The 139621-nt window shown below is 47.8% G+C and overlaps 8 protein-coding genes across 9 annotated transcripts; 4 read left to right on the top strand and 4 right to left on the bottom strand.

Moving 5' to 3' along the window:
* Positions 1-23206: 23206 nt before the first annotated feature.
* Positions 23207-36770, bottom strand: BCL2L11 (BCL2 like 11). The gene is made up of 4 exons (XM_088521291.1): positions 36365-36770; positions 34631-34636; positions 26985-27097; positions 23207-23335 (listed from the first exon to the last, which is right to left on the bottom strand). The coding sequence occupies exons 1-4, from the start codon at positions 36768-36770 to the stop codon at positions 23246-23248; spliced, it is 615 nt and encodes a 204-aa protein (XP_088377417.1). The 3' UTR covers positions 23207-23245.
* Positions 36771-62588: 25818 nt separating this feature from the next.
* On the bottom strand, positions 62589-82820 carry BUB1 (BUB1 mitotic checkpoint serine/threonine kinase). The gene is made up of 25 exons (XM_088521289.1): positions 82762-82820; positions 82504-82563; positions 82282-82426; positions 80907-81103; positions 79894-79937; positions 78909-79012; positions 77760-77812; positions 77447-77637; positions 75640-75800; positions 74996-75324; positions 73461-73513; positions 71732-71869; positions 71122-71217; positions 70047-70137; positions 69619-69700; positions 68780-68960; positions 67969-68047; positions 66730-66926; positions 66085-66225; positions 65380-65495; positions 64209-64370; positions 63840-63997; positions 63571-63748; positions 63213-63319; positions 62589-62816 (listed from the first exon to the last, which is right to left on the bottom strand). Exons 1-25 carry the CDS (start codon positions 82776-82778, stop codon positions 62621-62623), a joined length of 3276 nt encoding a protein of 1091 aa, XP_088377415.1. The 5' UTR covers positions 82779-82820; the 3' UTR covers positions 62589-62620.
* Positions 82821-84965: 2145 nt separating this feature from the next.
* Positions 84966-97139, bottom strand: LOC104570186 (two pore channel protein 2). Its single transcript, XM_088521320.1, has 19 exons — positions 97113-97139; positions 96922-97004; positions 95839-95953; positions 95293-95421; positions 94913-95029; positions 93990-94108; positions 93717-93818; positions 92583-92709; positions 91584-91785; positions 90803-90947; positions 89800-89985; positions 89251-89315; positions 88873-88960; positions 88509-88578; positions 87839-88058; positions 87512-87602; positions 86762-86875; positions 86352-86470; positions 84966-85514 (listed from the first exon to the last, which is right to left on the bottom strand). The coding sequence occupies exons 1-19, from the start codon at positions 97137-97139 to the stop codon at positions 85369-85371; spliced, it is 2265 nt and encodes a 754-aa protein (XP_088377446.1). The 3' UTR covers positions 84966-85368.
* A 324-nt stretch (positions 97140-97463) lies between these two features.
* Positions 97464-97649, top strand: MTLN (mitoregulin). The gene has a single exon (XM_088521319.1). It carries the CDS (start codon positions 97464-97466, stop codon positions 97647-97649), a length of 186 nt encoding a protein of 61 aa, XP_088377445.1.
* A 1326-nt stretch (positions 97650-98975) lies between these two features.
* NPHP1 (nephrocystin 1) lies at positions 98976-116182 on the top strand. 2 transcript variants are annotated; one of them, XM_088521288.1, is made up of 20 exons: positions 98976-99054; positions 99152-99219; positions 100424-100484; positions 100943-101073; positions 101465-101654; positions 101982-102083; positions 102972-103063; positions 103479-103521; positions 103728-103812; positions 104169-104263; positions 105003-105131; positions 106048-106122; positions 107273-107383; positions 108659-108741; positions 109597-109673; positions 110546-110645; positions 111227-111339; positions 113028-113101; positions 113748-113792; positions 115884-116182. In XM_088521288.1, the coding sequence occupies exons 1-20, from the start codon at positions 98986-98988 to the stop codon at positions 116160-116162; spliced, it is 2022 nt and encodes a 673-aa protein (XP_088377414.1). In that variant the 5' UTR covers positions 98976-98985; the 3' UTR covers positions 116163-116182. The 2 variants fall into 2 exon arrangements, 1 of the variants encoding a protein (XP_088377414.1); XR_015913187.1 differs by lacking the exons at positions 111227-111339; positions 115884-116182 and having other exon boundaries at positions 113748-113781.
* A 1016-nt stretch (positions 116183-117198) lies between these two features.
* Positions 117199-120575, top strand: MALL (mal, T cell differentiation protein like). Its single transcript, XM_010217179.2, has 4 exons — positions 117199-117306; positions 119264-119431; positions 119895-120023; positions 120513-120575. Exons 1-4 carry the CDS (start codon positions 117199-117201, stop codon positions 120573-120575), a joined length of 468 nt encoding a protein of 155 aa, XP_010215481.2.
* Positions 120576-123184: 2609 nt separating this feature from the next.
* Positions 123185-128659, top strand: LOC104570188 (serine/arginine-rich splicing factor 7). Its single transcript, XM_088521283.1, has 9 exons — positions 123185-123237; positions 123498-123678; positions 123810-123986; positions 124871-124945; positions 125042-125143; positions 125404-125457; positions 126754-126798; positions 127445-127480; positions 128351-128659. Exons 1-9 carry the CDS (start codon positions 123210-123212, stop codon positions 128403-128405), a joined length of 753 nt encoding a protein of 250 aa, XP_088377409.1. The 5' UTR covers positions 123185-123209; the 3' UTR covers positions 128406-128659.
* Positions 128660-129904: 1245 nt separating this feature from the next.
* Positions 129905-135729, bottom strand: GALM (galactose mutarotase). Its single transcript, XM_010217186.2, has 7 exons — positions 135534-135729; positions 135063-135217; positions 133577-133783; positions 132358-132439; positions 130433-130574; positions 130157-130331; positions 129905-129998 (listed from the first exon to the last, which is right to left on the bottom strand). The coding sequence occupies exons 1-7, from the start codon at positions 135727-135729 to the stop codon at positions 129921-129923; spliced, it is 1035 nt and encodes a 344-aa protein (XP_010215488.1). The 3' UTR covers positions 129905-129920.
* Between the last annotated feature and the right edge of the window lie 3892 nt (positions 135730-139621).

Here is a 139621-nt window from a genome sequence, read left to right as displayed (position 1 = left end):
GAAGCCTTCTCCGCTCAGCGCAAAAGCCCCTCGGCAAAACCTCCCGCAACGAGCAAGCGAAGGCGGGAAGACCAAAACCCGTGTTTTGCGGCACGGCTGCCCGGCCATCGGCTATCCCGGCCCGGCCGCGGTGGCCCGTTTGGCTGCAGGCCGAGGGGGACAAGGCCTAGACCCGGCCTCTCGCGCTGCGTTTGGGCTGAGCCCAGTCAATGTGGTGGCTCTCTGGGCCAGGAGGCACCATGTGGCGGGTGGCACGAGGACAGGAGCCGCCTGGCAGCGCTGAGGCCCGGGCCACACCGACGTGGGCCAGGCCTCAGAAACCACCTGTGGAGAGAGCGGCTCCGCCAGAGAACCAACACGCCGGTTTTCTTGCAGGGTCTAAACCAAGCTCCTCTGCCTCGAATCTTTTGAAAAGATAATAAATATCTTTTTTTCACGGCATGTTGTGTTGTGCCTTGGCAGGAGATCCGAGCGCTGCGCGCAAAAGGAGCGCTACAGGGATTTGAAGCCCTGGCGCTTCTCCACGGTGGCCTAGGCCAGCATCCAGTTCGGGTCAAAGTGCCAAAATAATTTCTCCCTATCTCCTGGAGGGTCTCAGCCCCGTGTCCTGACCTGGAAAATGAAGGCTGCAGCTTGGAGGAAGGATCCCTGCCCTGTTTGGGATCCCTGTTGCTGGGATTGGGAAGTCTTCTCCTGTGGCCATGGGCCTTGCTCGTGCCTCAAATGGAGGTGCTGGCACAACTGCCCGCAATCGGATGGGGTTGTCACTGCCCTGTAATGAGTGTGACCCACATCCTGCAGGCAGGCAGGGCAGGGATGAAGTTCACCATGAATCACACGGGGCCAGTGATGACTAGCACAAACCCATATCCATTAAAAAAAAACGCACGCGTAGGAGGAAGAGAGAAATACGGAGTCACTGATGAACTTTCTGAGGGCCAAAATGTTGCTCTTCACCCCCGCAGGCATCTCAGGGTCCTTCAGAAGTGTGGCAGAAGGTGTTTTGCAAACAACCCCATGGCGTGGAGCGACGCCATCCGGCACGCAGCCCTGCTCCGACAGCTACACCCAGGGCCATGGGTGCCAGCAGCCCTTGGGGCTGCCATGGGCCACCGCGTGCTGTTGGCAGTCCCCAAAGGCCAACTGAACCATCACAGGAGGGGCTGTGAAGGAGAGAGGAGCTGCCAGGAGTTAATTGGGCACACGTGTAATTAGGGCATTAGGCTTCCTGCAGAAGGGGCTGCTGATACGAGGGAAGCGTGAGGGCCACGAGCGGGCCGGGAGAGAGGCACATGGCGCGGGGGAGAGAGACCTGCATCTGGTAAGCTTTAACCACACAGCTTTTATATCTCGGGGTTGGAGTTTGGAGTGGCAGGAGGCCAGGAGCAGATGAAAACTGGCTTTTTGCTTTCTACTTTTTCTTGGACAAGTTTTCGGAGCCAATTTAGACTCCACTAACCCTCCCTTTTAGCTAGCTTTAGACTTTACCTTGATCCGTATTGCGGCTCTTAAATGCTCGCTGCTATTTACTCCCGATAAGCAGCGCTTTTCCTCTGTGAGTCGTTGCAGTGAAGTGAGCAGGGCTGCTCTGCGAGTAAGCCAGTACTGAAGAAAAAACAGGGTCTTACCATGTCTTAGCTTAATATGACGAACCTTTGTAGGTAGGATGGTATTACCAACAATAACAGCACAGTAATCTCTCTTTTATGGAGTAGCTTAAACATTGCAATTCTTAGCAAACTCCGTTTAATATGTGCTCTGGGCTGAGGGATTTGTGATTGCTGCCTTTTTGTGAATGCTTTCGCTCTCGCTGGCATCATGTGCCTTTTCCCTCTCTGTGCCTCCTGGGGCTGGTATGTGCAGAGAGATGCAAAAGCACATGCTCCAGAGAGGACAGTGTGCCGTGGGTTTGGGATGGGAGCAGAAGTCGGAAGGGAAAAACGGGAGTGCTTGAAGCGATACTCCCGGACGGAGAGGGTGGGAGCAGTTTGAAGCTAGTACAGCAAAGACCTGAGCTGATGCCACCTCTGAAAATTCATCAAGAGAGATACAGGCGACACTTTGCATCCTTGGAAGTGTCGGTTTAAGGAAAACTTGCTAGCGAGTGGGGTGACCTGTGCCTTACAGAGCTCTTTCTTGCAGGCTTTGGTAGGCAGGAGAAAGATCCTCTTAGTGCTACCTTGTCTGAGCTTCCCTTACACCATGGAAAAGCGTGTCCATCCCTACTATATATATGCATACATATGTATCTTTACTGATTTTAGAGATTTTCTTGGACATGTGAAGGTGGCCCAGCCACAAAGGGTCGCCTGAGAAATGCTTCCTACTATCACAGGTCTCAGGGGTTTCCTTTGCTGGAAAGGGCCATGCCAGTGTCAGAGCATTACAGCCCCTTCCCTGTTAAACTTTTAATACTTCCTCCACCGCTGGCAGTCGCTTGGTTAGCGAAGGAGAGCGGGAAATGCCTCCCTGCTCCATCTCCAAGCTGCCTGCCAAGGCCACGGGGCTGCGCTCGGCAAGCCCGGGTCGTGCTCCTGCTCCGCGTTCGGACAGGAAAAGCAACGGCCCGATCCCTCCATGCGCGTCTCGGGCAGGAGGAGGGAAAAACGCAGCCCTCGTGGGCTGGTTAAGCCGAAGAAAAGCCTCCTGGCAGCTCTCGAGGAAGGCTTTGCTGTCCAGATGGGCTGGAGCTGGTTGTGATAATCAGGAAGGAGGGGAACGGGATTTCTCCAGAGGAACAGAGGTTTTGGGGCAGATCGGAGTTATTTGGCCTGTGCTGCTTCGGGAAGCATCGCGGGGAAGCCAAAGCACAGGGGCAGGCTACCTGGAGCAAGGAGGGTTTCCTGCTTCTGCTCACCTCCTTGCTGGCCAGGAGAGCTGGGCAGGAATGAAGAGAGTGAGTGCTCAAAAACCCTCGTGGGAGGAAGGCTTGTTGAAACGCTTGCCTGGAAAGCAACAAAAAATGAGCTGAATCTCTTGGAATCTCAACCAAATATCACGTGCACACACACACACACAGAAGAGAAGCCTTGCACCGTGCCTGGACCCTCTAGTGCTGCTCGCCTTTGCTTAGCCCTTCCTAGGGTCCAGCTCAAGCTTTGCACTTGCAAGCTGCCCACTGCTTTCAGTGCCCACACACGGTGATTTTAAATAGACAAGAGGTAAGGCATCCTAGAACCTACCAGCAAATGTAAGAAAACCCACCAAAAACAGTGAGCTTTGTTTCAATATGAAAATCAAATGCAAAAATTAGCGGGTATTTTTAGCTGTTTAAAACTGCGCAGGTGTTTGAAAGGTCAGATACGAGTCATCGGGAAAAAAAAAAAGAAAAAGAAAAGAAAATGGCAGCATGGCTTTCTGTCTCCTGTAGCTTTGGAGAGCCATGAAACAACAGCCTGTTTGCAGGGTGGTTTGTGCTGAGAATCACAAATAGGGTCCACGAGCTGGCAGGGGAAAGCAGGACCTGCCGTGGCCGCGCAAGCTCCGCGCGCTCCTGATGGGAATTGTGTGTGCAGCCACTGGGATCAACGGGAGTTGCGGATAGGGATAACTGGGAAGAGGTGCTCGGTGGCACCGCGGGGCACAGCGGTTTGCAGAGGGGCTACAACGAGTGACAGGGGCTGAACTGGTCCGAACGCGTCTCGCTGTGATGCTGCCTCCATCCCCAGCTCGCGGCGGCTCGCGGAGGCATCCGGCATCCCGAGGGAAGAGCAGCTCCTCCCGTCCCGGACCCTGCGGCTCGCGGAAAGCCAAGGCTTGAGCAAGCCTCGCGTGACCCCAGCGTGCCGGCTCCTGTGACCTGTGCCAAAGCCAGGCTGCTTTGATCTACCAGCTGCTCTCTAACTCCATTTGTTTATTTTTCTTAGCCTTAGGTTAAATATATCCCGACAGACCTGGTCCGTATTCTTCTCTAAATGGTCCTCTTGGGAGGCTGTTGTGCAAGTTCAGTTGTTACTGTGCTGCCTGGGATCAGGCCCTGGGGGTAGAAGTACAGGCAGAAAAGCTGGGGGGACCATGGGATGAGCAATCCCTAAGTGCCAAAGATCCCATTGCTCAGAGTCTTCGATGGCAAAGCATCAAAACCCCAAAGGACAACGAGGGGAAATGGTTTGCACACTTTCTTTCCCCGCGCTGTGCTGAGGGACTCAGAAAAGAGGGATCGTGAAGGTCCCATAGCGTGGAGCACCCACAGAGCTGGCCAGGAGGGACACGGGCTCCCATGGCCACAAGCACACGAGGGCAGAGGGAGGCACAGGGATGTCTTGTCCTCCTTGGAGAACACGCGTGGAGAGCAGGAGACATTTAGGTACAACCCCGTACCCTCCGCAGCAATGTTAATCCCTATCTAACAGGTGGTTTAGCTTGAGTGTCTCCACAAAATCCTTGATAATCTTTTTCTTTTTGGAGGCGGTGGAATTCAATAAGGAGGGTCGAGCCAGGAGTTTTGGCTGTGCTTTCTCCTTCCTGTGGTCTTGTGGCGCTCCAGAGGCCACAAAGACAGCAGATTTTCTCTCTGCAGGATTCTTCCTGCAGGATGCAGAGCCAACACGCTGGGTTTAACACTGCCCTGGCCCTGGGGAAAGGCTTTGGGAGCACCAGCAGATCCTGCTGGCTCTGAAGGCCACGACGAGACATGTTTTTGGCTTCTCCTTCCACCACGAGCTGCTCCTCAGCATTCCTGCTCTAAAGACATCCTCTATCTCTTGTACCACGGAGATTTCCCTACTGAGATGTACAAGGTAGGCCAGTGTTAACACCTTGCTGTCCTCCAACAAAGGGTTTCTTTGAAAACAAATGAACAACTTAACAGGTTAAAAGGAAAAAATGAAATAAAAAGCAATTCTGAACAAAGCCCAATCCCACCCCTATAAATCCAGATCTAATGAAACTGTCATTCACTATTGTTTTCCACTGTGCCATTTATTAAAAAGGGACATTTTGATTTAATAAAACAGGTGACTGGCCCCAGCAGGGTGCAGGGGGAAATGAGAAACCCACTGACACTGTCGGGCCTCCTCGAAGGGCCTGTCAGGTGCCAATTCCAGCTTATTGGTTTTGATGGCACATTTTTAATATCGCCCCTTCCCGTTGTGCTGCTTTATTGTCCGGGGCCAAGTGTAGCCTGTGAATCTGCAATAGAATGTTACCCAGGGGGAAGCAAGGGCTGGATGCCCCAGGATCACAAGACACCACACAAAACCATTTGGGTTTCTTTCCTCCTTCCTCCACCATCCTTGGGATTAAACAAGGAGGACGGGAGGACTCGGTTACTGCTCCATAGCAAATGATGCAGGCATTGAGTGCTGAAGGGAAGGGCCCAAGAACATCTTGAGCTGGTTTGGAGCTAAGCTTGCAATGCTGAGAACTTCCATATTCTCCGAAACATCTGCGGTAAACAGCGATGAGCCCGTGTGGACAGGACACATTCAGAAACACTTACTTTTTCATAGTGAAATCTATTGTTATCTTCAAAATTGTAACCTTATCGTATTTAAATCCTTCCCCATAAATAGACCTTTGTATATTTTCAGTAGTTTCAGCTGAAACCAGTTAAGAGCAGATGTACGCATGGCTCTGTGGCAACAACCCTTTCAGATGTATTTTTCCATGATCACTTTTTTTTCTTTCCTTAAGGAATAGAAGAGGTTTGTCATCATCAAAACAGCGATAAAACGGGCGGTGTTTTTAATTAATTGCCCAAGCAATCCTTCGAGACCTCGGAAGGAAAGGTCCCGACGTTCCGGTTGTCTCACTGGGGTTGCCAGGTTCAGGCAATGAGCTCATTCCAAAATGAGTCACAGGGAAGAACAACCGGGAGAAGGAGGCGTCACGACGTGTCCGTGCAAGCCCCTTGCTCACGGATGGGTCTCCTAGCACCTCGTCCCACGGGGTGGTCACGAGGAGCATCCATCCTGCTCGGTGTGTGCGGAGTCACCTCTCGTGCCGTGCGTGCTCCGTGCGCAGCCGTCCCTCCTCTTGGTCACTTGGGAGAGCTCGGTGCCCCCTGTGTCTCTGCTACGCAGGGACCTTGGGAAAATGTGGCCCCTAACCCCAACCGCCCTGAAGACACCGCTGAACCAACGTCCTGCCTCTGAGGTTGAACCAACGTCCTGCCTCTGAGGTTGAACCAACGTCCTACCTCTGAGGTTGAACCAACGTCCTACCTCTGAGCTTGAGCAATGTGTCTCCAAAGGCCTGGAGTGCCTCATGTCATATGATCTTTCCTCCCCCTGCAAAGGCTAAAGCAGAATTTGTGTCCCATACACCAGATTTATTGGGGTTTTGTCTGGACCCTTAGTTGCCCAGGTGCTTCCGTGTGTGACACACCGGGTTTGCCAAGCCTGGTCCTGAAGTTACTTGTGAACAGGGCATCCAGCAGGTCGAGGGAGGGGATCCTGCCCCTCTACTCAGCCCTGGTGAGGCCGCATCTGGAGTATTGTGTCCAGTTCTGGGCCGCACAGTACAAGAGGGATGTGGAGCTGCTGGAGAGAGTCCAGCGCAGGGCTACAAGGATGATCAGGGGCCTGGAACATCTGCCCTATGAGGAGAGGCTGAGGGAGCTGGGCCTGTTCAGGTGGAGAAGAGAAGGCTGAGAGGGGACCTGAGCAGTGTCTAAAAGTACCTCAAGGGAGGCAGTGAGGAGGATGGTGCTGGCCTCTTTTCAGTGGTGGCCACTGACAGAACTAGAGGTAATGGCCGGAAACTGAAACACCAGAAGTTCCACAGGAACTTAAGGAAAAATTTCTTAACAGTGAGAGTGACAGAGCACTGGAACAGGCTGCCCAGAGAGGTTGTGGAGTCTCCTTCTCTGGAGATCTTCCAAACCCGCTTGGACGCAGTCCTGTGCCACGTGCTCTAGGTGACCCTGTGTGTGCAGGGGGTTGGACTATATGATTCTAGAGGTCCCTTCCAACCTTGAGCATTCTATGATTCTATGATTCTATGTTCCTCCGTCTCTCCATCAGGCTTTCACCATCACACCTGAATAGGAGCTTTGGTCATGGGTAGGATGAAAAAAGAGCAAGAAAGACTTTAGACCTGGTGAGGTCAAACTTTTGCTGTTGTGTCTCTACAACTTAAAGGCATCTGAACGGCCTCCACGCTTCTTTCTGTCTCCTGTAACAAAGCAACCCAGTTGTGTTTTTAAGGCCAGCAGAAGCCTAGAGCTTCTGGTGCCCTCGGAATGGGTCAGGAGGCTCCATGCCCTGTTGTTCAGCTCGCCGAGGGATAGACAAGGTTGGCCCCAGCGCAGCCACGTGAAGGAGAACCTCCCCTGCCCCCACGGAGCGGGTTTTGGGGAAGCTTCCTGAAATCCGGCCACGTTTCTGGGACGGAGGCCGTGTGACTGCGCGGAGGATCCCGTCACCATGAGTCACGGTGACGGAGGGAACGCGGAGCTGCCCCGTGGGGAGGCTCGGAGGGAAACGCTCCTGCTCTTTTAAGTGGGAACTCGGGATTTAGCCGGCTTCCTCCGGCCTCTTCCTCTGCAAGGCCGCGTGCCCTTCCCGGCAGGATCTGCCCGGAGGTGCAAAATGGACAAACAAAGCCCCGTTCCGAGCACAGCCCGGCAGCTGGCAAAACCTCGGCTACGCAATAAAAGCTGCTTTTTTGCATTGAAGAAGCCCCCAAAATAGCACCTGAAACCAATAAACTTCCCTTTCAGGAACTTCTGTAATTTGAAACAACAACAACAACAACAAAAAATCCAGATTTTTTTTTTCAAGTTGCTCATCAAGTGAGACAGTTTCTTTTTCTTTTTTTTTCCATAAACTTCTTGTTTTTTTTTTAATTTCACAAATTTCAGCTAGGTGGAGGTGGCTTCCAGGCCAGCACACGGAGGGTGCTCGAGATGCTTGGCCTTGTGCTCTTCTGCCTGGGCTGGTTCTCTTCAAAGGGGCTCACTACAGAGTTCTTCCATCACGTTGCCTTCTCTAGGAGCAGAACAGTCCTCTGGGAGCAAAACGGTGCCCCTGAGACGTGTCCCTTTTGCCCAGGCCAGCTTCCTCGGTGTCCTGCTGTCCTGCAGCAGGCGAGCAGGATTTTGCACCGGGATTTTGCTGCGCAGTGTCCCCTAGTCGAAGGACTGCAGCCTGGGACGTGCCAGCACATCCCGATGTTTGTTCCTTTGAGCCTTCTTTGCTGCCACTCATCTCCATGATAACCAAGCCCTGCCCAAAGCAAAGGTCCTGCATGGGCAGCAAGCCCTTGATGTACCCGTGTATTTCTGGGGTGTTCAGAATATCTGGATTAAGCTTTAGGCTGCACCAAAGTGCTTTAAGCAAGCCCGGGAAGGGGATGCTCTCCTATTCCTCTCTGCAGCATTTTCCCCTCTGTTTTCCCATCCATCCCTCCACTCCAGCTTTCCAACGGGATGTTAGTGAAGTGGAGAGCTGCATCTGGGCACCACGGAGCGTTTCCCCCTCCGCCACGTGCTTTGCCACGTCGGCACCTTGTGCCTTGCACGAAATGCGTGCATGCACGTCCTGCTTCTCACAAGGTGGAGGATGCGCTGTGGCTCGATGCACATGAGTGCTGAGGCCCTCCAAGAAGCTTTTTGCACAGTGAGGGGTGCAGGAAAGCCTGAGGAACACAGGGCAGGAGGCTGTGAGCTACCACTTGGCTTTAAAGGGCTGATGGAGGGAGATGGATCCACCTCTCTAAGCACTCCTTGGCGGTAATTAAGAACAAAAGAGAGAAAAAAAAAAGGAGAACAAGGAAAGAAGAAGTGGAAGAAGTGGAGCTGTGACGCAGGCAGCGAGTGGCAGAGATGCAGAGAGCAGAAGCAAAGCAACGGCTCCCTCCATGGCCAGGGATGCTGGTGCCAAGCGCCGGGATGGAGGGAATGCTGAATGCGGAGGTGGCGTGGAGCTGGGAGCAGATCCCTGCCTGGAGGGCAGCAGGGATCCCTGCCTGAATAAGCCGTGTAAATGTATACCCAGGGCACCTATGAGATGTCAAGGCAGGGACACATGGGATGCGGATCAAGGACGAGGGATGCACAAGGACGCCTATGGCTACAAAGACGAGCCGCCCTGGAGACGTCCAGGCTGGGCGTTACAAGAAGGCAGCTCCCCGTGACGCCCCGGAGGCCGTGCAGGAGCCTGGCCAGGGAGCCCGCAGGCTGCTCCCCGACCCGTTTCAAGGCTGTTGGGCCCATGGGGACATTTTTGGCAGGGTTGTGGCTCCAACTGCCTTGGCACAGACACCCACAGCGCCAGGGAGGCTGCTCCAGAACAGGGGCACGAAGCTGCTTTGCCGCGTGCCCCTTTGCAGAAAAAAGCCTTGGCCAAAGCAACTCTGCTGCTGCAAATCCTGGTGGGTTTTTTTGCTTTTTTCTTCTGTTTTCAACAACCTTGAACCTGACTCCACGGAGAGCAAAGGCATTGGGCGTTATGTCCTCCTTCGTGCCACTTGGGGACAGAGGAACAACTTGACCTCCCGGTCTCGCCGCAGATCCATAGGTACCGTTCCCTTAGTGAGTGATGCAGCCGTGCACGCACACGGGCGCACGCAGAGTCATTACTCTGCACGCTTCACTCGGCAGTTCATTATTTATCCAATAAAAAAAAAAAAAAGCTCCCAGTCTCATATTGCTGCAGCCCTGGGTAGTTCAAGTACAATCTGTAGCGCTGCCAAATTGTAGATCAGCCAGTATTTTCCTGACAGTTCATTAGGAGTAATTTTTGTTTGTTGGAGCCGCAGCTCAGGTTTATGTGTCTCCTCTCAGCGAAAGAAAAATAAAATAAAACCCTGCTGCCTGTAATCACGCTTAACAGTTTGTTTTGTGTCAATAACGTAACCTGAAAAATGCGAGTTGGATCGGATGCCAAACAAGAAGGGAAGGGGGAAAAAAGAAAAAAAGGAGTTTCAACACTTTGTGCCCTGGCCCTGGCTTGATCTGGAGAAGGCCTGGCAGGTTGTTTCCTTCCAGCTGGGCCAGCAAAAATCCGAATGAAACATGAAGTGTCGCTGCTGCGGATACCCGGCTGCCGCGGGAGCTGGAGCGGGAAGGCTGTGGAACAAGGACAGGGTCAGGACTTTGGCAGCCACGAGGGAGGATGCCTGGAGCAGCGGTGCCCGGGCAAAGCCACACGGGTGATGGGGGACAGGACGTGTTTTTGGTGGGATTTGGGCACTTAGGCATTAGGTTAGCCCCAGCTGGGCTCTAGAACGGTGCCTAATGCCCGTAAACTTCCTCTGGTCCTTAACTGACTGTGTTTAAATGTAATAGTCTGTTTAAAGATTGGATGTTTCTACTGCTTCACTGTGCAGATTTGTTCCTCAAAACGCTCCTGCTGGAAAACGTTTTGTTTTGCAGCTGGGACAGTAAAAAGCCTTAAGCTGCTGACTGGTCTTGGTTGAAGACTGGGCTCCAGTTGCTTCCTAGTGCCCACCTGAGAGCGTGTGCTGCCGCTCATGAGATTCAGCGTTATCCTCTCCCACTTTGGTACCGCGCACGTGTCCATGCTCCGGCTCAGACGCAAGAGTTTTCCCAATGATCCTCGTGTTCCTCCCTTGCACACGGCAGGGACTTGCAAAGTCTACGCTTGAGAGGGCCCCAGCAGGGCAGCTCTGTAGGATGGAGAGTGTCTTGGTGACCCGGGAAAGCCTGGGACTGCAGGGATATGGGGTGGCTTTGCAGAGGGATGACCTGGGACTGCAGGGACGCGGGGTTGGCTTTGCAGAGGGATGACCTGGGGCTGCAGGGACGTGGGGTTGGCTTTGCAGAGGGATGACTAACTTTGGAGCTGGGCCACCTCCAGCAGCGCTCCCGTGGTTGTGCTCCGCACTGGGGACTTGCTTCCAGAAACGGCTTGGTAAACGTCAAACCATAGGAGGCAGCGGATGGGGTTGCCAAATGCACTAGCAGAGCCAAATTGATGGGATTTCCATGCATTTCCACTCTTGGAAAGGGTCTCAACTGCAGATGAGAACAAGATGTGAGGCTGCTCGCTTCCCGGTCCTCCCAGGTGCACGTGGTGTTAGGGGCCAAACTGACCATCACAGAGTGACCACGACTGTATGCAAGGGCTAGCAGATATTGGGCAAGGCTCCTTTTGCTTCTCGTATAACAAAGTTTTCTTGTCACTTGGAGAAAGAGTCTGAGACAGGGGAAATAGGCTGGCGCTGTGAAATTCATCTCCTAGCCTCCAGCGGGCGTAGATTCACGTGGACCTTGCCCATGGCCATGGGCACAAGGGCTCCCCCAAATGCTGGGTGTCCTCGATGATCTTCATAAAACGCACTTCTTTCCCCTGCTTTTACCACTTGCCCTGTCACCACACCTTTGGGAAAAAAAGGTGGCAACACACGCAGGGCTCGGGAAATCCCATAGTTATGTCTCATGTCTCAGCCTCAAGGAGTGATCTGAAACCTTGCCCAGCTTCTCTGAGGATATCCTGTCCACCTACCAAGGATCCAGACTCATATTTCCATGCCAGCAGGCTATGAAACTGTTAATTCCCTCCTATAGCAGGAGATTTAACCTGTCTGCTCTGAAGTTTACCTCAATACTGAGGAGAAAACTGCCCTACTGGGTAGCCCACTGTGAAGTTGCAAAGGGCATCACTTGGGGTTCTGCTGAGGGCAGGTCGTGCTGGCCCCAAATCCAGCTCTTTGTGGGGAAGTCCACTTGCGTTGGCTCCCAGGATCGCTTCCCAAAGGCAAGAAAAGTCAAAGTACACGGAGAGAAGCTTTTCTGATGACCTGTCCATCATTAAAAGCCTCCTGCTCAGCAAGGTCCCAGTGGACAAGTCCATATGGTACTGGGAGATGGTCTGAGCTGACTGGAGGAAAAACCTCCCTCTACATGGAGCTTCCTCAGCCCTGGTTTTTGGGTCATACTTTTTGTCTGTGTTCCCCTGCTTTTGAGATGTGTTTCTGGATAGATGCTCCCACCAGAAGTATCCCAAACTGGAGCAAAAGCCTTCTGGCCTAGGGGGGGAAAAGTGAGTGGAGACTCTGAACTGGAGGGAGCCTCTGGATCTTTGCCCTACTCATGGATAAAGCAGCCCAAACATGCAGGACAGACCCTGTTTTTGCCTTCAGTCCTCATGTACCTCATCCGAGCACGAAATCCCAAAGGAAATTCCCAAATCTCTCTCCTGTTCCTCATTCCTTAGTCCTGCAACAGGTACTAAAAGCAGTAGATTTCTTCTAAACAAAGAGGGATTCAATCTTGATGACCCAAGATGAAGCATAAAGCTAAGAGAGCTCTTGCTCTGTCTGTGCCCTTTGAAGGGATGACACCGGGTCACAACTGTCCTTGCGTGTCCTTGCAAGAGGGCATCACCGGCTCCCCTTGTATTCTATCATGAGCAAGATAAAACCTTTCATTTCATGCCAGAAATCTGCACTAGGAGAGCACTCCTGGCACGGGAAAAGGAAAGAGCGCTGCAGTCCATGGAGTGGCCCTATTTTAAACTTCTTTTTTTTTCCAAAAAGGCAACGCTAGCGGCAAAACTCAACAGCGAGGGTTTTGCCCCAGCATGGTATCAGGGAGGCTGATAAGGGACAAGTCACGCTCTCTGGACATTGATTTATGCTTTTACAGCTCTTTATTCTTCAGCTCAATCAGACAAAAACACCATTCCCTTGAGAGCCCCAGCGAGCCGCAGTGCCGGTGTAATAAATCCTATCAACTACCGGAGGCCAGCCCGGAGCCGGCAGAAAGATCTACCTAGTTTTTACACCATTGTTATGATTCTATTATTTTATTTATTATCATCTAAAAATTTATGGATTCTTCTCAAAAAGTATGTGCTTACCAGTCCAAAGAGAGAAATACAAACCAGCTGTGTGTTCAGTGCAGTCCATACCATGTCTCCACTATGTCTTAGAGCAACTGAAGACTCAAACATCCCTTCTAGCCCATCTCATATATTTCCTCCTCCTTTTTTTGTCCCTGTCTGGGAGTTATTTCCAGCTCGCAGCAGGACGGATATGCGTCGGGTGAGGATTGCCTCGTCTTGGAGACGCAGCCAAAACGAGGCTGTTTAATGAGATTATCGCCCCTTGCCTTCGTGTAGCGGCTAATTGCCTGCTCGGAAGCCGCAGTCGCAGCAGCCAGTCCTTGGGTTGGCCCCGGCCCTGCCTGCTGAGCCCACGGGTTGGTGCCAGGGCACGAGACATCAGTGTATCTCACTTAGGAATAGATGCTGAGCACCAGCAGCTGGGAGAAACCAGCGGTCCTGAGCTCCAGACGGGCGCAGAGCTGGGCATGTCCCTTCTCCTTTCCTCCACAAGGGTCTGGGATGACCACACAGTAATGGGGCTTCCTTGGGACAACTTTCATGAGGCCGCACAGCTCTCCAAGAGCTTTTTATTGCCCAAGCTTAAAGGGTTTTTGAGCTAGATCACGTGGGAAGCTGCAGGCTGCCTTCCAGACGCTTGGGTCTTAGCCATTGCTCACGGTGAATGAAACGGGCTCAACTGGGCATGGGCTGTTCCCCAAAGAAGGGGGAACGGATTGAAGGAGAGCAAGAAAGGCTCTTGGAGCCTTGCTGCAAAACACGGGTGGGAAGAGTGGCATGGGAAAGGCTGGGAGGACATCGGGACAAGGAGGAGGCCTGTTCCACCACGCAAGCCAAGCCAAGGCCCCCAAATCCCCACATGCACCGGGCCTTTTCCGCTGGGGTCCAGGTCAGGGAAGGAACTCGCTGCTATCGTTTGCAGAGGGATGAAGCCACAGGTCAAAATATGTATTGAATACCATAGTATGAGGATCTCTGCATTCCCAAGCTTTAGAGAGAGGGAACCAACTAGGGCTGATGCAGCGACCTTAAGGCCGGGAACATGGGTAGTGCCATCAAGCCCATATTCCCTCAGGGCCACTGCAATTACATTACTTTAATGCATCATAATTGAGGCAAAGACAAAAGTCATCTTTGAGCTCTCGCAGACGCAAGGAAAAGGCTGAAAAACACCATTTCCAGAGGCAAGCAGCCCAAACGCAGCGTTTCTTTAATTTTGCAAGGAGAAGGGGTCCGGGATGGGGTAGACCTGTCCCCCCGGCCCAAGCCAGGCGAGGGAGCGGGATCGCTCCAAGGCTCCCCGTGCGGAGCCAGGGCAGCTCCGGCAGCTCCGCACGACGTGAACAGGGAGAATCCTTTGGCTCGCGACGCGGGGCCGTTATTTACGCTCGTCAGCAGATTTAGCATCCAATTCTCCTCCTGGAGCCTTTCCGGCCGCTCCGCCGGGAGCGGGGTTATCTCCCTCCACGGCCTGGGCTTCTTATCCCCTGCCATTAATTAGTTTTGCTCCTCGGATAATGCATCGCAATCTGGTAATCTGAGGCTTCCCAGAGAGGCTTGCTGACAAGCTGACGTGAAGTCAATGCCAGCACCGTGCGGAAGGCTTGGCTTCGCTATTTAAAAGGAAAAAAAAAGGGAAAAAAAGACGATAATTAAAGAAGACCCCCTTCTTTTTTTCCCTCTAATTTCCCTTTGATTAGTTCCTCTCCGGAGGAGACGTGGACAGACAGGGAGCCGGAGAAGGAAATGAGTGTCTCGTAAAAACTGTTGTGTCTCATCTGGGCGCTGCCCGTCCCCACAAATCAAGTGCAGACTCATTCGTCCTCTTAATTAAACTGCCTTCCCCAGGGGCAGGTCCTTCGAGCTGGGGCTCCCCGTGATGGCCATTCCCAGCCCCGGAGATCCAGCACCATTCCCAGCTTGGCCATAGTGAAACCTCAAGGTACATGGAACCTGGACGTTGCCTTGCGTTGGCCAAGGTATCCTGCTCAAAAAGAAAATCAAGTTCAGACTCCTTTTCCCCCCCTTCCCCTTTCACAACTGACAAATCTGACTTGTCAGATGCAAGTTCAACTCATGAACAATCTGCTAAAGACAGATAATTGCTATAGTAACTGCTGCGTTGCATTACTTACATGCAAACACTTTCTTCCGTCAGTTTTGCTGAAAATCTTTTCCTTGCTTTATTTCTCTGCCGGTTGCCTAATTGCACAGAAAAACTCCACTCCGAGCAGATTGCTGGCTGCAAAATCTACCACTGCTTGCATCTGCACAAAGGTGCTTGACAACACTATACCAAAAGTTTATTTTTCTTTTTTTTTCTTTTTAAACACATTGGATTTCTTTGTATTTTTACATACTAGAGCAGGGTGCAAAGAGCAAGGGTGATTGATTTACCTGCTTTGTTGCTCCCTGGCTCTTCCCGTTCTGTTTTTGTTGTTGTTGCTGCTCTTTTTCCCCCCTTTTTCTTTCCTTCCAAGAACCCAACAGGATTGTGGCAGGAAGTTTTAGGTGTTTTAATTTTAGGAGAAAAGCAGAGTGCACTTTGGAGCATTTGCCCCATACAGAGCCACAGCGGGTGAGAAAGGCAAGCCCTTGCTTCATTTTCATTATTTTATGTATGTATAAATGTATATATATTTGATTTTCACCGCTGTGAGTAGCCGGGCCACAGTTTAGGGCTGCCATGAGGTTTATGCATGAGCGCTAGACGGCACTTGCTCTTGGATCAGCGGCATCTGGCCGATGGTTTATGGCTCTCCAACTGCATCACGCGCTAGTGTGTTCAGCAGACACCAAAATTTACTACCATCTTTCCCAAAAAGACACACACAGGCCTTCAGCAAATGGAGCCGGCCACCAGCCGTGCCCATTTGGCCACCCCATTCCATCCAGGTGTTGGCTTCCCACATCACATCCAACACACATGGCCCTTGACCATGGCCAAGCACTGCTGGAGAGGGGTGCAAGTGCCCCTAACCAATTCTACCTTGTAAAGAAGGTTCAAGAAAGCTGGAAGGAAAAGGAAATCATTGTTTTCCTAAAAATCTCATGATTATCAGGAACTTCTCCGATTGTATTTTTACTCTTTGATTCTGCCATAATGAAATCACTTGAACTTCAGCAGGTCAGGAGGAAACGTTTACACCAACATGTGGACCTTTCATTGAAAGCAAGCAAGGAAAACGGCACAAAATCTCTGCAGGGACATAGAGCTTTTCTTAGGCAGAGAGCCGTGCTATGATTCCTGCAGTGTTCGAAAGCCTTCAGCATTTGGTTTTTTTGAATGATGAAGATGGTCATTCCGTGCTCTCCGTTGGAAGTGCACATTTTCTTGCTAGAAATGGGTGAATGATGTTTTTCTGAGCTCCTCCTGCCTTTCAGGATAAAACCCCCACACGCAGCCCTTGACTTTGGGCCCCCTCCTGCCTCCCTGCCGCGTTGGCCTCCCATGGCTGGGGAAGAGGACTGTGTTTTGGGTGGTTTCATCATCATTGGGTGGTTTGGGTGGCTATTTGGGAGAATGGAGATAATCTTGGGGGAATAACTAAACCTGGTAACTCTCGTTCTACTTTGGGAGAGCCCAAGAATCACCCACTTTTTGGGTTTTTCCACCTCTAAATTCATCGACTGCCCAACTGCTCCACCGACCGTGTTTTGCTGCTCCTCAGACACTTTAAGCATGACGCCTCCCTAGCTGCCCTAAGACATTAAAAAAAACCCATCTTTTTCCTTGGTTTCTTGCGTTCCGCCACCATTAATTCACAGGCTGCCCTTAAAAACACACTCCACAAATTTGGGATTTATGGCTTGCTCCGCAATCCGCTTCCAGACCGTCCCAGCAGGCACGCTGCGAGTCGACGGCAGTTCGGAGAGCCGTGATATAAGACGGGCAAAGGAGTACGAGTCCAAGCGCGTAAATCACGCGGGTCCAGGGCAGCGCTGCGGCTCGGAAACACCTCCTGCAATGCCATTTTTTTCCCAAGGAGGCCATAAAACGGAAAAGCCTCTGCCCATATATCAGTGTTAGTGTCAATACGGCGAGCGCTGAGATCTGTCGTGGCCCAGCGCTGAATTACTGGTTGCCCTTCTGCCGTGTTAATCGCTGCTATTTAAAGTGAGCAGGAAGCAAGACCTTCTGATAGATGGGAAAGATGAGGAGAAAAACTGCCCCAGACTCCACTTTTTTACTGAGAATTGGACCAGAGTGTAGAATAAAAGGCTGTGGGCCTTAACTCTTGCTTCTTGGGTGTATGATGAAGCTTTGTGCTCTGATCCTGCTCTGCTTTTGACATGGTGAGATGTAAATCTCTCTTGCAGTCGAAGGCGAAGCCTCTGGATCAGGTGAAGGTGCCTGTGCAAAGGCCTTTGCGGAGTCTTGGCTCCTCGTCTGCTCCTGGGTTGTTGGATTTTGTCTCTAAAACCACTGGTTTCATTTCAGATTTCCCCTGGTATCTCATGAAAAAGCCAATGGGTCGAGTGGGCAGGAAAGTTGCCATCGCCATCACCAGCAGCGGGAGAAGCCGGGGGGACGCTCGGCTGCCTCTGGAACACCTGGGTGTATCTCCTGCCTTTGGAACCGTGACTGCCCTGCAGCAAAGCCCTTCCTTGAGGGTGACCAAGAGCCCAATTTAGCAGAGATAGAAGCAAATCCCAAACTGGCCAGAGGTCTCAGAGGACCACGGCCGCCTGCTCGCATTGGCCTCCACTGCTCCACTTCTCTATCGATGCTCTGATCGGAGGCAGTGGGAGCATCCAGGTCCCATCAGAGTGGGGCAGATCAGGCCAAGGAGTGGGAAAAGTTACTTAGCATTTCCCACCCAACCCAACGGGCAGCTTTTTCTCCTGCCTGGCAGGAGGTTTCATAGGAACTCCCAAAGCGGAGGACTAAAGCAGCAGGAAACGCTTGGAGGCAGCTCCAGGTCCCCTCTTGGTCCCTCTCGCAGATCCGAGCGTGGGGAGATAAGTGGGGAACAAAATCACGGCACATGAGCCTGTTTTGGAAAACACAGGTGCCGAAAGTAAACAGAGACGCTCTTGTCTGCCGTCTAGACGCGCGTAGCAGCGCCGAGGGCTCGCGGCAAACTTCCCTGAATGATTCCTATTCATGAGCGCCGTATTCATGGGCGGCATTTACCGAGTGTCTGCGCCTGAAAGAGGAGAAACTGGCTCGACGGGTGCGCGGGCGCTGCGCTGCGGGGCGTGTGTTCGGCCGCATGACCCCACGGGTATTTCTGTGCAAACATGGGCTGGGATTAAGGCTGATCCGTGCAGCCTGATACCAAAAAAAAAAAGAGGAATCCTTGCAAAAGCTGCTAGGATTGGGAAAATGTTGTGTTTTTCTGGGAGGGTTAAAATCTTGCCCTTGGGCGTTTGAATGTAGCATCTTAGCCTCTATTTCAGGAGCGTGTTACGAAATGAAATGAAAGAGCAATTACTGTGATTGAAATAGGGCAGCCGGGGGCCAAGCTGTGCTGAAAAGGGGCCGGCAAAGGTCGCGCTCCGGCTGGGATCTCGCCTTGGAGGTTGCTCAAAGGGCAAAGGGGACATTGGGTGCAGGGTTGGGTGCTTCAGAAGGCACCTGTGGCCCAGGGCAGGATCCCAAAGGGCGCCGGGACACGGGCTGGGACTCCCCTATGCTCCTGTCTGGACCAGGGAGATGGTTTCAACGCTGGAGGCACCAGGAACCTGCAGTTCTGGTCGGGAGAGGCACCCCAAGACCTCCAGAAAGCCAAGTGATGCTGAGAGAGGCTGCCCAGAGCTGATGCCCTTGGGCATTTAAAAAAAAAGTGCTTTCTTCTGTGCCATCCATTGTTCCCTTCCCACAATTCTGCCTAATTTATGGATCTTTACCACCACCTCTTATCTACTCTTTTCATGTTAAAAGTCTCATTTGAGCGATCGCAACAGAACATCATTCCAAACCACAGCTGATGCTTATCAGTTATCTGCCATCTGCAGTGAAATAAAAGTGAAAAAGGAGTTAAGTGTGTGGGTATAAAATACACGCCTAAAAACGATCCACTCTGCCTCTTTTGTTGGTGCTTACTGGGAAATGTATCTGGCTGTAAAACACAGGAAAAGGCTTGAGGGATTTGGGGCTGGTGGGGCGGGTTTTGCCATGTTTTCGCCCACAGCCTGCTCAAATCCTGAGGAAGGCGATATCCCGGGAAAAACGGGATGGGGCATTGGGATGCTCGGCACAATGGGGTCACCAGGAGGAGCATCGGCCGGAGCCCACGGCGCTGCTTTTCCATTGCTTTTCCAGGTGCTCCTGGCACTGCAGATCAAGAAGGGATTTTTTTTTTTCCCTTTCTTTTTCCGCCTCTCGTCCTGTGTTTACACGGTGCCCGGTGGCCAGCACAATCCCCCGTTAAACCCCCCGAGCCAGGGGCCGTGGGGGATGATTCCCAAGCACGTCCCGGCGTTCCAATGCCACGTTGAATCGCTCGCACGTGGCCCGCGGGTCGCGCACGTTGGCAATAGTAAATAAACTACAAAATGACGGGCTTAGAAAGCCCAAACTGTTCCCGTGCAGGAGCAGCTGGTAGCGATTAGCGGCGGGAGGCGTCTGCTCCCTCTGCCACCACAGGACCTGCCGCCGCCAACGGCTCCTGCCGCGTCCCACACGCAGGCCTGGAGCAGCAAAGCCCCGCACGATTCCCAAACTACCTGCGCCTGCATCCCCGGCGGCCTGGAACAGAGCAACTGAGGGGAAATCCCATTAATTTGGGATGGGAAGACGCAGGGGGATGATACCCATTTGTTTTATGTACGATTGGGTGAAGATCATGAAGAACGGCCTTGCAGGAAGGGCCTCGGGGCGAGTGCGACACCGCGGCGCCTCATGGATGTTGAGGCGTCCTGAGCACAGGACGGAGTCTCCGTCGCTCCATGGGGATTTATTTTGAGATATATGTGAGGGAAAAGCTCAGTTCCAGGCCACGCTGCAGTCCGGCCTAGGTTAATAATAATAATAAACGCCAAGGTTCACGTTTCCCCCACACTTAGAGCCCACGGTGAAAGAGAAGACAACTCAGCGCAACAAGTAATAGTTGAAAATTTTATTCATATAAAACCTCATATTAAGAACATAAAAAGATTGCATCTTAAAAAAAAAAAAGATCTGCAATTATTTACAGCAGTATTGCACAAGTAAAGTGGCAATTACCCTGTCCAAAATTCATCAGTGCAAAACACAAGTAAGCCAGGGAAATTGCGATAAAAATGCTACATATGCTGGGTCCTATGAAACAAGTTAGTGATTAATCAGTACAACATTTGATATTGAACATTTGAACCCAATGGTAAAGCTGGTCCAGATGAAAGTGGCCAGGATGAAGGACAGTTTGTTTTTTGAAAGGGGACATGTAGAATACAGACTTTTAACTTTCAGTAATGCTAGAAATCTCTTCCATGCCTAAATTGCTACTGGAAAACGGGACTTAGGCACTTTCGAAGAAAACCAAAAGGAAACAAAACCTTTACAGGAACTTAAATAAGCAGAAAATAAATATACAACATTTCTACAAGTTACAGCATTATGGAACAGTAGAGTGCATTAATTACACAGGAAAAAAAAAAGAATCTACAGTATTTACCAAGTTCAATCTAAAAAAAAAGTTTGGAAAAAAACAGTAACTCTGACTTATTTATAAAGCTGTACAAAACTTACATGAGACAAAGGAAAGGAAATGCATTGCACACAGATATTTGGCTCAGATGATGAAAATAACACGGTGTCCTACTCTAATAAATATTCAAATATTTACAGTTACCAAAAGAAGTACAACATGTAGGATGAGAATCGATCTGGTTTCTCCACAACCAAAGGGAACTCTTCAGCAAATCATGTTGGCAGGACAGAGGTAACGCAGGTGATGCGGACTTGAGAAGAAACCATCCCAATTAGCCCGCTGAAAACGGGGTTAATACCTATTAAAAAGATCATTCTCATGTTCTGAGATTTATATATATATAAATATATATAAACCTCACAACTCCTGTGGTTGTTTTGAAGGCATAAAGCCTATTTTTAGGGGCTGCTTCTCTCACGATTACTCTTTAGCAGGGCCACTGTTTGCCTTTCTTTCCCCCAACCATTCACATAACTCATGTATCTCTTTCCTTACTCCTTTTGGAGGGCTTGTAGCCTGCTGCAAGGCTGCATGAGGTCCATCCCGCCAGCTCGTGGGCTGAACGGGCTCCGGAGGACGGGAATAAAGTGCTCCGCGCCGCGGCGGGAAGGATTCGCTTCTTTGGTGTACGGACAGGACACACATTCTCGCTGCGGGCCCCCAAAACGCACTTTTTTTTACCCGTGGTGGCTCCATGGAGAAAAAGCTTGGTTTTCTTACCTTTTATTAAACATAACTCCATGCTCCCGTGCTCATAGGATGTGCCGAAAGACTGTGGATCGACCACAGCTCTCTAAGCACGTGCTATGAGCCCCAAGGGACACCACGGTGGCAGCAAGAACCTGCCCTAAGCTACGGCCCTGCGGCTCCTCCACCTCCAGCCAAGGCCATGAGCTGTTTTTCATCCACCTCTTTCCCCCTAAATATCTTCTGGCCCCAGGCCAGCTCCTGGGACAGATGTCTCTCTTGCAGAACCCTCCAAAACACAAATCACAGAATCATTATGGTTGGAGAAGACCTTTCGGATCATCTCTCCTTCATCCTCCCCACAAGTGCAAGGGAAGGAGCACGGCCCTACACTTCTACCAGGAGGCCTTTCGCCTACTGGACAGATAAGAGCTCAGATTGCCTGGTTTTATCTATCATTTAAAATACTATCAAACAACATGATGGCACTCGGAATGGTTTCTCCCTATATTGCAACACAGCAGAAAAACTGCCACCAGCTTGGAGTTGGGTTTATTTTTTTTCCTCCTTTTTCCTTCTATGGTGCTGGTGAAACCAGAAATAAAACAGGGGGGATTTGGAAGTCATTTTCAGGGAACGGGAGCCACCGACACGAGCCAAAGCGGACAGTTTTGAAGGCAGACAGGACGTTTGTGCATAGATACGCAGGCTGCAGAAGCAACGGCTCCTTCGACGTTCACAGCAGCTCAGGATGAACCAGCGAGCCCAGGAAGGCCTCCACGGAGCGGGATCCGGCGCTCAGCAGGCACGAGGAGATGGACCCGCTTCTTTCCACGCCACCCCGGGCCTCGTGTGGAGCTCCTGAACCACCTTCACGGCCACAGGGTCTCCAGACTCAACACTCCAGCGCGCCGGGGGCCCGGGCGGGTTTGTACCATGGTAAAGGAGCACATGGGAGTCCCACCACGCAAAAACGGCCCATGTTCTTCACCCCGGTTTGCTCATCCCCATGCTGCTCCACACTGCTCTGGGACGGTGTCTCCTGGCACCCCGGACGCGTCCAACACAAACGTGACCTCAGAAAACTTGCAAAATGTTCAAAAAAAAAAGATCTTGGGTTCAACAGCAACATGCTGACCACTGCTGAAAACAGTTCCTGAAGTTATGCAGTAGGACCCTTCACCTCCGGGTGCAGAACTGCAGGGCTTGGGTATATGTTTTAACCTATCTCCAAGAACACTTTATTGCTGCATTATCCAAAGTGATCAACACTGTATATTATATATAACATACAATACGTGAGCGTCTTCACGCACACAATTCAGAGAAAAAACTTCTAAAAAGGCAATCTGGTGGATTGGGGTTTGTTTGGTTGGTTTGGTTGTGGGGTTTCTTTTTTCTTTTTTGGACCCTAAGAATCTGACAGTTAAAATCTGGAATTTCAGCATTAAAAAAGAGAATAAAAACATTTAAAGAAAAAAAAAATCAGTCAGCAGGAAATAGGCTATTTGCATGATGCAAATAGGATTTGATTTGGCGTTATATTAGGTATTTACAGATGAATGAAGTGCTGATTTAAATCCATCTCCCTTCCTCCAGCAGCCTCTTCCTTGCAGGCAAACACTTGGGAAGGAGGGAGACCCACATCCCATCCCTGACGAGGGCAAGGGAAGGACGGGGCTGCATGAATGCACAGTAATATTTGTAATACAAACTAAGGCAGCTCTGCAGATCGGCTGGCTCAGTCTTCTCCGCTGCAGGATAGATCCAAGATGAGCCTACAGATTTCCAGGAATGACGGAAAAGTGATTCAATATCTGCAGAGCATTTTCTCTGAGATCAATCTTAAAAAAAAAAAATGTATAAAAAAATAAAGAGTTCAAGAGAAAGACAGTAAACACCACTCTCAGACAAAATCCTGCTTCAGAGAGTTCCAATAGGTCCATTGGCGAGGCGGGTGCCTCCAGTGCCACCCAAGAACACACGGGAAGCAGCAGCCAACGTGCGGGTTTCCGCCGACGGCGACCACGGCACCTTCGGGATGTCCTTGGAGGAAGGAAGTTTTCCAAACCGCCTGTCCAGGGCACGGACAAGACCCGCTGCTGCTTGTTCTTCGCCGGTTTTCAGCGCAAGGAGACAAGTCTCTGGGTGTTGCACCGCGCGCGGTGCTCACTGCATCCTCCAGATGAGGCGGATGATGTAATGCAGGAGGCGCAGAATGACGACCTGCGGATTGCCCGCGCGATTATCCAAGAAACCCTAAAAAAAAGACAAAAAAAAGAGTAAAAGCGACTTTAATATCAGACCTACAGTCCCTTGTGCGATGCCATACGGGCAACAAAGAGAAGTTCCTTCTGCTTTGCAATCCTAGAACAACTCTAGTATTGGGGTGATGATGAAAAGAGGAGCCACTCAGGGAGCTCTTATAGAGGAAAGACAACACATTATCCCCTGAACTTGCCAATATTATTTCTGGTTTTGAACTTGATAGGATAGAAAAACACCACAGCTTCTAGGTTACCAGGACACAAAACATGGTTATTGAGGGAGGACTCCCAATCACTACTGACACCAACGCATTGGACATCTCCATCCCATTTCTCTCAAAAGGTGCAGAGTCTGCCTAACTAGTTTGATGGCATCTAATGCCCTCAGAGAAAACTGGTGATAAGGTTTTCTCCTACACATAAATGGTAGTTCATGGTCCTGGTAGAGAAGGAAAAATGAGAGGAGGCAACAGGGTATTCTCCAAGTCTCTCTAGGCTCTCAGCCTCAGACTGTGATTTTTCCCTCTAGAGTTACAGGATCGCTTGGTTCTCACCCCCCAAACTCTATTATTTCCTTCAAACAGGGACATGGAAACATAAATATGGTCCTCCGGACTTGTTGAAAAAAGCAACAAGAATGAAAACATGCAAAGAAAACCCCATACCACCTCCAAACTCTCAGCTAGCACCTTTCCTTGAGTCCAATAAATAAATAAGCCCCCAAGCTTTGGAGGAGAGGAGACCACACACCTCTGGCTGCGTGGTGAAACACTCGCCCTGGGCAAAGCTGGGAAAACAGGGAGAATTCACAGCTTTTTTTTTCTTAATTATTATTAATTATTTATATATATATAGGAATCACCTTGGAGAGGTATCTAACAAATACTTTGCACCCTTTTTTCATGCTCCAGATGCCCACGCCTGGTCCATCAGCAACGGCAAAAAGGGCAGCACCCCAAAGTGCTGCAAATTGCAGAAGAGAAGCCCAGACGTCACCCCCTTTCCTTCCCCGTTTGCAAACGACTCAACTCGGGCTGTGTTTAGCACTGCAAAGTCACGGCCACACGTGCCCTGGAGAAGGGCAGAAACTGGGCTCCGAGATGCAAACGGTCAGAGCAGAAATCGGGGTGTTTTACACCAAGATGCAAACTCTTCCCCCCGGCTAAGCCGATGAGGCAGAGAGCAAGGCAAGGGAAAAACATATAGAAAAGGAAAAAAGAAAACCCTAAAAAAGTCACAAAAAAGCACCCAAATTTTATTAAATAAATAAATAAGGCAGCAAAAAGGAGACTCTTCTGCCTTGCCGGGCAGCTTGGTCCCATGATGGAAGGAGAAGACACAACCGCGTGGCCCAAGGTGATGAATTCTCCTCGGCCTCCGTGTTATGGAGCAAACCAGGAGCAACCCAAGGAGCCAGAGCTACAACACAGGGAGGAAACCCCACGGCTGCAGAACCAGCAGCACTTCAGGTGCACTGACCTATCTGACAGCTTCGACTTGTCTTTTTTCCTAAATGGCAGGACAGATGGATGGAGGAGAAGACACCTATTCCAGAGGCAATATTCCTGTGCATTGTGCAACAAATCCACAATCGCTTAAATGTTCCAAAACTCACTCTTATGGAAAATAAAGGATGACAAGAGTTCACCACCGGCGTCTGTTTAAGGGACAACAGGGAACGATGCTGCTTTCGACCTGAATCAGAGCTGCAGAAACATCGTGTTCCACAACCGGCTTCTCCAGTCCTCACACCACATGGGCAGGAGCAACGGACCCATCACAGAGGCTCCTCGTTTCAACGGAGGGAAAAAGAATTAAAACAAAATAATCCCACCCCAGGAAACTCAAAGGAGCTTCAGTGGGTGACTAGGAGTATGAGAGCAAGAAGATGCAACCCCGAGAACCACCTTACTCACATCTCCACCACCTATGATGAAGAACTTTTTCCAGAATCTGCACCACCAATTTCACCTCCCAAACCCAGCCCATGCAGCAAACACCCTTCCCACACCTGTGAGGAAAACAAGGGCCAGGAAGATGACTGGAGTTTGAGGGTAAGACAAGAAAACAAGAGATTGGACTTCCACATTGGACTTCGAAGTGCTAGCAGAAGGTATTGAGCACTCATCCCTCATCAGATAGATGTTTTGCTTTGCAATGAAAAGGCTGTTCATTGCACCAATAATCGGGTGTTTTGCAGCAAGAGGAGCTGGCTGAGAGCGGATGGGTCAGGTCTGGATGGGATGCAGGTTATCACCAAGCTGTTACAGGTTGGGCTTCCTGCTCCGTTGGAGAGATTTGTCCAGGAAGGGAGTAGGGCTCACAGTAAAAGCTGTGCCAGACGGCAGAGCAAGATGCTGGCAAAAGCTTCCTGCACACGACAGATGCAGCTGAACGTGCTCATGGATGAAGAGAAACCAAGCAGGTTGCTCAACGCACACGGGAAGGAGAAGGAAGAAAGCCCCAGAGAGAGGAGAACAGCTCAGGCCGCTCAAAGACGACCTAAACCTTCGCTTGCATCAGTGGCACAGCCAGGCCAAGCATGTGCCCACTCCACCTGGGAGAAAAAATGAGGATTCACAGGGATAAAACCAGACAGAGAAGCAGCAAGGCAGCCCGGGAAGATCCTGCACGGAGCAGGGCAGCCGGAGACGACCTGGCCCCGTTTTGGGGGAAAACCTCTGCAGGACGACAACGTGAATCCACGGAACGGTGAAGAAACGAGCGGCGTGACTCACGGCGCGGGGAGGCCGGATAAGGATCCGGGCAGCGAGCTCGTCACCGCGGGCACGGAACGGGCTGCTACTGATCACAGGACACGCTGGGGGATTGGAAACCACAGGCACCAACACGCAGCCGTTGTAACGCCAGACGGGTGGGTTAGACTTGCTAACTTTGGGAAAACTGCTGTTGCTTCACTTCTCTTTGCGCTGATTTGGGCTGGGGGGGGAAGGTGTTAGTTCCACCTAGTTTTGTTGCAACACATAGGTAGGAGTTTACAACGCTCCAAATACATGTCTCAAAAAAACAGCAGTCTCACACTCTTTATGAAGAAAAAAAAAAAAAAAGCAGTCAGATCAGACTCCATTTCATGTTTGTGACTGTATTTTCCACCTACACGATCACGAGGAACCAGGCAGGTAGGTGAGCACAGAAACCTGCAGCTTTCCCATGCTGCCCACGTCCAAAACCCTGTCACCTGGTCCCCACATGTGCCTGCTCCCCAGCTCCTGGCAGGTACCCTTTCCAGGGAACTTCTCATTCCAAAAAAAATATGCCAAGATATAAAACTTTGAGAGGTTGTTGTAGTTTTTTAGAACTTTTTCCTTATTATCTACAACTTCAGTCCTAAAAGAGCAATAGAGCATGTTCTACTGGCTTACAATGCTGTGAATAAAACCATGCATTTTATATGTGAAAACTTCAAGCCTGATTTAAAGGTTATTCTGAATTTCTTTAACGACTGTAATGGCAAATGACTCCGCAGTACAGGCAGCGCATCCACACGTCCAAGCAAACACAACCACCCTGCACATCCCCCTGTACACCCGAGTGAATGAAACATTTGCTACAGAATTCACTTCCAGTCCCTTCTAGGGATTGCGCAGAAAGAAACGGAAAAGAAAAAATCTGCAAGTTACCCTTCTCGGACAATAGGAGGCATTGAATTCGTCGCCAATGCGCCGCAGTTCCTGTGCAATCCATATTTCTGGCTGTATATCTTCTGCTACCGACTGAGACCGCCACCTGGAAGCTGCACAAGAAATAAATAAATAAATAAATAAGTAAATAATAACCAGCGAACCTGCATGCAAGAGACACGAACGGCCTCCTCAGCCCATGAAAATCATCAAGAAAGAGGCACCTCTCCTAGAAGCTGAGCCCATCCGCCCAGAAGCTCTCCCCATACCTCTTAATGACAACGACGTTTGCACGGCACCGTGGAAACATCATGGGCACGTGGACCTCTAGAGGTCCCTTCCAACCTTAAGCATTCTATGATTCTATGGGCTGAAGGACATGGGCCCGCAAGGGAATGCTACAGGGAGTTATCATGAGGGCCACCACCATGGGGTCAACTCGCCCACAGGCTGAGTCAGACTGAATGGCATCTATGCTCCAAAGTGAAATTGCTACTGGGGAAATGTGGAGGAAGCAAACGGGTCCAAGAGGACTTCCCTCAGCTTTCTCAGAGCCACAAATACCCCTTCACCTGGGGACCTTGTTAATGGACACTTCAAGCGTCAAGTATTTCACATCTCGCTGCACAAGGCAAGAGCAGGACGGGCTTTCATTCAGCTTCCTCCTTGCACTTCTCCAAGCATTGCTCTTCTCTGAAACGGCCCACGACAGGCTGAAGCAGCTCCAAGATGTGCCTAGATGGGGTTCTGCTCACATCGAAGACCGGTCAAGTGACGTGGGCAAAGATTTGCCTCCAAATTGCATAAAACAGCCTGAAATCCCAGACTTGGACAGCAGGAAGAGATAAATTTTTGCACCCCTAGTAGGGTAGGTGGCCACAGGGCATATCCAAGATCAAAAGCAGCCCCTGCATTCCCGCATAGGTAACTGCTACCCTCCGATTTCTTTCCTCAGCAAAACCACCTTTTTCTCTCCTTCATAAATAGTTCTGCTTTCTTGCAAGCACAGGCAGCAATTTCTGCTCTAACCTCACCAAACCACTGTCTTGATAGTTTAAGTGAATTCTCACGTTTCTTCCCCAAATGGTTCTGACTCCAAGAAAGAGAGGAAAATGACTGTCGCGCTAAGAAGCGAGCCACAATTTGATTTATATGCAGAGAAGCTGCTCGCAGAGCAAACCTAAGGAGTTTTTGTCTCTGCTAAAGAACTGGAACTTTCTTCTTCTAAATATTACGTTCCAGAGTTTAAATAGAAAACAAACCAGACCTTCCAAACCAGTTCAGAAAACAGAACTGGGCTTACAAAAGAGAGAGAAAAAAAAAAGAACTAATACATCAGTCACGCTCAACTGTACCTAACCAACCACTCGAGTTTCCATTTTAAGAAGTTTCGAATAATAAAGTAACAAATGATAAAATGGGCGCACGACCCCAAGAGCCCGCGACGCATCCGAGGCCCCGCGCGTTACCTGCGCTGGCGGGCACGAGCTGCGGCCTTCAACCGAAACAAAACAAACCCAAACCCACACAAAGCACGAGCGTTTCACAAACTTGGCCCAAAACCTGAGGAGGGAATCGCAGGGGAATACAACCAGCTTCCAATCTCAAAATATTCAAAGGATTAGTAGCGCGGTTAAAAAAAATGAAAAAATTAAATAAGTGTCTGGCTCCAAACTGACTGGAAAATTTATTTCCGAGCCAAACGAAGGTGGCTTGGCTCGGAGCGCTGTTTTGTTTTCACGCTGTAGTAGTGCCCTGGGAAGGCTGCAGCAGGCACTGCCGGATCCATCCCGCTGGATTTCATTCAGCAAAGCCCTCGGCCTGCTCGGCGGCGAGGACCGGGCGCCGCGCGAGCCGCCGGGGCCGAGGCGGGCGACCCGCGCGGCCCCGCTCGCCCTCCGCCTCGCGGCGGCCCCGCGGGCCTCCGCCAGAGCCTCGGGTGACAGCAGCTCCGGCGGTCGAGAAATTAATATCACGGTTCCGTGGTTGAGAGCGAAATCAGGCTGAGGTTTTCAGAAAGGACTTTCTGCGGCGCCGCCAGATCGCAGCGTCAAAGAGCGGCCAGTCATAACGGGTTGCAGAAGCCGTCAGAGGAACTTCCCGAGCTCGCGCTGCCCTCGCGAGCCCCCGCGCCGCCATCCCAGGCGCGGCAGGACGCGCCACACAGGAGGAAAGAGAGAGAGAAAAAAGGAAGGGAAGATCCCGGGCTGCCAGGGACGTTTCGGGACTCGTCGTTTCTCCAATCGCTGGCAGAGCGGACCCCGTTTCCCATAGGAAACGGAGAGTTTCTTTGAGGCTTGCCTGGGCACGGAACGCTTTGCTGGATGTGCACAACCTAAGCGAGTCATACGGGTCAAACCAGCGGCTCTGAGCCGGGCACAGGCTCTGCCCCTGCTCCTTCCTCCCATGCTGGAAGCGGCTCCTGGGAAGCGAGGAGATGGCATCACCTCAGCCAAGGGGCACGAGCTGCATGGGCACCACAAAACACAAACCTTCGCTTGGGCCAGACTCTCTTGTCTCTACCCCAAGACCAAGAGCCAATGCTCTGCTCACCAAGCAGCATCCCAGCGTGATGCCACCTCTCACTCCTCAGGTATCAAACGAACCCAGAAACCTAGACTGAGCATCGGGGTTAGCATCCAAGACATGGGAAGATGCCTTAGAGAAGACCTCCTTCTCCTGAGGATGTCCTTGGAGCAGCCAGCGAGCTCTTCTCATGTGGATACACCACACGCATCGCCCCTGCGGCATCATGCATGGGATGAGCTGCAGATAAACGTCACTGCCGCCACATGGCTCGGACCTGCGCGGACGGGGCCGCTTCAACGCACGGCTTTACCCGGGATCAAAGGGATGAGACGCCTGTCCGTACACGTGAAACATCGCAGGGCGACAGGCCCACGAGCCAACGTTGCACCCTTGAAGCTGATGCCGCCAATAAAGCGTTGGGTGCTGCACAGATGACAGCAGGAAGAGAGATCCAGGCTAGATGCTGGAAACTAATGTCAAGCGCTTTGGCTAAGGTCTGGGAGCTCTCTGAGGGGCTTCCGACGTGCCCACGGCCGGTGCTGGCCCAGCCCATCCTGCCCTATGTCCCGATGGGTGCCACCAAGCCTGCCCCAAGCTCAGTGGGAAGGGGCAGGTTGCTGCAGTGGAGAAAAGATAAAGGGGATGAGGAGGACAGGGCTGGAAGAGCCTCAGGGGCACCCAGGCACTAAGGCTGGACACACCACGAAGCAATTCTCTCCCCACGCACAGGTCTCGGCTGGAACCTGGAAATCCTGTGAATCCAGGACCCCCAACCTTGTCCTGCCTCTCTCGGGATGCACAGCAAGACCACCTGGCTGCTGAGAAAACAGGGGCCACAGCAGTGCCCCAAGCAGCCACTAACGTCCCCAGGACGTCTGTCTCGGGTGCCCCCCATGGAGCCATCAGCACCCCAGGTGATCTACTTCTTGGGCACGTCCTGAGCAGCTTCCTTCCACCTGCAGGTCTGAGTTCACAGGCTGTTCCAGCCTGGAGGCTGGCACCGCGAACAAAATCACTGGCCCATGTTTTGGATACAACTTTTTGTTTTGGCTTGTAGCTTCCAAGTTTTGTAACCCAAATCCCCCTCAAGAAAGCCTCTCTGTAAAAACACTGGAAAATGGCTTCAGATGAAACAGCAGGTTATACACATGAAGCTCAAGGAGAAAACTAGCAGCTCTGAAACGGCACGTTCCTAAGAAAAACGTATCAAGTAACGCTAACTAAAGGGCTACCACCGTGTCCCACTTTCCAGCGCGAGGGCCTGCTTCCAGCAGCCCGCAGCTCTACCAAGCCGGCGGTTTGGGCTGGAGCTCCCCCTTGCAGTCCCGGCCTCTCGTTTTACACCGCAAGTCAGATGGGTCCAGTTCCAAGAACAAGATCAGACGCGCAGACGTTGGCCGTAAGAGCCGGCCGAGCGCGCCAGAGCCTTCTGCAGAGAAACCCTAGCGCCTCCGTACGCTGGAGCAGGTCCTTGGAAGCTGGTGAGAAGGCAGAGAAGTATCAGACGTGGGCAAAGGAAGACGTCCCGCATCCCTTCGGGAGGCACTGAAGGGACCCACGCTCCTACCAGCGCTGAAGAGGGAAGAGTAAAGTCAAAAGCAGGAGCCCGGTGACCTCCAGAAGGGAAGGAGGGCATCACCACTCTGGGCATACACAGATTTTCAGCTTCTTGGTTTAAGGTTTCCCCATTCAATTCGCCTTTCTGCTACAGCCTCAGGGTTTTCCCCGACTCTTTCATGTTGAGTTTACATGAAAGCACTGTTTCCTCGCTCCATGTCAAGCCAGAGGCATTATACAAGGGTTTACCAACACGGGTTTTATTCACAAGAGCCAGTTCATTATTATTTATTTTCACACAGGTTGTTGCCTCCTCTGCTGGAGGAAAAGCAAAACAGTTCCACACAGAGCACGAAAACTTCACACTTCTTTCCCCTCTTCTGGAGGGCAGGAAAACACACCAAGATCAGAATAGCACAGAGGAAACTCATTTACAAATCACTTCTACGCACCTGCTCCAAGTACCTCCAGGAAAAATATATACAAAGCCTGCACGTGCACCTCCTGCTCTTGTAGATAAAGCTGCTCTTTGGGAAAACAAAAAGAGTTGAGCAGCTCCCATCAAGAGCTGAGGCCTGCAGCTCTTCTAGCCCCTCTGAAGGGCTGTTTTCTTATCTCGGGTCATTTAATCCCACATGCTCTCACTGCTATGGCTCTGCATGGGGGTCACCACTTCTGGCACATTTTTCTTGCATCTTTATGGCCTCTTCTGGCGACCAGGAGAAATTCCTGGGTGCTGGACCTTCAACTCGGTTAAAGCTGGATTGGGAAGACACTTTCTGGATGGGAGGGAGGGAAGATACCAGCAGACACACTGGACAGGACGTTTCAATGAGACAGGAAAAACTGGTTCAAGCTATGAAACACATGGTATTGACTAGCCTGAAACGCGTGAAGTTCAAGCATCCACTCCAGCAACACAAGACTGCAGAGCATCAGTTTCCTAGAGAAGCTGGAGGGAAAAATAGAAAACACAACCCCAGGACATGCTGGTGCTTTTGTTTCACTTCTTTCAAATGATGGAGATCCAAAAGCATGAAAATCCATCTCCTCTGTCATTTCTCAGGAGGATGCAACATGAAGATCTCTCTCCTAACATCAGATCTCCAGCAAAACCTCTTTGATTCATCATCAGGGACTTCTTCACGGTCCTGGCAAGGCCAAGGGAGCTCATCACTGTTCCTCTTTCACTCCCCCTCACAAGCATCTTTCCTAACACACCAGACCAACCTTGCACAGCAAGCTGCTTTATATCCCTCATCCAAGAACAGCTCTTTGTTGCTTATTTTTTCCTGAGAAATGAGATTAAGCGTTTTAAATGACAGCACAAGATGCAGTAGAAGGCTTTTCAAAGTAGATGCTAGCATAGCAAATTGGACCTTCTCAGATACAAAGCTGCAAATGTAGCCTTTGCAACCACTCATCCTGCAAGCAAGGAGCCCGAGCTCCCCTTTCCTGTCACTGTAAAATTCCTCATTTCACGGCAACATTGCCATCCTGCCTCCTCTTTCCAACTTCTAAATAAGCCACCACCACCAACAAAAAAAGCTAAGATTGCCATGAGAGCATCATTTCATGAGCTCGCTGGGCAGCAACGGCCCCAACGCCCCTCACCTTGCAGCAGGGCTGAGCAGGGCTCCTGAGCACTGCATTTGCCTGGGCAAGCAGGGCTGTCTAGGATGGAAAGTTGTCTCAGCTGAGACCCTGGCAAAAGCTGCCCCAAAAAAACCTTCTCGGCTTTGCAGCACTCACCAGGTCTTCTCCCCTTAACGGCGGTTCTTGCAACGGGGTCTGCAAATCGCCAGGGAACTCAGTCAGGCCGGGAACTCAATTTGCTTGGCTGACACCTCAACGCTCCTGCTCTGCCAGCAGCCCGTGTGGAGCGAGCGAACGGCAACCTGCTCCCACCCCGCGGCACTCGGAGCGCTCGTGCCAGGAACGGGGCTTCCTGCGCTAATTAGCACTTGCTTACACAACTGCAGGTGTTGGGATGTTCTTACAGCTAGAAGGCATCGCTGAATTCCCAAGCTCAGCTCCTCTACCTTGCTGTTTGCAGGGCCGTTTTCAGCTTTTGGTCGGCATTGGGACCTCTGGTAACGTCAGCAAAGGTCTCTGAAATTTCAAGGAGGTGGTTTGGGAGCAGAATGGGAACCTGCTCCTCAGAAATGCTCTCCTGCTCCTCACAAAAGAGGCTAAAAACACTGCTCTGCCATCACACCCTGGACACACTAACTGTTCCTGCTGCAGAACACTTACATTTAGTATTAAATGCCACTTTACTTATGCATCCTGGAGAAGCTCATCTCACAGCCCGCACTATAGTGCCCTAGAGTGATTCAGCTGGGATCCCTCCGCACCCATGGCCCAGAAAACAAAGACCCACCTGATTTTAAGAGTGCCTCTCATCCCAGGAAATCTATGCAGAAAAATTAAACAAAAAAAAAGCATAGCACTGGTTTCCTTAGGGAGGAATCAATTCCAACAGGCGAGGAGCACCAAAGCGCATCATATCGCAAACACAAACCTTGGTCCCTGCCTTGCCAAGTGGATGCTCCTACTTAACACTGAACAGCAGAAGAATTAAGAAGGTTTTTTTAAATCTGTCACTAGGTCCTTGCACAGGGGGACAGCAGAGAATCTGCCCGTGCTCCTCCAACACCCACTGACCAGCTCTGGGCAGCCCTAGTGCAGGCAGGAGCACACGGAGAAATAGCAGCACTCACCATCATCCCAAGGCTACGGAACCGAGGAAGAGCTGCAGAAACAGCACTGAGAATAAGCAACCCGTTGGGCCAAAACAACTGAAAATTAACACTTCCTCATGAGACATTAGTGAAAAAAGTGCCAACTACCGAGGAGAAATTAATAGTGTTTTGGGGTGCTGGATAGAGTTAATGAAAAGTTTCTTAAATTTTCATCTTTTCATTTATGAAGCAGAAACCCCTTAACATCTGCTTCCGTAACACGTCGAAGCACTGCAGAGCCACAGCAGTTACTCTGATAAACCATTAAAAACCTGTTTGCACATATGGGCCGTATGCCAGCCCGACAGCTTCCCAAGGCTGCTCTTCCCTGGGAATTTGAAAGACTTGGTCCTCCACTCCTTGGATGAGAGACATTCCCGCGGAATCCGTGGGATATCATCCACCAGATCCTCCTCTAGCAACTCCTGAACCCTTCCCTACCCCTTCGTCGAGGCGAGCCGAGCAGTACGGCACATTCTGGGACCTGCGGGCCCTGAACAAGGATAAAACCGCGCTCTAGCTTCACGTTTCTCGCTTAATCATCTTTGAAAGTAGCCAAGGGTCTCATTTAAAGAGCTGGCGTATTTTTCCAGTTGCTTATAGATGTTTAGGATGATGCCCCTAGCAACAATAACAGAACAAAGGCTCGAGTAAAACCATCATTTCAACAGCATGCGCAGAGCTCTCCATAGGGATGGAAAAGCGGGAGCTCGGGAACTTAGGGAAAACTTCAATTTCTGTCTGGAGTACTGGCAAAAAAATGTTATTTAGTGCTAAAAAATAGCTGTGACCATCTTCACTGAAGAACCCCAGTACCCTTGTCTAGTAATTCTATGTGTGTTTTCTACATAAGGTTGTGAAACAAGCATTAAGCTGTAATTACTGCAATAATGTCAGAAAATCTTTCCTAAGGGCATATTACAGTAAGCACTTTGCAGCTGTAACCACAGCCATTAACTATAAAAAAAAAGAAAAAGATGTTTTGATCACATAAAGCTCAAAGCTGATGTTTGTTATGCACCAAGAAACGGTATCAACAGAAGTCCCTGCATCACCAGTGCACGAGTTAGCCCAGCGCCCTTTGCTTCTGCCACATTCTTAGCACTCCTTCTTCTGATTAAGCAGAATTAATCACACCGGCAGGATGACATCAGCTCAATATTTCAACAAGTTTGCTGCAGTAGTGCCTGCTCCATCATCAGAGGCTTGAACTCGAGCCCTTACCTGCTCAGCCCCATGTAAACAAACCCCGAGCAGCTAGAGATGATGTTGTCAAACACCAATCTGAGGTTCAGGAACGGAAACGGGAGCTTTGTGACCCTGGCCGCGGCAGTTTATTTAAAAACAAATGCATTAAATCTCACCACGCAAGCAAGCCTGAACGCCAGCACAGCGCGCGCTGCCACTGATGGGGAAGCAGGAGTCACCTGCTGCCACGAATTTTATTTGCTTTCCCCAAGCAGAAACCTACCTATTCCCCTATGACTCCAGTAAAATAAAATAAAATAAAATAAAATAAAATAAAATAAAATAAAATAAAATAAAATAAAATAAAATAAAATAAAATAAAATAAAATAAAATAAAATAAAATAAAATAAAATAAAATAAAATAAAATAAAATTTGCTGGCAGAATACCCGCTTGGGTAACCTTTGGCCATTTCAAGCCCCTCAAGGGCAGGTACGCTGAGTGGACCGCACTATCCACGTGGGAATGGCTACCTTGCAAAACCTCCCAATACTTTGCAACCCGGGCAAGCGTCCAGCCCGCCGCAAGCCCAACTAGCGCCGGCAACAGCCTCTAGGCTGAGGTGGCCAAGAGGAGCCCCCAGGTCCTCAGCCCACAGATCCGGGCACGCAGAAATTATCCACACGCTGCTCCGGCTGCCCGGAAATATTCCGAAATATTCCCCGGGCCAGGCTCAGGCCCCGGTGTCGCGTTTTGCAACCCTCCTGCAGGTACACGAACCGCTTCGGTAGCTTGTATTGCCCAGGGGGAACATGGGGGAGAGAAAATCTCGGAGCAGAGCACGGTTTGAAAGCATGAAATTGAAACACCAAAAAAAAAAAAAATCTCAAAAACCAGATGTTTGAAATCAAACCGCATCCAGTACGTTATTTTCCTACTAGAAAGCTGCACGCTGCATCTCCACGGGTATCTATTTTACACTGTCAAGATGGGAAGACCTCAGCCGCAGGTTAAAAGTAAATAAGGGGATAAATAAAAGCCGTTCAGTCCATCTGAAACGCCCCAAAGGCCAAGTTTTAAAAGCAACTTCCTGAACACCTCTCCCACCTCTGGTGCTACCCGTCCCACGCTGGATCCTGGGACAGTGTTTGTGGCATGAAGCAAGGCAGCCTCTCACCTCCCTGTCCCACCGCCCACCCCTTCCCCTGCTGGGTCCGCAGGGTCAGGAACGGCCCCCAAGGAGCTTTGGAGCAGGGGAAGGGTTTTCTGTGCTGGGAAAGCCACGGGCAGCACAGGGGGACCCGAGCGTCGCAGCGCGCAAGGGAGCACGGCGCGCGGGGCAGCAAGGCGGCGCGGGGAAACCTCGCTTACCCATTGCGCTCAGGTAGTGGTTGAAGGCTTGGCAAGGCGGGCTGGGGGTCTGCGTGGCCTTGTCGCAGCTCATGGGCGCGGGGCTCCGCTCCGCGTCGAAGGAGAAGTAGCCGCTGGAGGAGCGCGACAGCAGCGAGGAGCGCCTCACGAAGATGAAGAGCGGCGAGCGCGTGGCGAACGGCCCGGGGCTCGCGGGGGGCGCCACGGGCGGCTCCGCCTCGGCCCAGGGCAGCGACGTGGGCGCCCCGGGCCGGGGGCCGCCCCGCAGCCGCCCGGCCTCGCGCTCCCGCTCCGCGCCCGCCGGCTTCGCCATGGGGGCTCCGCGCCGCCTGCGGGGGGAGAGAAGCGGGGGCGGCGCGGGCGGAGGCGGCCGCCGGCCCCCCCGCGCCGGCCCCATTGTTCGGCCCGAAGTGCTGAGCCCAGCAAGTCTGGCCGCGGCTTTGGCGCGCCCGCCGGCTGCGTCACAATAGGCATTGTGCCGGGCGCGCGCCCGCCCCGCCGGGCACCGGCACCGCCCCGCGCCCGCCGCCGCCGCCACCGGCACCGCCCCGCGCCCGCCGCCCCCACCCGGCCCGGCCCGGCTCGGCTCGGCTCGGCCCGGCGGACACAAAGGGCGGCCCGGAGCGGGGAGGAGACACGGGCGCGCGCACCCCCGCCCCGCGCTTACGGCTGAGCCCCCCCGCGCCGGCCGCTCCGCGGTGCTTCGCTGCCTTCCTCCCCCTCTCCTCCTCCTCCTCCTGCCGCTGCTCGGTGCGCGCTGCTCCCGCGGCGACTCGCGCCCCAGCCGCGCCCGGCCCCTGCCCCGCGCCGCTCCGCTCCGCCCGCGCCCGGCGGCGGAACCAATGGCGCCCCGCTCCGCCCTCGCTCCTCCTCGTGTTTACCAGCTCCGCCGCCGCGCCGTCACCTCCGCTGCCCTCCGCGTCCCCCCCTGCGCGCCCGGTCCCCTCGGCACCCCCCCCCGCGCCCTTGTGCGCTGCCCCCTCGGCACCCCCCTCGCGCTGTGCGCACCCTCCCTTGCACCCCCGTGCACCGCACCCCCTTGCACAACCCCCCCTTTGCACCCCCGCACACCGCCCGCCCTGCACACTCGCCATTTAAACGCCCTTGCACGTGCGCCCTTGCACCCCCATGCACCGCACCCCCCTTGCACTAACCCCCTCTGCACCCCCTCTTGCGCTGTGCACACCCCCCTGGCACCCGCACAGCCCGCACCCCCTTGCACTCCCCTCACCTCCCCTTGCACCGCGCGCACCCCCCTGGCACTCTCCCCTTTACACGCGCGCAGGGAAGCCCAGACACCTCCCCGGGCCTGCCCGTGTCCCCTGCCGGAGCTGCCACCTTCTCCCCTTCTCACCTGGGGACAAACGGCCCCCTCGGGCGGCTCCGGGGACCCCTTGTCACCCTGCGCTGGGGACGGTGCCGCGGCGGGGGAGCTGCACCTTCCTCTGGCAGGACGGGGATGAATAACCCAGAAATCAGTGTGGCTTCGCAGTGCCTTAATTTGACCGTGAAAAAAAAAAATACACGATACGTTTTGCATGAACAATCACTATATTCTTTTGTGGTGACTAACTCAAAAAAAGGCACCTTTGGCAGCCGATAACTGGAGACCACAGTTTCCTCTGCCGCGCCGGCCGGCCCCTGCCTGGTGCAGCGGGAGGGCAGGGGGAAAGGAGCTCCCGGGGGACGCTCAAATCCCGGCAGGTTGCCCAAGCCGGGGGCAGGACCCGGCTGCGTGGGGTGGCCGTCCCGGTGCCGCCGTGACGGAGCGGGGAGGCTCGGAGCAAAGTCTCCCTCGCCTCGGGTGCCGCTATGAGGCAAAGGGCACGGTCACGTGTGGGCCCGCATTCCCTGCACGGGCTTTTTGCACAAGCCACATGAGCTCCGGGACTTCCCTTTCCCTCTGCGCGCTCTTCTCCGGAGAGGTATTTTCCCCACTTGTCTGGTCGTTCTCCTCCTGCTCTGCTTAGGAGACTCTTGATTTATTGCTCTTGATTTATTGCTCTTCCACTTTGCGCTCTCCTCAGCCTCCTGCCCTCCAAGGCACCAAACCGTGGCTCCGAGGGCGGTTTTGGACTTCCCGCGGCATTGCCAGCGCTCCTGCGCGCCGGAGCTGCCGTGCTGCCTTCCAACCACCACCGAACCCAAGGCCACCACCGCACGTCGGGACACCGAGCTGTGACTCATCCCTGCGCTTCTTGGTTCCCACGGAGCCGGGAGTCGCCGCCGGGGCTAGGACTGAAAGGAGAACAGAGTCACCGAACTGCAGCACTGTAGCAAAGGGATGCAGCTCCACGGGGAAGTTCCCGCTAGGCTGCTGGGTTTTCCTAGCCCTGCCAGGGACCACAACGCCGGCACCCAGACCTCTGCTGAACAGCCCTTTTTCATGAGAATAAGGGGAACTGTGCTGATTAACTCAGACTATGGGAGGTGGTGTGAGATGCCGGGCACGTGTCCCCAAGGAGCTCCTCGGTTGTCCCCATCCCTGCCCGAAGACGCGAGGTGGCCTGGGTTTGTGTCAGCACTGTCAGGGTTTCACCAATAAAGATCAGGCAAGAGAGGGAAAGGATTAGGCACACACAGGTGCCCGGTGGTGATGTTTGCCCACCGGCTTGGAAGGGAAAAGACACCGTTGTAATCCAAGTCACACAAGCAGAAAGCAAGACAAACCATCCTCTTCTCCGACCCCTAGCCGGGTGTCCCACGGATGTGAGGACAGGCCTATAATTAATTCATAATTAATATGAATTAATAAGACCCGCCAGAGCAGGACCATGTTTGCTGGACAAACACATCCCATGAGCCCAGCTGGGCTCCCTGGCACCAGGACTCAGTAGCGGAGAAGGAGGTTTGCTGGGGTCAGCCGAGGAGACCCAAATCCCAGCATGGGGTTCACATCCTCGTCCATCCAAGGAGGAATTCATCCCAAGAGATCAGAGCTAAGCCGCATTCCCATGGAAATAAAGCCGAACACCTGGATCTCTTTGGGCAACAAGCAATCAGAGCATTTATTTAAAAGCAGAGCCACATCACTGCACCTTCAAGCTTCTTTTCCATGTCCTCTGGCCCGACTGAACTAGGAAGAGGCCTGCAAACAAACAGGAATGCCAAGAAAGATGCCCAGTATTTAAAAGGCCTAAAAATGGGGGACTCTTATCTCTGGCTAACAACACGCTTTTCAACACCTCGCCGTGAACTACTGTGCAAATGTTGACTCGTGCATGAAACCTGAGGACAGCACTGGCATATTCTCTACTTCTGGGTCCGCTTTTACATCCAACTCTTACATAAGTAAATAAACATCCTTATAAAAACACAGATGTTAAACACTTTGGTTAACTGCAGTAGTGGACAGGGGCTTGCTCAGGCAGTTTGCTTTGTGTTAACTTCAAGAGCTGGATAAGACTTGGGAATTTTACTGGGGAAATTAAAGGAAAAAAAAATCCAATGAAATACAAAATGGCTCAGCTTCTGGAGGATGAGTTTTGCTTCCTGATAGTCCCCACTAGGAATTGCCTGCAATGGCAGTTTTGAAAGCAAATCCTGAAATAGTTCACATGAGGAAGCTCACACAGGCTCATGGATCAGCAAAGCGCAGGCAGCAATGATATCCAAAATAGTGTGAACTTGTCTTGTGTTTATGGAGAGCCACCACTGGAGACCTCCCTTAATGGTGATCAACCAGGTGAAGGTGAATGGTGAAGGGCAGGGGCCCTGCAGCACCCAGGCTGGCTCTGGACATCTTCCAACCAAGCTGATGGTCCCTTACATCCCAAGCTGATGCCAGCCTTGTTTTCCGTAGCACCTGGCTTTGCAGCACCATTGCAGGTGCCAGGAGATGTTTGGTGGGCAGAGTAGCTTGTCCATAGCCCCTTTTGGGTTGGATGTCCATGTCTCATGTGGCAGGAGGAAGATCCCAGGGAAGTCTCTACTCTCCACTCCCAGCTTATAGCTGGCGTGGGACAAGTTGCTCCTGCACCCTTGCAAAGAGCCACGCGCCCCTCGGAGGATTTGCCGCTCCGCTCCTGGCCCTGGGGACAATATTGGGAGCGGAGCATTCCCGGAGGGGCAATGCCAGGGCTCGCAGCCCAGCGCTGGAGGTGTCTGCCCTTGGCCACCGTCCGTCCTGGGCAGCAGCATCTCACCATGCAGCACAGCTCCAAAGCAGGGATGAACTTCACGAGGGCAAAAGTCTCTTCTCCTCCAGCCAGTGACCAGGGGAGAAGTTTCCGGAGGGCAGCCCATCCGGTGGGCTGGTTTTCCAGCTAGCTCCGCTCTGCATGATGATGCCAAGATGCTGCAAAGAGTGGGTATTTGGGATAACCACACAAGGTACTCCCACACTTTCAAGCCTCCTTTGGCTGCCTTGGACACAGACCAAGCAGTCTTAGGACTCCAGGAGGATAGGGAGCTGCCAAGGACATGGAACCACCTTCTCCCCTACATCTTCCCCATCCTGACCTCCTGTCCTGGCTTCCAGATTGCATCTTGCCCATGCTGGTTCCTCCCTTGGAGGCCTCACATGTGCGTGTGAGTTGTGTCCAGCATGGCATGCACACAGGGTTCATTCCCCCTTCCTCCCCACTGCAATCCTTGTCTTCCTCAGCCTGCTCTTAGAGACCAGGTCATGAACGTGGGCTGCCCGCTGCACAGCCCCTGTGCTCACCAGAAACACCTTGGAGCATCACAGAAAGAGACAAAAGGGACAACCTGAGCATGTCCTACAAGCTCCTGACACCAAGGCCCCGTTGGAGAGCAAAGCCCATGTGCAACAGGGGCCGGGGAATACCTGAGACTTCAGGACTTCTTGGAGTTCAACCAGGCCAAAAACCAGGTAGCCTTGCTGGTCATCAGCACCAGCCTGTGCCTCTGGGTGCAGCACAACCAAGGGCAGTCAGGGGTACAGAGCTGGTCATGGTACAAAGCTCCCACCTCCAGCATCACATGCCAGCACGCAAGGGGCAGGGGCTGTGTCTAAAACAGGCTCTGGGGTGGCAGAAGGGCTGTCACAGCTGTGCGAAAGAGCAGCACGAAGGTGCCCACGGTTAGATGGGGTCTGGTGCTGAGCTGTTTGCACAAAACCCACCGTCTAGATTTAGTTTTGACCTTTCTTTGCACGGTTGCTAACTCTGCCTACCCACCCTTCCCCAGAGCAGTAACAAGGTGGGGCAAAGAGGTGTTAAAAGACACCAGGAGACCTAAAGCCCTTCGCTGAGCAGTGAGCTGTGCTCGCCCTGGCTGCCTCCTCCGTGTTGGGCATGGGATGCACTCAGAATGCAACCTGCAACTAGAGATGTCCCACACTGGAGATGCAGAAACCTGGCCAGCTCGTGTGCTGGCAGGGCACACAAGATGCTAACGGGACACGCTGCAGGATTTTCCAGCCCCATCTCAGGTCACTTCTGCCCTTGCTGCTGTTGGGATGTGTACGGATGCAGTTGTGCATCCCTCAGGGCTGAACAAGACTTTCCATCAAACCAACCAAATCTTTGGAGAATCAACTCAATTCCCTGCTAGTGCCTGGCACCCACATTCCTGTCGTGAGCGCGAGACAGCGGTTGTGCTCATTAGCCCAGACCCCTCCTCCTCGCAGATGACAAGATTGCACTGTAAAAACGCACGGATGATAAATGGGCTCCGTCCTTCCAGGAGCAACCCAACCCTCGGAGCTATCTGCAAGTTCTGCAGGCGCTGCGCGTTTTGGAGCAAGCCTTGATTAATGCGGCTGGGTTTGCTGCTGCTGGCAGCTCTCTGCCACCAATGAGACCGTCCTGAAAGATCTAGGAGGGTGTTGTGATTTATCTAGACCGAGTTGGCTGAGGAGCTCGGGCCATAGGTCATGGTAATAGGTTTGGAGAAAGACGAGGAGACGGTCCCACCTCTGGAGAGCTTGCAAGCAGGTTATGAAAGATTTCCCTTACAGGCACTGAAAAGCTCTTTAATTAGTATGTGGCTTTGTTCACATTTCTTCCTCTCTGCTGCACACCCCGTTCGCAGGCTCTAGGTCCCTGTCTGGTGCACAAAAACTGTTGCTATTCGCCCACGCTGTCACGTGCATCTGTCTCTGTCCTGTTCCTCTCTGGGATATTTCTGAATGAAATTACTTTATTTAACTCTGGTGCAAGCAGACACACCACTGCTGATATCAGCAGGCCTGAAGGCAGCTCGGTGTGTGGCTCATTATCAAATAAATGAGAGCCCAAGACTATTCAATGAGCCAATTTATTTTACCTGTTGCCCAGAGGTTGCCTGGCCACTCTTTCAACAAGCACTGAGGTTTCCACAGCTGTTTGCTGTCCCCCTTGCATTGCTCTGAAGGGACTGGAAGCAAAAGAGCATGCAGTGTCTCCCCAGGTACCTTTTAGCATTGCCTCCACATTGCTGTGTGAGATGAGAAACCATCAGGGAAAAAGAAAGAAAAAACAAAGTAGGCAGCAGGAGAAGGGAAAAAATGGGATAAGACAACTGTTGAAAGCACGGTTCACACTGGGAATGCCTGGGAAGTGCCTGCTTGCTCCGTGTGATTTTGGAAGGTCCAGGCTATCCATCAGGGTGTTCCTCAGTTATCCGAACGCTCGGGCAGGGGCTTGGCCTGAGGACAGTGTTTGAACCTGTAACATCCTGCCTGTCTGTCGGTGTTTTGTTCAGCAGGGATGAGCTTTAAGAAGGCTTTGGCTTAATGCTGGTGTCTTTTTTGACTCTTCATATAACGCCCTTCCTGAGCTGGGTCTGACCAAAAAACGGGCATTTCTGATGCCAACATGTTTCCATGAAGAACAAGTTTCACAACAGGACACTTTCATGCCTGATTCGTTACTTCCCTTCATCCCAGACATATTCAGGTCTCCCATTCTCCAGGTCTGTTCAGCCACAGATGGGCTGCAGAGCTGCCATGAATTGAAGGAGTATTTTACATCCTGCAAGTTCTACTGCCAAAAAGGGACTGTAGAGAGAGCCTTGGGATTACACATCCCATGCACAGCACCCGTGGTACTTTTGATGTTATTATGTCATGATTTTGCCCTTTGGTGTTTTCAGAACTGCCATCAGCTGGCATAACTACCAGCCTTTGCTGGAGCAAGTGGAAATGGTTGGAAACTCTGGATATTTAGGCTTTATCTTCTTCCTTGCTCGCTCCCTTCAGGCTTTATCCCATGGCATAAAGCTCAGCTCACAATCCCAGAGGGCTCTGCCAGCAAACCAAGCTGCCATTCAATTAATCTGCATGGGAATTTCTAGCAAGACTTGGCTTTGGATGACAACCCAGGCTGATGCTGCGAGCAGGTATAGGGGTATGTGTGTCACAGTGCCTCCGAGCCCAGTTTTAACTACAAAAGTAATCCAATGGGATTGTGTGTGTGCCCTCACTGGGCTTCTGGGATTAAGGGCTTCTCCAGACCTGAGCACTGCCTGGATCATAGAATCATCAAGGTCAGAAGGGACCTTTAGAAATCATCTAGTTCACCCCCCCTGCACACGCAGGGTCACCTAGAGCACGTGGCACAGGACCGTGTCCAAGAGGGTTTGGAAAATCTCCAGAAAAGGAGATTCCACAGCCTCTCTGGGCAGCCTGTTCCAGTGCTCTGGCACCCTCACTGTTAAGAAATTTTTCCTTAAGAACTTTTGGTGTTTCAGTTTGTGGCCATTACCTCTAGTTCTGTCAGTGGCCACCACTGAAAAGAGGCCGGCACCATCCTCCTCACTGCCTCCCTTGAGGTACTTCTAGACACTGCTCAGGTCCCCTCTCAGCCTTCTCTTCTCCACCTGAACAGGCCCAGCTCCCTCAGCCTCTCCTCGTAGGGCAGATGTTCCAGGCCCCTGATCATCCTTGTAGCCCTGCGCTGGACTCTCTCCAGCAGCTCCACATCCCTCTTGTACTGTGGAGCCCAGAACTGGACACAATACTCCAGATGCGGCCTCACCAGGGCTGAGTAGAGGGGCAGGATCACCTCCCTCGACCTGCTGGAGATGCTCTTCTTAATGCACCCCAGGATCCCATTGGCCTTCTTGGCCACGAGGGCCACTGCTGCCTCATGGTCAACTTGTCGTCCACTGTGACACCCAGGTCCTCCAGGACACCCAGGTCCTGCATCCTCCAGGTCTTGTCGGGACCTGGGCTCTAGCTCAGACACTCCAAAATATTAATAAAAATGACAAAAGACATCGAATAGTGAGAAACCATAGTGGGGAACTCTTGGCAGGATTATTTGACATTAGCATCTTTTATGGTCTGGAGCTTGGAGAAAACAAGATGCTACCACATAGTGCTTTTTTTGGTAGTAACTCTTCCACTTTTCTCATGCTGGTCATACATCCCCCAAAGAGCAACATTACAATATACGTGAATGTTTATCAGAACCAAAATTTACAGAACTTCTGGTTTATCCAAAAAAAAAACCCAAAGAGGTCACAGCAAAACGCAGCGCAGGTTTTAATGCAGTCCTACCAGATTGTAGTGACTGGTCCTTTGTGTGCTGTTTGCCAGCTCCTTCGAAGGTTCACCAAAAGATCTTAAGGTGATATATATATATATATGTATATAAGGATATTTAGGCTGAGTCCTGTGAACCTCAAGCCATCTTGCCCTAGCACGGTGAGCCAGACGGCTGTCTGCAGAAAGGGCATACATCAGGGTCATAAAGCCTTGGAAACAGATCTTTATCTGGGAGTAGCATAACTATGTTTATGTGTTCATGTGCTACACTAATAGGGTTCAGCTCGGCTCCCATTGAAGTCCACGGGAGTTTCGCCGTTGTCTTTGAGGGAGCAGACTCGGGGCTGTAATCAGTTCCTCCAATAATCCTTTTCATTTGCAACACATGGAAGTTATCAGGACACATGTGCACCCATGCCTGCAATAAGCGCTCATTTACTCTGACCTATGTAGCCTTCCCCATAAAAAGGCACACAACTCATAATCACGTCATAAAAGCTCAGGTTGGCCCCGTGCAGAGCCGGGCCACACTTCTTCATGGTGACTCACATGGGCTCCCTTTGATCAGTCATGTGCAGCTCTTTTCCAGGCTAGAGCCACTGCTGTATCCAGCCGTAGGAATATTAATGGTTTTCTTAAATCTCCAGATCTTTGAGTTCTAGGATCATGAAAAAAAGATGAATCCCAGCTATTGCAGCGGTGAAGAAAATTGTTCATGTTGACTAAAGGCTTGAGATTCAGAAAGTAAAGGACTTTTTTCACATATCCTTGAAGTGTGGCCCAGACTTGTACTATTGGACTCTTTTTCACATTATTTTTTTTTTCTTTAAACTATTTTGGAGTCACTGTCATAGCTTATAGGGAGAAATGAAGGTAAAAAGGGCTTCCCATTTGGTGGTACCGTTACCTTCACACTCTTACGTGTTTCCAATGGGGCAATCCTTGTATGCAAAATGTAGCTTGTTTGTCCACAGGGCCGAGATTCCATTAAATGCCTTTTAAAGCAGAGCTGGAAGGTAGTTTTTTTGCCTCATTTCTGGAACTCTCTGAAGCAGGTGCCTATGAAAAAGAAATAGCATGGCTATGAAAAGAAAGATATCACGTTCCCAATGTTTCCAGCTGGATCCAAAAGCCACACAAATTTTTGCATCCCCTAACACTGACTTTTAAACTTCACAAGGTAAACATGCAGCTAGGCATTTTTAACTATTCAAAGCATTATGAAAAAGCAAGAAGGGGACTATTTAAAAATGAAAGAGGGCTGCTGAAAGGTATGTTTTTCAGCAGTCAGATGCTTTTTCTATTTTCTCCTTGTAGTTCATTTTGGTTTCTGTGTGGGTGGCTCATGTGAACAGAAAGGTTATTGGGTAAATGTTTTGCAAGACAAGAACAGGCTGTCCTTTAAAAAAACTGAATTTAAGCCCACATTTTGCATGTACTTGCAGGGCCAGCGTGTGCCCATTTCAAACTGGAGGAGAGCCCTGGGAGGGAGGATCCGGGAGGTGACAGCAAAGAGGGCCACGGTGCTGCGCAGGGCTGTGAGGGCTCTCCGGAGGTGGCCTGTCCATCTGCTCTCCCATCTGCTCCCAGATGCACCTCCACCTTTCCCAAGTCCTGGGCACGGCAGCTGGGAGGAGCAGATACGGGATCACAGAATGGTTGAGGTTGGAAGGGGCCTCTAGAGACCATCCAGGCCACCCTCCCTGCTCCAGCAGGGACACCTAAAGAACCTATATAGGCCAGCAAATGGGGTTCCTCCAGAAGGCTTTTCCTGAGCTTGTGGCCACCATCCTGAGCTTGTAGCCACTGTGCTCTGCAGAGCAAGACTCTTCGTCACCTGTCCTGGACAGGCCGGTGGCCACATCTCCTGTGCCACCTCGGCTGGGCTCTCCTGATCCTGGCCAGCGCGGCGCCCAGGCGGGCTGCTATTCCCCAGGGAACAGTTCTGCTTCCCAGTGAGTGTTAAAAGCAGCGATTGCAAGGCAATTCCAGCAGTCCATTCCCTGCATCTGCAGCGTATTTGTAAAGAGCAACGGTAATCGCTGTTTAAACTTCTCTTTCTCTAATCGCATTCTTACCCCGTGAATCACGGCATTGGTCTCGTGGAACAAATCTGTTTCGACTTTGTCCTCATTTCTATTGTTGTAAACTATTTCAGATATTTAGATATATTTATACTGAAGCCACATTTCAAAGGTCATCGCAATTTAACCAGTTTGGCATGGCACTTGTCAATAAACATGACTGATGAGAGGCTCCTGGGGCTCTCAGAGCATCAGGCTCCACCGCTTGCGTGGTGGATATGTTTGCTTAGCTTGGAGGGCACTGTGGGCTTATCTTCCCCTGCTGTTCACTCGTTCCATGTCCCAGACATATGCCCCATATATATATCTCACTGGGAGCAATGCCATTTTGAACTCATTATTTCCCTGCTTCTGTGTTCTGGGATCACACTGGTTCTTTCCAGCTACTTTATAGAGCGGAGAACTTAGTTCAGCTGGTTATTGACTGTCATGCCAGGTCTGCATCAATTGCTGCTTTCCAGATGGCCGGAAAAATGGCCTATCTTGCTGGCTTCCACATGTATGACCCAGTGCAAGTGGGTTAGATGTGTCTTGTTCAGCAACGTTTGGCTTAGCAACCAGTGCAGACCTTTCTCCTCCCATGACTGAGACACTTTCCGAGCCGCATCATCAGCACGCGTTAGTAGCAGGCATTTCCTATTTGCTTTAAGATCCTCTAAAAAAATTCAAGATTTGGGGGAATAACTCCCTCCCGAGAGGAAGGCTATTTGTAACTTACCATTTGGAGGCCTCAAAATTGGTAGCTGGTTTTGATCCAGTAAAGAAACACTGCCTGGAATCCCTGCCTTGCCCTTAGCTTAATCAGTAGGTTATGTTGTACCCAAATGTTGCACGAGCCTCCACCAGAGACTTGGAGATGGAGTTCGACAGACCAGAATGGCTTTGCACAAGCTGAGCCCAAGCCAGAGGATGATCCAGCTCACCAAAACGGAGCTGGAGGAATTGGGAAGTTTAGCGTGGAGAGGAGTCACTTGGCATTCAATAAAAGCCCTCTGTCACTCTGAAGTGAACACACGAAGATCCGAAGCCCTGAGCCTTCAGGAACACTCATCATGGTGCCTGGAGAAGACAGAGGACGCAAAAAGTTCACGTTAAAGCTACGGGAACTGCCAACCCTTGCAGTGGCTGGGATGCTATGTCATCTGTGAGTTAGTTTCAAGGGGATATTATATGGTCAAACCAAGTAGGGGCCAAAGAAGCAGATGTAAAACAGAGGCCTGGACAGGCACACATTAAAACCCCCTACATTAAAACAGGAAAGTCCCTGCAAGTATTTAAACTGTACAAGCATCCCTGGCAAGTTGGTTGAAGCGATGGTTAAAAATAGAGTAATAAAACACCTTCCAGATAGTCATTTGCTGGGCACCTGCCAAGGTAGAGGTTGTGGAGAAAAACTTCAGCTCTTTCCTCCCACATTTGCTTGCAGAAGAGCTCTGCTGAGCAGCATCACACATTTTGACTCCAAGACAGACCTCACCAGGGGCCATTCACCAGCGTTTATTCACTCTGAATTAACTGCAACTCAACTCCAAGGAGGAACATGGGGAGCAATGCAGACAGACCAAAGAAAATCTGTGCTCAAGCTGTGCCACTTTCCATGCTTGGAATGGGAAACCTCGGCGTGGCCATTGGAGCAGGTTTGGTGGGATGCGGTGCACTCTTTTTGCAGGAAAAGCCTGCGGATGAAGAGGGGTTGAAAGGCTTCAATTCCTTAACTAAGAGAGTAAATACAAGCGGGTGAAATAATGAGCAGACCTGGCATGGTGATTTTGAAAAGACCCTGGACGTTTCTTTGGCTATCGGAGTGCTTCCAGCTATCAGCCACACTCACAGCGAATGTAGGAATTCAAGCCCTCCTGTTGCCACTGTGTTGGCTCCTTCTGGTTCAGTCCTCATGTGGACCTGACCTCCAGGAGAGCTAGAGAAGAGAGGCACCAATTTGCTTCATGGTCTGTTGGTGGAAAGCAACCATGTGTCATCCATTGAAGATAATCAGGGAGGGGGAGATGAGCCAGACACCCCAGGGACATTCTTGCTCTCAACATCATCCATCCCCTGAATCCCTCCAGGACGCTGTGTCAGGGATGCCACATCACAGTCTCCTTTTTATTTCCCTTGGGGGTCTGACCCCTGCGTTGGGCATGTGGCTCTGATGGAAGGAACCAGGACACATCTAAGATCATGAGAGCAGGGGACACAGACTAACAAGCTAATTAGAAAATCTATGTTTGGATACAGCGTTCCTTGTGTCACATATAATACAGCAGTCTGCTCCATAAGGAAGTTTTTTTCTTCCAGTTGAAAATTACCCAGGGGAGGTATGCAAGGCTACGCAAAGCCCAGGGACGGGGTTAGCAGAGCTTCAAGAAAGGGATGCAAAGCTCAGGCAAGGAGAAGCAGTCAATATTTCCACTCTTGCTCTCTCTCACACCCACACCCAGAGCTGCAAACACGAGAGATGATGCGTGGCTAAAACCTGTGGTCAGCCTGAGCTCACGGGCCCTCTCCTGTACCCCGACCTGCCCTACGCATGTACAACCCCAAATACCCCATGGCAGCTTCCAAGGTTAGCCAGGATTCATTGCGTTCAGTCCTCCATCCCCTTCCCGTGGTGTTTTTTTGGCTCTCCTATGGTTGGTTTGCTACCCCTCACCTGCTCTGGCCATCATTTCTGCAGGGCATCTCCTAGCTTGGTTCGCTGCCTTCTCCCCCTGTGTTGCTCTTAGCCATTTCTATGAAGGCTTTAAAAATAGAAGGATTTGAAAGCAGGCAGCCAGCACAAAGAAATCCTACCTAATGGGCAGAGCTTAGAAATACCTGGGAACAAGAGGATTTCCAGGAGATGTCTGACCCGCCACGTGTATGCTGTGGAAAAGGGATGAATAACGTGGCCACTCGCAATGACTGGGCCACACTGAACATCATGGCTAGAAAGAAAGGGCTCCACCTCATCCCAAGGGCAGCAGCAGCTTCTCCTGACCCGTTGGGGCACTTCTGGCACCAGCCATGTCTCCAGCCCACTTGATTGGGCTCTGGGGTTTGTCCTTTCCAACGTGTTCTCCACTGTGGCCTTGGACCACAAGCACCCTGAGGAACGGAGCGATCAGCAAGGGGTTCCCACCGCCTTCGGGGCAGGCCTGAGCTCAGCCGGTCCACCTGGAGGAGGACAATTCCACCAAATGATTGCAGATTAATTGCTGCAGATCGTTCGCTTGAGCTGCCTACACACTCTCATACCAGCCCTCCCTTTATGCTAACTCAACCCACAAAAAGCCCAACCATCTCTACTCTGACTAACAAAAAACAAGTGTTTCCCTCCTTTAAAACCTCAAAGCTTTGGCTTCAGCTGTGTTATCTGTCACCAGATATAACATTTGATAAATTTCAAAGAGACTGCCTATGCTCTGCAGTGCCTGCCATCATATTTTGGCATGATTTCTACAGAGGTGACGGCATGGGGCACAAGGAGCATCGTGTTTAGCATCTGCAGTGGGTGCTTCCCAGGTGCTTTGATCCCAGGAGAGCAAGAGGATGAGGGATGAGGCAGGGCTCTGGATGCAACCTTGCGCCTGCATCACTGGATTTCCACAGGACACAGGAGAAGGAGAATGACACCATGATCTCCACACAGAGACCTCTCTTGCCGCAGGAGGTTGGGGAACACATTTTCATGGCTCTTTACTGCCTCAAAATGAATCCCTTCAGATGAACATCAGAGGATCCTACACTGAGGAGCTGGCTCTGCAAGTGCTTAGCTAATACCTAGAGGAGACCTTGGCCTGAAATGACGTAACGTTGGTTCTTCCCGCGCCACAGGGACATGACCAATTCCCACTCCAGCCCTGAAGCAAAAAGCCATTCAAAAGCAGGGAAATTTTCATCATGAAAGGGACAAAGTACAAAGGTACATTCACTTGCAGGGAGCTGGTCCAGATGTTTCCAATAAGAACAGAAACATCACCAAGTTGCTCACCAACCTTGCTGGAGACTTTTCCTACCCCATGCCAAGACAACACGGTACCTGCTTCCCCGGGGCCACCTCAGCACTGCCTAGCTCTGTCAGCCACCTTGAAACCTGTTAACAAGCTGAGCAGAGGGACTGGGAAAGGAATGTGACCTGGCCAGAAAATAAGGAGTAATCCCCTTTTTCTGACAAGAGTAATCTCCTTTTTTTTTTTCTTTTAGTTACCCTTCATGGTCCCCTTAGAAGTAGCTACCAGATTGTTGCTGCCAATGGAAACCACTACTCTGCTGGACTGAACTGGGAGGATCAAAAAAGAGATGCAAAGAAGACCCTACCAGGTTGGTGAGAGACTAAGGGTAGACCCAACCCTTGCTACTAAGAGCTGGAAATCTGTAATACTAGGGAAAAAAAAAAAAAAGAACACAGAAAAAAAAAAAAACAGCAAAGAACACTCACTTTACAATCACCTGCTCCCCAGCCTCAATTTTAATTATAAAACACTGAGGAATGGAAAAAAAGTGACTTCTGCTTCTCCAGCCCATTGTGATAAATGTTATTTCACTCAAGACTCGTAGATAAAATCAGTTTAAGCCACATGTCTTAAATACGAGACTTTATCTGAATCAGTTTTGGAACCTGACCTTTATTGTAGTATAGCAACGCGGCAAGGCAGCTCATGCTAAATACGGCAGTTTTTTGGCATTCAGAATGTACAAATACGGAGCTGTTCATGAGTTAGCTGAAACACCTTAAAGTTGACCCAGGAGCAAAACAAAAAAAAAAAAAAAAGAGGGGGAGAAAGAAAAGAAAAATGGAGAGCCTTATTTGAGAGGAGGATATCTTTGGTGATGTATTTAGAGAAGAAAGCAGTTTAGAAACTGAAGAAAGGGTTAATCCACGTCTGTGGGCGGATGGCTTGGATTGCCCGGAGGGACTGTGGTTGCCCAGCAGGTTGGGTGAAGCTGGGCACAGCGCAGGCTCCTGCGCAGCCCCGGGGTCGCCCGCTCGCTGCGTTTGGACGTTCTGCTTCAAAACATCCTCCGCAGGAGCCCTCTGGTTAATAGAGCCTCACAGCTGAGCACAGATGTGGCTTCCAGCGCGCCGTGAAACACACACCAGGCGGCCGCCCGCCGCCACAAGGCTCAGACACCTGCAGGCGACGTCAGCGCCGTCGCTTGCGCTCCAGGAGGCCGCGGAGGAGCAGGTGCCACCAAGGGCCGGGCCCTTGGAAAGCGCACGGGGCGGCCGCGCGCACAGAGGCCGCTCCTCGCTCACGTGTGGCGCTTGGGGCACACACGCACCCGCCGACAGAGGGGACGGTTTCTCCTCGGCCCCGAGGGCAACGCGTGGCATCTGCATCCACGTGGAAGCTCCTGGAGCCGCGCACAGGTCCCCCGGGCAGCGGGTGGGGAAGACGGGGGACGCAAAGGTTTGGGTTCCCCCTGGTTTTTGATGAAAGGGTGAAAACAGAACCCTGGAAAAGAGCAGTGCAATGTGCTACAACAACAGGGGAAAAGAGTCCCAGCTGCCCAGGAGGGTGAGGAAGGAATGACCCAAACTCAAATCCTTCCTCTGTCTTGGCTTGGGAGAGGCCCAGCTGGGGATCTACCCAGCCTGGCACCGTTGCCCTCTCTCTGGCCAAAAGAATCACCCATTGTCTGCTGGGCTGATGAAGCACCACCTTCCCCATGCCTCAGACGAAGACATCCTCCCACAGACATGAGCGCTAATCCCCTGTGTAAAGGCAGGGACTGAATCTAGGTCTTCCACATCCTGGGTGAACAACAAGCTACTGAATTAAAAAAAAAAAAGAAAAGAAAGAAAGAAAAAAGAAATTAGAGCCACTTACTCCTCCATCAGCTTGGTGACCTCATGTCTTGGTTTCCCTGTTACAAACAGGGACCAGCCCACCATGAACACAGCATCTCTGCCGCTTCCTTATGGACCAGGCCGTGATCCCAGGCCATGGAGCACAACCCGAGAGAGACGAGGGACCCCTCAAGGCCTGGTAGGTGCTGAGAATTTTCCACTTCTGACCCTGTGGTCTTTGGAAGGGGGGTAGCACATCCCCAGGGTGGAGGAGGGCAGCAAGGGGGTTGCTGTTGCTTTGATTTACTGGCAGTTGAAGTTAATTTGTTACCTGTTTAATGGATATTTCGCACCGGGTGAAATTAGTTGTCGTTCCTAATAGGGCTGATTAACATAGCCTTCAGTAAAATCAATGCCTCACCCAGATGGGAATTCTTGCTGCTGCAGGGTGCCTCTTGCTTTGTTGCTATGCATCTAATTAATTGGATAAGGTGCCTGAAACTTTTAACAATTTTAAGCATTTTTTTATTGCTTAAAAATGTAAGTTAGGAAATTTGGACCCCACTGGACTGTGGCAAGGAGATTTTAGTGGCAAGCATGTGTTTGGGTTGGGTAATTCATGCTGGATTGGCCACTGCAAGCAGAAGAGAACATTAGGAAAACAAGTACCAGGCACTGGTCCTAGCACAGCACCAAGGCATGGGGCTATGGCAATGAGTGAAAAGGGAGTAAACTTGGGTTTTATGAAGAAAAAAAAGCAAAGCCTCCTACGCATCAGGAAATCTCTCCTCTCTGTGTAGGTGGTGGAGGCCCCAAGATGAGTTATCTCTAAAGAGCAACTCTGGGGATCCCTAGAGATCTTCATCAGCGTGGATTCAGCTCATACAAGAGGAAATATCACCTCTTTGGGGGCTTTTGGGTTTTGTGTTTTTTGGAGTTGATTTTTTACAGCTTTTTGGAGAGCTCATTTTAAGATCACTTCAAAAAACAAAAATCCACCTTCCCAAGTTTCTACTGACCTGTTCGCAGGTCCCAACCAGACCCCTAGTGCTAGAACAGATGACTTAGCCCTCTTTCCCCTCTAGTTCTTCCTAAAGAGTTGCTGCCTGTTAAGCCATGATCTATTACAGACCAATTCTGTTACCACCATATCAGCTCTTGTTTCTCCTACCGTCTCTGCCATCCACATGCACTTCTCCCTGTCAAGAAAAATAAAAAACTCAAGGGGGAACAGAGCCCACAGGGTCCAGCAGAGCCCTCTTGCTGGACAGTGGATTGAGCCGCTTTTGCTTAACATGACACAAGATCTGCTGAGCTCTCCTCTGGGGCACAAGCAGTTTACAGTTCCTATATCCATGCCTTCACTTCCCAGCGAAGACTCTGGGCATTTAATACAGGCAGGCACCTTTGTTAATCCACCCTTATGTCTTGCCGTTTGCTTGAGCTCAAGCAAAAGAGCTGACTTCATCCACTTGCAAGGGACAAATCTCACCTATTTCTCCTTCAGACACATCCTCTGGCAGGGACAAGCTTCACTTGGAGCCATCCAGCTGTCAGTAAATGGAGATTTCTGCTTTGTGTGTGTAGTGTCCCCCATTCAAAGGGGAAACAGTTCCCAGGATCCCAAATGGCAACTGTTTTGCTTGGCTTTCTCTGTCTCATCAGATTTCTGCAAATCCCCCCACTTCCTCTGACTCAGCTGCTATAATTACAGGCGCTCCAGCTCTCTGTTTTCTGAGAAACAAAATGACTGCAGGTGACAGACTATGTCTTACTGGTGCCACCCCGTCACTTCAGTAGGGGAAAGTACAGCTTAAAACTCTGACTCTGCAGCTGTTTTTGGAAATAACGCTAAGACTTTAAAGCTGTTTCTCACTGACCTTTTGAATGGAGGATCCTGGGGAGCAGCAGTCATAAATCCACCTCATTCATGAATCTGGATAGAGAGAGCCCCTTCTGCTGTCATAGCCCTGGCAGCTATTGCATCCCTCAGATGATCTTTCCTACCAATGCTTACGAGGGAGGCATGACCACTGGCTTAGCCATAGTAATTTGCAATAAAGCCATCTCAAGGAAGCAGGGGCAAGAGCCCAGAATGATAAAAAATCAAGGTGATTACAGACAGAAATCCCATATGTTGGGTTCTCACAGCTGTGCAGCTTCCTTAGGAATCCTTGCCCACAGGACAGACAAGGGTGGAGTTCATTTTTAGCTAATACCACATAGCTACACTGACCCAGGCTCTCCCAGATTCACGCTCAGCTTTCATTTAAGTCATACATCTGAAAATGAGGATGGTGAGGTGGTTTGCAGAGGTTTGCCAAGCCCTTTCTGCATCTGCAAGGAAGGTTTTACAGTGAATTACAGTTACCATCTATTGCCATATATAAAGATGTGAAACTACTACACCCACATGCTTAGGCAGAGCTCTTTCTCTACTTAAATGGTCTGACATTTGAGTTTTAATGGCACTGGGTTGCAGCTGTTGTTCATAGGTGCACAGACTGCACCTGTACCCTCAGGGGAGCAGAATGCAAGTAACATTTGTGTACTCTTAAAACATAGGAGCCCTCACAAATCTTGCAATCTCCTGAACTCTTCAGTTATGCACGGCATGACCTCTCAGCACCTCTTCTATGCTTACAACTTGCTAGGTTGAGCCTCAGTTTCCCAACACAAATGACAGCATCTTAGGACCTCCAAACCTCTCACCATTCTCTCAAGGTATTTAAGTGAGTGCTGGTCATAAAACCTTACCAAAATCTTATTTCTACTAGCTTAGCTTGAGCCCATAAACCTTAGTTGTGTCCACATCTACCTGGTATCTTTGGTCCAGCTGGCTTCTCTCCTCTTCTCCCCTTCGAGATGTCCCCCATGTCCTGACAACCTCAGCATTTTCAGCTGATTTCTGTCCATGCCCCTACCCCAGTAATGGTCATCTTTGCCCCAGGAACTATCGCAACACAGGAGGGGCTCTGCCTTTTTCCTCTCGTTCCCACTTCCTTTAACAACACCCGGGTGAAAACACCCGTTTTACCCGTGTCTTCCGTCTCAGGAGGCAGCACTCCAGAACAAGTCCCGAGTTTGCTGAACTTGCAGAGCATTAACAGCTCTCCCTGCCAGTGGCAGGAAGGCAGCAGCCTTCTCACTTTTTCCTTTCTCACAAGCATGCACAGCTTACAGTGCCGATGCAGAAGGGCACATTTCCACCTTCCCCATTTGCCCTTGTTTCCCGCAAACTCTAAGGAGTTTGGAGCCAGGCCTCCTGCACTTCACTATTTTCTTTTTGCTCCTGGATTTCCATGAGGTCTAGGGATCACTCTGAGCCGCAGGAACACACACACAAATGCCTGTATTTGCCTGATATTCAAGCTCAGGCTGTTAAAAAGGAGTCTCTCTGCACCATCCCTCCCTTAACTTTCAGTGGCTGGGAAGCAAAAGCATTTAAACATGCATAACATATATTTGGGGGCAAGTTCCATTTCAAAGCCACAGTTACCCTTGCAAGTCAAACTTAGATGCTAAAAGAAGTTGGAATAAGCACAAATTAAGGTGGAGTAAGTCAGTGTAGGTAGGTTTACTGTGCAACAGCAGCAGTTAATGATATGACGCACTGTGTACAAGGTTAAAGGCACAGGGTAAGACTTTGTCACACTAAGGCCCTACTCTGCTTTTCAAAATGCTACATGAAGTTACATTATGAGCTGAGGAATTAAATATATACATATATATATTTATACACATGCTTATGTATATATAAAAACTTGAGCCTGGCAGAGATTTTTGCCTGGACGGGGAACAGCTGGCTCCAACTCAACTCATAAGAAAACTTAGCTAAGGGGGAGAAGAAAATAGCATTTAGTGTTTACATTTCCACCAGCTACAAGTAGGCTTCTCCAGCTGATCTGCTTCATGGTGCAACTTGCTACAGCTGACTCGTGAAGCAGCTGTTTCGTATCAAAGCTGAAGGCTTTCCATATGACACAGAAAGCCTAGACAACAGGCAAACCCTACTGCATTAAGGGTAATCTGAGAGTAATTTGTCATAAAAACATCCAGAAGAGCACCAGCTGCAGTTAGATGCTTCCTGCAGAATCAAAACAGACTTCGTGGTTCTTACAGAAGATGCCCTGCGTGGCTGGTTGCTGAATGACATGTCAAAAGCTCTCTGAAAATGAGGAAAGAGGGGCATTTCTTGACAGATGGATGCACTGCTGCCATGAGCCTCTGGAATCTGCTGGTTAGGGTTCCTGAAATGCCAGACAAGCTAATGGGCAGTTATGGAGCCAAGACATGCAGAACCACTTCCCATAGGGACAGAGGAACCTTGGGCAAGTTTGCTCTTCAACAACAGACTCGGAGGGAGGCCATATTCTGAGGAGAGAAATCCAACCATCACTACTGGAAAAGGAAGGAATATTGAAGGAATATTCAAGTGAAACCCCTTCACACCAACACCAGAGGAAAACATGGAGAACTTGGGCATTTCCATTCCTATCTCTCTGCAGACCTACTGTTAGCAACCTGGAAAGCACGACTTTAATGGAGCAAAGTCACAGGGAAGTAGCCTGGGGGCAGCCTTTATCTCTACCTTTGAAATTTGTAGCTGTTAAAGCTAATATTCACAATAGCTTAAAATCCTGGGACCTTCCAGCAGATCGTACACCAGGTTTCTTCCAGCTTTTGACAGAAAACTTGGGAGAAGCAAGTGTAGGGTGAGGAGGAACCATTTTCAAGCTTTATCTGCTTTAGACAGAGATGAGACCAACTCAGCTCTGCCTCAACCCTTGTTCTTTCCAGAGGCAACAGGCAAAACCTTTCCTTCTAAGGGAAAATTAAGAGTGCCAACAGGTGTGGTGTATATCTTCTTCTGAAGATAGACACTAAAATCACAGAAAAATGCTTGATTTCAAAACCAACAGCCCAAGAGCAGAAGATAAACAAACAGCGTAACTGTAAAGTACCAAGAATGACACATTTGCTGTGGTCAACCCTCCCTTTTCTAGCATAGCTTGATTTATAAAAACAACCGAACAAGCACTTCTCGGTATCTCCACATGCAAATCACCTTATAATTTCAGCTTACGTGGGGGTATTTTTTCTTCTGTGGTCCCCAGGCCAACACACTTTCTCAGAATAGCAAACCATATGAAAAACAAACTATACATCCATGATTGTGGTAAGTTGCAGCTCCTTAACCAACTATCACATTTCCCAGCATCCAGGCCGCCTACCAAATAGCTTGTAAACTGTACAGGTTTGCTAATCCAACTGCTGTACTTTTTTTAAGTTTAAAAAGTTAAGCTAAGGAAAGTGTCTAACAAAATAATCTCCTGAAACGCAACAGGTTTATGAAAAACTGTTGTTTGCCACCCTCTTGTGGCTAAACACATAATTGAAAGAGTACCTGCACTATGTCTATAGCTTACCTGGTTTTTGGTTTTGTTTCTTCCCATAGCTGATCTCAATACCTTTTAGAAAGGCCTCATGAAGTGAGGCCCTGAGGCCACAGGACACATCCAGGACCAAATGCTGGAATTTCTTTTTCCTGAAGGACTCCATCATAGGTGTTCTCCAGCAGCATCAGGCTTTCAATTGCAGGTGACCAAGAGAAGCCAACACATATTATTTTTTTCTTTTTTAACCTTAGTATTTTAACTTGTACCACTGTTTGTTAGAGGGGACACGCTGTGGGAAGCCATATAGAATACAGGCAGATAACTAACTCTAAGCTCTTTCTTCACTTCCTTCCTGACAAAGCTTTTAGCTCCTTTCCCTTCTAGAGTCTACCAGAACAGGGCATAGGCATGAAGGATTTTTAGAACAACTCAGTAACAAAGCTAAAATGGTACTTTAACTGGTGTATTAGTTTCAATAAAAATTGTATGTTTCCTATGCAACAATCAAGGTGTGTATATATAGACACACATTGACATATACTTGTGTGCATGTGTTTTTGTTTGTGTACATGTCTCACTACAGTTTTCCTCAAATGATTTTCATTTCCACCTGCAACAGCAGTCACAGCCCTTTGATGTTGCTGAAGTCACTCAAGATGTTGGCATGGCAGGTTTTTGAGTACTGCATGACAGTACAGAGTTGACCAAGGGAAAGTTTAATCCATGTTATTTTCTAGGGTATGAAACTGGGAAATGGTATTAATGTTCTTTTTTTACTGTGGTTGTCCACATAGGATAGAACACTGCTCCTATCTATCCAAAAGCTTTAAAATAACTTCCCCCTGCTCCTCCTACCTTCTTTACAGGAGTAGAGAGTCAAAACAGAACATTATCATGCAGCAATATCAGAATAGCTGAATCTCCTTGCTCTGCTACTGCAGTAAGCTCCACTGAGCTCCTCTAAGCACCAGGTGGCCTGTTAGAGGCTGCAGTCTCAGAGAGGAGGATGAATTTTGAAGCTACAAGAATTCTGAGGTTACTTATCCAAATTCTACACAATAATATGGACAAGAGGTCCACACACCACTCATACAGCTTGAGTGGAAAGCAATTAGGGGCAACAAAATGACATTAGCAAAGTGTGAATACCAGTAATTCCACATGCTCTGCACACATGTGAGCACTAATTTCCCCAGAAGGTGCCACAGAGCACTAATGCTTTTGTATTTCCTATACGTGATCATCCTTACAAGTCACAGCAGATGCTGTAGCTCCTGCTTACAGCTTCCCATGTGAGTCATGCCCAGAAAGAAGGTCCCAGGCAGCCAAAGGAGGATGTAACCTCAGATATTTCTGAGGAGCTGGTGGGTTTGAGTTGCCGGATAAGATTTGGGGAATTTATGCAAAGCAGGTCAAGGTCTGACATTTAGCATTTGACAAAATATAGAAAGCGAAGGCAACCTCATACCACTGCAAGTGACTGACTTACGTGGCCAGTAATGGTTTCGTATATTAGTGCGTTAACAACAGCAGTAATTAAACCCATTTCTACAAGTTCCTTAACAAATAATTCTCCCATACTTTTGAGGGATGCTTCAGCGGAGTTTTCCAGGGTGATGCACCTAGATATCATAACACAATACAAAGAAAAATCTTGTGACAAACAGAAAACCACCATTGAGTAAGGAAACATTTGCTTACATCTGTTAATAGTTTTGGTGTGACAAGTCAAGAATGAATTTAGCAAAAAAGTCACAAGTGACTTAAGCTCTATCTAATCTGAATTTATTCTACCTTCAGCTTCTTACAACTTAGAAATTACCCAGAAAGAGTAGAGCAGACATTTTGAATGTGAATGAGCCAATCCCCAAAGACTTGCAATAACAGCACTAAGTAGCATTGCTTATCCACACTTGTGTCTTGTGAATGACTTCAGGCAACATTCCCCTCAGTTACCTGCTTGAGCCTTTTTTGGGCAAACAGGGACCACAAGAGCATTTTGTACAACACTCTGGGTATTGACTTGGTCTGATCTTTAGCAGAACTATTAATACAGTTTAAGTTCTGGTTGAAAGAAACGTACATAAAAGGGGTAAGTAGATTTTGGTCTTTTAAGAGAAGGAAATGTTTGGAGAGAGATCCTGGACTTCAGATAGAGGGGCTCAAGGTGGGTATTCACAGTAGTAGATACTGTGAACGCAAAGGAATGAAAAAATCCCAACAGTTGCAATAATGGAAGTATCCGATGCTAGCACAACCCCTGCTGAAACATCAAATACACTACTCAGTTTCCTTTTAGTCCAAATGAGCCACCATTCTCCTTTCCGTATTAGAGCTAGGAGGAAAATATACAGGAAAAAATATACATATACAGAAAAAGTATAAAGAAAATGAGCCCCCAAAGCCAATAAGACACACTACCCACAAAATATCCTTCAGCCAACAAGGGTGTTAACAAGCTTCATAGCAGGAAACTTCACTAGGACCTAAAGGCTACTTTCCAAATAAAGAAAAAATAAAAGCAGGTGGAGAAGGTTGTAGCCTAGTGACAACTCGTGTGGTCTGATAATGACAAATCTGCCAGCCTCAGAAATCCACCTGAGGCAATCACAGCTTGGGAGCTTCTTCCTGCTGTTGGAAGCCTTAGTGCTTTTTCCATCAGGTCCCAGACAAGCCCATGCAGAACAGTAGGGCAAGTAACTTGTATATGTTCAGGAAAGACCTGTTACACATGCAGACTGGAGAAGACTGATGAGTGGAACAAACTGGCTCTCCTTAGAGTGTAAGTCTGGAATATAGTGCCTCTCCAAAGTGTGCAGTTTCTCCAGTCCTTGAGGCCATCTAGCTTTTCCCCTACAACGCTTCAGCTCTTCCTGACACTTGAAACAGTGCTTTGCTTTAACAGCATCATCTCCCAATAGCAAACACTATTTTCAGCAGAGGCCCAGGCTCTAAACATTAGGGGATCAAGCCCTGCACTGATCCTAGCAGCTTCCTACTAGCCCCAAACGTCCCCCACTAGTTTCAGGCCATTTCATTTCTTGCAGGGCAAGGGAGAAGGTCCCCTTTGCTATTCATACAGGTCACCAAGGCTTAACCTCTACCCTCCACCATCCCCTGCAGTGATGGCAGAGTACCAGCAAAGACAAGTGCTTCTTAGCAAGAGCAGCTTCCCAAAGCTCAGGAGCCAGGTTCCCACTCAGTAGAAACCACATCTCTTTCTCCACATGGACTTTTGGCAGATGAACTTTACTGTGCTTATCAGTAGTGGTTTAATTGTTCTAGATTTAACAGAGAACATTAGAGCAAAATCAAATACATTAAAACCCTCCACATCAAATTGTTCTGATACGACAAAAACCAGTACTAGAACAGCTAAGTTACAGCTACCAAATGCCCTGAAAGACTCAGACTGGCTGACGCCAGTACAATACACTCCAATATTAGCAGAACTACAGGAATCAGATATACACGTCAGGGTCAAGATGTAGGAACTGAGGTATCAGCCCTATCCAAGTCCCCCTCTCTGATGCTCCTGCAATTCTTTGCAGTTTGCAAAACTAGAGTTAGGACAGTGGTGCTTTCCAGGTCAGAATTTGCATCGTTCTTTTCAGTGTTTAAACATTCACATTAATCAAACATTTGCAAACTAAAGTGTAAGAATCTGCTCAGCATGAGCATAACAGCTTCCTATTCATCCTGTACAACTATTTTACTCACATTTAAGCTCTTCATATCATGTAATCCACACTATTTTATTCAACTGTTGCTTTAATGAAAGCTAAAGAGTTTGTTTCACTTGAAGCATGCCTTCCCAAAAGGCATCTAAGCCTTGCTCTGAAACAAGCTGACCCATCACTGTACCTTGTTGCAATAGTCAGGGCATCAGAAACACCTGGCTTTAGTTTCTGGGCACTGATTTATATTGTGTCCTTCACTAGATAAGGGAACAAGTAACTGCTTAGTTTTATAAATACACAACATCATGGACAAGCCAAAAAGCAGCCTGCTCTTCCCTTGACTGAATTACATTTGTACCTATATATTCACTAGCATCTAAGAAGAAATAAATCTCAGCGTATTTGGTCTGAACTCAGTATTGAGCTCATTTTGAGCAGAAGTTGAGACTAAATGACTTCCCAAGGCCCCTTCAACCTTAATGCTTCCTTTTTTTATAATATATTTCTCAAAGAAGATTGAGAGAGAGCACTTACATATGCACATACAAAATACTTCTCACCTTTGCTCATTTCTATGTTATGCATTTCTAGTCATTTCTCAAGAACAGTTCAACAGTTACAGACAATCTCTGAAAGGCCTCTGCCTCCTCCTGTTACCTGAAAGCTGGGCAACTTCAATCTACACTTCATATAGTTTTCATGAAAGCCACATTATTTTATGCAAGTTTCTTCATGAAAGAATAACTTGAGTTTTTCTATTAGTTGTCCCTGAAGTTGCCTGTAAAAACATTTATTTTAAAACAGGTTATTACAGAAGTTTCATTAAAAAAGAAATTCATGAAGATTCCATTCCTCAGTAGCACAGTACACCAAGTGCTCACTTTCGTGACCATAAGTTTTCTATGAGCAACACAACAAGTCTGTTCCGAAGGAGTTTGATGTCTTTGACATATGCTGTGCAAAACAAATCCTTCAGCTTTTCACGCAGGACTCCCAAGGCCGGCAGGCTCTGGCAGTTTGGGATGTTCAGGATGCTGTCAAAGAACTCTATCCACAATTTGGCATTGGCGACCCTGTAAAGCAACAAAAACAAAACGAAACAATAACTAAATTCAAACTGTTTGAGTGCTTTCCTCTATTTACCCTGTTACCTCCCAGATTACAGGTTGGAAAAACCACACATGGCAGGCTGCTTAGGGAGACAGCACAATTTTGACTCACTAGCTCTATTTTCCTCCTTCCAGGCACCAGTAAAAGGGGGTTGCCATGCAATTCACCATATCTACTGCTGAGATGCTGCCCATACTTAAATTAGTGAAGTCTGAAGCTATTAACATGAAATAAACCCACATATTTTAGAACATCAAAAAGCCAAGCCACACTAAAAGCTACATCAGAAATTAACCTCAAACTTGAAATTAATGACTCTCCATTAAGGGGAAGTTTCTGAAGAGATTTTTGACACCAACCTTCTGAAGGCTCCCTCAGGTTTCCAGAGACCGTTTTCATTCTTCACTTTCATGTAGGTACCAAAGAGCATGCAGTAGACAGTCGCTGCGATGCCAAAGTAATCTGTCTAAATAAATCATGTACAAGTTGTATATTAAAAAGTGTGCCTCCAGCCCACTAAAAATTATGTGGAAAAAAAACTGAGGAGCCAACAGGGCAAGCTCCATAAAAAGGTTCAGAACCGTATCTTTACGGCAAAGAACATCTAGAACTGAATCTGCCACATTAGGGCAAAAGTCGAATATTCCTCTAAGCCATCTATTCATGTCACACAATTTTTAAGCTACAAATATTCAAGCTGTGTATGCAGTCACATACCTGGTAGTTCCACGGTTTCTGTGTCAACATTTCAACACATTGAAATCCAGATGTTTCACAACGTCCAGTAAATGCAGTTCCTTCAGGAAAGAGTTTCATGTCTATACTCTGTCCCAAATCAATCAGCGTCAAGCCATGAGAGAGACCATCTAAATCACATGCATCATTCTCCACAAAACTGCAACCAAGACAACAAGCAATGAACACAAGTTTCAAGACTGTGATACAATGATATGCTAGCACCTCAGGTGGTAAAAGGAAATACTTGCTTTTCTCCGAGGATAAAATTATCAGGTTTAATGTCACCATGAATGATCTGGCAGTTGTGGAGCTCTTCTACCATATGAAGAATTTTTACAGCAAAATAGATTACAAGCGCTTGAGGCATCACCTTTTCAGGAAGCTTTTTGTAAATGTTTATGGCATTCTGTGAACAAAAAGGGGATAAGTAAGAACTGTCAGCTACACAGAAACAACTTAATATGGATTACAGGTCCATGTTTCTAAGCATAAAATGTATTCACAATGAAGTTCTATAAAGCTGACTGGAGAAGACACTGCTGAATATTGCAATATATACACCAACAGCCTAAGAAGTAAAAATATAGAAGTTCAGAGCAGAAGCTGAGCACACTTACCAGCAATGTGCCATACTTGTAGAGTTCACCAACCAAAACGCTCCCATTTTGAAAGAAATGAGCAGAATAAAAGTGGATGTACAGATGGCGTATGCTTGGATTAAGTCTTTCTACCAGTTGTGTTGCTATATAGAACTCCCAAAGACCTGCCTGTTTTTGGACCTGTAACCAAAGTGTTGAATTATTGGGTTAATCTACTGGCATTAAAGCAGAAAATCTCAGTGTTTTAGTGACTGTCTCAAGTACCTAGGCACCACTTCTTATAATCAAGTGGAATACTCCATCTACATAGTAAACCTCAGAAAACTACACTCAGTGACAAATCCTCCTGCTTTTCTTCTACCTTAGATATCAAATGTTAACATAAATAAATACGAATTACACATACACACACACTTAAGGTGCTATGCTAAAATGTCTTTGTTGAAAAATTAGCTGTTGCAGAAGAGATCCACAATTCTAAGGTAGGAAAAAAGACTTGACGTGGAGAGCCTGAGCTGGTGGGTCAGTCACACAACCACATTCCAACCTAGCTAGAGTGACTGTATGATCTGGTATAACCCTCTTGGACTAAGCTGACTTTGCAGGGACATAAACTTTCCCTTTGGTGTTGGTTTTAACACATGCTATCATCAGTTGCTCACTCCTGCATTGAGAGGCAGCCTCGAAGACAAGGCAGAGCAGAGGTAGGAGCTGTGCAGTCTAGAACTGACGGACACACAGCCATCAGCAGGGCTGCCAAAGTGCAAAAAAGCCAGTGGAAAGGGGAACAGAACTGCAAGGAACACGGGTCTCTTCAGAGCAAACAAATCATCTGAGCAACTTCATCCTCAATCCACACATTTTCTTTTGCTGGGGACTAAGATCATACACACAAATAAGCACCTTTGTTCAAGTGAAAAGTGCCTTGCCATAAACTGAAGGTTTTAGGATACTTGGGACTACCTTTAAAGACATGATTAAAATATCAGATGAATTCGGTGGTTAAATAGCTTCCTGGGTATCAAAGCACTGCAATTGAACAAGGCTTTAAGGACAGACTAAAACGCCTTACTTCCTATTTATGAAGGAGGACACTTGGCAAAATTCATCCAGGCTGTCAAGAGGTGTCAAATTACATCAAGACTCCAAAATTTTCCTTTTCCCCCTGCCCCGAATCAATGCTACTTACCTTCAATATTACTTTCTGATTGTTTTTAGGATTATTTGCATCCAGTATACAAGCCTGATAGACCCGAGCAAAAGCTCCTTCTCCAAGCAAGCAATCCACATGGAATAAATTAGAACCTTTTGTAGGAGGAAAAGGAGTAAACATCAGTAATTCCTGTTTGTAAACATCACAGAAGACATTACTGCATTAAAGCAGTAATTTTTATACTGGCCTTACTAGCCATCCCCCTCCATAAAAGCAGGCCCATAACCATTCTCGAGATCAAGGTCTGTGAAACACCATTTACTAAAAACCACAGTGTTTAGAGTATGACTGTCCAGAAGAAATGAAGAAATGAAATTCCAAAGCAAATTCTTAAATGTTAGTGTTGACTTTTTAAAGTGATGCAAGTATGTTGCCATTACCATTACACAGACTTTATTGAAACAAGACTGCTGCTGTTCCACACAAAGCTTGGAGCTGTGTCACGTACTACCAGGGAAAGGTTTCTTTGTTCCCTTCTCAGAAAAACTTTTAAAAATAGGTTTCAACTAAAGAGAAACAAAAACATGCCTAACTTCAAAGCTGAAGTTTAGATAATTTGGAATCAATTTCCTGAGGAAAGTGAATATATGCTTAAGTAAATTGGATTAGAAAAGCATTTTAAAGATTCCTGTAAAAGATGCAACAAGTGGATCAAAATTAAGTGTCTGATGTAGTTCTTACCCAGTGGGAGTCTAGTCTTCGGTTTGACGGATGGAAGAGCAGAATTCCATTCAAAATAGTTGGCATAGGTACTGAGGGGTTTAGGAAGCTTTGATAAGAGTTTGCAAATCAGTTTCTCATCCCAAGGGTTCTCAACAAGGACTTTATAGAAAGAACAAAAATATTTGAGGCTATAAGCAAAATATCATTTAGAAGAGGTAAATCAAGCTTATACTTGAACAAGTGTCACTGATGAAAGATCAAAGATAAGTTATATAGGCCGATTCTGATAATTGATTTTTTTTTTTTTAAATAAGCAGGGAAGATGCAAGTATACATTTGTTCAATAGAGTTTTAAGCACAAGCTGAGAACATATTTCTCAGGTAACTGAGCCTGAATTAGTAGGGAGTCCGTGTGTATTCCCAAATACTCCTGCACTTCATGGCATATTGTTGGCATTATATAATGCAGGTATTGCCCACACTCCTCCTTCCACGAGGAAGGACATCATTGCACATAAAGAGCAGTCTCCTTGCAGGAGTCTCAGGACAGTTTGCTCACCTCAGGGACGACCTTAGTGTTGGATGAAACCACTGCCTCAAAAACATGACTGTGCTCTCCAGTCTCTTATTTAAGAGAGGAGAATTATCACCAACGCTCTATACCTGAATTCCTGATGCTCCTGTCTGTCCTGTCCTGATGAGATCCAGACAGCTCTTCAGGGGAAGTTTTGTCCACCCCGACAGATGGGAAACATTCAGTCCTATTAGGTGCAATTTGCTCATGTATTTTTTGAGGACCAGTTGTAGAGATGGTGTTTCCTTGTAGCTGTCCTTGTTCTGCAAGGCATTCAAGAGCAGGGCTACATATTTAAAGCAAAATATTGTTAATTGACAGTACTGCCATGGTGTTTTTTGCATATTTAGCAAGCCAAAACTACATCCCAACTCCCTGCCTGCAATCTTTACCATAAAAGAAATCAAAATGAACGTGGTGGACATTTCTACAGAAAATAAGATTTGACCATATCCTGCTAGTTGTAGTCTGACAACTTTTCAGTTCATTGGTCAACAATTTTAGCCAAAATTAACAGTTTCACACACAGATCCACTAAAACATTTGGGACGGACAATATTAAATTAAAACCAATCACTGCTGCTTCATGATTTTCTAAGATATGAAGCATAATGATTTTAACACCAGAAAAGCTTGCATTAGGATGAAAGTACACCATGAAAGTGATACACTCTCTCCTTTTCAAAGGAGGCTCAAATCCATTAGAATTGCTAACCTGGAGAACATGACTACTGTACAGTCTTCCCAATACCAAACTTATAAAAACAACCCTGGGATGGTTATTCATTAAAACAAAACTCCACAAATCCTCAAAGAGAAAAAAACTCCCCAATAAAACCAAAACATTCCCTATCTATCTCCCTGTTTTTACTCCAATTACTGAGTCAATCTGTACAAAGCCAGAACCTGTCAGACTAATCTTAATCAGTTTTTCATCTTGCCTCTAGGATTTCCTTTACATATTTGGCTGCCTGTTCCAGTTAAGCCCTGTACATCAGTAATACAGTGAATAATACATCTCCTGAGAGGTAGGAACACTGTCAGAACAGCGAAGGTGAAGTCTGTCTTCAAATTTATACAGCATGTTCTTTGTTTGCCCGTGTCTCTACCAAATCATTCAAAACAGCTCTTCTACTTGGGCATACAAGGTTCAATTAACTCAAGTGCTTGTGAAGCAGAGACAATCATATGAAAATGGGCAAGTTACAGCTTACTGGGAAAATGTGCACCTGCCACAGCATAACAGAACCGACTGCTCTGCCATTAATTCCAAACCTGCATTGCCATTAAGAGTCTTAAAAAAAAAATCTTAGCAAATAATGTCATACCTCAGTTCCTTAGATTTTGTCTGCTGCTTTGGTGCTTCAGAAGTTTCCAGATTCATTTGCAGCAAGTCATCCCCACAGCCTGTATGAAGAGATTATATTAAAATAACATATTATTATACTATATTGTAATAATATATATTCTATATATTATGTAATAATAAATTATGCGTTTTTCCCCAAAGGGAAGTGCATCTTCAAGTGCCTATTTAAAGTATTTTACCATGACAAGGCTAATAAAGCAAAACACACACACACACACAGGAAAAAAAAAAAAAAAAAAACACACCCTGAAACTTCACAATAACAAATCCCCCCCCCAATACAATCAAAACATTCCATACCTGCCCGTTTTTACTCCAACTGTCAATCTGTACAAAGCCAGAACCTGTTTTATACAGGTTAAATTAAGGAAATACAATAGAGTCATTTACTTGGGGAGAGTATCCCAAGACTTTAGAAAGGCACACAAGCATAAAGGTCCTCACTGAAGAGGGTACCAGGACTTAAGTGTTCAACTATCTACAGACTTCTGAGAACTTTGAAACAGTCTAGAACAACAGTTCTAATAGCACCACCTCCTGTCACCTTCTCTTTTCAGCCATAAATATTAATTCCTGGAAAGCTTGTGTGTTGGGCAAGCACATGTTCTCACTTGCTCTTCTGCAGCAATTTAGACTCAAAGGTGGCAACACTGGTACCCACACAATTATCAAATATTTAATGAGCTCTAGGATGTAACAAGTGCACAGAAATAGAGTTACAATGAACTCTGGATAATGAAGTATTTGTTATTCTACTGAAGCCTTTTTACCTTTTTTCTCCAAAGCTTGCTGTGAATGAGTTGATAAGTGATTGAATGGCGTTGATACAAGCTGAGCAGCTTGTGCAAAGTCTCTTGTGTTATTTGGACTCAAAGCCAAGGGTTTATTACTATATGGTGCACACCACACTGTGTAATCATCCTTTGAGAACTCTGGTATCTGTATTTCTTCCTAGACAGAAAATAAATGTATGTTTAAAACTAAGCAACCAAACCCATTCTGTCAGACCTGCAGTATAATCTAGTAGCCTTACAATCAGTCTGAACACCAGAGTATGCATGTATCTGTTTAGAATACTACAGAAATAAAAAAAAGGGCAACCAAACCCCAGGTTTATATAGCTTGGTATCACACATGCATGTTGTCAACCATCAGTTTCACAGCAAGATGATAGACAGTAAAAAATTGTCATGAAGGCCTAGAAAAGCCTATCTGATTACACAGTGATCACTTACATCCAAGCAGCATGTAGTTTTATGCATCTCCTTGGCTACACCTAATAGTCTTCTATTAGATGTAATTATCTCTTGCGCCCCTCCTTCCTCATTCAAGCAGCTGCCAAATCTGCTCATTTACTAGAGAGGTTTGTCTACAGATAGAGGTTGCCACTATTAAGCTCTTTAAAATTTTATGAAAGTTAACATATGAAAATATTCACCTTTTGTCAGGGAAGCACTAGGCTTCAGGCAGATACAGCTTAAAAAAACCACTGCAGGACTGAAAGTGAACACTGCTGAGGATACTGCTAAACACAGCTACCTCCAATACCCGCTCCTAACTACACAGCCCATTTCCAAGGCTAATTTTTACAGTAAAACAAAGCACTCACTTCCATACGTGCTGAACAGTCCGTCAAGGGACATTCTTGAGTAGTTCTGGGCTTTTCCGACTCATTCTTATGCTGTGGAATCCTGACAAAACAGACAGTTTAGAACTGCTTTTCCCCAGAACCTTCCAAGTAAAGCTGTTTAAATTTTTTTCCAAGAACCTCATCTGCTCAAAGTGAGAGAAATTTCAGTAGCTTGAAGATAAGCTACCCACAGTTATCCAGAATATTAACCATCTCAATCACACTGTCCAGAATAGGAAAGCTGTGCAATTCCAGAAGAAAAAAAAAAAAAAAAAAGAGGCAAATAAAGGACACCCCACAGTCAACCCCAATATTGTAAATACAGTCATAACAATTACCTAGCATAGAATCAACTCTCTATATAATTCTCAATAAGCAGAACCCATTTTGTTACTTGCTTCTCTTACCTGCTGTTCTCCTTTTCATTTTCATCTTCAAAGATTGAAAAAATAGGCACAACAGGAGCAAGGTCATTAAATTTCAGGCTTCTGTCAGGCTCTAAAAGAAGAGATCATGGATATTATCTTCACTCAGTGAAAATCATAAAGCACCATGCTTTTACCCCAACGAAATAGCTAATAAGCTTGAAGTAGTAACTTGTCTTTCAGGAAACTGCATGCTTGTTTTCTATATGGGACATAGACATGCTGGAAACATTTTCTTTCCTTTTGAAGCTTAGATAGAAACCTAACAAAAGTCAACCAAGAGAAGCAGACAGACTAGACAGACAGGAAATTACCTGAACAAATGGGAGGCAGGGCAGGATAGGACAGATGCTTCTTCAGAATTGACATGCAATTATCTTTGCTATAAGCTCGTGAAAGGGGAGAAGATTTTTTCCAACTCAGATTTAAGAGTGGCCAAGAGCATAGAAATCTCCCTGTTGACTTCCACCTGATCAGCTGTAACAGTGATCAACTGATCACTGAGATTTATCAGTGCCCACTCAGTAAGCCAGTGCTACTGCCCAACTTTCAAGCAATCTTAACTGATACTGAAAAGCTCATAATTCACACACTAACATCAAACCTGCAAGAGACCTACTCTAGTCTGCATTTATATTCTCCCTTCTTGGGTCAATACTTGTGTGCTCAAGGCTTAAAAAGGGTGTAGACAAGTGCTTTGCGGGGTGGGGGGGTGGAAAAGAAGTTTTACATGTAGGAAAGCATATTTATATTAGTTCTGTACTTTTCAAACTTAGGTTTTAAATGCCAGAGAATTGCCTACAGAGAAACAACTTAATACACACATTAACAGGCTTGCTAATGGAGGAGTGCTTTTGCCTTTCTTAGGCCAAGCATTAGAATTAACATATCAGTTACATTCATTAAATTTATATAATTTGATACGTTTCCTGATAATGTATCAGGAAAGAAGCTCTTCATTACACACCTACTCAATTACTTCTCAAAATTATACAGATATTGACTTGGGAAGAGGGAAATTAAGTCTTAGAGACTGACATACTGTGGACTGACATACCACTTTTTCTGGCAAAGGCTTCAAATTCCTCCTCACTTTCCTCAAGAAGAGATGATTCAGGCAAGATGGGTTTTTGAAACATATCCATTAGAAAACCTTTGAAATCAAACAAAATGCTTCTCAGATCTCTTACCATGTAGGAGTCACTGATAAGACAAATCTTATGCCAGACTGTTATTCCTTGACTTCCCATTTAAGCATCCCACATAAGGGAGTAAACACAGGAAGGTCAGACTTAAACATGGCACCTCTTGGTGCTATGACCTTGTCTTGCCATGGCAAGCGCAGCTCAGAACATGCTGCCCAAACAGGCCTAGCAGTAGCATCAGTGACTCATCCCGTAGTTTCCAGCATGTGGCTGCTGGGATGTTAGCTTAAGGCACAGATGCTCTGCTAAGCTTTACTCCTACTGTATCCAAGAACACAATCAAAGTTGCAAATCATCCAGTTAACTGAAGAGTGTCAGTACCGTGAATATTACTTTCCTCTTTCAGGACATGGTGCACACATACATCACTTAGCAGCCTCGGTGAACATTCAGCTCCACTAAAATGACCAGGCAAGATCCCGTTAACTCCAGCCAGACCAGTATTTCCTCGCAGCTGCTTACCCAGTGCTTCTTTTGTATGAACTGTAGGGGAAGGTTGCACTTTGAATGGTGTGGCCTGCATCAGTCCTCCCAGGGAAGTGTTTGGTGTAGCCTGAGAAGCATTTCCAGACGCAGAGGAAGAATTCCCAATTCTAGACGCTGGAAAAGGAAACAGTGCAAATGACTTCTAAGGCTTCTTCGTGTAGCCTGGGGATGTTTACAAGTATTCAGTAGCTAGTGAAAAGTTACTGAGAGAAGTAAACAAGATGAGTAACAGAATGACAACCCCAAATTTCAGGAGAGCAGATTCCAACTTGGTGAGGGATCTGCTTGGCAGGTTTCCAAGGGAAACTGCCCTGAAGAGCAAAGGGGCCTTAAGCGGTCGAGTGGTCTTTGGTAACAGTGCACAGTCCTCAGTGCACAAGGACAGCCCCTTCCAACATGTGGGAAGTCTATCAAAGGGGCAGGCAGGAAGCCAGCACGGATGAAGAAGCAACTCTTAACAGCTCAAAACCCAGTAGGAAGCAGAGGGATAAAGTTATGAATGTCAGAATGCTCAGAGAGGGCTGGAAGCAACTAGAGACATGAGGAGCAACAAGAAAGGCTTCTTTAAGTAGAGAAAAACAAGAGAACTGAGGCAATTCTGGGCGTGCTGCTCAGTGGGAAAGGGCCTGTTAATAGATGTCACAAAAACAGAGTTTTACTTTCTTAAAGTTGCACTCTCAGGTCCCTGAGGGTCATCCTAAGGGAGGGAGGCTTTACCTCAGAGGCCTCAAGAGTTCACTGCCAACCTAGATCAGTTCACAATTCTAGTAAAGCACTAACAGCCCCTAAGGGCTAAAAGCTTAAAACCAGAAGTGAATAACAGATCCCCTAGTCCACCTCTCTCCAGATAAGTCACTCTTTCGGCCAGGTTACTCCCATATTCATATTTTGGCCTATTTGTTCTGACATATGACCTCTACAGGTAAGCAGAAGACAACTAAATACGCTCTCCCATAACTGTGCCAAGCTTAACCTGAGGGCAAATCAAGTCACTCAAATACTCTCCCTCCTGCAAAAATCTGCAAAGGGTCAACTTTCCTAGAACACAGGCCCATGAAAACCATTGTCTACCACACTGGCAATTGGTTGCACTTACTGATGTTTGAGGAAAAGGCAAAAGAACCTGTAGAAAATGTAATTAGACTCCTACAGAAGTATATCTAAACATGAAAACATGAAATATCATCTTGACCTTCTTAAAGCAGAAGTTTAAAAAAAAATCATATAATCCACTCTTTGTTCTTAGATAATACATACTCTATGTAATCTCAAATATTTATTTTCTGGAGAACACATGTCATTTTCTTGAAGAAAATGACAAAGATCCTGCAATATCTCTAACCTACAAAATTTTTGCTAGAGACTAGATTAGGTGATCTCATCTTAGAAAGTTTCTGTTTGTATAATTCATTTAGAAAGGAGTTCAATAGTTAAGTGACCTCTGCAGCTATTAGAAAAGTCCTATTTAAGATGGAATAAAAATAAAAATAACCTGAAGTATGCCATTCCTTGCATTTTACCCTGAGCTTCAGGCCTAAGTGAGAGTGCTACATGGTAAAGCCCTCCATATATTTATGCTGAATATTAGTAACTTTTAAGCACCATGTTCTAGATTCGCCAGTTCTGATAGACTACATGCTATTCATCCTCAGCCAGTAAATGTCATAACGACAGCACCAGTCTTTGTCAAAACTTGGTTTATTACCTTCTTTCATGTCCACAGTAGCAGTTAGTCCAGTAGATCTCTCGTTAGAGTGCCTTCAAATAAAAGATTAAAAACATGAACTCAAAGCCGTTTCTTAAATTCCAGCTTCAGTTCAAGACTCAATAGTAACACACTTCAAGGAGTAGGGAGGCCTTTCCCAGTCTAGAACACAGGGAACATCCCAGAAGACAGTAGCTAATATTCCTTTTTTTTTTTTTTTTTCTTCCAAGTGGGATTACCTTTTTTTACTGCAGGCTATTTAGTGTGAACCAAGCACCACCATCTCCATTTGAAAAATGGAAAAGGGAACCCTGCTTGGGCCAAAAGCATGACAAGAAATACAGATACACAAGACAGACTTCACAGCACTACAGCACCTGTGCAGCCTGCTCTACAAAAGTAGAATTATAATCAGGTTCATAACACAGCAAGCCAGAGCTAGCCATTAATCTGAGGCTGTAGCTCACTGTTGCATAAAACCAATCAAAAAGGAACTTGGAAAAATATCCAGATCTGATCTCCTGCTTGGGTAGTGGGCTGAAATGACTCACAGGAGGGTCTGACAAGCTCCAGAGCTGTAGTGTACAAGACCAGTTGTACTGCATAGGCATTAATTAAACCTTCTTCCATTGCACAGCTGTCAGATTAAGTCAGAGCCTGGGAACTCGTACTCTGAAGTGTCTCTAAGCACTATTACAGAAATATTTGCAGTCTGAGCAGTTGCAAAGTACTAGGTTCCCATTTCCTGGTAGTTTGTTGCTTATATATGCCAAGTACTCCAAGTATCTCCAAGTACTTCCTTAATAGAAGTGAACAACAACTGTTTCCCTCTAGTTGGCCAAGCCTACTCAGCCATGCTGATTTTGTCAGCCTATTTCCACCCTCTCTCCTCCCAGTTCTCTATCCTGCATTAGCTCAATCACTCAAATCAAAGTACACCTAAGTATGTTTTTTCTCCCCCTCTATGATGCAATACTCAGGATTAGCATGAACTGAGCACATTCCTCCATTATTTCATTATCAGAGGAACCAGTGTCAAATAATCTCTTGAATGACACACTGAATTTGCCCCATTTTTTCCACCTTGTACTTAAGTGATCATAACAGAAGATAGGAATTCAAAATCTAAATTAGGAGCATCGGTTACAGAAATTTGATCTATGCCTGAATACTGTAATTTTGTAATTCAATTTTGATCCCATGGAGTACTTTAAATATTGAGATCTGGAAAGTAGTCTCAAGATCCTTAATATCATCATTTTAGCCTTCAAACAAAAAGATTCTTTCAGTTGGGATGAGACAGAAAGCTTGAGCTTCAAGATAAGCTATTTACATACATTTTCCTTAGAAAGTCTAGCACAACATCCTAATGTACCAATTTGAACAGGAACTGCCATGATTTTCCGTAGGCTACTTCAGATTTCTTTTGGATGAAGAAAAAGCAGCAAGCATGACTTTTTTAGGTAATTCTGAGTTACAGGGCAGATACTAAAGACAGCACACTTTGCTGAACAAGAAAGACTGATTATACGTACTGTTTTCCAGTGCTCCGATTGCGAGTCATGTCTGGATGTGTCTGCTGCTGAATTGAAACATTATTGAACTGCGAGTACAAACTGTTCTGGAGCTCTCCAAGCTCTGGCTGAGTTTTGATTGTGCCCTCCTTATATGCTGTTTCCAACAAGAAAGTTGATGTCCTCTGGTGGCCAGCTGGTTCAATAGAGCATGGGGCAGGAAGAGTAGATGATAAAGTCCTTGATTGAATCCGCTCTGGCACCAGACCCCAGGGGGTTTGCAGATCTGAGCTTTGACAAGATGCTGTCCTGTTCTGCAGAGCTGCACCATGCATCACATGTGGAGGTACCTTTAGAGAGATTATTTTCTTTTACATCCCAAAAAGCACACTTAGAGGTGTAATTATTGCTGTTTTACCGTTAATTTCTGGTTTATCATGCATAAGAACCAACTTATACATGTAGCTAAAAGTGAATGCAGAGGAGCAAAAACAAACTTTGGGAAATAACGAAATATATTTCATTATGTATTTAAAATTTTGCAAGTATCTGTACTAGTTAAGTATTGCAGTGTGTACTTCCAGATTTAACACACTATTCAAGTCACTGTCTAAACCATGGTTAAATTTTATGAGGTTATGAGGGTGCTGCTAATAGATACTTACCACTGTCTGTCTTGGCTCAACTGATGCTGCAGATGACTGCTCTGGTTTAGTTTCCAGCGAGCTTTTGGTGAGCCTAGTGAGCTCTTCCAGCCTCTGCTCCAGGACTTGCAGTTCAAGGACAGCTGCTTCTTTCTTCCTTCTGGACTCTCTCTCTTCCTCTTCTAACCAGGATATTAAGCAAAACACATAATCAGTATCCCACTAAGTTTCTCAGCCCTCCAGACGTCAGCAGTCAGAATTTACAAGCTGCTTGAATTTCATATTTGACACTTAGTCTATGCAACCACAGGAGTCAACTGTGGTGGTATAAAGCTGGGAGAGGCTGAGACTTTCCCCAGGGCTCATCATGTCTAACTGTCCTGTTTCCTCAAGGAGGAGCTACACAAAACCATCTCAGCATTAGCCTGGCAAACAGTGGAGGTCCTAGTACTTTTATACAGGTGGTCATTGCCACAAACACTGAAGAACCCACAAGCCAGTATAGCAGCAGGCTGGCGTGTACTTCCAAGGGTGCTAAAATCAGTCCCACTGCAGGCACAGCAGCAATACTTTGCCTTAGACATCAGAAGACTAATCAGAAAGAAATTATCTGGAATTCAGATAGAATCTGAAAGATTCTATCACAGTGACCCCTTGGTAAAGTTTGGGTAGGAGCACACCTTGCTATCCCAGTGGAAGAGCTTCCTCTGCTGGGGATTGTCATAAATAACTACTGGATTTAAAAAATATGTACCAATAATAATCATCCAGATTCAGAAAGATTTGGCTTCCTTCCCACCACTGAAATTCTCTGTTCCGCTAACGAGAGTTTTTCCCTTTTTTTTTTTTTTTGTCAGGAAGTGATATAATTACTGCTTTTACAGGGGATACAGGGGATGTTGCTGAAATAGCGATTCTTTTTTTTTCCTTTTTCTAAAATGGTCAGATACATGATTAACCTGTTCCTGAGTAGCTAGTTTCCATTAAAATTCAGTTTGGTTTCCACTTTGAGACCCAAAGCAGTTTGTCTAAGTATGGAGCATAACTGGCAGCTACCAGCCATTTTCAAATCTACTGAGGAAAATATTTGCCTAGAAAAAAAGATCACTAGCCAGTTTAATTTAGGTGCGTTTGTGCACATGGTCTTTTGATGCATCTTACAAGGCTGCCTAAGTGAAGATAAGAGTACTCCTTTGCTCTGGAGTGTCTTTAATTTACCCAGGCCGAGAACAGCATTTGGCATCATACATAACCATGAGTTTTTTCTGAGTTCTCTGACTTCAAGCTATTGATTATAGCTAAGATATTCTCCATCTTAAAATACAGGTAACAAGTAAGCACATACATCCACAGCGAGATCTCACATCAAGGTCATTAGAATTACTAAGAGTTGCTCACACTTGCCTCCAGTTTCCCCCAAAATGACAACAATATTTGAGAATCAAGCGTTGAGAAGGAAAATCCAGGGGACCACCAAAACCACTAAATATAGATGCCTGGCCACTTCAGGAATTCAATTCAGATAAGGACTGAAGGTAAATGATGTCATTATAGTCTCCTGACACGTTAACTGATGCTTCCAAACTCATCCTACTCAATTTTGGTACAAGGAATTTAACACGGGTTTTGGAAAGTTTTCAGACAACAAACAAAAGATACTGTTTCTACAAACTTTGCCAAGCTTTTGCTCCACAGATGGTGTGTTCAGACCATTACAGCTACAAGATGGGCAGCACTGTCTATACAGGAGCAAGACTTCAATATCGAGGTTCCAAAGAAATTAATCCAACCCAATTTCTGAAGTAGATATAGAAATAAAGAAGTATACCCAATTCTTTTTGTCTTCTCAGGTGCTCACTTTTCTTGAAATATATCTTGGCTCTTACTTCCTCAAATGAAAGTTCAGAGCCTTCACAGATGAGCAGGCTTTTAACATACATTGCAACCTGCTCACATTCAGCAACAGTTGAAGATGACTTCGGAACAACTTCAGATTTGGAGAGGTACGTAATATACTTTCTGTAAGGAAAAGTAAAAACATTCCATCTAAGTTCATTATGAAAAATTAGCATGCTCCAAGAATGTATCTAAAGACACTATATATATATTTACATACATACATTTTTTTTTAAAAAACTTACACTTCTGCTGTTCCACTAGAAGAGCAGGATTGAGTACCAGCAGAATCAGGACCCTATCGTGAGAAGAAAAAAGAGCAGCTAGTACTATAATTACCTACCCATTTTGACCAGACCAACAGTCCAGAAGCCCACAGTATTTAATGCAAATTGAACAGATGATAATTTGGGCCAAAAGCATGGCAAGAACAGACCAAAGAGAGGCATGCAAGTCATCGAAGCCTCAGGAAGTTCACCTTGAAGAATTAGCCATAGACCAGTTTGCTGTCATCTCTGAGAACTTTTGGAAGACAGGCAAGATTCCAGCGAACTAAGGGCAGACAGACAGTTCTGGACAACCACAACTGTCAGAAAGATTCTAGAACTATTTTAACAACTAATTTCTATTCCTAAAGAGCAAGATGTAAGTTACAGGGGACGCAGGTTTAAGAACAGGCTGGATGGCCCCATCTGATGTCTCTCTTTTACAAACTGCCCAACCTTAGGACTAAAAGGTAGCTAGCAGATGGGCTAAGGTTTAAGCTTGACTCTGTTGTCCAGGATGCCCTTCAATATTTGCAGGTGATATCAAACAGAAAGAGTTGCAAGCATTTCAAAGGATAGAATAAATTAAAAAGGAGAAAGTTTACATCAGTTTCCTGTCCACAGTCTTTAATTTCACCTTTCCATCCACCTTTCATTTATTGCATCAGGGTAGCTGTGGGGAATTGTAAATAGCTTTACTAAACATCAAAAAAATGCTGCATTTGGTATTTATTACCGAAAATGAGTTACAAATAGTCCTTTTTCCTCTCTTTTTTCATTTTCTTTTTTAAAAGGGGAAAGGGATAAAAGATCACTACAGGCTGACAGGATTTGGACTTGTTTACAAGCTACACAGAGAGAACTTGAACTGGAAGTTTTTGAAGAATGACCTTGAAAACTTCCCTCTACAGATGTGATGCATAGAGCCTAAAAATACCCGTAACATTTTTTGAAGATGGCAGACACTGCTAGAATATTCTTTTTTCTTACTGAAACTCATAAGTCTAAATTCTACACAACGGTTGCAGAGAATAAGAGATGATATCTCTCCTTCAAAAAAGGAAAATTCCTTAGCAAGGAGACATGAAGAAAAATGTCCATGCGAGATATTCACTAGGAGTCAAATACCTGATTTTCGCAAACACGTACTGGATCATTAAGGTTTGGAATATCATTTTGAGCAGTCATTTGATTTTCAGTCTGGGAAGTTTGAAGTGGTTTTTTATCAACAGCTACTGGGACACAAAAAGAAAGATTTAGATTAATAAAATACTAATTATTTCTGTGAATATCTTCAAGAACAGGAAAACTAATACCTCATTCTGAAAACATTCATCTTTAAAATGCTTAAGATAGCCAGATAAAAGAGAATTTCAGTTCCTACAGCCACTTCTTTGTAGTCCATAGTCAGTGAACTAACTCTAGTATTCAATTAAAAACCTCAGTTGAGTCTTTTAGAGTGCACATAATTACATACTGGAAGGAAAGTAGTGCTATAATTTCAGCAGCAGTGATATATGACATGGATTCAGCTATAAGGTAAGCCTAGCAAGGGGTACATGCTAGTCAGTAAACTGAATTTCAAGTTTTACTATTAAAATACTTTTGCTCAAGCTTCAGACTTGCATTCAGTTGCAGTGTCACATCAGAGCTGTGACTCAGCTTATTCCTCATTTCCATTGTTTACATTCCCAGCTATAAGAATGGGCCTTTATTGTACATTTGGACAGTTGCACCCTCATATTGAAGGCATCTCAGTCTTGAGCTGCTTTATTGAAATAAACCTCTGAAGGATGCCTTAATGTTTTGGCTAGAGGACTTGAAACGCAGCAGGTTTCAACTTCATACGAAGTTTTGCTAACTGAAGGTCTGAAGGAAAGGAAGCATGAAACAATTTCTTCAGTAGCAAAACTGACTGATGAATAATAAACAACATCAGAGCTAGGAAAAAAGGAAAACAACTAACAAAATAATGCATGGGTAACTTTAGCAACTTTAAAAAAAATCAGGTGTATTTTAATAAGTTATCTAGCAGTTTACTCAGTTCTACAATTAAGACAGATGAAACATCTAAGCAAGCTACCACTTGCAGGAAGATTATCTTCATCCTCACCTTGCGTCAGAGGAGGATTCTGAGGCCCATAATTCTGCAGCCGGCTAAATTGGAAGAAATGTCAGTTACAATCAAGTCTGCTGTCTTTTTTTCTGCTCTTTCTCTCCCCCCAGCCAAGAAACTATGCTTTCCTTAAACAGTGATATGCCCAGAACTATTAAAATACTACCCGCTTCCCTCTTCCCCCAGAATTAACTCTGTAATGCTCAGCAAGAGACAGAAATCAGATTCCAGATTTATCATCACTGGAGGGAACACATCTCATCGTAAACACCAATCCTAGTCCTTCCAATAGCTAAATACTGACCTCCAACAGATACCCACTCTCAGGTAAGTGCTAAATGACATGCATCACAATGAACTGGACATATCTATTATTGTCACCATAATCCCTCAAATCCATAACCCCACGTTTCCTTAAAAAAAAAAATCTCACAAAATCAGATGTTGACATATATTTCATTGCAGTTCCAGCCATGGCTATAAACCAATGGCAGAGAGAGGCCAGCAACAGCTGGACTACCCATTTAGCTGAAGGTGACAGCAGAAGAACAGGCACCCACAGAGGTTGAGCGATACCTGACATTGCACCCAATTCCCACACTGAAAAGAATACAGGCATCACTAATTGAAAAAACAGCCATCATTAACATGGCTAACTGCTCAGGTTTCCAAGCAATGCAGTTCAGACATTATTTCCAAGATAGGTCACTTGAAGTGGGCAACCTTTATAATTCACATCTACTTAAAAGAGAATAAACTGGAAATGAAGTAACAGAGGGATTTCCTTTCTGGGTTCTACTTCACTGAAGACACTGGGGTTCAGGTTTACCAGCACATCCTCTGTGTTGTGTGTATGAACACGCCACCACAGCCAAAGACATTTTGAACAGCAAGGAAGCATCAATGTTATGTGTATACACAACCTTCACAGAAATAATCATTAATCTAAGAACAAAATTTAACTGAACACCATCCAAATAGGTCAACAAGTAAGAGACTCATCAAATTACCAGTACATCTTCTGCAAGCTCTCTATTGGTTGTGCCTGATTATGAAGCCCTCTCTGAAGGACAGCCCCAGCATTCTGCACATTGCCTTCATTGACAAGATGCTGAGCCCAGGCAACATAGAAAGCAGATGTCTTGGCACCAATTCCCTGTCCGCACAGGTAGTCAAAATATTGGCCAGGAGGAGTGATGAATTCCCCCTGCATAAAATAAAGACATATTAGCACTTTCTAAAGTCATTCAAGAAAGTCACAGGAAAGAGAGAAAAAAAAAAAAACTAGATTTCTCCCTTAAAACAATTGGTAGATAAGACATCTCTCGTAAACTAAACAGTTAAACACACACACACAGCCTTGTTATTAAAAATGCACTACCCCTCAACAAGACTGACAAAGTTATACAGCCTGGAATGCTCCCCTTCCTCCTGCAGCCTTGTCTAGAGTTCATCACTGACAGGTCAATCTACAATTAGGCAAGAAAGGCAGGGAAGAAAAGCCCATCAAACTGTTCATATACAAGAGGCCAAACTCCAGTAGAATTAACTAGCTCAGAGCTAGCTGTAAGTTTTTGTCTAGACAAAAATCTAGGAGAAAAACATATGCTACTCTACCTCATCATTTAAAGGCACTATACATCACAATACAAAAAAAAAAAAAAAAAAAAAAAAAAAACACCCTTCCCCATTAGACACAAAGCCAGGAAGACACTAAACAAGAAAACACTTGCCGCTTGCCAAGGTCTTGCATTCTGGACCCTGCAGAGAAAGTGGAAAGGCTCACAACAGCCTTGGGCTCTTGCTTACACATACGGGCACCAATCACTGTGCTAAGGGAGAGCTTGGGCAACAAAGTGCAACTACAGAGCTCTGAGGTGAAGGGCAGGAGAATCCAGGCGTTCTCCACATTGCAGGTGAAGGGAAAAGGCAGAGGAAAAAGCATCCTGAGAGCTGGCACACGGTCACAAAGCAAATGTCACAGGCAGAGCTTGACCACAAAAACTTCTCTGAGGACCAAGAGTTGCTATAGAAAGATGGGATCCGTTTGATACATCATGGAAAGAGGACCTTTGCCATCAGGCTTGTTAACCAGGTGAGGAAGATTTTAAATGGATTGAGGACTGGCAATCACAGGGCAAATTGAGGACTGGCAATCACAGGGCAAATTGAGGACTGGCAATCACAGGGCAAAGGTAGGTAAGGCAACAGAGGACAGGGTGGGAGGTTTGTTGAGCAGGACAGGGGGACAGAAGCCTAGAAGAGGGTACCCACCTCAAACATCTGTATACAAACACACACAGCTTGGCAAACTGAGCAAAACTCATTTGTAGACATAGAATTAAAGAATGGGATGGCTTAAACTCCAAACGTATATATACCTACCAGCTTAATACAGCAGTTAATGAACCGTGGGTCCTGGCAGTACCTCTTGTCATTGAGAAAGGTCTTCACAACATGCTGCAGGACACCGGGCAGCAACTTTTGCTTTTCTTGACTGGGAAGACATGCCTCTATCCACTGCACATACCTAAAACACAATAGGGAGCGAGGCTGTGGGGCTGCCCCATACCCGGAGAACATGCCGGGGCCAGGAGCGGCACTGACCTGTCCCACGCCTCCAGCGGGTCGCTCCCCTCGTAGTTCTGTATCCAAGCCTCGTGAATCCTGCGGGACAAGCGGCACGTCAGGCCGGGCTTATGGGAGACCCGCGTCCCTTCATGGCGGCCCGCCTCCCCTCCGCCCCGCGAGGCATCGCTCGGCCTACCCCCCCGACACCTCCCCGAGGGCTGCCTGGGCCCGCGACACCCCCCAGGCGCTGCCGCAACACGGGCTCCCGAGGAAGGGCCAGGGAGCGGCGCTCACCGCGCAGCCGCCTCCATGTCCCGTCCCGGCAGCGCCGCGCAGCCGCCCCAACCGCCGCCGCAAATTCAAACGCCCGCGCAGGCGTGCGGCGCCGCGCCTCCCCATTGGCTGCGCCGCTCCGCCAATCGCGGCCGCGCACCGGGAGGGGGCGTGGCCGCCGCTCCCCGCGGCCGCCGCGCCCTGAGGCGGGAGCCGCCTCTCCCCGTGCCCCAGCTGCTGGTGTAGAGGCAGGCGCGGTTAAAAACGATGAATAAACAATAAATAAATCAAAAAAACCCGCGTCCATCATGGCCTAAGCTCTATGGGCCCCAGCAGGCACCGCACGTTGGCCTCCATGAGCAAAAGTTGCCCCCATGCTTGCTCCGGAGCTTTCCCCAGGCGTGATGACAAGCCCCAGACAAGGAGGCACCCAAGAAAATCAATTTTGCTGCTGTTGCTGGTACCTCAAGGGAGAGCACAGAGAAAACAGCAAACAGGTTGAAGACGAAGATAAGGACCGCCGTATCTTCAGTGATCCACTTGAAACGGGGCAATGTGGCCAAATCGAGGTCCCTGAGGCAACATGGGACTGTAGATGGAACGGAGCTACCAGAGTTTATTATAAAGATGCAGAAAGACAAGCACCAGCAGTCTGCAAAGACCACCAGGGACCTCCAAAGGGACACAGGGCACATACACATGAGATATATTGCAATTAGTTGCAGGAAATGCAATGAATATGTATGATCATTCCATAAAAATGTAATGACCCTGAATGTAACAGGGTGATATAAGCTTTGATTAACACAACATATGGGATGCATGATAGGTGTAGAAATCCTCCATGCATATAATAAAGTAAATGCCTGCTTCCTAATGCTACATAGGTCTTAAGAGGTTTATTCTCATTTTTGGTGACAGTTTCTGGCTGTCACAGGACTTGACACTAAGGGATTCTCAGGGACAACCTCTGATCCCCAAACCAAGATGCTTTGAGCATGACTCCTGGGAAGGTAAAAACATTCCTCTCCTTAAAAACAGGATCCTTAAGAGAGGAAGTCGCCTGCCTGTAAGACGAGGTGAAAGCTTTGCAGGGTTGGGCTATAGAGGTCCATATCCAAGGGAAGGGACGGGTTCGGTCGATAGGTGGGTTGAATTCCCATTCCAAAGGTGCCCACCGTTAGATGAAGCAAAAGCTGCACAGGGTAGGACAGATTTGGGCACAGCAGAACAGTGTGATTCAGGTAAAAGTTCCTTTTTCATCTGCAGATTTAATGAATTGGAAAGAATCACCTATATCCTACAAAGTCAGTAGCCAACATCAGAATAGTTAATTTTAATACATGGACTATTGTGAGAATGTCAGTCATAGGAACATCACTTAGAACAAGATGTAAGGGCTATCAATAAAAGAGTGGTTGATGTATATCCAGCAGTACCTCACTCTCCTTGATTAGTGTTGTTAACAGTATACCAACATCTCTTTTACAGTAAAAGATGCTTTCTTTTGTATCCTATGGGACGGACAAAGTCAGAAGCTGTTTGCTTTTGAAGGAGAAATTCCCACAAGAGAAAGCAAAATGCAGCTGTGCCAGACCATGCTTCCTCAAGGCTTTAAGAATAGCCCCTACTCTTTAGTAACATTGGCAAATGTGGAGCAGTGTGAAGGTAAGAAGCTGAAAATTACCTTGTTACACCTGTTCACTACTCTGCCTTGTAGACTGTATTCCACTCATTCACAGCTGAGATACTGCCTTACAAGAGCCAGAATGGGAGTTATTTACTGATAGAAACAGTTTTGAGATAAAAGGAGAGCAGAAGGCCAGCTAGAAGAAGAAAGAGGAGCAAAGCCAGTGCCAGAAACTACAGAGGTTGATTGTTTAAATCATCAATTGATGGCTTAAATGCAGGCTCTGGCATTATGAGAAGGAACTGATTTGAAATATACCTTTGGGGTAATACATGCTCATGGGGCCAGTTGGAACAGGGATTGTTATACCTGCTTCTTGCTAACACCAATGTAGTAAGAGGTTTATTCCTGATGTCAACAACACAGGCACCACCTCCTCCCACCTTTCGTTCCCAAGGTTCAGCTGTACCCAGCTCCATCTCTTTGAAATCCTGCTTACAGGTCCAGAAGGTCACAACATGCCCCTCCACTCTTAGAAACCAAGATTTTTTTCCTTTTCAGAGACTATTGACTTGAACATACTACCATACCACACTGCTGCAAAAGCTGTTTATTTCAGCTTCTGCTCATCCATATGTGCATATAAAAAGTGACTAATAGAAAATTCCAGTTACAAGAACTAAGATATTTCATAACATAGTGGGTAGTAGTGTCTTATTACACAAGTATAGGTATGATACACATGCCCACCAACTCTCCCCCTGCTTTTCCTTTACCATATTTCCAGGTTCAACATTTAAATGAGACTTTACATCAGATAAAGCTCATATCACAACAACTCCAGCACTTCCAGCATCTGCTGCCCCTTCTGTAGGTGATCTGGCCCCAGGCACCTGACTGCAGTGGCAGGTTGACTGAAGGTAGCCAGAGGACACTCTTGAGACATAGGGACAGCTGAGAAGTAGCTTCTCCTTGTCCATAGCTGTGGATTTCCCAGATTATGCAGCAGCCTCAAAAGTGACATTTCTCAGTACAGCATCAGTAGGGGACAGGTTTAAGATCTCTTCAAAGGAAGGACCTTCATCCTCTGGGGGTAGTTCTGCCTCAAACATACGCTGAAGCAGAGCATCAACTGTTCGGTACCCTGAGGGGGACAGGAATTAAAACAGAAACAGAAAGTTAGTCTAAAGCTCCATTCCTATTGCTTAACTTTTTCTGAGAAATCTCCCCCCAATGAATCTCCTACTCAAATCTTGTTTCTACTTCGTTTTACACAAAGCAGAAAAACCCACCACATCCACCAATGCCCCACCTGCCTTCCCTTTGTATTTGATCTACTTTTAAGCATCCTGAACACTTGAGAACAAGACTTATTTTAACTCTTAAAGGTCTAATCCTTTACAAGGATTCCTTGAATGGATGCATGATCTTATCAGCTGTCATAATGAGAAACATGAGGATCTGTTTCCTTAAGAGGATCTGTCTACAGGACAGCAAGAAGGTACAGCAATAATGTCAGTAGAAAGAAGTATGTGTATTATACCAGGGAATGTGACATGTAGTTACCCAGTGATCCAAGGCAGGAGGAAAGCAAAGTGCATACAGGGAGTAGAGACCAGTAGAGAACAGGCTTCTTAACAGCAGGACCTTAGCCATGAAGACAGTGTCTTTATGGAGCTGTCAAGCATGCACCAAGTACGTAGGTAGAAGGTCGGAGAGCAGGAGAGTGGAAGAGCTCTGCTACAGAAGTAAAAGAGACAACATTACAGAGCATGCAGGGCTCTCTAAATGCCTCCAGGACAGGTTTTGGCAGCTCAAACCCATGGCCAACCTTCTGCCTAGGAAGCAGAAGTGCTCTGGGAGCTTCTCCCAAGACAGAATGGCTGCCAGGCACAGTTCAGTGTTCTGGCCTCTTTTAAAGCAGCTATGGAACAGACCAGCAGCAGTTACCACTTCCAGAAGTCTTCAGGGTCACACTTACGTTTGGAGGCAATTTTAAACACCAGCCCCTTAGCTTGTGGCTTTGTTCCACCTTCTCCCTCAAGGTCATGTTCAGCACTCTCCATGTTATCGACCAGTTTTTCATCCTGGAGCTCATCCCTACACAAGAAAGAGAACCAGATGTTATTCCAGGGGAGGGCCACATGTGCACAGCAGCAGTGGATCCTCTCAGATAGGAGAAGCACTGCAGTGACCCTGCAGGTCTCCATCACCTCTCCAGTATCCTGGAGAACAGCCCCGGGCTGGAAGACAATACCAAGGCAGGCTCTGAACTCAACTTCCACCTGCAAGAACAAGGTAAGTGACTCTGCTACCACCTAGTAGTTTTATCATGGTTACATCTGATGTGCCAAGCCAGCCGTATCCATCTTCACTCTCTAAGGGACTTACTCTTGGATTCCCATTCCCAGTTCCTGGATTTTCTGTTCAATGGCTGTTTCCACTTCACTCTTCTCTAGTGAATACTCCACAAAGAAGGCCTCCAAGATGAATGACACAAAGATGCTGAAAGAAAGAAAGAAACAGCAGGATTACATAGCAGCACTGCATCACTAGCATCCCCTATGCTTATGGGCATGCCAATTTCACAACCCAGCACTGGGGACCCAGGGCTCATAGTAATGTCTGCTAGAGACAGGGAGCTGTCAGCACTTGATGCAGAAAAGAACAGATGCAACAGGCTCTACTACACTAACAAATCACAGAATCCCAGGATGGTTGAGGTTGGAAGGGGCCTCTGGAGATCATCCAGTCCAACCCCCTGCTCCATTAGGGACACCCAGAGCACAGGGTGGCATCCAGGCGGGTTGGAAGATCTCCAGAGAAGGAGCCTCCACAGCCTCTCTGGGCAGCCTGTGCCAGGGCTCTGGCACCTTCACAGGAAAGAAGTTCTTCCTCCATGGAGATGGAACTGCCTGGGTTTTAATTTATACCCATTACCCCTTGTTCTGTCACTAGCCACCACCAAGTTGGTCCCATCCTCTTTACATTCTCCCCTCACATATTTGTGCATATTGATATCTTGTGTTTCTCTAAAAGCTGCCTCATGCATGACCCCTGGATCATCAGCACAGCCTTGGCAGGGGGCAGAGCCCCTTCTCCTTCACTCCAGGACTGGGATGGGAGCAAACCAAGACTTACTTGACAATAATTATAACCATCACAATGTGGAAAGCAATGAAGTACAGCTTTGCAGGCTGGACAGTCACTTTGGCAAATCCGCTGGCAAAGAGTATAACAGAGCAGTTAAGGGCTAAAGTGCTAAGGGAGGAGAACATCTGCTGTGGAGTGACACTAAGGGAGGAAACTGATAACTATGGCCTAGTAGCAATCTTTGAAAAGTCATTCTGCAGGGATTATTTCTGTTATGTGGCACTATATACATGGGTACACACAAGGCAGAAGGAGGAGCAGGAGGCAGAGTATGATACTGGAGGTCAAGGTTAAACCTTCCACCATAAAGGATATCATGCCACTGATTGACGACAGTGAGCTCCAACAGGACTATGAAGGAAGAAGCAAAGTTATTGAAATTGTTCTTGCAGTATTTCCCACGGGCAAACAGAGAGTCCTTGAGAGCTGGGTTTCCACACTCCAGAGCATGAGGAGCATTCGAGTTTGCAGGGAAGAACTGGATTTTCCCCTGGAATAACTCCATGCCAATGATAGCAAATACATAGTACACGACCTGGGAAGACAAACTCCATCCATCACTTGTTTCTCCAGTAAGCAACAAGACCCATAGCAAGTTTGCTAGTTCCTGCAGGAGGTTTTGTTTTGCCTTTTAGTTGTGTTACTGCAAAACTGCTGAGGAGTAGATAGAGGTAAAGAACCCATTCAAGGACAATTCCCACGCAGGAGTAAAACATAAGCCATAAATTGGAGCCCAAGGACATGGGAATAGAGAATTCTCAAACTCAGAGTGCTTAAAAAAAAAAAAAAAAAAAAAAGAGACAAATAGGTTCCTCGTTCTCAGCTTTTTGTTCAAACGAGGTTTCTTTGCATGTGTAATAACTTGGAACCAAATCAGCACTTACAGTTAAAATGGCCCTCTATCCAAACCTTATTCTCTTGGATTACTTTAAACACATTCCTGCAAAACTGGAGTGCTTTGAGCCAAGACACTAGGGTATCTTACCAGAGTCAGCCCACCGAATGTCAGCATTGTCGGTACGATGTTTATCAGCGTGTTCATGATGACTCGAAACCTACAGCAAACGATTCATTACACCACTTCCCACGAGGAGGCTCTGTTAAAGCCCTTGCTTATCTTCCCATCCCATCCAGCAAGGGATCCCCCAATGTACCCATTTATTATGACAGTTTTCAGAGAAGCTGCAGCACCTCAGCTCATCCCAGGCACATGCAGACAAGGTCTTGGGGATGTTTGAGTAGCCACAGTCAATGCAAAGCAACCCTGCCAGGCAATGCAAGGAACCATCTCCCAGCTACTCTCTAAGGCCTATCCCACAAATTTATCCCTTTGCCATTCTGTTTGTTACCTTTGAATGCTATCAACAATCCTTATTAGCCTGAGGACCCTTAATATGAAGACAATGTCCAGAATTTGTTGGCTGTTGTACTCTGTAGCTGAGAAAGGTAAACAGATTATTTTTCAAAATAAATAAATAAAGCAGGGAACTATGGACTTCAAACATTAGTAAGCACTATCTATTTGTGCAATAGGTAGCCAAAGACTCCCCAAAAGCTACCTCATCCTCCCCACCAAAACTTCCCAGAGCCTAAGTTAGTTCTTAGAAACCCTACAGAAAATTCCTTGACCTTTCTACAAGCTTCCCAAGCCCAAAATGATTGCAAAAGAGCAGTCTTAAGAACACCAGGTTTCCCAAATGCATGCAGGTTTTTTAAACTGCACTTACTCGATTTTAGAGTGGTGTTGAGTATTGTTGCAGTCAAGGCAGCAAAGATGATCAGGGTATCAAACCTAGCACGAGGGAAGGGTAGTGCTGTTGGATTTGTGGGCAGCATAGAATGGACTTTTAGCTGCCACACGACAGATGAGTAGTGACCCCTGTCCCTATATCTGCACAGGACCGTCTTGTTTCCTCTTGGATTTGCAGGACAGAGAGGTGGGAAAGCTCTTGGTTAACCAAAACTCACTCCCCTTGCCCAGCAGAAGGGAATGTTGTTCACATACCACAAAGGCATCTTTGTTAAGATAGCGGATCCAGGTCTTTTGTCACCTAGAGGTCAGAGATGACAAGGGAAAGCTCTGAGCTAGCAGAGGGGACAGAGGACAGAAGTCCTCTGCAAAGAGCACATTTTCATCTTGTGCTCACAGTCGTTTCAACTACACCTTAACACGAGTTGTCTCAGTCAGCTAATCTCCCTCAAGAGACTTGCAGTTCTTGACCAGCAGAACCTCTTCACTTAGCACTGCCTTCACAACAGCCACCCAGCCCACTCACCAGTTCCAGAATTGGTTTTTGCCAAAGAACGTCCTTGGTTCGTAAGTATACACTTTCAGGAGTATCTCAATTATATACAGTGCAAGGAAGACCCACTCTGCATAGGAAATATAGGGGCTTTCCTCATCCAAAGCAATGAATATAGCATTTATTAGAATAATGACATCGTAAGTCCAAACAAATCCCCTGCAGGAAAAGAAAGAAAAAGGAATCAGTCTGCCACTCCCAAGGTCAATACTAGGGTTAATTCAGAGTTCTCTTCACCTCCTCCCTCAGGCAATGCCATTTAGAAAGCTTTCTCAACCAGCCCATTCTTCCTCAAACTGAGGGTTTAGGAGAGTTGCTCTGGACTTTAGCTTTGCTCTTGACATCAACACTGAAAACAGCGCGTGCCTTCAAGGTATGCAACTGTGTTTCTCAATGTTAAACACATACTCTTAAATACCGACTGCAACTGAATTTTCACCAAGTCAAGCAGTACTTTTTTCAAGCAGAAAGACTGGACAAGTGAATCAAAAGACTGAACAATATTAGGAAGAGTGATTGATAAACCAGTTATGAGTTTTGCCATTCAGAGAAGACACCCCAACACACTAAGGAAATGGGTAGACCTGAATCTCCTGATTTCAGAGAGAAATGCAAAGTCCTGCACCTGCAGAGAAATAACCTCCTACACCAGTACAGGCTGGGGGCCAGCTGCCTGGAAAGCAGCTCAGCAGGGATGATGCTGGGAGTCTTGCTAGGCAAATTAAACCACGAGCCAGCAAGGCATCCTTGTGGCAAAGGAGGCCAAGAGCCTCCTGAGCTGCATTAGGAAGAGCATTGCCAGCAGCTCAAGGCAGGCAGTCCTCACCAACTGCTTCCCACCAAGGAGACCATATCTGGACGCTGACACACTGAGGTATCTACAGCATGTCACCCAGAAGGGCATTTGCTTGCTACACCACTGCTCTGCAGCCCTTTGGGATATCAAGAGCCACTTGCTCCAGGAGCACAGCCTTACCTGTGCCTAACCATGCTGCGCAGAAACTGGCTTGCTGTTGAGTTGTAGAGATGAGGCATCCATCGGGCCAGCGGATGCCTGCGTATCTTGAGGGTGATCACCTGGATGTTGAGGAGATCTGCCAGGCGTACAAAGGATTTTTTGTCTGCAGTAGGGAAGAGCAATGAACATCAGTCTGCATTCATAACAAAAGTGACCGTGACCTGCACATGTAAACCTGCCTGCACACAAGCTGCAACGGTTTAGTCTCAAACTCAGGACACCACATATTGAACTTAATTCTTGGCAGTTCCTCTGTCCCACTCCTGGCAGACTGGCTCAAGCTAGAGCCCAATAGCCCACACAAGCCTTTCGTGACCAGGGTGAGTAGGATCTGGAATGAGGAGACTGGCCCATCATTCCTGATATCCTGTCTCCATCAGGAGCAGAGAAAGAAACTCCAGAAGAGCATGTGGGACACCACATTGCTCAGAAGAGTCTGCTAATAAGGGAGAGCCCTGAGAATGGGAGCTGCCACAGTCCATGGTCAAACCTGCCACGTGAAGAGCTGCCCACAGTATACCCAGCACTGTCTACAGCATCAAAATAAAAACAAACAAAACAAAAACCACACGACTTTTCAAAACTTGAACGCTCTGGATAGGGAAGCAGGAAGAGAGCCCTGAAGTCCCTCTAGGTCCATTAGAGGGCACAGGTCTCTTTGGCAGACCCCCTGAAGCACCCGGCTCCTGACCCCAACCTCCTTCCCAACATGTGGGCACAGCAGGCCCCTGCTGCTCACCTATGAAGCCCTTCTGCTCATCATCAGATATGTGCAGCAGCAACTCTCGGTGGGAGTTGCTGATATCAGGAGCCACCAGTTTGACAAGCTGCTTCCACTGGGCTTCTCTAACCACAAATTCGGCTCCCTCCTCTTCCTTCAGGAGGTTGAAGGCCTCTACCATCTTGCGGCGCTTCATGTAAGCAAGCTTGCGGATCTCATTCTAGAAAGAATTTCAGAATTCAGACAGCTTCAACCCCTCTTCCCCCTCCTTTGCTTTTTCATCTTGTTTCCATGCACAGCGATGCAAGATGAGGCCCACAAGACTACTTTTGGAGAGATATTAGGCACGATGTACAGCACAATCAATGGGGTGAGGGAAGTGCAATTTAACTGGCAACAAGAGCATTCTGGAGATTACTAGATCCCTTGCTGCTGGAAGATGCAAGGAAAACTGGAATAAAACTGCAAGACATGATACAAAGGATGCCGCCTAGCAGAAAGAAGATATGGGGGAATATCTTTTAAAAAAATTGTTCGAAAAAATAACATCACAAGAACTGCATGGCCTCAGGTCACAGAAGCAAAGACATTGCATCCACATGTGCTGCCCATCCATAAAGATGGAAATTCCAGTATTTGCTTAAGCCTCTGGACACAAGTACTGCACTGCACTCACTCAAGGCTGAAATAGTGGGAATTCTGATTTATTCAGACCTCACTTTACACTTCCTTTCCTTTAAGGACTTGCTCACTGGCACAGGAGCACTGTGTGCTTACAATCAGCTGAGAACAGTCCTCTGCATAGAGACAGAGTTTTCTGTCCCTTGTTACAAAAAGTCCATCTGTGCTTGCCATTTGCAGAACCCCAGCAGAGGCCAGAAACCAAGCATCTATTCAAGAGCTGTTCCATGTTTTCTAGAAGCAGAGGTTTTCTACAGGAAAGCAAGGTGCCTGCATACAAAGTTATACAAAAAAGGTAGGCAGCTGCTGGTGACTATTCACCCCTCCATACATTACCTTTAGGTGCTTTCTGTAGTTGTTGTACACAACAGCCAGGAAGACAGACATGAAGATATAGGTGTTGATGATGACATAGGTAATGAAGAACAGTGCATACCACCAGCTGAAGTCAAATGCTGGCATCCTAAAGAGAGGGGAAAGATTACTGCTTGTAGAACAATCAGAAATAAAGTCACTTCTGGAAAACTGTCTTCTAAATGGCTTTCAAAGTACTGGTTTGGATCGCCAAATAATACTTCATCTCTGAACGGAAGAATCTATTAGGTAACTTAGAATTTTCTTCTGCTCATTCTTCATCCTGTATTCTTTAGTTCCATTTTGAGGAGGTACAGAAAGCAGAGATGCTAAATCTAGCCTGACATAAGCTTAAGTGCAGAGGCTTAAAGCAAGGTCTTAGCCACAAGCTGGTGAATTATTAGCTTTGCAGACCCTCACTGCAATGTTGCACTCAGATCTCCACTTCCACCCGCTCCAGGAGAAGTGGCTGTGTCTCACTCCAACACCCAGGGTGCAAGCAGCATCCCCCAGTTCCGTTCAGCACATCTGCAGCATCCAAGCAACTGCATTTTTGAGGGCTCTTTCACATTACAAACTGAAATAGCAACCAAGTTTGAACAAATAAAGATGGAAGGCTCATGCTGTACATAAACTCAATTGTGCACATTGAAACTGCACAGGGCACTTGCAAATATTATGAGACAAAAAGGCATATAGCCACTAGAAAACACTCTTCCTTAAAAAAAAGGGAGAAAATAAATACAAAAAATAAACCACTCGATCAAAGTTTTGGCAGGGCCAAAGTTTGTAGGGCCTCAGGTTTGAGCCTTTATTAGCTATTGAGTTATTTGAAAAGCAAATTTTTCAGCACACCTTTTCCAGTTGTCTTCCTAACCTCACTGTCTGGTTCAGATTCCACTTATAGAGCAGGAAGCTGACAACTCAAAGCCACTACAGGTTGGAAAATAGAACACATACTGCCACTCCAAAAGAAGTTACTGAGTCAAATAGAATTGTTCTAACTAGGGATCCTGCCTGGATGTGCCAGGGCCATGCACAATGGTCATATTACTAAGCAAGCACTGCAGATGCATTCACACACACACACACAAGCTGAAAGCTCAGAGAACATACATGACATCCGGGCTGTTTGCTGTTGTCACTAGCACATACAGATCAAACACAATTTCCAGGTAGTTTGTAAAATATGGCAAGCCTTCTGCTGTCTGAAGATTCCTAGGAGGAAACAGACAACTCTAATTAGAGAGGCCACATATCCCACCCCACAAGTGCAGGGATCAGCAGTGCTCATATTCAGAGTATAGCTCAGAGCTGCCAGATGCCCCCCTACCCCAAAGCATCACACCCAGTCTTCCCAACCCACTCTGGGCAGAAAAGGATTCATACCTCTCACCAAAAAGCTTCAAGGCCATGAGGGAGAACATGAGAACACTGAACATGAAGAGCAAGAAGACATAGGTGATCTCCGGGAACGTGTTGCGGATGCTGCGAAACGCTCTTCGAATCTGCCGGGGTAATGGGAGTTTAGAAATGTGGCAGTAGCTGCTTTTCCCTTCCCACCTACACAGAAACACCTGCACGGGGACAGACAGACAAGGGGACGCAGGAACTCCTCTGCAGCCCAGCAGGAGAGATTCTGACCTGGACATACCAGTTCTGTTCTGCAAAAGCCTTTCCTCTTAACTTCTCAGAGGAGAGGATGGATGGAGACCCAGTCTTCATACCACTGGGAACTCAGCTAGCAAAGGGACAAATTCATCTCCAGGGACGAGACAGAGGCCAGAATCTCTAGGCCACCAAAGCCAAGCTCAGAACATGAGAGTTCAGTTGTTCCCTCCTCCAGGTCTCCACACCACAGTAGTTTATTCATGACAAGGCAGGACCAAAACAGTCTTCAGCAACAGGACAAGTTGTCCCCACGACAAGAGGAACCAAAGTCCAGGCAGCCTGTCTAGACTGGGAACTCAGTTTCCAAGCACAGCAACACACTTGAGCCTGTTTGCCTAGAAGGATTCCAGAAATAAGTAACTCGACCCTGACCAGGGCAGGATAAAAGCAGCCCCAATCCCCAGCAAATTCACCCTGTGCTGGAGAAGCAGTTTTCTTGCCCACAATGCTGCTTATTTTCACTCATTTCAAGGATAGTATCTAACTCTGCTTAGAGATAGAGGCTGCTCTTCCACACAGGCTGGAGGGGAAACTCCCTTCCTTACAGGAAACACGCTTCCTTCTCTGCTAATTTTCACCGAGCACGACCTTACCCCATGCATGCCCTGCACCACGCACTTCCCTCCAAAAGCCTTCCTCACCTGGCGACTCTCTGCAAAGTTGATCAAGAAGATGGGCCTCACTATTCTTGACCAACGAACACTCCTCACATTGTATATCCTGAGGGCCCCAAAGACAGCCAAGTCTATCAGAGACATCTGAGGAAAAAAAAAAAAAAAAGAGAGAGAGAGAAGTAACATTCTCTGAAGCAGACTTATAAACATATCCAGATGACAGCAACGTTAGCTAATAAAACGCATACACACAGAACAGGGGCAAACAGGCTGAGGTGGAGGTTGAATTGGCTTTGGCTCTTGTGGATCTGATGCACAAGGACTCTTCATTGCCAGGAAAGCAACAGGAAGAAAAGCACCTCGGCACTGACCACCTCAACCCTGGTAGGTATGTAGACCTAACTCACCAGGATTGCAACCATGACACAGATGTTCTTGGTATCCTTCCAAAATATGTTGCGAGGGGTGACTTTCGCAAAGTGCATGAGCCGGACAGAGAACACCAGAAGGCACAACACTTCCATCAGAGATGCAGCCTACAGAGAAAGGAAAAAAGAGATACTGAGTCAGGACAAAGGAGTGCAGTGCTAGATCTCTTCACAGAGATGAGGATGCAGAAAAACAGTCCTGAGGGCAATACATTACTTTTGCTTTGAGATACAAGGACTAGACTTGCATCAGGCAGAAGACTGATGTTGTTTTCCAAGACAAAGAAAAGAAGTGTCACTTTTACTCATGGTCACATCTGCCACAGATGATGTCAGTAATGGCAGCCATGGTTCCTACTGCGTTACTATGCCCATTCCCCTCCCCTTGCATTTCCAGTAGATCAAAACTATCAAGGGGAAAATCATTATCAGTTCTCCCTTGACATCAAGACAAATCCTTAACGTGTTCCAATGGGCAACGTGGCAGTAGCTGTGTTCCTGCTACCACACGGCCTGAAGACTTACCAAGAAGGGAAGCGGATACACAGCAGGTTCTTCAAACAGCACAAGGGAAAGGTTGAGAAAGATGAAGAAATAGGTGGTTGCTTGCATCGCCCAATGGTTATAAAGGTAGTAAAGCCTGCGGAAAGAAGGCAGTAGCACCATTAGCCATGGATTCAATGCACATACCCAGGGACTCAGAATATTCTTCAGAGATCACTTTTCTAAGTAGTTAATATTGCAAGGAGGACAGGGAGAAGTTTACAAGTTTTTGCCAGCTGAGAGCTCCTGGTGGAAACCATCATATTGTCCTCGTACAATCTCAGATTGACTGGGTTGACTCAGGCTTGCCAGATCTCAGCCAGGGGCTAGGGCCCAGCATCCAGCCCCATTAGCTTGTTTTTTCCCCCTGGTCCTTCCTTCCACTCAGACAGTCCCTATACTCCTTTTCAGGAAACATAAAAGGCAGAAAGAAGAAGCACAGGTGCTCTTCTGTTGACTTTAAGTTCGAAAACATGTATTTTTTTTTTCCTCTAGTTACCTTGCTCCTTAATTTGAGTGCAGACTTCTGCAGAGGTCAGAAAGCCACATGATACACAAACCAAGCCTGATTAAATATTTAACCTCTTTTCTTTGCAGGTTAAAAAGCAGAGAGACAAGACAAGCCACCACAGAGAGGCACAGAGATACCAAGTAATCTATTTTTAATACATAAATCAAGAGGCCCCAAAGCAGCAAAAACCCCAGGGAATATTTGCATTAACCGTGAACACATCCAGTGCTGAACTCCCCACAGGTTTCACACTACAGCACACAACGGGGGTGCCTCTTGTTTGTGAAAAAGCTCTTGTGGAAGGACTTGCTGTTTCCCCGCTGATGTAAAGGCCACCAGCATGGCCAAGGAATCACCTCAGCTTCCCAAGAGGGACGTTTTGGGGCGTGCAGGGGGATATGGCAACACCGTTATGATAACGGCGATTGGAAAAACAACCGATTCCTGCAGCAAGGGCTGCCCCAGGCGCCTCCAAGCCCCGCGGCGGCCGCCGAAGCTTCGCGAGCGCAGAGAGAGGAGCCGGCTGAAGGGATGGCCGCGAGGGCAGCCCCTACCTGACGGCGCCCGGCGACGTCTCGAACGGGATGTTCCTGTTGTACTGCGCGTCGGACACCAGCGCGGCCGCCAGCAGCAGCCCCTGCGGCGAGGGAGCGCCGTGAGCGGCGGCCGCCCAGACCCCGAGCCCCGCCGGCACCCACCGCCGCCGCCTCCTCCCGCAGCGCCCGGCCCGTTCCCCCGCCGCTACCTGCGGGGCAGCCGCCGCCTCAGCCATGGCCGCGGGCAGCGCGACGCGGGGGAGCGCCCCCGGCCCCGCCGCCTTTAACGCGGCGCGGGGCCGTCCCGCCGCGCCGGGGGCGGCGCGCACCAAGCCCCGCGCGGGGGTGCGCGGCGCGGCGGGAACGGCCACGCCGCGGGGCGCCGCCACCCGCGCCCGCCCGGCGCGGAGCCCTCGCCGCCCGCAGCGCCCTCTCCCCGCGGGGCAGCCGCGGCCAAGGCGGCCGGGCGGGCGGGCGCCGCTCCCGCCGGCCACCCCCGTCTCCCGCCGCGTGGTGTCGCCCGGGGCGGGTTGCCCGCCCCGGCGCGGCCGTTGGCGGCGATGGCGGCGGAGGCGCTGGGCGCGCGCGCCGTGCGGCTCGCGCTGCTGGCGGCCTTCGCGGCGGGCGCGCTCGTGGGCTGGCAGGCGGCGCGCGCCCGGCGCCGCTTCCTGCAGTGGCGCAAGCGGCGGCTGCAGCAGCGGCTGGAGGCGGCGCAGGAGCAGCTCGAGCGGCTTGAGGCGGCCTGAGGAGGCGCCGCGCGGGACATGGCGGCCTGAGGAGGCGCCGCGCGGGACATGGCGGCGCCGCGCGCCGCTCCGGCCCGCCGAGCAGCACCGCGCGGAGCGGGGAAGGAGCCTCGTGCAGCCTCGCTGGGAAGGGAGAGCGCCGTGCGGGATAACGGGAGCCGTGCGGGATAACGGGAGCCGCCCTCGCCAAGCCGCTGTCGGGGAAGGACGATCGTCGCCCACGTCAGGCTCGTCTGGTGAAGCACTGAGAGACCCTTCAGTCACGAACAGCACCAAGTGTTCCTCCTTGTCCCAAAGGACTGTGTTTTATCCCTGTTTTGTCTTGCTTCGCGATGCCGAGCCCGCTCCTGATGCGCCCCTCCGAGCAGCGCATTAAACGGGTGAAACGCTCGCGTGCTGTGTCCTGGGCTGGTTTGTTAACGAACACCGGGAAAGCAGGGCCTGAGGCCCGGCGTAACGAGCGGGGAGCCTCCTCACGGAAAGGCACCAGCGAAGGAAAGAAGGACCAAGTGGTGATACAGCCGCTCGCCTTGATGAACTAGTGCGTTAAATCACTAATACTTTAAATTAACAGTGCTTTGGGCATTGAGTTTCAGGCAGCATACTGGGTTATACAATCCGATCATTTTGTCATTGCTGTTTTATACCACAGCTGCTTCTAGCAAGTGGGCATCATGGCCTAAAGCTCCTGAGGGTTTCTTAAAGTTTCCCCTTAAACTTGTGCCTCGCACCGCAGACAGCAGCAGTTTGTGCCTTCGCTGCAAGCTGAACACGCTGCAGATCTTAAGCTTTATCACCTCGTTTGAGTTACATTGCTGCCTTTTCTCAACGTTTGCTTATTTCTTTTTTTTTTTCTTCATTCCTTTATCGCCTTTGAGCTTTGGTACGTTTGTGTTGGGGAAGCCCTGAGGCTTGGGCACAGGTTTTTGTGGTGTGGATTAAGGTGGAAAGGACTTTGGAGGATTTAATTTAACAACAACTATCGCTAAATAAATAAAGGAAATAAAGGAAAAAATACCACTCTCAATAAATAAATAAAGGAAAAATAAATCAGTATAGAGGGAAAAACACTCCTCTCGCTAAATAAATAAGTAAATAAGGCAAAAATAAAGAAATGAAGGAAAAATAAATAAATAAAGGGGAAAATAACCCTCTGTTTTGTGCCCTTGAGTACCGTGATGTGCGGGGACGCCTACAACTCCCAGCATGCCTCTCGCCGGGGACCCGCGAGGGGCAGCGCGCATGCGCACGCAGAGAGTCGTGCCCCCCTCCTCTTCCCCCCCGCCCCCGGCGTGACGCCATCTCTTCGCGCCGCGGCCTCCGTTGCCTAGCGACCATGTCGGCGCGGCGGGCGCGGGGCCCGTTGCAGCGGGTGCAGCGGCGGAGCCGGGAGCTGCACGAGCAGGTGCGGAAGGAATGGGAATGGGAATGGGAATGGGAATGGGAATGGGAATGGGAATGGACGGCGGCGGGCGGCTCACGGTGCCTGTGGTGCGTTGCAGGTGGCGGCGCTGCGGGCCGAGAGCGCGGCGGCCGTGGCCCCCGGGCGGCGGAAGGCCCTGGCGCAGAGGTGAGGCGGCGGGGAGCGCGGACGCGTCCCGCGTGGCAGGCGGAGGTCGTGGCCGGTCCTGCTTCTAACCTGCACGGTTCGGTGGCTTGGGTCGTCAGCCCCGTCCCATTGGCCCCGTCTTTGGAGGGACGAATGTGGGAAGAGGGTTTGCTGCTGCTTCGTTATTTTTGCCCATGAAAGAGCACCTAACTCTAACCCAGTGGCGTATCGGTTCCTCTCACTCCCTTGGTCAGTACGCAGTTCAGGCCGTGTTGTGGAAGGACGTAGTTATTTACGTGTGGCACAGCTGGGAGCTGGTTCATGTGCCAAGTGTGATCCCAGCTTGGTCCTTCCCTGGGATTTGTAGCTCATGGCCAGATCGAGCTTCCATCAGTAGGACATGAAGTGACCATAAAGCCAAGCATGTCCCTGCGCACTGGCAGGATCAGGTACCAGCCTAGCTCTGCTCCTGGGCTGACTCTGAGAGCACCCACAGCAGTCCCAAGTGCACATAGTGATATGTTCCATAGCTTGCAGCAGCCATCCATTTGGTGTCTTGCATTTTAGCAAGAGAAGGCCGGGACTTTTTTTCTTTCTTTCTTTTAAACAGTAGGTGCTACCCTGGTAGTTGAAGGCTAGTTCTTGGCATCAGTTTTCTGTGTTGCTGCAATATTGACACAGCCTAGAGGGATGAGATGTGACCAGCTGGGCCACTCTGAATAACACAGCCCTTTAATGTGTCAAGGAGCATGCATAACTGCAAGAAGTCCCGTGAGGAACCATTATTTATTTGCTTAGATGTCTGTAAATCAGCAGATTACACTAGCAAGTTCCATTTTTCCCCTTTAAAAATAACATTCAGTAATGTACTGTGGCACTGCACTGCTGCTTTTTAGTTGTCTTTAGGGAAGGACAAGTAAGCAAAACTTCAATGTACAGTGTGTCCTTGTGATGGGGTTTGTTTTGTTTTGTTTCTCTGTTCTGCATCTTTTACTGAGGCTTTGATTCTAAATAATTTTGTTAGTACACCTTTTCTAAAGGAACACTAAATTACTGGCTTATGAGCTGCCATTTGGGCAGGTATTAGTATTTGTAAAGCTGTAATTTGTAATTGAATGAAGGTCCGGGTGTCTAAATCTACAAATTTCAGTGATTATGCATGTTTTGGATCACATGTCTATCAGAGATGAGAAAGCACAGTCTGGCTGTCTTGCTTTCAACACAGATGTATGCAGCTGAGGAAGTCTGTAGAGGAGAATACAAATGTACTTCAGAATTTGAAAAAGGTAAGTATATAGAGGAAATTAGTTAATGACTTTCCTCAAAGTGCATCACACTAAATGGTCACAGAACACCAATATCCTTAGGTTTTTAGGTGCTTCAGGACAAGAGCAATGCCTAGCACTGCATAATCCTTAATTGCAGTCTGAGAAACACTTAAATTTTATATAAAAACATATTTCCTATGCTTCATTATGTACAAATTATAGCCTTAAAATGTTTATCAACTATAATGTATATCAAGTATGGAAGTTAATCTGGGAGTGGGGAATGCAGATTTGAAATTTAACATGAAATTTAGTGTTGGTGGAGTAAGAGAACATGAGAGCTGACACTGAGCGGGGATGACAGCAGCCTATGAGGGTGAAATCTGTGAGAAATGCCTGAGAAACTAATTTTGGGGGGGAATTTTAGCCTTGTTTGATTCTTTGAGCACTTTATTATATTCTTTTTCTTTTCTTAGACTGATGAGCCTGCACCTGTAGGGAATTATAATCAGAGGAAAGAAGAAGAAGAAAAACTATTGCAAAAGCTTTCTCAGCAGCTGCAGAAACTTTCTCTGATACTGGATCAGGATAACACGACTTACGCTGTGTAAGTAGCTTAAATATAACTTATTTTCATAAATTGTACATATGCAGACCTTCTCAGAGCAGAGTATTTAACAGTGCATGTGGCTATTCAAGAGCTGGTTTATGTGGGTCTTGCTCTGTTGATGCAGGCAAGAGTGACTTGCTGGATGCTTTTAACAGGACAGTTAACTGCAAAGCTGTGGCTGTCAACACTGTGGTGTTAGGGATGAAACACCACTGGGATTTTGGAGTTTCTCCAGATCAGCCTGGAGAATAACATGCAGGAATGAAATTTCTATATCTGGTTAAGAAGCTTGTGGAGAAGCCATATTGCAAGCTTTTGAGAGAAATTTTGAGAAGTTCTGCAAAAATAAAAAAACATGTTTTGATTTTTTTTTTTTTGGTTTGGGTAGAGATCAGAAGGATGCCCAAACAGAAGATGAAAATGAAGAGGATGATGGTGAAGAAGAGGAAGAAAGTAGTGAGGAGGAAGACAGTGATGAAGCAGATGATGAAGATGAATTGTTGGATGATCCAGATGTTAAAGAATGTATCACAGTGGGAAACTTTATCGCACAGCAAGAAGGGGACCTCACATTTAAAGTAAATATAGCTCTGTAAACGTCTCTCTCACTGCTCTGTTACTGCAGATAATCCTCTACTAACCAGTAAGTATAACTAAATCCTCTGCTTCTGGGATTCAGCCATTTACTTGGAGAATTTTGGGAGAAATGGCTTTTTCCAGGGTTCAGTTGGGTTAGTGGAGTCCAGTTTGCCATCTTCTGTAGTAGCAGAATCCCTAGTGATAGTCTCTGATCCCTGTTATGGGAAGAATCTGAATGACAGTTGTGTCTGGGACCCACCTTTTTGAAACACTTGGATTTCAACCTATTGGTCGTGTTTTATCTCTGTCTTTTTCCGATGGTGAAGAAAGGGGAAGTCCTGCTTATACATGACAAGAAGGCCGACGGCTGGTGGGTAGCTGAAAATTCCAAAGGGGAGAGAGGACTTGTTCCTAAAACCTACCTTGCAGTGAGTGTGCTGTCACCTTATTCCTTTAGAGAATGATCTCTGTTATCTTATGTAACTGCTTAAATAGCTGTATAAAATTGACCCTAATGCTCATGTAGCTACACCCTGCTATTTTTCCAGTTATTTTCAAACAACACCATATATGTATGTGTTTGGAGGAAGTTAACAAAGACAGAATTTTGAGTCCTGTGAGGATGCGACATGATAATCTTTGTCACTAAAGGACAACTCTGAAGGCCTCAAGTTGCTATGGAATAACTAGGCTTTATTTTTTTTTTGATTGATTTGAAATGTAAATTCATATGGAAGGAGGATTTATTTTTTGATAATTTAACACGAAATATCCTTTTCAAAAATAATTTTTGAGTCCTTTAGCATTTTTTTCTACTGAGAGTAGCTTACTCAGGTTAGTGTGTGTAGTGTGCATATACATCCCATGTGCAGTTGTGCCATCTGTTTGCACATGGGTGCTCAGTATGGAGTGACTGAGCTCTGCCAGTCCGACCTTAATGCCGTGATATAATTATAGATTGTTACAGATTATTATGGTATCTATTTTTATAAATACTGTGATATATAGAGATTTTCAGAATATAACTAAAGGCTGTGTTGAGTAGCTAACTTTGTGCTGCATGATATTGATGCATTTTCTCTTTAAAAAGTGTGCTTTTGTAAATGCATTTTCTTGTTCAACATGCCCTTGCAAGAATATTTTGGTCCTATACTGTAGAACTGACCCCTTAGTTCTGCAGCTGTGGCTACAGCACTCTGCATGCAGGAAAAAAACTCCTCTTCTAAACTATGAACTCACACTATGGTCAGAGAACATTCTTTTAAACAGAACTGTAATGAAAGCAAATGCTTTCTGCTTCTGAATCTGAATTGCAGGTCTATAATAATGATGAAGAAAGCCAAGAAGAAAGTGAAGAGCAGACAGAGGAGGTAGATGAAACAGCAAGTGGAACTGAAATTGAAAGAAGGTAAATATAGTGATGCTAAAGCAAACATACACAAAATTATTCTTCCTATCTTCTCCTTAAATATCGCAATACATTATTTACAGGGGGAATACCTCACCAGTGTTTTTGGTCCTTTATGTTTTCAATAAAGGAGACGTTCAGATTTTCCTCTGTTCCACTAATTTCAGTGTGGAGACACAATTTCTTAGATTTTTGGGATTTTCTTTTCCCTTCACTGTCTCATATAGTCAAAGAATCACTGGTATTACTGCTCATGAGCTGCTCTACCAGTTAGTATTAATAGCTGGAAATATGTTGTTATTAATAGCCAGATCTACCTCAGATACTAAACTTCTGGTATTTAAAGACACACGTGGATTCAGTTTTAAATTTTTGTCCATGATGCATTTATAAAATAATATTATTTTTCTTCTAGGACAGATTCTCACAGGAATGCTATAAGAAGAGCTGTCACAGAGGTAAGTGTTTTTCTTACACAGTAACTTGAGCTACTATCATGCTAATTACCACGTGAAGTAGGCTTGGTATCAGTAATGAGCCAAACCAGCTTCAAAGACTTGACTGATGCCCCAAGCCTTTCATATTGGCTCCCAGTGAGCTGTAAGTTGGCAAAGAACTACCTATTTAATAGCAGGAATAAAAATATCAATCTTTATTTGAGTAGAATGACACAGTAGAGATATTGACGACCATGGGAGCCATTCCTGCAGGGTTCCGCCTATCCACACTTCATCAGCTCTTAGAAGAAGGTAAGATCTTCTCATAAAAATCGCAGTGCAGGGTTATTAAGCATCTGTGGTGACTTTCTTTTGTCATTACTTTGGGTTAAGTAATCTGAAAACACTCTCACCTTTTTCTCTAATTTAGTGCTTATTTATCTGGGTGAGATCCTGGCTACATAAAGGCCATAAGAAATTTCTTAGTGACTTCCTCTTCTGAGGATACTTCCTATTGACATTGCAAAAATTGATTTTTGTGCTGGGATAGATGAAGTGTTGTCTATTCCTTTGTGAGCTTTGTGAGGAAGTTTAAATATCAAATCCCTTCAGGATGAAGGAATCATGGAGGGAGTGCAAATAACAGAAAAAAAAATGTTATTTTGTAGGTAATCAATTTCGAACCAGTTACTTCATACAGCCTGAACTCACACCCTCCCAGCTGGCTTTTAAAGACTTGGTGTGGAACTCTGAAAAAAATACTGTGAGTATTGCTAGAGAGAAAGCTATGATATTGTTAGATTTTTTTGAAGGAAATAACAGAATCTGTATGAATTACTAGCAACCTAAAAAAATACACGTGAAATTAGTGGTTAGATATTGCTGTGAAACAGATGCTAGATTTCTTTGATATTGATCTAAGCTCCTTAGGCAGTACATGTTATCACACTCTACCAATTGGCAAAAAGATCTAGAGGAGTTGTCAAAAGAGTTTCGTTTTGAGCTTCTGGACTTCTTTCATGTCTGAGGTGAAACACATGTGCACAACTGAGAAGTCTGAGTTCCTAAAGCCTGAACTTCTGTAAGTCACTTTGAAATCACTCATTTCATTTGCTTTCTTTCATTCTGAGTCATGATTACATCTTGATTTGTACCATTTGTCAGACTCTGTACAAAATAATTCTGGAAAAACAACGGCTCAGAAATTCTTATTACTGATAAGTCTTCAAATACTTAGGGAAGAAGCTCATGGTAATATTCCTTTCCTTTTTATATTCCATTCCTTTCTTGGGAATATATATCTGTAGCAATCTCCTTAGAAAAGAGCTGAAGAAGACTCATGAAGAAATTTTACAGATAGTGCTTCAGCAGCTTTGTTGGTAGAAGAATGCAATCTAGTGAACCCTGCACTTCATCTTCTTAACACACACCAAAAAAGTGATACTATATACAGGAAGAGCCCATATGAAGATGTAATCTTTATTCTGTTCTTTGCCTTCCAGATCCATCAAAGAATAACTCGAGTATCTCTGATTTTAACCTTACTGAGCTGTAAAATGATTCCAGTCCCAGGAGTTAGCATACAGGTTCTCAGTAGACATATTCGACTTTGTCTATTTGATGGCAATCGGGTAAGTTGCTTGACTATCAAAAAACAGTCTTGATCCTGTGTAATGCTTTAGGATATTGGAGAAGTCCCTTAGGAACTGTAGTCTCAATAAAAATGAGAGAGTCCTAAGTTCCTTGACTGCTTTTCAAAGTAGTATGAGTGTGCTGATAACCCCATCTAGTCAGTAAGGCTGCAGTGTTTTTCAGCTGATTCCTTGCAGCATAATAATTTAAACTTTATTTTTCTCTGAGTGTTCAAATCTTGTTCATAACAATATAAAATCCAGACAGCTTTTTTTTAGAATACAATCATTATGGTTGGAAAAGATTTTCAGGATCATCAAGTGCATCCGTAAAATTTTTGAAAATGTTTGGCATGTAGTAAAGAAGATACCAATAAAAATTAATGATTTTTGTGTAAACCACTGCATATATACTGCAGTAGATGTAATTTTAGGGAAAAATAATTTCTTTGCATTCAGATAAATAAAGATGTCATCAATAAATTAAAACTGCAAATGTTAAGGTTTGCTGAAGCTCGTAGCCTAGTGGAGGCTGCCACAGCTCCATGCTCTCCCGCTCGCCGAAGAGCAAGGCTCAGCGTATTATGTACAATAGGCACACATAAAAACTCTTGTATACACATATATGTATACACAGATCCTCACAGGACCCTCAGCTCGTACACAGAGTCTGTATTACTGGATTTTGTGAAGCAGGAATCCTTGGAAAAATCTCTGCTGGTTATTCTGTGCTTGGCTGCAGAGGTTACTTTCTCTGTAGACCTTTAAACTGAAACCAGCTGATGAAGAGCAAGTGTAACTTTCTTTGCTGCATGCAGATGTTTGGATTAATCTTGGTTGATACTGCATTTTGTCAAAGCTACAGAGTTTTCTAGGAAAACTTATCTTAACATTCTTCCCTGCTGTCATGTTTTAGGTGCTCAGTAACATTCATACAGTGAGAGCTACGTGGCTACCTAAAAATCCCCATACATGGACCTTTTCTCCAAAGGTAGGTATCTAGCTCAGGAAATTACATAGTAACTGTCTATTTGCAGTTTCTGTTTTATTTATTTTATATTCGTATATGCATTAGTTGTCATATTCTTGCTGAAATAAAGTGTATTGCAAGGAATTCTCAGTTGGGCAATACTGTACCTGAGCACTTGGCTCTCAATAACTAAATGTCTTAGGAGGGATATGATTTTTAGCTTCTGAGTAATTGTGAAGAGCAGATGCAAATCTCAGTGAACGGTGATATTTGCCTGCTCCTAAAACAGAGTATTTCTTGGCTTGATTAAAGCAACAGTCATTTCTCCCTTTAATCAAGGAATTCTAAGGGAAGAGACCATTGACAAACCTACGACTGAGTACTTGTAGATCTCAAGCCTATTGATCAAGGGACTAAGCAATGTTTGGTTTGGTTTATGGTTGTTCGTTTATTTTTGTTTTTTTTTTGTTTGTTTGTGGGTTTTTTGGTGCTTTATTTTCCCTGTAACCAAAATGAACACCTAGAAAAGACTTGCAGAAGTATGTGAATACAGACCAACCGAAATAACACCGTTAGGATAACTGAAGTGTTCTTGCCTATAGCTGTGACACCTTGGATGGTGGTTGAACTTTTTTTAAAAAAAAAAAATTGGAGAAAAGGAGTAGGCAGAAGGAAAAGCAGCAGAGGGCCTTGGTGATCCAGCAGATGGCTGGAGGTGATCGTGGAGAAGGGAAGAGACTGGCAACTTCATGTGGGCTTTTGCTTTGATCTCATAAATAAAGCATGTGCTCTGTCCTGCAGCTTAGGCATTGATAGATCACAGTCACCCTTGCGTTACTTTTTTACCCCCAGTAGTGGCTGCTTTTTTTGGAGGGAATTAAATGCCTTTTGAAATCTAAAATTCTTTGATAGCTTGTCCCCCCCCCCCCAAAAAAAAAAAGTACCTTGTTACCTTGTTAGTCCAGCTTTGCTGCTTGCAAGATAAAAAATAAGGGGAACAAGGAGTTCAACTGAAATTGGTTCTATGCTCATCACTCTCATATATATCATGGAAGCAGGTTTAAGATCTTATGTGTAAGTGTGATGTCTTCAATGACCTTTAAAAATCAGTTTTTTTTAAATATATACATTCACTTTTTTTTTTTTTTTCTCTCTCTCTCTCTTGTATTAGGTAACAGGCATTTTACCCAGTTTGCTGGATGGTGACTGTTTTGTCAGGTCCAATTCTTCATCTTCAGATGTTGGAATATTGTTTGAACTTGGCATCACTTATATTCGCAACGTAGGTGTTTAAAGCTGCAGAATAAATCAATGCAAGTACATGTTTATAAAGTGAATCTGCTCTCCTAAATTCTACCTAAAACTGCATGTCTCTACACTGAACTGTGTGATGCAAATGAAGAGGTAGCTGAAATCTCTAGCTCACTACAAGATTGTCTTTGTTTTGTTTTCTTTGGAAAGAGAGATGTTAGTTTCTGATGAGTTAAAGCTCTTGGCAATGTCTGCCCCATTGCAGACAGGATCTGCCTGCCTGCTTGGATCCAACCACTACTCTGCTCTTGTCTGCTTGCTATCTTGGGTGTGCAGGAAGGAGTGGGATTGCTGTGGGATCATTCATAAGCTTTGGGGAAATGGAAGGAAAGGGGAACATGCAAGCCATGGAGCAAAGGTGCACGATGTGGAGTAGAGACAGGCTGTGACAGTATGGGAGGGATGCAGGACTGCTGCAGAGGGGGAGAAGTCGATGCAAATCTATAGGAAGCAGGGCTTGAGTCCTGCCAATGACCAGCATATCAGTGCTTGATGGTTCACAGAGATCTAAAGGGGCATAATTGCCCTCCTCTGCTGATCTGAGTAGTCAAGATTATATAAAATTGTCACCTCTGTTTACAGAATGAGGGCAAATGAGGGCTGGAAGGTGCACACATTCCTAGCTGTTAGTGCTTCTAGGTCTTGGTCTTTCTGCTTAGTCCATCAGGTTGCCCTAAAAAGAAATGAAGGATCTTTATCCCACTTTTTAGATATTGAAAGGTGAAGTGTTAACTCTCAGGGCCATGCAGCAGACCAGTTACACAGGCTGGAAAGGGAGTTGATTGTCTGTACCAGCCCTTCCATCTCCCAGACGTTGTGCCTCTGCACAGGGTCACTGGCTAATTCATTTGTCTCTTTTTTTTTTTTTTTTTTTTTTTTTCCATTATTCTCTTCTTTCTTTAGAACATCATTGCAGGTTTTGGAATTTTCACCTTTACATCCATGGATTTCTTTATTTTCAGGAGATTGATATATGAGGATTATTTTAAGTGTGTAATTCCTGTCTTTATAAATGCTGGTCTCTTAAATATGTTTATTAGTGATCAGCTTCAGCATAACTGTTTGCTGTTTGGTAAAGCATTTTCGAGAGCCTGCAAAGGTGACATTGTCAGGGTTTGCTTACCTTAAATCTTGGGCCCTTACCATTTTAAGGGAAGTTCTTTATGGGATATTCCAAATAGTTACTTGTGGTTCAGTTACTCATTCCACTTGAGCTGCTTCAGTTAGCTGCTTTTTTATTGTCTAGTCAACAGGTGAAAGAGGAGAGCTAAGCTGTGGCTGGGTATTCCTGAAGCTTTTTACTTCCGATGGAGTACCTATTCCTTCCAAGTAAGTTTCTGATTATCCCCTCCCACTCCTCCTCACCCCACCCCTATATATTGTTTTCCTGCATTTTTTTTAATATAAATACCTGTTAAGCTAAGAATAAAGTTCCTATTTCTATTCTTGCCCATAGTTATAGGCAGGGATAGTAATCCAGTCTAATATGCAGGTTTTACTGAATCTCCTAGTGAGACTGCTGGTTCTGATTCAGCACACTGTATGTTCAAACAAACTAAATCTGTGTGGGAAAAGTGCCCCACGGAATGAACATTCAGGTCTGAAATGCTGCAAGCTATTAATTGTTTAAAAATAGTCCTCATTAGAATTTTAAAACTCTGGAAACCTCTGAGGAGGGAGTTCTTGAAGAACTTGGGTTTATATACAATTAAAACATTAAGTAACTGTTTCTAAATCTCTTCTTTTACCCAAGTGTGATATATGTGATATTAATATTAAAATTATTCCTCTCTCCAAGATGAGGAAATTAATATTAAAATTACTTCACACTTCTAAACCGAGATTGGCCAGCTTTCCCACCTTGGAAAATACGTTTCAGTGACCCTCCTTAAGCACACAGTAACCATTAGCTCCTGGGATTTAAAACAGATAAAAAGGTTGTACTTGTAACATTAGCATCTCTTGTCCACCTGCTCTTCCAGAATGCTTTGAATATAAAGATATCTTCAGATTTATCATTTTAATTTATGGTTACTTAGTAATTGGGCTTAGTCAGTTCATACAAAATATTAACAATAGCCGCAAGCACCTTGTCTGTTTGCATTATTTGAGATAGCAAGTTGATTTCTCCCTGATTTTCTCCCATGAATGTTTTAGCTGGACGATGCTGCTCTTCTTTTGCAGGACATATGAGCTGCTGCTGAATGGTGGAACTCCTTATGAGAGAGGCGTGGAGGTTGACCCGTCGATATCCAGAAGAGGTGTGGTTTCTCCTAAACGTTGCATAAATGAAGTGGTGCAGCAAATGTTTTACCTGTTTTACAGCATGCAGTTCTCAGCCGGGGCTCTCGTCAGCAGGTGTTTACTGCAGCCTGGTTTTGATATAACAAAATATTGCTGTTTTGTCAGTTTGCCTAGGGGGTAACTGATTGTTAGGGCTGGTGAGTGTCAGAACTGCCTGTCGGTGCCGATATTTCTGTAATTTCCAGTGTTTATAAGCTGAGGATTACTTCTGATACATGTGTTCAGTTCATTTTAATGATATTTAACAAGTCTTGGCCATTGCATGTGGAAGAGCTTGCCTAAATAGGTGATGACTGCAGCACAGAGTGTGAAAAAGCAAACAGGAGGAGACTCCTTAGCTCTGCATTGCTGCTCGAGCCCCGTGCCGTACCCGAGGGATGAGTGTGTTCCACGTGTGCGTGACAATCCTACGGAGCACAGTTCTTCTATGTTGTGCTGAACAAAACTTTGCTGAGGGTTCGTTCAGTTGATAGACCACTGTGTGGCTGCACAGGAGGTGCCGTGGCTTTTCTCTGGCAGTTCTAACAACATCCATTTGCCAGTGACACAGATAAAGATGCCCAGCTCTACTTTAATCGATGCAGATTATAATGAATACATTCTTTCTAGTGAGAAATAATAGTTTATGTTAGATCAAATGTTGATATAACTCAAACAAACAAACAGGAAAGTTTTCAGGCGCTTCATTCCTCTTTCAGGTCTTTAGCCCATCCTTAAATATAGTTTGAACAAAACTTTTCCTACGAAATTGAAGTGTCTGTTTGTGTTACATACTTCTTAATATTCTTTCAAAAGGACTGACTTAGTGCTTTGCTGTTTATTTCTCAAGCAAGTGGTAGTGCTTTTCATCAAATTCTGACATTCAGAAAGCAGCCTGCCCTTCTTGTGAAGCTGAGGTCATTAAGCGTGGAGACAAAAGATATGTTGAAGTAAGTATTCCTTTATCCTGCAACAAAATGGAAAAGTGTGTCAGATGGTTTCAAATGCTTCCAGAGATCCCTGGAGCACTGTCTATAGATGACTCTGAGCGCCTTCACATTGTGCTCAAACACTATTTGAGGCTCAGAGCTCTTGTTGAGAAAAGTGAAGGAGAAAGCTTTATAGAAAAGGGGAAGGGAAGGGAGAAAAGATGGAAAACTGCAGCAGCAGGAATCTGGCCTAGGCTATGAAAATCAGGAAAATGCTTTCAGGGCTTTTGTGCTTGGTTAGTGTGCATGCTTAAATGAAACCTTCTAGGAATTGTTATAAACCTCAGAACTTGCTTAGAAGTGGGCACAGCTCTGTAGGATAACTTGCTGCCCAGGATGCCCTGGTACAACCTTTCTGTTTTCCCTAAAATTAAAGGTTATAGACATGTATCTATTTAGAAGTTGTGGCAGATTCATGAAGATGCCAGTATGGGCATTCTTCATGAATCTGTTGTTACTCTCAGGTTTTAGAGAACAGTGTTTTACAGGAACAGTTTTGAATAAAAATCTCAATTTCCTATCCTTCTTTTCCCTCCCAATAGTTTGCTACCAGAAACATTAATTGGTAGTAGGTGCTACATCCATCTCTTGGTATTTTATCGACAAATACTTGGTGACGCCCTCCTGAAAGACAGAATAAGCATGCAAAATGCTGGTAAGAATTACTGTTGTGGAGAATAGCTTCAACGTGGCAACTGTGTTGACTTCAGCAAGAGGAAGATGAGGTTCTCAAAGAGGATTATTCTCGCCAAGGTTTCCCCTTCATAAGACTAGAGAGGGGCCTGCAAGGGAAGCTCTCACCGGGATGGGATACCATTAGAATTGTGTTCCCTGGTAGTGCTGGCATCGAGGTCTGACCATCTCACGTGGTAAAGTAGTTTCTGACCCTCTACATAGGGACTGTATTCAACTTTCAGTCTGCAGGTGAGGGCGATAGGAAGCCTCTTGCCCCTATTGATGGAAGAAAACAAGCTCTCCCTGTGGCCGCTGGCACTGCCTCCCGTGGCTGTGTTTGCGTTTCAAACCAGTGATATTTCAATGTGCATCTGAGGAGTTGCTGTGTGTGACTTCAGTTCCCACAGCAGAATGCAAAAACTGCCAGAATGTTTCTGTTTGCTGTGGGGGGTGAATGAAGTGTTTACAAAAAGACCAGCATCAAAAAGAAAATTACACGTGGAGTGGATAGATAAAGGGATTATTTGGAAATGTTTCCTTTTCACCATGAGAGCTTAGACGCTCACAGAGGCCTGCTCATTGATTTCTAGCAAATGTTTGTTCTTGGGAGCAATGGAAGAGACCAGGCACGTTCCTCCCCAGGAAGAGGCAGGAGAGGTGGAAAAGCCCTGGCCTAGAACTCTGCCTCTTATTCCTTCCACCTCTCTCTTCCAATAAAAGGATTGTAGTTTATATTGTCTATTTTAAAATCACATTTGAGATACAGCAAATTTGCTTTCCTAGACTGTGCAATAGGTGAATTATATCAATACTGCCAAGTAATTCCCTAATGTGGTTTTTCTTCTGTCTCGTGTCCAGACTGGATTATATATCAACTATGTCTGAGGTGAAAATATGTACAAATGCACATGCTAACTTTTTAAAACTACCATCTCTAGCCATATTTAGGTATCTAAATTACAGGTTAATCTTTCAAAGGTGACCAGAAGAGCTCCCATCCTGATTTTTATAAATATGAATATAAATTTATATATATTCAATGAATCATCACGGGGAAATGGAAAATGTTTAGTTTTTAAAGGTCCAAGAACCACTACGCTTACTTGATTTGATCATTATAATGAAGGCTAATATATAAAGATGATGACCTCTGTTGGAGTTGCACTGCATCCATTTTGGTTCAGCCTTGATTTAAAATGGTAGAAACTTTATCCCAGTCCTTCAGAAGTTGTTCTAATTGCTAAATGTTATCACTGTTTTCTACTTTTTTTTCTGATGTAACAAGAGATTGCTTCCATTACTTAAAAATCAACGAAAACTTTGGAAATAGGCAATTTAAAGTCACTGCTATATTCTGCAAAAAGCAGTTGGTTCTGCCTTGCTTCCTTTAAATGTTTTATTATTAGTAAACACAAATTGTTGACTCAGCTTTTGATCAGCTCGGACATGACGAAACAGCAGTGTGCCTTAATAGTTAAAATCACAGGAGAAAGAAGACCCAAACACAGCCAGGTTAAGGTAAAATAGAAGAGTGTTTATTCATAACAGCCAAAACAGGCAGCACAATGTCGGATGTTTATGAAAAAAAGACAGGTGCCAAAATGAGGCAGGAGGCGGGGAGGATCTTAAACGATCTTTAAATGTGCCTTGTTTGTTTGTTTCTTTCAGATTTAATATGTAATCCTATTTTAGCAACTTTTCCCCAAATCATGGATCAGCCAGACCTGATAGATGCACTTCGGGTACGTTATCTACCTAAGGTTCAACACACATCAGGGCACCAAGGTAGTTTGCAAAATTTGAGCTTTTTTATCCTATGAAGTGATCAGCAAGAGTTAAATCCGTTCTGCTAAAAGGACACTACTGTTAAAACTCGTCAGTATTTGGAGATAAGCTATATATTTTTTCTTCCTTCGGAAGTATTTAGTCAAGTTTATCTGTCATGTGTGAAACCGCATGTTTGATAACATTGGTTATTTCCTCCTCTTTTTGGATAGCAATCAAACAAAGGTTTTAAAAGTTCTACATAGGTTTTGATGATTTGCATTTTTCCATGTTACATTGCATTCAGAAGGTTGGATGACGTAAAAAATAATACATGCTTATGGGGTAGAGAAGGTCAAGCAGGGTTATGAATGACTGTTCTAAACAGCAGATCCCCTTGATTTCATTTATGTTGCCCTGACAGTTGCAAATCTCAGGATCCTTCTATCTGTAGCATGAGGTAGAAGGGCTGTTTGCTTAAATTGCCTCAAAATGCCTAAAGTGACAGGAACGAGGAATATGAGGCAAGTGAGATTGCAATAAGAGAGGTTTTTGCAGTTAAGAGTGAATCTTCTCTCATCTCTGCAGCTGGTCTGCTGTAACTTTTTTACCTTTACATTTTAGAGTGCTTGGGCGGATAAAGAACAAACTTTGAAGAGATCGGAGAAGGTAACATCTGGAGGGTCTTTGATATATATGGGATCTAATTCAAAGCAGAAACTCTCTGCCAGGGGTTTTGCTAGTTAACTATCCCTCTCACCATAGATACACTTAGTAAATGTAGATATGCTAAATGCACTTCTCGACGTTTCTTACCTGTACAAAAGCAGCCATGCAAATCCACAAAATCTTTCCACCTCTGAGCCCCAGTCCCTCCACATTCTGATGGCAGAAAGGCCTCCAAATCCTCTAATCTCCCTACTGCAAACAGTTGTAGCCTTCCATTTCAGCCACAGGTAGCTGCAGAACAACTGAAACACGTCGGGATTGCTTGTGTCTCCTCCTATCTGCTGAACAAAGAGAGAAAAGTTGTTGATTCTAGGATTTACCTATCTGGGCGTAACAGAAGGATATTTCATTCACAATACATGCTAGTGAATAGGTACCTAAGGAGAGTTATGCAAAACGCAAGCCTAAAAGCCCTTGCATCAGAAGAGCTTTTTTCAAGATTATTTATCTGAAATTAAAGTCGATCTGCTCAAAGAATTAGTAGCTCCTCGGGCTCTGGGAACCGTCCGGTTTTTCGTGATCGGTGCTGCTCCCAGGACGGGATTGCTGCCTGACAGCTCGTTCTTTCCTCCTTACCTGCTTACGTGACACCCAGCTGCTGAATCACCCGCTGAGACGGGAACTATCCGTCCTCCGGCGGGTGCGTTGGAGCTCCCGAGGCAGGGAGCAGTCGTGCACATCCCCCAGGGCCCCTGCAAACAGTCTCTTAACTTGTGCGTGCACTAGTATCAGGTGAAGAAATACCCCCAGCCCTGGGCACGGGGCTCTCGGTAACCTTTCTCCAGGTTGCCGTTTTATAGTAACGTTGGCAGCACAAGGTACTTAGCGCAAAGCAGCAAAAAGGGGCCAAGATCTCCTTTTAGATTTGCAAAGGCTTGAACAGAAACCATGTGGAAGCAGGGAGGTTTTGAGGGCAATTTGATTGCATCAGAGGCCTCAGGGTTTCCATAGTAATAAATCTTCATCCAACAAAATTATGTCTAGAGCAAAATTATAGCCAGGGAGGGCTGAGGGAGCTGTTACTTAGATTACTAAATATTTCACAGCATCAGAGTGGTTGAGGTTGAGACTTTGAGATCTAGTCCAACCCCCCTGCTCAAGCAGGGACACCTAGGGCACATTCATTCTACTAATTCTAAAATATTTAATATTTAAACATCAATAAAAGAAGAAAAGTTCATTCACACTTCTCTATTTCTTTACAATTCCAACATTCTAGTATATTGTTTCATCCATTCATCTAACCCAAATTAAGGGTCTTTTACAAGAGACTTACTTGGATGAAGATGGGTTTAGTCGGATGATTGCTTTGTAAAAAAAATAAGTGGTTCTGTAGGGTGTGAAAACATCCCAGCTGACCATATGTGGTACAGCTAAGGCAAGATCAAGTTCTGTTCAAAACCAGTTTCTCTTAGTGTAGCTGAGTTATGTCATTAAGTAACTTAGAGAGTTGAGTGTTGTGTCTTGGAGTTTAATGGGGGTATTGAAGCAGGAGGAACATACATGGATCACTGAGATGGAGTGGCAAACTCCAGTAAGGGATTATGTCTGTAAAACAGGGATCAGGATGGGGAGGGGACCTTTTGCACGCTGTGAAGCTTGTCTTCCATTTGGGTGGTTTATTCAGAGTTCCTTGGCGGTTTATTCCAGTTCCCTGGGGAAATGCCCCACGTGGAAAAGCCTTTGGGACTGACAAGGCAACCGGCGTTGAGCTTCCTCCCGAGCAGATGTGGTGGCACCTGGGCATCTGGCTGTGTGTCACTCGTGTGAGTGAAACAGTACGTGGATGGGAAGTAGCTTTGTTAACCTGCAGGCTTGTTGTAGCTCTGGTGAGGAGTTTCAGGCTCCTCGGGACTCAGTGGCATTTGTTTAGTAACACTCAACCTCCCGTTGTTGTTGCAGGAATGGGGATTAGCTCAATGCTTTGGGGGATTCTTTTTTTCTACTGCGTCCATACAAATCTCTGCAGAAGTGCTTGGAAGAACGGCCTATCTGCACTGCAATTTTTTAAAATATTTTTCTTCTTTGCAGCGAGACCGGGAATTTGTGAAGTCTCAGTTTGTCCTGGCGTACCACGACTCTGTCTTTCCTCTCCTCCAGTCCACTCTCCTCCCCAGTCCCAAGTGGGCTGAGGAAGAGACCGAAGCTTCTCGCTGGAAGGTGATCGCCGAGTTCTTGAAAAGGACCCGGGAAAACGATGGTGCCCTTCAGTTCTTGCTGTCATCAGAAAACTCCCACAAAGCCTTTGATATCTCAGAGCTGACTTACGATTTCTTAAGAGAAACTAGGAAAAACAGCCCTCTGGGATGATGGATTACAGAACAACAACACGGGGTGAAAAACAAATAAGTAATAACGTAAATGCATTCTCACAAACAATTTGTGCCTCTGCAAAACACATTTTGTATGCTTTTTTTAATACACTACCTGAATTGTAATAAATATTTCCGTATGCATTATCACTAACATTTGCAGAGAGTCTAAAATAGTATTTTATCACTTCAGGTAATCAAAACTATACTTAAAGTTTTCCACCTGGATGCGGTAGACAAGGCTGTAGTTGGCAGCTGGGTGTTGCAGGGCACCTAAGCTGAACAACACTGAGGCAGCACCCTTCTCATGCAGCCTCCCATTAATTTCTAATTATTTTTAGTCAGTGTGTGTCCTGAACAGAATGCTCTGTCACAGCAGCCAGGGAAACTGGTAGTAGTCAGTCAAGGAAAATAGCAGTGATTTTTAAGAATGCTGTTGAGCAAGGTCATCCAGTGAGTAAAAAATCCCCTCTTGTCCAATCACTGGACAGTAGGTCGCTCTTTATTTAGACTGTTTTAATGTTTTCCTTACCCACTCCGAGAAGGTTGGGTTCTTCATAGGAATGTGCTTCACCCACGCAATACAAATAGAAGCCGGTGGGAATCTGCGGTGTCTCTCGTGCGTGGCGATGCCAGCACAGTGGGGACGCAGGTGGGCACGTGGGGTGGTCTGAGCACACAGTGGGAGGCAACAAGAAGGAAAATATTCGAGGTGGGAAGTAGTGAAGGGGACAAAATTTCAATGCGGGAGACGTTCCTGCCCCAGCATGGTCTGGAATGGGTCTTGGAAGGTGTCCCGTTTTAGCGGGGTTTGTTATTAAATTTTTCCTTCTCTTCCCTCATTGAGACCCTCGGCACTGCTGGCACCGCTCGGATCGCTGCCGCTTCCCGGCCCCAGGAACGCAGCGTGGGCTCCGAGGGCCGCGGCAGCGCTGGGCCGGGCTCCGCGTGTCCGTGCGGGTGTGCCCGTTCACACCCGCCGGGAGCGGCCGCACAAATACCGGCGCGGCGGCCGCGGCGGCCGCTGCGCAGAGATGGCATCGGCGGCTCCCGCGCCGGGCACGGCCTCCACGCCGCCCGCCCTGCCGTCCGGAGCGGCCGTGCTCAGAACCGTCCCCTACCTGTTCATGCTGCCCGAGATCGTGAGTACGCGGAGCTGGGCGCCTCGCGGGGCTGGCCAGGCACGGGCTGGAAACCACAGAGCTCCCACCAGCCGCGTGGGAGACGGCGTCTTCGCCTTTGCCTCGTGCTGAACTCACAAAGGGGGCCTGGGGGCTCGCGGCACCGTGAAGACGGGAGCTCCAGCGCCATCCCTGAGCTTGCACGGAGTCCGAACAGTTAGAGAACGGGAATGGGAAACTGCTTGCAAATGAAGGAAAATACGCTCACTATGATCTCCCCGTGGCTAAAAGGATGCAGACAGTCGGGCTTTTGGTTATGTGGAAGATATTGTAATTTTTTAAGCATTTCTGGGTCCAGAGGGCATGCCATGTGCCGGGTTAAGCTGATTGCTTTTGCCCTTTGATACACAGTGCAGCGCGCAGCCCCGCTGCAGCTCGCTGGGAACCTCACCGTAACCCTGCACCGCCGCGGTGACGCGTCCACGTTCACCCTGCACGCCTATCGCAGGGCAGGGTGATTAGGGGAAAGCGCAGCCTGAGGAAAGGTTTTTTTCCAAGGAAAAAAAGTGTGCGTGTCTGTCCACAGCACACAGAGGGTGGTGAAATACCCCGATAGCCCCCGTGTGTGTTTATGCACAGGGAACAGCCCAGGAGGATCCTGAACAGACTCATTCTGGGCTGGTTCATGGAGCTGGCTTGTAATTTCCTTGTGCTGTCATTTCAAACTCGAGAGCTGACTTTTTTTTTTTGGGGTATCGCCCACTTTTCGAATAATCCACAAAGCTGTTGTCATTGTCCCCACCCACCCGAAGGAGCAAATCACCGCGGCCGTCATTGTACAGATGTGACCTTGGATATAAAAGGGCTGGCTACTAGGCCGGAACTGCTGCCAAGCCGGGAGAACAGATGAGGTGCTAGAGACGAGAGGTTCCACGGAGCGAGGCTCCACCGTGGGGTCTCCATGCCGAGGGATTTATCAAATCACACCTGGCACAGGGGCCTCGAGCAGGTCGTGGTGGAGTCCTTGGTGTGGAGGACGTGTGCCCGGAGCTTGTCAGGGCTTGCTGGGGCTCTTGGAGCTCTTGGAGGGTTCCACTCGTTTCTGCCCATCAGTGAGGGGATGGTGGGGCAGCTCAGGCATGGGGCTGAGCACCAGCTCCGCTTTCATGGGATATTGCTGCCATATCTGCACTTTTCTCATCCCCTGTGCGTCCCAGGGGGAACACAGCTGCCCTGAATTCCCAGGCTGAGGTGCAGGTTGTAGGTGTGCACGTGGTGGCTCTTCGGGCAAGAGCAAGATCCCGTCGGCTCAGGGCTGGCATCTCCAACCCCACGCGCAGGGAGGACGTTGTAGCTCCCGCTGTAACTCGTGGCAGACAGCTGGCCCGGGGCAAACGCTGCTCGTGTTGGCCCCGCAGCCCAAGGGACGCCCTGGCTCTCACCCCGTGCCCGTCAGTGAGAGCCAGCAGGGAGCAGCACGGGCTCTGCGGCTGCTGGGTGCCGTAGGTGCAGGGCAGGGGGTGGTGGCACAACCAGAGGGCTCTGACGCTGTGTTCAGTAGTAGCCAGCAGCATCTTGGCAGCTCGTAAATACCTCCGCACAGATAACGCAGCCCAAAGACGAAGGTCGCGTGTTTTATGAGCGCTCAGGCTTGCCCTCCCGGAATTGCCGGTCATAAAGACATTTCCTGAGCGGCCGAGATTGCGGCTTTGCCCTCCCGGGGCTCCTCGGCCCGGGCAGCGCCCACATTCCAGCCACAGGGGCACCTCATGGAGAGGAGCCTAGCGAAGGCCCTGCTGCCCAGGTCCCTGCCCCGTGCCAGTCTGCGTGGCCGGGTGGCCGGAGCAGGAGGCACAAGGTGCTGGGAGGCCACCAGGAGGGCTGTGGCCAAGCTGGGGCTGCACAGAGGGAATCAGGGAGGGAGATGGGGATGGATTCCCAAAGGCTCTCCCCAGACACGCGTGTTTGTCCCTGGCAGGTCTTCGGGGCCTGGGTCTGGATCCTCGTTGCTGCTACGTCCGTCTCGTTCCCACTACTGCAGGGCTGGGTGATGTATGTGTCCCTAACCTCCTGCCTCCTCTCCCTGCTGCTCCTTTTAAGTTACCTCTTCGGATTCCACAGAAACAGCGAGAACTGGAGAGTGCTGGTAAGGACGGGCTCAGAAACGGGGCAGAAGTCGGCAGCAGCCGCTGGTGACAGCAGAGGGGAGCGCAAAGCCACCGCTGCGCCAGCTGTGTGGGTGCTCAGCAGCCCCAGCGGAGGGGTGTGCAGAGGGGTGTCCCCCCGTGCCGCAGCGGCCCAGCCCGGGGCTGGACATGCTGGGGGCAAATGGGAGCCCTGTCTGGGCACACAAAGACTCAGCCCTCTGCTCCCCGCCAGGGAACAGCTCCCTGTGCCACCCGGGAGCTGCCACTGCGGGCAAGGCCGGGTCTCATCCCCGCCGCTGAGCCCTGCTGCTCCTCGAGTCACAGCTGGTTTCTAAGCACTCACCCCCAGGCTCAACCCGGGTGCCCGTGCCCCATTCCAGCACCTGCAGAGACACCTCCGGGTGACTTGGAGCGGGGCGACTCGGAGGTGGGTTCAACCCAGGCCTCTCCCTTGTTTCGCAGGACAGTTTGTACCACGGTGCCACAGCCATCCTGTACATGAGCGCTGCCGTCCTGCAAGCCAACGCGACCATCAACTCCGAGGACGGCCCCAACGCGCCGCTGAACTACCAGCTCAACACCGCTGCCTCGGTGAGTCGGCCACCTCCGCTCCCCAGGGACTGTGTGCCCGTGCACAAGCTGTCACGCTCCAGGGGGGCACAGAAAACCCCTGGCAAGCCAAAACATCAGCAATTTCCCCCTGGGGAGAAGCAGGAACAAGTGTTCCCACTCCATTAGGGCCAGGAGGAACTCAGTGTTGTCCGCCCGCAGCATGTCACACTTTGCAGGCAGATGTTACACTGCACGTCCATGACCTCCGGACATGCTCCTAAGGTTTGACCCCCTCTTCACCACCTGGGGCACTAGAATGGATTTCTCTGGGACAAACAGCTCAGGGACAACGTGTTTTCCTGGGAAACATCGAGGCGTTGCCTCTTTAGAAACTGGGGAGAGAAGTCTAGCTTGGGAGCTTCCCGCAAGACATGAGTCCTGGGAGAAGATGGGGCTACTTGGAGAAAGGAACCCCCTGAGCCACGCAGCAGCTGGACTCCAGCTTTTATCCTCCCTTCTCTCTTGCAGTTCTTTGCCTTCCTCACAAGCTTCCTGTACATCCTTCATGCCTTCAGCATCTACTACAAGTGAGCCTTTGCAACTGCAAAGCGACAGCTTCCCCGCAGCCAGGAAAGTACCTGTTTCCAGCGAGGATTCCCAGGCCCGGCCGCTGCATCGCACCCCGCGGAGCTGACGGCTGTTCTTGTCACTGCGCCAAAGGAGGGAGTTTTGTGGCGGGTGTCGCTGTGACTCCGTGGGACAGTTCTCATGTGGCCTGTGCGTCCTGTGTTCCGCCGTGGGGAGCTGTTGGCAGCGTCACCCGTCCCCTCTCCGCCGGCTGCCACTTCTCCCTGGTGCAGAGGAGCTGGAGAGCAGCCTCCACGTGCAGCCCCGGCCGTGCCAGATGCCACCGCACACCGGCTAGGGGAGAACTGGTTTGGGCTCCCAGCCACGCGCTGTCCTTGGTGGCCCACTGAGCCCAGCGAAGGCCGGGGGCCTTGGAGACGACTTCTTGGCGCTGGGCTAAGGCCCTGCTGATTCCCAGCGGGAATTAGGGCAGGAATTGGGGCAGCACCGGGTTCAGGCTCCCTTCTCCAGGTCACATACGCATGGGCGCTCTATAAAATAAAGTGCAGATGCTATGGGGCCAGCCACTTTTGCCCCAAAGCAGGGGCTGTCTCTCACCTGATGTGCTCTCGAGAAAGGTTTGTCCAACCCTTCTGACCTGGCAGCCCTCTCCCTCTTGAAAGATTTTTTTTTTCCCCTGCATTGTGTCATTTCTTGCACTCGTTGCCCCACATCCCTCCTTGTCCCCTGGGGCCAGGACAGCTATTTATTTCCTCCACCCACCGACCCCTGCAAAAACAATCCTTTGAGCAACACACTGAATTGACCCTAATTCTCTCACACCGCATTGTCATCGTAATAAACTGGGATTACGGGCATGTACAGTCCCAATTAGGACAATTTTAGGACCGTCGCTGTCCCCCTGCAGCGCCCGCGGATGTTGGCACCATCCAGCAGAGGGTGGCACGAGCCCGTACAAGCCCAGGGCAGGCGACACAGCCCGCAGAAGGCAGCGTGAACCCACGCGAGGCTGGAGAGGGTAGCCCGAGCCCATGCAAGCCCCGAACGCTCACCGGGAGCCTGGAGGTGCCCACGGAAGCCTGTGCAAACGCACAGGGGCTGCACACATCTGTGCATGGCCACAGAGCCTGACGTGGCCCCATGAAGACCTGCACAAGACCATACTGATCACAGGGGCCGCTGCAAGCCTGTGCAGGGCAGCACGAGTCTGCAGGATGCCCTAGAGGGTGCTACGGGCCTGTGGAGGCCAACACAAGCCCTTCACTACTCCATAAAGGCCCTCACAAGCCCATAGCAGCCCACAGAGGCCCATGTGAGCCCCAACAAGCATGTGGAAACCCCCACAAGCCTGTACAAGCGCATGGAGGTCCGTACATACGTACAAGCCAACAAGAGTCTGAACAAGCCCGTACAAGCTCATACTGTCCTGCATGAACCCACTGGAAGTGCCAGCACCGTCTTGGCCATGGGGCCTGTTGTGCTGCTCAAGGAGCTTGAAGGGTTGGTCTTTTCCTCCAGCCTACCGGGAGGGTGGCCAGAGCTCTCCCATGGCAGCATGGGTGTCCCTCACCTCCCAAAACAGACGGCCCAAAATGTGGCCAGTGGCTCTATGAAAGGTGCTCTGTGTCCCACTGCCTCCTCACTCTGTTCTCCAGTTTGTCACCACCTTGAATCTACACCATGACCACCCTGCCCACCTGGACACCTTGCCCTCTCCTGCCCGGCCAGGCTAGACGTCTACTCCCACCTCCTACACAAACACACCTCCCTCTCCTTTCCTGGTCTCCACATCTCCCATGCTTCAGACAAGCTCTTGGCTTTCACTTGGGCAAAAGCACCTGTCATGCAGGGGTGCCCGGAGCTGACGGACAGTAGAAAAGCACCTTTGCTCCCTTCTGAAGGCTCAGAAGGGTACAGTTTGCTGCTGAAGTGAGCACCAGTGTCATTGCAGGGGCACCGTTGTGCTCAGCCACGGCCACAGCAGGACACTGTTGCTCTGATCTGTTGCTCCATGATGGAGCCATGGCCTGACCCAAGACCTACATGGTGATCCCTGGACTGTGTCCCACCCTTGTGGCCCTCCCCAGGTCTCCTCCTGCCCTTGCCCTGTGGATTGGATTCCCATCTGGACCCCCAACCTCCCTCATTGCCACAAACCCGCCTGATGACCCCGGCGTGGAGGCCAGCCTCGCTTGGCTCACATGGGTCCTGTGGGACACGGCCCTGGCCGCTGCTGGCCCTGCCACGCGAGCTGCGGATGTGCCTAACACCTCGAGGTGTTTAAACCATGAGGTTTAAACAGCATCCCGCCTAGTCCCTTTACAGACCACAGACCAAGGTCGTTCTGCTCACTGTCGCTTTAGGGCACAACACTCAGGAACTCGAACACCTTCGCTTTAAGCGTTGTCTTGCTCTGCCTCAGCCCCTAAACGTGTTTTGCCTCTCACCGAGGGCGTTTTGCGAGCGCGGCGCCCCAAGCCGAGCCCGCTCCCCCCGCGCCGCCTCAGGCGCCGCCGGCCACGTCCGTGCCCCGGCGCCGCCCCGCGCGCATGCGCGCCCCGCCGCGGAGCGGGGCGGCGCGAGCGGCGGCGGCGGCGGCGCGCGCGGGGGGAAGCGGCGGTTCACGCAGCTCTGAGGATGTCGCGTTACGGCCGATACGGAGGCGGTGAGCGGTCGCGGCGGCCGCGGCGCGGGGAGGACGGGGGCCGGGGAGCCTGCGGGAAGGGGCGGTTAGCGCGGGGAGCGGCGGCGCGGAGCGCGGCGGCGCGGGCGGGGCGGGCGGCCGTTGCCGCCGCCGCCATTTTGCGTCAGGGGCCGTGGGGGAGGGGCGGGCCCGCGCGCGCTGCGCGGCGGGCGCGGGAGGCGGGAGCGGGCGCGCAGCAAGATGGCGGCCGGAGGCGCTCACGGGGCCCGCGCTCCCGGCAGAGACCAAGGTCTACGTGGGGAACCTGGGCACGGGCGCCGGCAAGGGCGAGCTGGAGAGAGCCTTCAGCTACTACGGGCCGCTGCGCACCGTGTGGATCGCGAGGAACCCGCCGGGGTTCGCCTTCGTGGAGTTCGAGGACCCGAGGGATGCCGAGGATGCCGTCCGTGGGCTCGATGGCAAGTAGGTATTTCGGCTGTGCGAGCTATTCAAAACCAACGGGAGAATGAATCGGGAATTTTCTCTTTTCTTTTAGTCTCGCTTTAAGCAGAAAAGCACTAAGGTAACTTATAGCCGCTGTGAATTTGTTCCAGGGTGATCTGTGGCTCCAGGGTTAGAGTGGAAGTGTCAACAGGGATGCCCCGTCGCTCCCGCTATGACAGGCCCCCGGCGCGGCGCCCCTTTGACCCCAATGACAGATGCTATGAGTGTGGCGAGAAAGGCCACTATGCTTATGATTGCCATCGCTATAGTCGCCGAAGGAGGAGCAGGTACGTGTGGGACCAGCGTGGCCGGGTTGCTTCACCAGTTAAGTCTTGTGTAGCTCTTGTTAGCAAAGAAGAGAATGTTACGCCAGTTTTCTTTTAACTTTAAAGCTAGAATAAATGTATAGGCGTATATTACAATTTGTTGCTATTTCTATCAAATGTTAATATCTTAATAATCAACCTGGTCAAAACCTTTCAGGTTTCTTCGTTTGAGTCAGTCGCCTTGATTCAGAATGTCACGAGCCTTAAGATTTCATGCTGAGGCGCCTTGCAAATCCGACACTTAAGATCCTCCTAGACCTTGAGGTGATCAGCATAAGAGGCCAGATCCCCTCGAGCCATCTACACGTAGCTTCACCTTATTCTTTAAGGGCAGAAAATTTGAGACGGTGATCGCCGTAACAGTAAATTTGGCTTTCAATTGGGGCCCCCCCTCCGGTTTAGAAAGAGGAACACCAGATTGACCACATTCCCACCTAGAAAAATCTTCTTGCGTCAATCAAGCCTCACCCTGGCTCATTGGGCTGTCAGTTTGATCGTCGTTAGATTGAAGAGAACACCTAGATGCAGCGATCGGCTATAGATACTTCTAGATCGTCTAGATCTGCTAGACCTTGGGCCAAAGAGGGTCGACCTGCAAACTTGCAAGGTTTATTTTAAATACACATTACAGTGTTTTCTATTCTAATGTAATTCTGCAATGTAATTCAGCTTTTAACATTTTTCTAGGTAGTAAAAATGCTCAAGACAAGTAGGCCCAGACATTTTTTTCCAACTGACAGATGCTAGTTCTTTAGTTGTCTGAAAGTTTTGACTTCAGCAGAGGCTCACATGCACAGATTGCTGCGGCTGTTTTCTGATACCTGTTTTCTCTAACCTAAAACTAGGTCCCGGTCTCGATCCCGGTCAAGGTCCCGAGGAAGAAGGTATTCTCGTTCACGCAGTCGCAGTCGTGGTAGGAGGTGAGCTTAACTTTGTCTTTTTTTCCTTCATTTTTTTCTTTTTTTTTCCGGAAAAAGCTACAATTTTATAATCTGTTTTTTAATTCTCTTTTGCAGGTCCAGGTCAGCTTCCTATCGTAGGTCTCGGTCCGTTTCTCCTCGTAGGTCTAGATCTGTCTCTCCTCGCCGGTCCCGATCAGGTTCCTTGAAGAGATCAAGGTAATCAGTCAGTCTAAGAATGCTTTAAAAAGTCACCAGTAATTCTGAATAAACTTAAAAGCATGGTAATCTGGTTACTTTTTGGGACTTCAGTACAACTGCATGTCCCATGATGAATTTTGATGTCTAAACTACCTAGTAAACATGCAGATGTTGCCCTCAATATGTAGATATTAATGTAAGTAGTGTTATAACAGTCATCACTCCTAGTGGAGTTGCATTCTTTGATCATCTTTATGTTCTTAATTTTCTTTATTCAGGTCTAGGTCAAGATCGAGGTCTAGATCTAGATCTGTTACGTGGCCACGAAGCAGGTAAGATCTCCGCAGTGATGGAGGATACTTAATTACTTAAAGATCTGTTAATGTTTTCTGTTCTTTAAGATTTCAAGAAAAGTTCAGTGTTCTTCCTGCAAAGATATGGGTTGGAAGCCATAGAAGAAAACTATACAGAAAGTCGTTCTTTCTCTTTATTTTACGTATCAACACCTAGGTCCTGTTAGTGAACAGAAGTACAGTTTGGTTGGTTTGCGTCATTACTTCAGTGACGTGACAAACAAATGTAGAATTTATTGGGAAGAGTGCTTTGCTCTGAGTTGCACGTCTGCCACTGCAGATACTTCCCATAATTTATCAAAAATGAGAATGCCCATTTGGTAGTGTTTTTAAAGCATAAATGTATGTAAACAATCAAGTCTTAAAGGACTCGCTAGTGCTCTGAGAGGCACAGCTGTTTTCCAGGTGTCTTAAATACAACAAACTTCATTCACAGTGAGTTGATTTGTGATGGTTGAATTAAATTGGAGATAGTACAACACCTTGACGAACCATTTTGTACCATTGAATGTGCCAGCAGTGTGGCCATCATATTTTGAAGAAATACAGCCTGTCATTTGTTCTCTTCAGTATCGTGATGTCCTTCCACAATAAAGCAACATGTGCTGTGATTGCAATTGTTTAATTTCTAATGAAGTCGCTCCTACATTTCCATATTGGGCAATTCAAAGATGGGTTCTTTGCAGAAAGATCAAAGGAGTGCACAGCACTGACCGTAGACTTTGAAGAATTACATTGTGTTTGCTGTGTTGGCAGCATTAAAGCATAAATCTGGAAGTAGTTGTGGAAAGCCTCAGATGTGAAATGTATAACCTTCCTTTATGGGCTCTGAGAATATTTTATTTCTGTAATGTTCTAGTGCAGCAGTTTTATTGAAAAAAAAAATGTTATTTTTGAGACTTTTCAAAATGATTAAGATTTAAAAGAACATTTTTTATCAAGTGTGTATAGAAGATTAAATGTACTGAACTGAAGGCACCATGCACTCATGGAGCAGCCGCCTGCAGCCACTTCATAGTGGCAGGTGAAACTCAAGCCTGGCAAAAAGACAAGTTCAGAGCATGGCTTTTTGTGAGTCCCTGCCACTGGCATCAGCCTCATGCCACAGTGCTGAGCCTGGGTGCAGCACCAGTTCAGAAGGCATTTTCTTCAAAACTTAGCAAAATAAGGCCTGTAAATCTGCAGGACTGTGTTCAGCACAGTTTTTATGCCCTCAGTGTGAGTCTTGCCATGTCAAAGCAGGGCCTTGCTAAACTGTGTTTTTCCCTCTTGTAGGTCCAGGTCACATGGCAGATCTAAATCTGGCTCCCCGGCTAAGAGGTGAGAATACAAAGATAAAATCCCCGTTTTTAGCTAGAACTCAGTATTGTTTTTTCATGATAGACAAAACCCGCTCCCTGGATCAGTGTCTCAGGTAATATTTTATAAATTTGTTAATCACTTGCATCTGGTGGCTTTTAGAAAAAAAAATAACCTACAGCACAAGCACCGAGCTGATCCGCTTCAGACACAACAGTGACTATATGGTTTCCCTGGATGTTATTGGGAATATATTCCTTACCCACCTCTTTTTTTTTTTCACTAGTTCTTAGTGGTTTCTATCACATCAATGATTTCGTTGTGCTGAATTCTGTTGAATTCCACTGCCCATCAGATAAAAGGCATTAGCTTTGTTAATGCTGTGGGCAAAATGCTAGAAAGGATCCGTAACTTTTTTGTCTCAAAGCCTCATCTCAGTTCTTCCCCCTTTTTTCCAGTGTCTCCTCTATTGAGGATGGCTCCTTAAAATTAGTCTACGCCAACTAAGAATCCTTACTGTTGTAAAAGCTGATCTGATAACTGCCATTTTAAAGAACTTCATGCTCAATTTTTGATGATAATTACATTGCTGTCTAAGATATTTACTGTCTTGAATCAGTAAGTTCATTTTTAACTAAGCTGCATTAATTGTGCTCTGTTTTGACAGTCGATCAAAGTCCCGATCACCATCTCCAAAGAGAAGGTGGGTTGTTCTCTATCCTAGTAGCCTGCAGTGCATTGAATTCACGTTGTGTTACCTGCAAGGCTCTGTGCTGAGGAGTGTAACTGCTACTCAGAGTAAAATGTTAGGAAAAAAAAGGGAATTTTGCTGAAATAACTTGCTCTGATACAAATGTGAGTGTGGTTACTGCTCCCATTAATGTAAAGCACTCCCCCACGATACTGGTTTCGTAGCCATATTCTGTCTTTCCCTCAGTTGCTGCTCTGTTATTTTCAGTTCTGTATCAGTTTTACTGAACCAAGACTGTTTAAAATACATAGAGAGGGGATATGTGGTATTTAGAATAGCTGTAGTCCTGCTACTGTGAGTCTTGCACCTTGGTCGTCTTTCTGCCCCAGAAGTTGCTCCTTAGACTTGTGGGTTTCTTTTTTCTTCATTTAAAAACTACAATATATAGTCTAACCTCATCAGTAACCACGTGGGACTTGGATAAATGCTCATTATATATCAAAGTGATCACCATAATAGTATTACAGAGGTCGCAGTAGAGAAATGTAAAAATATAGTTCTACATTGGTAAAAGCAAGTATTTAGATTGATTTTGTTTAATAGGGCTCATTATGAAGAAAATTTTTCTTACTGGGATTGTTACAAATATGTATTTTCTCTTTTTTTTTTTTTTTTGGTAGTAAGATAAATGCAGTTTCTCTAACATGGAAATAATCAGCCCATTAATTTTGTCAGTAGATTTTTTGTTTGTTTGTTTAATTGACGATCAGTGCTTGAAGGGTGCTGAAGTTTCTGAGATATCCATCACCTTTTTTCCCATATTTGTGAATCAGGTATCACTACTGCAGTTTTAACTGTGATGTTTTTTCTTCTTCCTTTCAGTCACTCACCATCAGGAAGCCCTCAAAGAAGTGCAAGCCCTGAAGGAATGGATTAGAGTTACAAACTTTTGTGAAGAAAGTTATTTTGCTTACATTATAATAAGGGATTTTTTGTGGTGTCTTTGTAAATGTCAGAATGTAGATAGAAGAGTATATGAATGAAAATTTGGCATGATCTGGGTCTCGTGAGTTAGTCACAGCAATAGACTAGCACAGGCCAGTTTTTATTGTATGAATCAACTTCCTGTGATATGAAAATGTGGGACTTTTTTATTGGCACATTGAAATAAAATGTGTATTTTTAACTAAAGCTTCGCTGTGGTAATGCTGCTGCTGCTTTTAACACTGGGGTAGTTTTTACTGGATGGTATGGATGAAAAATGTCTGAAGTGGCAAAGAGTGATGTTGGTGTCTTCTCAAGCCAGTCCCTGCCCACACTTATAGTCAAATGGTCTTTGGGAACTGGATAGGATCAGTTTCTGCTTTCTTTGAAATGAAATTTGAAATTCATTTTCTCTTTGCAGATGGTTTAAAAACTTGCATATGCCTTTTTTATTCCTCTCTGATCTTTAAAGAGCATTCATTTTTCTCCTTGATGGATTTATTTTTTCTTGTTCATGTCTTTCATGGTTGAGCTAGTGTGATGCCAGATGTCCAAAAATGTAAGAAGGAGCTTTTATTCAAAACACTAGCACAGTTTAAATAAATAACATCGGCAAAAATACCCAAACAGAATACAAACCATTAATAACTAAATGATTTTTTCCTGCATTTCCTACATTTTCCTGCTGTTGTTCAATTGGAGTTTAAAGAAGAAAAACATGCCTTGAAATATTTTAGGATTTTTTTTTTTGAGGGAAGACATAAGGAAACAAACTCTGCAGGAACTTTTGAATACGTGTGCAAGTGGAAGCTGGTTGTGGTCATCCTGCAGTGCTCTCTGCCTTCCTTATCTCCTCACCAACCTCAGGAATTCTAACCTGCTGCACAGAAAACAGCATTTTTAAAGGAGCTCAGATCCTGGACTTACATTTATTGGTTTAAGCTGGTTTCCTACAACAAGCACATAGCTGAAGGCTTCATGATTTGTACATACGTACAGCGAACTCTACTCATGCTGTAGGCAAAAATTGCATGACAAGGCACTTGGTTGACAGATGCCACCAAAAGACTGGAAACAAGGCTAGACTGACCAAAAAATGGTAACTGAAGTGTTTTTTTTTCTTATTTTTTTAAAGTGTGATGGAATATCTAGCAGAAATCTATGCCACTTCCATTGTTAAAGCTTTACAAACCTGTCTAAGCAAGCACAGGAATGGAAAGTGAGGGCTATTTGGGCCCCTAGTGAAATAGGTAATGGTAGATTGCATCAACTGTAAACCGTAACAGTATCCTTAAAATGAAGAAAAGGATTAACGGGGCAGTTGAGGGACTTTTTGTTCCTCCTGCGCTTTTCACCTTTGCCTCCCACTTGCTGGTGACAGGCGCAGGAGGAAGGACAAGGCCGCGAGAGCTGCCCCGGGCGCTTCCCGGCTCACCTTCTCCGGCCGCTCGCTCCGAGTCCGCAGGCCTCACGCAGCGGCGAAGAGCAGCCACGTGCTGTGCTCGTACTCCTGGCCCGGGCGCAGCAGCGTCTCGGGGAAGTGCGGCTGTAGGTGAGGAACCACGGGGCAGAGAGGCCGGGCTGCGGCGCGTCGCTAAAATCCCCGTTCCTCCTCCTCCCCGGCAGCGAGGCTCTTCCTCACGCCACCCCGGCGAGCTCAGCAGGAGCTGAGGAGGAGGCCGAAGGCTTTCGGGGAGCCCTCACCTTGTTGACGGCGTCGGGCCAGCTCTGCGTTTCCAGGCAGAAGGCCGAGTGCTTGGCGTAGGCGGCGGAGCCTTTGCCCTTGAGGGAGCCGTCGAGGTTGTTGCCGGTGTAGAACTGCAGGCCGGGCTGCGTGGTGTGCACCTCCAGGCTCCTGCCGCTGGCCGGGTGCCGAGCCCTGCGCGCGTCGCCACAGCGTCGGTGTCAGCGGAGGACGCGCGGGCGCCCGGGGGAGCCCGTCCTACCCGGCCGCGAGGCGCCGCGCCGAGCCCGTCCTACCTGGCCGCGAGGCGCCGCGCCGAGCCCGGCCTCAGGCAGAAGTTGTGATCGAAGCCGTCCAGGTGGAAGCGCTGCAGGTGCCTCCCCAGCTGCACGGGCGCCCGCAGATCGAAGGCCGTGCCCTGCACGGCGGCCACCTCCCCTGCGCGACGAGAGCGGCTGAGGGCCGTGAAAGCCAGAAATGCCACCAGGCTCCCGGCTTCGCAGGCGGCAAGAGAGGCTTCTCCAGCCTCGGACGCACCGGAGCCCGGCTCCCTCATCCCGGGGACTGCAAACGCAACACTTACCCTCAAGCCTCCTTTTTAAGGATACATGTGGGAACGCTGCGTCCTGCAATGAAAACTCCCAGGGAGAACAACCCCCCTGCAACATGTGGAACAGCACAAAATGCACTTGTCCCAAACCAAATATAAATTTCAGCGGGGGATTTTTTCCCCCTGGAAGTCGCATTTTCCTATCCCTTGCTAGTGGGAGCAGTTCACAAAAAGAATCTTAAACCATTTTGATTTAGGCACCTACTTAAAATCCAGCCACAGCTGGACAGAAGGGCTGCACGAGCCTGGCCTTCATCCCAGGGCTGAGAGCAGCCAGGGTCTCCTCAGCTTCGGTGGACGCCTTTAGCTAAGACACTTCTCCAGGCACCAAGCGATGTGCGCACAGCTGGTTGTGGTTTGCAAAAGCAAACGTGACTTTGGGTACAGCAGACACCCAAACAAAAAAAGCTTCCTTGCTTGTTTTTCTTTTTTTTTTTTTTTGAAGATGCTTTTCCTCCACCTTGTGCTGGACAAAGTGGCCCTACAAGGACATCAGAGAGGCAAAACCTGCAAGTTCCACTCTGCTCACCTGCTGACCTGATCTGGTCTCCTCTAAACCAGGAGGGATGATGAAAAATCCATTATCTAGGAACAAATACCTGGGCCCGCTTTTCTGAAAATTTCCTTTTTCAAAACAGTCCTGTTCACAACCAAACCTGACTCATTCTTAGACTCATTCTGCATTGCAACCTGCTCTTTCTGCAACTCATTGGGGTTCCTTAGACAAAACCCCAAAGTTGGTGCTCAGGTGGAGCTGCTGGAGGACTAATCTCAAACCACCCAAAATGAAAAACAGAAGTCCAGTTTTATCCTTTTTTCCCCCCAAATCAATGCAGCATGCAAGAGGCTGACAGCTCCCTTCTACACTGAGGCAGCAGTAACAGCACCTGTGTTTAAATAACCCACTTAGCATGCAAAACAAGCAGGTTTTTGTTAACCAGCTCTCCTCTTACTGGCCTGCAGGATATTAAAGCTAGCCGAAAAAAAAAAAAGCTGTATTAGAAGTGCCACTTTGGGGCATTCAGACTGGTAGCAAACCATGTGGGCTCTCCCATTCTGACTGACACCTCACTTCATGCAGGGAGGATGACACGGAGCTCCCAAACACCGAAAATCCCAGTGGTTTTGGAGCTCCCACTGCCAAAACCTGCTGAGGAGGGTTGCACGCACACAATGGCTGCAGCCGACTCGTGACAAGGGCCAGCATTAAAGCAGGGGACAAACGCAGGGAGGTGAGCACTGAACCCTCGAGCGCTCAGAAATGGGGGCAAAAGGGGCCTTGGGAAGTGATTTGTGCTCCAGGCTCTCTACATCCACAACCAAAATGCCTAAAAGGCCTCACCTGGGTCCTCTCCCAACCCTCAGACATAAACCCAGAAGCCCATGGGCCCAGGAGCTCAGCCTGGCCTATGCTGTAGGTGCCACCTCTGCTCCCTTTTCTCTATGGCTTCAGGTGATCCTTGGGCTTGTGTGGCAGGTAGGTGGTTCTGGATGAGCCTCTTGAACCTGCGTTGCAGCCTCCTTCTTTTTAACCCTGTTCTCTGGGACCCCCAAACACTCATCAGTGAAACCTTCTCCCCTGTGTGCAGTGAGGAGCCTTATACCACCTACCAGTAGGGATCTTGGTGTCATCCACGGGCAGGTAAGAGTCAGCTTCAATGGAAATCTCGTGGTCATAGATGTCCTTTGAGCCCTGGGGGAGGATAGGAAATATTTGCTGTGGCTGTTCAACCACCTGAGTATGTGCTGCACGTGTCCAGCTGTGTACAGCACTGCCTAATCCGAGCAGCAAATTCATACCCGAAGGCTGCTGTTCCTCTGGAAATGTGCCCGAGTTGCATGCTGTAGGGGCTTGTGTAACTGCTGGGAGGACAAACTGAGGGTAATTTAACTGCAAAGTCATTACTGGAGCAATAGCATAAGCAGACACCCTGCCTGGAAGGCTTGGGATGTTTCTAGGACTACAGATGGGTTCAGGTCTGTGTCTTAAGGGATTCAAGTCCTAGGATACATCTTCTACTCCCTGCCCAGAGGTGATATTTCTTCCAAGGCCAGTTAGAAACACAGTGAGACTGAAATATAGATGAGAAACAGTGCAGACAAGGTGACAAGACCCCTGACTGGTGTTCGGGACCTACATGCCCTTCTGCTGCTGCCCGACTTGGCCCTGTCACATCCTTTTTCAGCACGGGATTTCTCTTGATCAGACCATCTATGTGCTGAGCTGATTCCAGCCATGCCATCCAGACGGAGGTTCAGCACGTAGCCTCAGAAAGGGTCACAGGAGATAGACAAGATAAATGAGTGCACTGAGGGCAGTGCCAGCTCTGCCCCTCCTGTTACCCTCTCGAGGACCCAGGGGAGACCGACGCTGCCCGGTTGTCCCTAGTGGAGGGAGGACAGTGTGTGGGCTCAGAACGGGCTGCATGTCAGAGTGCAGGGGGCTCTGATCAGTGGGGCAAGCTAGTGGGAGGCCTGTAGCGAGTGGTGCTCGCCCAGGGGTCAATATTGTGCCCAGCGTGTTCAGCTGCTGCTTCAGGGACCTGAATGAGGGGCAGAGGGAGCCCTCAGCAAGTCTGCTGGTCCAGCAAAGGGCTCTGCTGCCATTCAGAGGGACTGTGACAGGTTGGAGGGAGAGACCCTCCTGAAGTTCAACGAAGGGAAGCAGAGAGTCCTGCACCTAGGGAGGAACAAATCCACACACCCTTTTCTAGGCGCCTGCCACCAACTAACGATTTTTCTTCCAACAATCCCAGGGGAAGTCTCTTCTCCAAGGGCTCCTCTCGCTCCCCTGCAGCTGCTCTGCGCTGCTGGGCCCTCTCGCGCTCACCTGCCCGGCCAGGTTGAAGTACGCGTGGTTCGTCAGGCTCACGGGGGTCGTCCTGCTGCTCCGGGCTCGGTAGTTGATGGCCAGCTCCCCGCCGCGCAGCGTGTAGGTGACCCAGACCTCGAGCTCGCCGGGGTAGCCTTCCTCGCCGTCCGGGCTGACGCGGAAGAAGCGGACGCCGCTCGGCACGACCTCGGGGCTCCAGAGAACCTGCAAGGACGGTGCTGTGAGCTGCCAAGGGAAATGCAGCGCTCCCCTCGCTCGTCCTGGGCAGAGGAAACACCCGAGGAACACCCAAAGAAACACAAGGGTTTTTCTCAGCCACCTTCCCAGCTCTTCCACCTAGAAAAAACATCTGCCTATTTCTACCTATGAAGGACTGAAGAATAACATTCCCGTTTTGCAAAAAAGGGAAGCTGGAAGAAAACACATGAGAATACCAGCCTGCTCTTAGTCAGCCCCAGCTGACTCAGGGAATAAGTTTTACCATGTGGAGCGGAACAAGTGGGGCAGCTTGCTGTGATGGGGGTGGAATCCGTCCTGGACACCTTTGTGGTACCCTGTCCCAGAGGGTGCAGGCTACAGTCGGTGTTTCCAAGGCACAGTCACTCCCTAATCACACAGGAATGACCTGGGGACAAGGCCCTGGCAGTGCTCTTGAGATCCCCCCATCCAAGCCCTGTGCGGTTCACGAAATGACACGTGTCAAAAGGCAACGTTTTCACCCAAAGCAGGAAGTTGGGGTGCCAAAGGCAAGACGCGGACTCCAACGCGGGTCCTTTTCCCGTGCAGAGATCGGCCGCATCGGTTCAGCGGGAGCTCCCAGTCGGTTAAGCGGGTCGAGCCCACACGTTCCCTGGCAGGAAGAGCCGCCGTGGCCACCACCAGGCCCTGGGATTTTACACCTTCTGCCCCAAATGTGTTTGCAGCAGCTTGCAGAGGGCTGGGCTTTTAGCAGGGCCTTTTGCAGACACCTGAACTTGCCCCAGGGGCTGGCGTGAGGAAGGTTTGAAACCTGGTTTGACGCCAGTTCATGGTGCTGCTCATTAAGTGATTTTTTTCTTTTTTTCCTCCCCTCAATGCTCTGACTTTTGCCCGGTCAGGCTGGATGTTCTTCCACAGAGCAAAACATTAACCCAGGAAAGCAGCTGTACATTTGCACAAGTTCCTCCAGGGAAGCTGTGGATCAGCGCCTGGCAAAGCACTCTATCTGACAAAGCCCAAGGCTTCAGGAAAGCGGAAATTTCCATCCATTATGGAAAAACGGAGATTATCAGCAAGGCTATCGGAGGGAAGAGACACACGGCTGCTCTTGCCCCTCACAGAGCTATCCTGAGGAAAATGGAAGCGTTGGAGAGGGCAGAGCGCGACGCTGGGGCATGGGCAGATCCAAAACTCTTTAACACGCCAGAAATCCCTAAAAAGTCAGGACTCAAGACCCCTCTCGCTGTCCCCCGGGGGCTGACGGAGCCCCCAGGCCGGGCTTTACCTTGTCAAAGCCCTTGGCTCCTCCATGCAGGCTGTTGGGCCCGTTGTTGAGGGCCAGCTGATACTCCTGGCCGTCCAGGACGAACCTCCCCTTCGCGATCCGGTTGGCAACTCTCCCCACGACGGCCCCGAAGAAGGGGTGCTTCCTCGTGTAACCTGGGCACAAGGGCAGCGGTAACGGGCGTTACGGCCTGCGGGGACCTCAAGGCTCCTGGGGCTCATAGGATGTGCCCGGGGAGGCACTGGCTGGTGTTGCACGTTTTTATTAAAGCAACTGGAGGAAGGGAGTGTGTTTGGTGTGAAATTACAGGGATTTTGTCCAGTGCTGCCAGTCCCGGCGTGCCATGGAGCCACCCCAACACTAGAGCCACACAGGGTCCCTTTTCCCTGCCCAGCGCTGAGCCCAGCTGGTTAAATTCTCCCATTTTTGTTATTAGTGTTATTACTATTATTTTAGCAGATTCAGACCCACCTTCCAAGCTGTCGAAGCCCAGGACAACATCCGCAAAGGTCCCATCCCTGTCTTTGGTCTCCAGAGCAGCGATGATGCACCCCAAGGACAGGATCTCCACTTTGACGCTGTCGGACTTGAGCGTGAACTTCTCCACCGTCCCCCCTCCTTCCTCCTGGGGCAGGCGCCCAAACGCTTCCCTCGTCACCTCCGTCATCGCTGCCGCCTCTGCGGCCCCTCCGGGCGGGATGAAGCGAGGTGGCCGGGAGCCGAGCAAACCGGGATCGGGGTATGTGGAGCCTGCAGAGGATCCGGGCGCCTCCCAGGGCCTCACGGCGGCGGGGAGGAGTTAAACCGAGCGCCGCTTCCTGCCGGATCCTTGCTCGGCGCCAGCGCCCATTCCCGTGGCCTCTTCCTCCTCTCCCGCCGCTGGCACCACGGGAGCGCATGGAGCACGGCAAAATGCCGCTTGCTTCTTTAAATCAGGAATTGTATGAGGAAAGGCTAAGCGAGCTGGGCCTGGTTAGCCTGGAGAAGGAAAGATTGAGAGGGGATCTGATCAATTTGTATAAATATCTGGGGGGAGAATGTAGGGAGGATGGGGCCAAACTCTTCTCAGTGGCAGCTGGTGACAGGACCAGGGGTAACGGGTGCAAGTTGAAACCCAGGCAGTTCCATCTCCATGTGAGGAAGAACTTCTTTGCTGTGAGGGTGCCAGAGCCCTGGCATAGGCTGCCCAGAAAGGCTGTGGAGGCTCCTTCTCTGGAGATCTTCCAACCCGCCTGGATGCCGCCCTGTGCTCTGGGTGTCCCTGCTGGAGCCGGGGGTTGGACTGGGTGATCTCCAGAGGCCCCTTCCAACCTCAACCATCCTGGGATTCTGTGAATCCGGCAGCCAGCTGTTATCCATTAACGTGATATAGCGTAACGTAAATGCTGTGCTTTAGTGCCAGTTAACGCTCTCTATTTGAAATTAGTGTTGTAAGTGAATGCACTTGGCACTAGCCGCGCTGCGTTTTCTTTTTGGTCATTCCCACCTCACAGGAAGAGTTCCTTTCAGGCCTGTGGCATGAGTTTTGCCCATAGGGAGGCTCAAACACAAGCACTTCTCATTTTTATTTTTCTTTCACAAAGAAATGCACAGTGCTGGGCTCCCACCAGTGCACCAGTGAGCATTGAGAAAAGGTTGCTCCACATCTCCAAGACTTCAGTTTCATCTCCCTTTCACATCCCTTTTTATCTCCAGTTTCATCTCCCTTTGCCTTTCAGCTCCACACAGATAGCTAGGCAGTGCATGAGCTCCCTGCTCCATCTTTCCCCTCGCTCTCACCAGCCTTTTGCAACCCAACAAAACCAAAAATATTAGTGAGGAGCGAGGTTTTATGAGCTCTGTCACTGAAGGTCACCTTGCAGGGATGGCAGAGGCCCACAGTGAAGGCTCCTTGCCTTGGCTGCAAAGGCAAAGTGAGAAGTCAGATGGTTAAGTGAATGGTTCTGCCTTTAAAGCCTCACCCCAAAATTAACAGAAAGACATATTGTGAAGACGTGCAGGTTTTTGGAGAGGCAAGTGTTTATTGCACTGCCAAGTACTCAGAAGATAACCTTATGAGGAAAGTTAGAGGAGAATGTATTTCCCTGGATTCTTCTGCTTGGAAATTCTAGGTGTCTGCAGGGCAAATGCAGTTTTGCAAGGCAGAAAGGAAGTGTCGGGTTTTACACATGCTGGTGCTACTTTCTTATTGTTACTTTAATTTTGTGGTTTGAGATGGTTTTCTTTAATCCCAAAATGATTTTGCTTGAAAGGCTAAGTTTAACCAAAACAAGGGGTTATCAGCTCCAATCACAAGCTTGTTCCTTATCAGCAGCATAAAAATGTAGCTCATCAAAAGACTTGATGTTTCTGACCCAAATTTTTGCACCAGTTTTACCTCTTGGAGCCATGAATCATGGCTAGATTTGAAGCACTGAAGTAACTGCTTTCTATATGACTCTCCCAAACAATAAAAACCCTCAGAGAGGTCTTGTTTTACAGAGAAATGGTAGTGCTACAGCTACAGGGAGTTAAAATAGGGGAAGGACAGTCAAGGTGAGCATGCCAGGATTTACCATGGCAGTACTAACAATATTTATTGCCTGTAAGACCTGCCTTGAGGCTATCAGTGTGCTGACTGCCGCAAGGTGTCAGATTAAAGCAGCCCCTTCTGAAGGGGGCCGTGTCTGTGGGGACACGTGCAGGCCTGCACTGCGGTCACCTGCTGATTTCCTGCACTTGTTTCTGTGTGCAGAACTCGACCTCCACTTAAATGTTTTGCTGAAATGCACCAAGTCTGCCGCATCTGACAGTGGCATCGTGCAGCTGAAGAGGAGTGTGCAGTTAATGCCAGTCACCTACCTTGATAGGAGAAATATCTATTCCTGCCCTGTGGAGAAATCTTTGGACAGCCTTCTCCCACTATAACAAAATCTCTTGTTCTTAGGGCACCTGAGCTGCTCGTCTCAGCATCGTGAAGAGGTGCTGCTTTGTGTGGAGAGCCCAGCAAGAAGAGGATATGATGTCCGTGGCGTTTTGATTCGAAGCCCATGGAAACGCTCCGTGAGTTGAGCAATGGCCAGTGATTACAGTGAGCGGGTGCCCAAGACGCTTATTTATTTGGTGATGCAGTGAGGCAGCAGGAATGCGCTCGCTGCGGTTGGATGTGGGCCCCGTTGCGGCTTCATACACACAGAAAGGGAGGCAATTTGTTTTTTTAGACTGCTATTTGTTACACCCTGCAGCCTTGCAAGGCTGTAATTAAATCCTTTATGAAAAATCTTGCGTGAGCCTGAGGGGCAGAGCCAGCGCTGGAGCTGTTGAAGCCCGCGGGGAGTTTGCATCCACAGACAGAACAAAAGTGGAGACGTTTTCCCCACTGTTTCCCCATCTGCATCTTCTGCTCTGCTGGGCACTGAGCGTGGCACCCAAAACGGAGCCGGCACCGCTTTGTGCTTCATCTCGACAGAGGCAAACGATGCTGTGCCATCGATCAGGTTATTTTAAGAGCTGGCACGGAGCAATTGCTTGCTGTAATCCTGGCGATCGTTTATTGGGAGCCGGTTACACACGTTTCCCAAAGCTCGCCAAAAAAACGCAGCTACCCGAGAGCGCTCTGAACGCGGCATGTCTCAGAAACGCCTCTGTATGCAAGTTGTTTGCGTCTCAGGAGCAGCCAAAGAGCCATTTGGCCGTGTTGGTTGCTATAGTAATTACTTTCCTCGGAAGCTAAAATAACAGCGCGCCGCTCCTGCAGCTTGCAGCCGTGCAGGCTGCCTCGAAGCGCAGACGGCTCCGTTTGGCTTCGGAGGGGGCTGGGGAGGGCCCTCAGAGACAGATTTCTCTTTGCACGACTCATTTTGAATTTAACCTTTGCAGAGGATGTGTTGCAGGTCTGAAAGTGCTGCAGGCTCAAAAATAAAAGCGGCAGAGAGAGCGGTAGGGCGGCCTTGCGGCTGAGGTTTCGGATGGGGGTGCAGAAGATTTGGATCCATTTCCCGCCTCTGCTACTAGCAGCTGGTAGGAAAGGGGACCGGTCATGCTCGTTGTCACCGCTGAGGGCCCTGCAAAGCAACAGGCAGGGAGAAGGGCACAAGCATCGCCGGGTGCCATCGTAAACAGCGGTGCTGCTGGCTGCAGGCCTTGTACTTGAACAGGCAGCGCAGATGCGTTTCCAAGAGATGAGCCCCACAGAAATGTCCTGATGGCCACGAAGGAGATCCGAGTGGGACGGTCGCCCTCCTGCCACGAGAAGCAGCAGCTGAAGAGCTGCAGTGCAGAGCGGTGACTGGCTGGGCATGGCCTAACTAGGGTCTCGAGCACCAGCGAGGGGTACCCGTTTGGTTTTGCAGGGGGTGAGCAAAAAGAAGGGGTGAGGACATAGCGCTGGGCTTAGAAAAGGGGCCAGAGGTGTTAGGATGAAAGCAGAGAGCAAATAAGCAGGGAAAAGATTTTGTATTGCTCTGCAAACGCTGCGCAGTCCTAGAAAATTCGCTGTGAGATGTGTACGTGGCTGCAGTGGCAGCTGGCAGGGAGATGCCAAAGGGAGATAAAAGAACTGCACGATACACTAACAGGTT

The sequence above is a fragment of the Tinamus guttatus genome, unplaced genomic scaffold, assembly GCF_059628265.1.
Source record: "Tinamus guttatus ecotype Peru unplaced genomic scaffold, ASM5962826v1 Tinamus_guttatus_pri_ptg000116l, whole genome shotgun sequence".
NCBI classification, from domain to species: Eukaryota; Metazoa; Chordata; class Aves; order Tinamiformes; family Tinamidae; genus Tinamus; species Tinamus guttatus.
The sequence above is the reverse complement of the archived record's forward strand: the minus strand, read 5'-3'. Positions and strand labels throughout refer to the sequence as shown.

Coding starts and splice junctions, on each gene's coding strand:
- BCL2L11 (XM_088521291.1), bottom strand. CDS start 36,770: ATGGGGCCGGCGCGGGGGGGCCGGCGGCCGCCTCCGCCCGCGCCGCCC. Junction 23,336..26,984: donor CCTCCTATTGTCCGAGAAGG/GTAACTTGCAGA, acceptor TCTTTTTTTTAG/GGTTTCTTGGATAATCGCGC.
- BUB1 (XM_088521289.1), bottom strand. Junction 71,870..73,460: donor TACTGTGGACATGAAAGAAG/GTAATAAACCAA, acceptor TTCCTTTTCCAG/CGTCTAGAATTGGGAATTCT. Junction 70,138..71,121: donor AGCCTTTGCCAGAAAAAGTG/GTATGTCAGTCC, acceptor CTCTTCTTTTAG/AGCCTGACAGAAGCCTGAAA.
- LOC104570186 (XM_088521320.1), bottom strand. CDS start 97,139: ATGGCTGAGGCGGCGGCTGCCCCGCAG. Junction 97,005..97,112: donor AGGCGGCGGCTGCCCCGCAG/GTAGCGGCGGGG, acceptor CCCTCGCCGCAG/GGGCTGCTGCTGGCGGCCGC. Junction 89,986..90,802: donor CGCAGCATGGTTAGGCACAG/GTAAGGCTGTGC, acceptor CTTTTCCTGCAG/GGGATTTGTTTGGACTTACG.
- MTLN (XM_088521319.1), top strand. CDS start 97,464: ATGGCGGCGGAGGCGCTGGGCGCGCGCGCCGTGCGGCTCGCGCTGCTG.
- NPHP1 (XM_088521288.1), top strand. CDS start 98,986: ATGTCGGCGCGGCGGGCGCGGGGCCCGTTGCAGCGGGTGCAGCGGCGG. Junction 99,055..99,151: donor GCCGGGAGCTGCACGAGCAG/GTGCGGAAGGAA, acceptor GGTGCGTTGCAG/GTGGCGGCGCTGCGGGCCGA. Junction 101,074..101,464: donor GATAACACGACTTACGCTGT/GTAAGTAGCTTA, acceptor TGGTTTGGGTAG/AGATCAGAAGGATGCCCAAA.
- MALL (XM_010217179.2), top strand. CDS start 117,199: ATGGCATCGGCGGCTCCCGCGCCGGGCACGGCCTCCACGCCGCCCGCC. Junction 117,307..119,263: donor TGTTCATGCTGCCCGAGATC/GTGAGTACGCGG, acceptor TGTCCCTGGCAG/GTCTTCGGGGCCTGGGTCTG. Junction 120,024..120,512: donor AGCTCAACACCGCTGCCTCG/GTGAGTCGGCCA, acceptor TCTCTCTTGCAG/TTCTTTGCCTTCCTCACAAG.
- LOC104570188 (XM_088521283.1), top strand. CDS start 123,210: ATGTCGCGTTACGGCCGATACGGAGGCG. Junction 125,144..125,403: donor GGTTCCTTGAAGAGATCAAG/GTAATCAGTCAG, acceptor TTCTTTATTCAG/GTCTAGGTCAAGATCGAGGT. Junction 126,799..127,444: donor TCTGGCTCCCCGGCTAAGAG/GTGAGAATACAA, acceptor CTGTTTTGACAG/TCGATCAAAGTCCCGATCAC.
- GALM (XM_010217186.2), bottom strand. CDS start 135,729: ATGACGGAGGTGACGAGGGAAGCGTTTGGGCGCCTGCCCCAGGAGGAA. Junction 130,575..132,357: donor TGACACCAAGATCCCTACTG/GTAGGTGGTATA, acceptor CTCGTCGCGCAG/GGGAGGTGGCCGCCGTGCAG. Junction 130,332..130,432: donor GCGCGGCGCCTCGCGGCCAG/GTAGGACGGGCT, acceptor CGACGCGCGCAG/GGCTCGGCACCCGGCCAGCG.